The sequence below is a fragment of the Clarias gariepinus genome, chromosome 6 (assembly GCF_024256425.1).
Source record: "Clarias gariepinus isolate MV-2021 ecotype Netherlands chromosome 6, CGAR_prim_01v2, whole genome shotgun sequence".
NCBI lineage: Eukaryota > Metazoa > Chordata > Actinopteri > Siluriformes > Clariidae > Clarias > Clarias gariepinus.
Genome location: NC_071105.1, coordinates 4,006,272 through 4,120,126, shown reverse-complemented (window position 1 = coordinate 4,120,126; position 113,855 = coordinate 4,006,272). Strand labels below are relative to the sequence as shown.

Here is a 113,855-nt window from a genome sequence, read left to right as displayed (position 1 = left end):
CATGACCATTGTCATAATATGATTTGGTGTCAGAATCAGAGCCAGGAGCCAGTCGTGATGAGAGGGTTGCTTCTGTCAGTATGGAAGAAAGAGGTGGGCTGCTGTAACAGGATGTGTGAACAAGCAAGCATTAGTTCCAAGCAACCCTTACTTGCATTGAATTGTAAATGTTTTAGAAATATACACTGAATTACAAGGCTTTACAGAACAATTTGCACTATTGTAGAATTAACATGTAAGCTTAAAATTACATGATTTTAATAATAATAGGTTGTGATCTAAAGTGGGCCGGTCTGAGGCATGAAACTCCAGGGCTGAAAATGAGTCCCACTCCGGCCCTGGCCATGTGATTGGTTGATTAGATAATTGTATTAATGAGAAATTGAACAGGTGTTCCTAATAAACCTTTAGGTAAGTGTATATCTACATATCTTCATTGAACACATGCTTGATTAAAAGAGAAACTTTCTTGGGTAATTTATTTTTACAATTCTAAAGCAGAAAGTTAAAATAATTTGCACATTGCAGTGTTTCCCACAGGTGTAAAATATACCTATGGTGGTAACAGTGGTGCGGGCCGCATTACCTGCAGCACAAAAGTGGTCCGCTCTGCACAAATAACAACAAATATATATGACCTTTAACACAATATTTAGATTTATTTTATTTTATATAAATTTCACATTTCAGAGATCCAACCTACTAACCCGCCCCTCCATTTACACTTACACTACCGTTCAAAAGTTTGGGGTCACTTTCTAACTCCATGATGGTTCCTGATTTTTATTTTTTTTCTACATTGTAAAGGAATGCTGAAGGCGTCCAAAAAATGCATTAATCCCCTTTGAACAGTTAATGGTGAGAAGTTTCTGCTACTTCTGCTCTGTAAAGACTTCATAACGCCTCTAATCTGAGGTGCTGTTAATTGGTCATCTTTCAGGCTGATAACTCTAAATGAACTTCTCGTCTGTGGCAGAGGTAGGTTTTAGTCTCGCCCTCCTGGGACGGCCTTCATGAGAGCCAGTTTCATTATGGTGTTTGACGGATTTTGCAAATGCACTTGACAATACTGTTCTTGCAAGAACTATTACAGAAAGGCTGACCTTTGTGTCTTAAAATAACAACTAACTGTTGTTTTTCTTGTTGTTACGTAATTACCTAATCCCATATGTGTTATTTTATAGTTTTGAAATCCCCAGTATTGTTGTAGAATGTAGAAAATAAATCACTAAACAAAAACAAAGAAATTTGCAAGTGACCCCAAACTTTTGAACAGTAGTGTATGTGAAGAGTAAGATAAAGTATATAAAAAAGTACTAAATAATCTTTAGTGTAAATGGCACTGTTTGTCAGAGTTCTTTAACCTCAAAGCATTTTTCAGCAATTCTTTGCATTATTATGTTTTATTAAATATAAAGGAGTCAGGATTGTGCAATATAGAGTGACATTTTTTTTCAGCACAAGGCAATATAATGATCTCAATTTTATTTCATTTTAACTAACTATACACACGACTGATCATATAAGCAAGAAATAGAACAGATTTATAAGATCACGTATGACAATAATAATAATAATAATAATAATAATAATACATACATACAGTACATTAACTATGCAGTCTAAAATAAAGTGACAAGTGTAATGAAAACCCCTCCTGTCAACAAACATACTGTACATTTTATATCAAGGACATAATATATAATAATATGCACATTTTGTAAATTCTACATTTTTGTATCGTCATTCCGGTAGTAGTAAAATGTAAAATTTTTTTAAAGTTATTATGAGTTTAATTCTACATGAAAACCCAAATGCACAGTTTACAATTACTGTATACTTTATGTGTGGGAAACACTGCTTTGGGTAAACAAACAATATGTGAGTCGCACATAAGACGCATATAAACTGTCTCTTTGATTTAGAGGTAATGAGACATATTTGAGACACAATTGAGAAGATTGAGAAAACCGCTAAAATCTCATTTAAGTCTCGAAGACTAGCTCATTTCTGTTTAGCTATATAAGAAGTAATTTACATGAGATCCCATCTTGGTGTTTCCTTAATCAGAGCACACAGACAAAATAAAAGTGTGTGTATAATTCTTAAAAATGCAGTTTCAATAAAACAATTATAAATATAAATATAATGTTCTTTGTCTGCATTGCAATATATATCTCCATACATGATCCATTCATATATTGCAATATATTAATAAATATAAGCACTAGTTTCCTATATTTGGAAATGTATTATTTAATATATTGCATTAATGTATATTAAAAAAAAAAATTCTGGTTGAAGGAGAAAAAGATGAATGTATTTACATAGCCGGATATTTTAAAAACTGAGATTTGTCTTTGCGTTTTTGGCCTTTCATCCCCAACAGTTTTGGTCGTTGAAACCGGATGTTTTGAAAAACTCCTTCCAAAGTGAAGATTTTCCAAAACTTGTTTTCAGTGGGGTGTTGTGTGGACAAGGAAAACTGAGATTTTGGCTTCTGTCACCGATGATGTCAATGTCAGTATGCCATTCTCCTTGATTTGATGATGCAAAACACAGACCCCGTAGACAGCGACGACGGTTTTGAACAAGACTTGGTTTGACTTCTACATGGCAGAACTGGTAATTACATTTTGTCTATTCTTCTGATTGGTCGTGTGGACAGACCTATAACCTAAAATGAAGTAGAAAAATCTAAGTGTTTAAAAATAGCTGGCTATGTGTGGACATCGCTTTAGTCCAATCCCAGATTTAAACCCCATTGAGAATCTGTGAAATGACTTAAAGACTGCAGTCCACAAACAGTCATTATCAAATTTAATTTAACTTGAACAGATTTGCAAAGAAGAATAAACAAATATTGCAAAGTCTAGGTGTTCAAAGCTTTCCGTACCATTGGCTAGGTGATCAGGCTCACCTTAAGTTTACAAATAATTACAGGAGGATCCTTTTTTAAATCATTGACTCTGTTTATTGATTCAGATTTTTTTTTATTTTAATTTTATTTTGACATGTTGCTGTAATATCTTTCACTTGTATGGTAAAAGTTGCACTGAGTAAATATAGCTGCATAAAACAAAAACTGTGTCTGTCACCATTTTAGGCTGCAAAGCAACAAAATGTGATTATTTTAAAGAGGTAACATTTTCCCACCAACTGTAGCTAAAACCTGAGAATGACAGAACAATAGTGCAATGTTCTCTCTTTTCTGAAAGGATATAAAGATATATATAAAGGATATATATATATATATATATATATATATATATATATATATATATATATATATATATAAAGGATATATATATATATAAAAGGATATATATATATATATATATATATATATATATATATATATATACACACACACACACACACACAAACACACACACGCAGGTATAATGCCATATATGTATTTTATTTCATTGTATTTTATTTCAAACGTGGGTTGCGGTCATCGTGTGCTCTATCACTGTCCCGCACATCAACGCTGCAGCAATGACAAGTGCAGAAAAGTAATCCAAGTCACTTATTAATAGACTTTGCTACATTCAAAGCTATTTATTTGTAACCATAAGCCACTAGGTAATGATATTCCTTATTATATAACTAGACTGTGAAACTAAGTTGTCAATTGATGTACTGTATATTGATATTGTCACGCTTTGACTGTGAATCTGGACTTCTATTGTAAAGGTTATGTACATCCATAGACTACTTCTATCTTTTTTGTTTTGTGTTGGTAGGCTGGTGTATGAAGGTCTTAACATTACAGTAACCCCAGGACACATCTCATTTGTTGTGTGGTATAACACAAATGTTTACAGTGTAAAGTCCTGCTCTAGATTTGTACAGATGCCCAAATGGTAGATGCCAAAGTGGGCAGAGTCAGGTTGAGGAAATGCCTCCAGGCAGCCATTTTGAGAGAGAGTGGAGAGTAGGTTTGGTATGGTTAACCATGTGACAAGTTTGGCCTGTTTTTGGCATAGTGAGCTTTACTGTGTAAACATTTGAAATAGTATTTATTCATTTCTGTTTTTTATTTTTTTTGGACCATTTCTTTTTGTTTCTTTTTTTTAATTTCATCTGTTTATTTTATTATTATTATTATTATTATTATTTTACATTTTGTACATGTTTGGGTGTCACATGTCAAATGTTTGCACTTTGGGAAATAAAACTAAATCACCTTGAACTGTGCATCGGCCCCTGTTGCCCTTTTACATCTGATACAGTACATCCTAACAGATATATTCAAAATAAAGAGCCTCAACTCAATTCATTTTGTCTTATTGGTGAAAAAATATAATATAACTCTTCCTGGCTTTAACCCACAGCAGTATCTCTGTCTAAGGCCAATGACCTGTATGCTGTGTATCCTCATATGTGCAGTCCGCCATGGGTTTTTCTTGATTATTTCCTTTATGGCCTAAGGGGATACCAACACAGTATCACAGGGGAAAAGATAGAATCTTAAATTTTCTGTTGAATAGTTGTCTGACCTTTTCAACCTTTTTTAACTTTTAAAATGCATAAAGTCACCACGAGAAAAGTTTTAGCTAAAATGATTTGATGCACTCTATACATCAGTGATAATATCAATGAACATTGGCACAGTCCGAGCACAGAGAATGTAATGACCTTTAACTCCCAAGCCAATGTGACTTATGTGATACTTTTAGTTATACAGTGAAACCGAATTGGATTACGAACACAATTCGTTCCAGAAGCAAGCTTGTATTTCAAACCACTCATACATTAAAGCAAATTTCCCCATGAGAAATAATGGAAACTCAAATTATTTGTTCCCCAGCCCAAAAAAATAAATACAGTGGAACCTTGAGTTATGAGCATAATTCGTTTGGGAAGTGGACTCGTATTCCAAAACACTCATAAATCAAAGCTAATTTTCCCATAAGAAATAATAGAAACTCAAATTATTCATTCTACAGCATGAGTGTGGCACACGCACATATAACGGCAGGCTTATACAGAGAGAGGGAAACTTTTTTATTTTTCAAGTCAAAATTTAGCCTATTATAAATCTTTGCTTGTCTTGCGGAATACTCGCAAACCACGTTACTTGCAATCTAAGGTTTTACTATACAGAGAAACTGTAGGTGCTAGAGCTCTTGAATTGTTCGAGAGAAGATTTAAAAGGTGAGCTATCAGGTTTCATATGTGCATTAAATTTTCCAATGTGGTCCAAAAGGATGTTTTTAGTGTATATCCATTCTACAAACCCCACTTAGCATAAAAAAAGACAGGTTAGCAAAACAGATAATAAATGGTTATGACTATAACTTTTGTTCCCTAAGTGGGAGAAACAAGGTATAAAACATTTCACACTCTCTTGTGTGCTGCCTTAATACATATAGGCTATATTCACGCCGTTAAGGCAGGCAAACCAGTGATGATGTAGGCGTATCCCTGCCTATACCAATATGTCATCATCTCTCAGTTAGACAGCTGTTCTTCACCGAGCTTAGCTGTGCAGGGCAGCAATGAGGGGACCATTATATTAAGATGGTAGAACCGGAACAAAATCTGCAGGAAGACCAACTGGCTGCTGCACAAATATCATCCACAGATATCCCTTAGAACAGTCCCATGATGTTGCCATAGTTCATATTGAATGTGCCTTTCTGAGGCAATGGAACAGCCTGATGCTATAAGCTAATGAAATAAGCTTCCACAATCCAGTAGATGGCGGCTTACCCTTTACTGGACTGGCAAAGCAGGCAACATTCTGCATTTAAAAAGACATTCTACACATTCTCTACCTGTAGAACAAATAAGCTGTGTCTCAGTACGTTATTGATTTGCTTAGACCCACTTTGGTATTTACTCTTTTTGGTATTAATCCAACCACCAAAAACAGATTCACAAGTAATGTCTCAACTTCTTACTAGACCCTGAAATTGAGATGATCTAGATGAAGTGACTAACAGCACTATTTTTATAAACACATTAGACACTGTTGCCCCCATTTAATTAAAAAAGGTCAGAGAGACAGGCTCAAAAAGCTGCCATGGTCGAGCATCTGGGCAAATTAATAGCAAGAAACCAAAACAATCTCAGATCTTATTTAGTACATTGTCTGGAGTAGCAAAACCCAAGATATCTGCAGAGAATATGTCATAACAGTTTAGTAGTGAAAAAAATCAATAGTAACAGGAGCAAAATAATGGATGTTTCAGTCCAGCCTAAAGCTTCACATCTAGGTTTTCAATGCCTTACAGGTATAGGACAGTATAGGAGCTGTATAAACTTATCACCATGGCTAAATCAAAAACGTGTTGGTCAGATTGCTTAGAAAAGTAATATCACACCATATCTGGCGGAGTAAAGGAATCAGGCAGTGACGCTTAGTTTGACATGCATTAATCGCTAAAGTTTTCAAGCTTGCAAAAATGCAATATTAATAGTAGTGGTGCCCTGAGGAGCCCCACAGAGACAACAATTCTTGAACAATTCTTCAAAATATTGAGTAAGTAGTTTGCTAAAACTGTTAACCTATCCTTCTTTCGCTCCTAAAAACAAGTTTTGAGTGACTTGGCTCCGTACCGGCTATGTTTTAACTTTTATATTATTATACAGGTTAAAATAGGTATTGTCATCACAAATTAATGCTTTTATGTGCATAGATGCACAAGAGGGGGTTGCTACTGAAAGATGTTATTTCTCTGGTGGTCCTGTACATCTGTACTGCTTAAGCATGCAATACAAACTACATTTAAGTATATGTGTCCAATTTCAGCAGGGTTACTTGATAAACAATAAAGTGAGGCTGAAGTCAGTGCATCAAAAGCCTCCATGCATAGACATCTCTGGAAAATGTGCTACAACTTCTGTATTCCTAGTATCAAACAATTCTTATACCAAAAACAATATCCGAAGCAAATTTTACATTTATTTAAAGGGGTCATACGGTCCTACATGCACTTTTTCAAGCTGTTTGGAATGAAAGGAGAGTCTGTACACAACCACTCTACAATGATAAGGAGCCACCCAGTGATTTTCTTTTCATTTATTAAAACAAGATGCCCCTTCTGATATCAGGCCACTCTCAAATGCCGCTCCTACTATAGTTGATTGACACTGGTGTTTTAGCAAAGACCCGCCCCGAGTGAGAAGAAAGCTGTCAGCCATTGTTTCGACGCTGGAGCAAAATGTCACCTAAGCGAGTGTGGTGTACAGTTGTTGGGTGTAATAGCGAACACAGCAGTCGTCATTCACTACCGACATCTAAGCCGTGAGGACGCAGTGGCTGAATTTTGTTTTTGAAGCTAACGTCCCCGCCGATCTACCTAAATGGATGCGAAGTGTAAGTTACCTTACACGCTCATAGAACATGGTTATGTCATCTTCCCTATGTACATCCGTCTCTATCTTCTTTGTCTTCGACTGTTCCCTTTCAGGGGTCGCCACAGTGAATTATTTGCCTCCATCTAACCCTATTCTCTGCATCCTCTTCTCTCACACCAACTAACTTCATGTCCTCTCTCACTGCATCCATAAATCTTCTCTTTGGTCTTCCTCTAGACCTTCTGCCTGGCAGTTCCAACCTCAGCATCCTTCTACCGATATATTCACCATCTTTCCTCTGAACATGTCCAAACCACCTCAATCTGGCCTCTCTGACTTTATCTCCAAAACATCTAACGTGGGTTGTCCCTCTGATAAACTCATTCTTGATCCTATCCATCCTTGTCACTCCCAAAGAGAACCTCAACATCTTCAGCTCTGCTACCTCCAACTCTGCCTCATGTCTTTTCTTCAGCGCCACTGTCTCTAAGCCGTAGAGCATCGCTGGTCTCACCACTGTCCTGTACACCTTTCCTTTCATTCACGCTAATACTCTTTTATCGCACAACACACCTGACACTTTTCCCCACCCATTCCAACCTGCCTGTACCCGCCTCTTCACCTCCTTTGAGCACTCTCTGTTGCTCTGGACCGTTGACCCTAAGTACTTAAAATCCTGCACCTTCTTTACCTCTGCTCCCTGTAGCCTCACCGATCCTCCTGGGTCCCTCTCATTTACACACATGTATTCCGTCTTGCTGCGGCTAACATCCACCTCTCCAAATTTTCCTCCACCTGTTCCCTGCTCTCGCTACAAAGCACAATGTCATCTGCAAACATCATAGTCCATGGGGACTCCTGTCTTACCTCATCTGTCATCCTGTCCATCACCAGAGCAAACAAAAAGGGGCTCAGAGCCGATCCTTGATGCAGACCCGCCTCCACCTTGAACTCTTCTGTCACACTACAGCACATCTTACCACTGTCTTACAGCTCTCATACATGTCCTGCACCACTCTAACATACTTCTCTGCCACTTCAGACTTCCTCATACAATACCACAGCTCCTCTCTTGGCACCCTGTCATACGCTTTCTCTAAATCTAAAAAGACACAATGCAACTCCCTGTTACCTTCTCTATACTTCTCCGCCAGCATCCTCAAAGCAAATACTGCATCTGATGTACTCTTTCTAGGCATAAAACCATATTGCTGCTCACAAATGCTCACCTCTGCCCTTAACCTAGCTTCCACTACTCTTTCCCACAGCTTCATTGTCTGGCTCATTAGCTTTATACCTCTATAATTGCCACAGCTTTGCACATCTCCCTTGTTCTTAAATTGGCACCAATACACTTCTCCTCCATTCCTCTGGAATCCCCTCACTCTCCAAGATCTTGTTAAAGAAACTTGTCAGAAACTCTACTGCCACCTCTCCTAAGCACTTCCATACCTCCACAGGTATGTCATCAGGACCAACAGCCTTTCCACTCTTTATCCTCTTCAACGCCCTTTTCACCTCACTTCTACTAATATTTGCTACTTCCTGTTCCACAACAGTCACCTCTTCTACTCTTTGTTCTCTTTTGTTTTCCTCATTCATCAACTCCTTAAAGTACTCCTTCCATCTTCCCATCACCCTCCTGGCATCTGTCAGTACATTTCCATCTCTATCTTTAATCACTCTAACCTGCTGCACATCCTTCCCATCTCTATCTCTCTGCCTTGCCAACCTGTACAGATCCACCTCTCCCTCCTTACTGTCTAGCCTAGCATACAAGGCCTCATATGCTCTTTGTTTGGCCTTTGCCACCTCTACCTTTACCTTACTCTGCATCTCCCTATACTCCTGTCTACTCTCTTCAGTCCTCTCAGTGCCCCACTTCTTCTTAGCTAGCCTCTTTCCCTGTATACACTCCTGGACTTCCTCATTCCACCACCAAGTCTCCTTGTCCACTTTCCCCTTACCTGATGATACACCAAGTACCCTCCTACCTGTCTCCCTGGTCACATTGGCTGTAGTTGTCCAGTCAACTGAAAGACCCTCCTGACCACCCATAGCCTGTCTCAACTCCTCCCTAAAGATTTCACAACATTCTTCCTTTCTCAGCTTCCACCACTTTGTCCTCTGCTCTGCCTTTGTCCTCTTCGCCTTCCTCACCACCAGGGTTATTTTACACACCACCATTCTGTGTTGTCTGGCTACACTCTCCCCTACCAACACTCTGCAGTCACTGATCTCTTTCAGGTTACAACGTCGACACAAGATGTAGTCGACCTGAGTGCTTCTGCCTCCACTCTTATATGTCACCCTATGTTCCTGCCTCTTCTGAAAGAAAGTATTTACTACTGCCATTTCCATCCTCTTTGCAAAGTCCACCACCATCTGTCCTTCTACATTCCTGTCCTGAAGACCAAACCTGCCCATCCTTCTCTTTAAACTCACATCCTACCTGTGGGGCATAACCACTAACAACATTGAACATTATCCCTTCAATTTCCAGCTTCAGACTCATCACCCTATCTGATACTTTCTTCAACTCTAGAACATTCCTTACAAACTCCTCTTTCAGAATAACTCCTACTCCTTTTTTTCCTATCCACACCATGGTAAAACAATTTGAACCCTGATCCTAAGCTTCTAGCCTTGCTACCTTTCCACCTGGTCTCCTGGACACACAGTATATCCACCTTCCTTCTCTGCATCATATCAACTAACTCTCTTCCCTTCCCTGTCATGGTCCCAACATTCAAAGTCCCTACTATCACTCCTAAACTCTTGCCTTTCCTCTTCTCTCTCTGCTTTCGAACACGCCTTCCTCCTCTCCTTCTTCGACCAACAGTAGCCCAATTTCCACCAACACCCTGTAGGTCAACAACACCAGTGGCGGTCGTTGTTAACCCGGGCCACGACCGATCTGGTATGGGAATTATATTCGTGATTCGCATCATTGATTTGGCAAATGTTTTACGTCGGATGCCCTTCCTGACACAACCCTCTGCATTTATCCAGACTTGGCATAAAAAGGCAAGTCTGGCACAAGAAGACACTGGATTGCGCCTCCCCCGTGGTTGCATTGTACGTAGTTGCATTGTACATCCGTCTCTATATAATTCCTAATCACGCGTTTATAATAATAAATGCAGTAAGGTGATTGTCTAGTTGCAAACTGTGTACGTAGTCGGAAAACCATATTATGCTTACCTTTGTAACGCTAGATGGTTTATAACGGTGTCTGTCAATGATTAAGAAGTCATGTAAACACATCAGTAAACACATCATGTTCGTATCTCTCTCAGTAGGCTACTTACCCTGTGTTAGCTTCTCCGCTTTTTTTGTTGTTGCTCGCGGCAGCATAACAGCCCGTTAATTCATGCTCATGCAGTGATGAGAAAGACAAACGAGTCGATGCATGTCCATTTTTTAAATTTCTGCGTTGTCAGGCGATATTACAAACTTTTGGGTGGGTTCCGTTCATAAATCAAACCAAAAACTACTTAAGAAAACAGGCTCAGGCTCTATATCCCAGCTTATCTCACATTTTCGCGTTTTCGCACTTTGGACTGCATTACCCACAAAGCATTGCCCGCACTGGACTACACTTCCGTAAACAGCTGGCGTAAAATCAACCTCTCTCCCGCAACACCTGCCATTATATACAAAGATAAATCAAAGTGACAATAAGTAAACTAACCTTCCTGGTCTGGTTCAAATTGATATGGTTGCATAGATGTGTCTTCAAAGCCTCCCGCTGCCATACTTTCATTAAACGATACCCTTAACTATTGTCAAAGCTATACCCCACGTGTGTTGTGAAGATATGCCCCACAGAACTGGGGGGCGGGCTCAGCAGAGGTCATTAGCATTTAATGGAGCATGTACTGAAATAGGTTGCTGAGAACAGAGCTACTTTTTACCAGGTAAAAGTAGTGTTTTTTACACAACCATTGAGAATTTTGAATTAAAGTATGTTACAAACTTTTCAATAGGACCCTAAAGAATCATATTAACTTATGAAAAATGGGACTGGATGACCCCTTTAAATAGTCTTAAAGAAGAATGGAGTGTCACAGAATCCAAGTTGCTTGAAGTCCAGTGTGAAGCTTCCACAGTCAGTAATGATTTATGGTGCCCCGTCATCTGCTGGTGTAGGCGCACTGTGTTTTATCAAGTCCTTAGTCAACACAGCCGTTCACCAGGAGCACTGGTTTTAGAGCACTTCATTCTTATGTCTGCTGACAAGTTTTATAGAGATGCCTGTTTTTTTTTTTTATCTCAGCAGGACTTGCCTGCACCTGCCCACAGTGCCAGAACTACCACAGACTGGGTGCTGATCATGATATTACTGTGTTTAATTGGCCAGCCAACTCACCTGACCTAAATCTATGGATTATTGTCAAGAGGAATATGAGAAATACCTGAGCCAGCAATGTAGACAAGCTGAAGGCTGCTATCAAACTAACCTGGTCTTCAATAACATCTCAGCAGTGCTACAGTATAGGCAGATTGACTCCATGCTGTGCTGCATTGATGGGGTAACTCATCCAACCAATTATGGAGTGCATGAATGAACATAATCTTCATTAAGTCTTATCTAAATCTTAAGTAATATTGTAATATTTTGAGATACAGGGTTTTTGGATTTCCATAAGGTGTAAGCTGTTGTCATATCAATTATAGCAAACAAACAAACAAACAAACAAACAACCCTAAAATATGTTACTTTGCATGTAATAAATATAGAATATGTGTGTCAATCTGTGTGTGTGTGCGCGCATGTGTGTGTGTGTGTGTGTGTGTGTGTGTGTGTGTGTGTGTGTGTGTGTGTGTGTGGCAAGTGAAGCGATGTTTAAATTTTAATTTGTGTATGTGTATGGGGAGGGGTGCAGGTTAATATTGAGTAGAAGAATTTGGAGCAGATGAGTTGAGACATGGACGGTGAGTGGAAGTGTGTTGCAGTGGCGCTGCTCTGTACTGTAAGTGTTAGTGTTTTCCTGCTGAAATGGAGAGAACAAAAGAAGGTTAACAGAAAACTACAGAGAGCCAGAGATAAGAGAGAAAAGGAGATCAGACAGGCAGAGAATGCTATCAGGAGCTTTAAGGCTCAGGTATATACACACACACACACACACACACACACACACACACACACACACACACACACACACACACACACACAGGTATTACCTGTTCTTTTGTACCCTTAACTCCTATGCATCCTGTATACTCTAGGGTAAGTGAAAAAACTCACAAGCTACCTATATCCCTCATGTGTTTTTGCCTATCTGTCTGTCCATCTGTTTCCCTGTTTGCATAACATCTCTGCTCTTGTGTTTGCAGAACCCTGCTGCTGATCTGAGCTCCATCATGACTCTCCCGCTGCCTGAGCTGAGGCAGAGGATCAAAGGAGGATCTCTACAACCCAATGCTGTTCTCTATGCCTACATGGAGAAGGTTCAGGGCTCTCTCCCCTGGTCATGCACTCACACATGCCTCCGCACACCTCACCCATGTGCACTTTCTAACTGTGTATCTACTGTCATCTGTCTGCCATGAATTAACCCAGTATAGATAGGTCTTTATATATCATTGTTTACTGTATACCCATTATATCGTCTAGAGCTTATCACTGTCAATATATAATACACATTGTATGGTATAAATAAATATATAGTATGTGGCTTAAGACCCTGGGGCAAGCGTAATATTTGCCTGTAAAGATTTTTATGCAAGACCTACTGTCCACCAAATGCAGTCGAAATTGATTAAATTAATGATATTTTAATCTAAATGATTTTTAAATATTAGATATTACAATTAATTTAGAGTAATAAATAGAAACATTCCAGATAGATGTATAGCCTGTCAGCTTGTCTTGTATTTTGCAGGCTCTGGAGGTGAACAAGAAACTGAACTGTATAACTGCAGTCCTCACAGAGAGTTTTAAACATCTGGATGACATTGAGTCCCACAAAGACGGCCTTCTTTACGGCATCCCCATCAGCATCAAGGACAATCTGGATTATAAGGTACTGCAGGAGTGAACGCTATTAAACTAGCATTCCAATATAGCAGATTTGTGGTGAAAGTCTGACTATAGGAATGCAGAATATTTCTGTTTGCAGTGGGTTTGATAACAGGTAAAGGATGCAATTTTTATTGATTTTTTGATATAGAGAGAATATATCATAAAAGTGTCACTTAAACTCAATCACATCTGTTCTACCTGCCATAATGTCACCCATGCATGTCAAGATGCTGGTCATAACTTGGATTTCTAAAAGAACACAATGGGTTGGCTGAGGCATGTAGTGTAACCAGTGGTGGGCAAAGTGCACAAATAAATAAGTAAACGTAGAAATACCCCAGGTAAAATATTACTCAAGTAAAAGCTCGTAATTTACATTTCCAGTCGAGGTAAAATACAGAAGTATCCCCTTTAAAATTCCAGATGTATCAAAAAGGCTGAGCTTGTCTCAGTTCATGGAGGGAGGGCAAATAATTATGCAGTTTGGTATAATAATTAGCAGCATGGCTTTAAAAGTACACACCACTGTGGTTATGTAACACAATGCCATGCAGAAATTTCGTGCAGAAGAAAGTACAGACTTGTTGCTGGATGTAATGGAATAAAAGTATACTGTACACTAATAACTCAAGTAAAGTGCAAATATGTTGATCACTATTTAAGGACCGTAAAGTAAATGTACTAGGCATGTACAGTACTATGATGTTGATTAGCCGATGATTAGTCTAGGACGCCGCAAAATGGCCTGCACTAAAGACAAGGATAGATGGACATGTCAATTTCTTTTTGCGTCTTTACAACTAAAACTAACTTTACAAAGACAAAAAGTCTAGCACACAGTATATGTGATACACACCCAATGACATGAATAAACATCACGGTTGTTGGATTTTCAATCACAAACCAATTAAAAGTCTCAACCAATCAAGGGTTTCAAAAACCAATCATAAACCAATCAAACCAAGATTTCCCTAAAACAATCTGGTACAAATTACTTAAGTGTAAAGTCGACAAGATATAATACAAATCAGGAAGGTATAGGAATTACTGCAGTAGACCTCAATAATGATAAATGGTTAATGTAAATACAATTTAAAAAAGTAATCAACCTTAGAAAAACACTTAAGATCCATTAAGCTGCTTTTGTGCCAGTGTTTTCTAAAAAACGACTTTGGCTCTTTGCATTGGCAATTTGCTGTATAAATTGCACAGAAGAATTTTAAGTCACTCGCTTCATTTGAACATGAGCCTCATCACCACTGTCACCATATATATATATATATATATATATACAGTGAAGGAAATAATTATTTGACCCTGCGCTGACTTTGTGAGTTTGTCCAATGACAAAGAAATGAAAAGTCTCAGAACAGTATCATTTTAATGGTAGGTTTATTTTAACAGTGACAGAAAGCATATCAAAAGGAAAATTAAGAAAATAACTTTAAATAAAAGGTAAAAAGTGATTTGCATTTCATTGAGTGAAGTATTTGAACCCCTACCAACCTTTAAGACTTCTGGCTCCCACAGAGTGGTTAGACACTCCTACTCAATTAATCATCCTTATTAAAGACACCTGTCTTAACTAGTCACCTGTATAAAAGACACCTGTCCACAAAATCAATCAATCAAGCAGACTCCAAACTCTTCAACATGGGAAAGACCAAAGAGCTGTCCAAGGATGTCAGAGACAAAACTGTAGACCTGCACAAGGCTGGAATGGGCTACAAAACCATAAGCAAGAAGCTGGGAGAGAAGGTGACAACTGTTGGTGCAACTGTTCGAAAATGGAAGGGGCACAAAATGACCATCAATCAACCTCGGTCTGGGGCTCCATGCAAGATCGCACCTCGTGGGGTGTCAATGATTCTGAAAAAGGTAAGAAATCATCCTAGAACTACACGGAAGGAGTAGCTGGGACCACAGTCACCAAGAAGACCATTGGAAACACCGATGGGGATTAAAATCCTGCAGTGCTCGCAAGGTCCCACTGCTCAAGAAGGCACATGTGCAGGCCTGTCTGAAGTTTGCCAATGAACACATGAATGATTCAGAGAGTGACTGGGGGAAGGTGCTGTGGTCAGATGAGACCAAAATTGGGCTCTTTGGCATTCACTCAACTCGCTGTTTTTGGCGGAAGAAAAATGCTGCCTATCCCCAAAACACCGTCCACACTTACATGTGTATCCTGTTCTTGGTTTAGGTAGGTAAAACTTAATTTCCATTGTAATTAACTCAGATTGTGCAAAAGGTGTGCAAAGCTGAGCTACTTGAGTGCTGCGCTCCTGAAGGGCTGTGATTGGTTGAATGGTGACAAAAGTGGTCCAAAGAAGGAAAACCAGTGAACAAACAACAGGTTTGTGCACACGGTTGGGATTGAAAGCTGGCCAGAGCAATCTGATCTCATAGAAGAGCTACTCTAGCTAAAATTGCTGAAAAAGTTAATGCCGGTACCAATAGAAAGGTGTCAGAACACACAGTGCACCACATGCTTGGTCCCACATCACAACTTACAGGACACAACTTAAAGGACCAGCCACTTGGCTTGAAAACATTTCCCACAGCATTTCTTCTGAGGTCTAGTAGAGTCCATGCCTAAACAGGTCAGGGCTGTTTTTGTGGCAAATGAGGGACCGTCAGAACATAATGCGCGTATCATAATGTTGTGACTGACTGATGTACATGCATTCAGATCAAAAAACACAAACTCAACTATACATTTTCAGTAAATGTGTTTATTTCAAATGCACCGTGATATACAGTGATAAATGTTTGAATGGTTTTTCATCTATGTTTTTTTTTTCAAATTAATGTGTTTTAAGGGTTATGACTCCACCTGCGGTTTATTGACTAAGCTGGATGATCCTGCCAGTAAGGACTGTGTAGTGGTCTCAGTACTGAAGAAGCAAGGTGCAATCCCCTTCGTCAAAACCAACATTCCACAGAGTCTCATTAGGTAAACACTCTACAAAACACCATGTCACACATTTTTTTATGTGTGGTTTGTGAAAGCAGGATGGAAGTGTGAAACCTCAGTTTGTGTTTTAACTAAGTACAGTACATCCCAAATTCTTTGTCCATAATGCGGGTAACAATGCCATAAGGATGACCTATTATCACCTATTATATTAAATTTAATTCACACAGTTTCACACAGCTTTACACAGTTGAAATAAATTATGGAAGTGCATATGAAATTTGAATGTGTATGAATCAAAATGATCAGATTATCCCTGATAAGCAAGCCGAGAATGACGGCGACAGTGGCAAGGAAAAACTCCCCGAGATGGCATTAGGAAGAAACCTTAAGAGGGAACCCGACTCAACAGGGAACCCATCCTCATTTGGGTGATAATGGATAGCAGGGATTGAACTGCAGACATATTGTGTGTTAACAGTTAATGGCTTTAAGTTTAAATGGAATCCAGTTTGTTGTTGGAGGCCCAGGTAGACTTATATCAGAATAAGGGGAAAAGAAAATACAGAACTAGAAAGTACTCAAATGCAAGAAACTAAGAAAAGGTGAATGCAATTGACTTTCTTCCTGACATGCTCCATATGGACGCACTTTAGTATTCATAACGGATGATTATATGAGAGGCGTTCTAAACAAACTGGTATTTAAGATGAAATTTCTGATAAAGGAAGGTATAAAACTGATTGACCTGTACAGAAGAAATTAAGCACAGAATGGTAAGAAGTCTCTTATTAAAACATTTGAATGGTGTAAACCTTTTAAAGGAGGCTGTACGTCCGTGAATAATGATCCTGGAATAAAGTGAATGAAGCTCACTGCAGTTATTCTTATGAACAGTCAGTGAGTGGAACGCCTGATGCTGAAAAATCGATGATTAAGTTCTCACCCACTTATGAAAGAGACGCATCTGACGCGCGTGAACTGTACACACAAACGTTCACCAACACCACTTGCACATTACAGAAACTGGTAGATGGGAGTTACTGCCACATTCCCTGTACAGTCCTGATTTTGCTCCAAGCCATTTCCAAGTTTGAGCCATTTTAGGAATTCCTGGAAGGCCGGCTTTTTAGATGAAAAGACCCTTATGGTCGAGGCATACTGAGAAATTTTTTTACCTTGATGGTATGCAAGCATTATTGAAACTCAGAAATTAGTACATTAGTGTAGCAGAGGATTATATAAAGAATTCAGTTTTTTTTCTATTACTCATTCCTTTATTATGCACAATCAAAAGTGCCACTTTGACATGTACACCACTTGTACAAATGTGGAACATTTTGGATTTCAGACTTCATGTAAATGCCCTATGATATTTGTAACTTACATAAAGTTGATTCAAAAGCTAACAAAAAGTTACGAGTCCTGTGCCACTCACTTCTTTCAGCTGCACAAATATTTTTTCCTACAACTTGGTGATTTCACCTGTTGAGCCACCTGATAACACATTACCTGTTGTAAACCTCTTCCACCAACACTTTTATAAATCATCAACAAATTGGTGGAGCAGATAGTAAAGCACCACATATTCTAGTTTATATTCTACCACATTTGTCATTCTTTTGTATCATCCTGCAGGGAAATAGCTAAAAATAATATTTTTAGTAATGTTTTAGAAATTCATTTATTTTCCAACTAAATTAGTGATCAGACCAAACACAAATAAAACACCCTGTAGAAAACTAATTCACTGAAGGGGAACATTCTCGAACTCTGTCACCCTTGACTTATGCACATCTAAAAACAACAACAACAAAAATCCATCTTGTCCACTGGTCCACATTCGTTGGTACCACTCTACATGATATATTTCAATTATTTTTATTATAAATATGTAAATGTTATTCACTGTTTATGGAGATAAATTTAACACTTATCTTTATTACAAGCATTAACAAAATTCATTTTTAAAACTTTCTAAAACAAAAAAATTAAAACAAGTGTTGTTTGTTTTTTAATGGCATGTACTGTAGCTATGACTGCAGTAACCCAATATATGGAAGAACATTGAACCCGTGCAACCTCAAGAAGATACCCGGTGGCTCTTCAGGAGGTGAAGGTGCTCTGATTGCTTCAGGAGGATCTATTCTGGGTCTGGGAACCGATCTCGGAGGAAGTGTCCGTGTCCCAGCGGCCTTCTGTGGCATCTGTGGCTTAAAACCCACAAGGAACAGGATAAGGTGTTTTATATTTCATGTCTAGAAATTAGAATACAATTCTTCACGCATCTAATCACTCCCGTATGTGCTTTGTAAAATCACAGTTTCAGATTAGTTCCCTTTTCCTTTCATAGTAAGCTTCACTCTTTACTTCTGGATAGACTTTCCACTACATTTTGGAGTATGGCTGTGTTTATCCAGGTATGAGAGCAGTCAGACACTGACTTTGAGTGAAAATTCACCTTTGTAGCAACCATTTGGAAAGTAACTACTGTACGTGTAGACAGGGGGGGCAAGTGTACGCACACTTTGGGCCATAATTTTTTTTTTTAAACTATTATTTTTAATGTGTTGAGAACAAAAGGACCAAATGTCCATGTACTCGAAATCATACTGAAAATCAAAGTGAAAATTAAATCACAGGCTCATCCAAACTGCTGGAATTTTATCATGACAACTTATAATGTGAGCCTCAGATGTATGTACATACAGTACATTTTGAGAATGCTTTGTGCATCCCCCATGCATTCAATGAAGATACCCCAATACACAATGCCCCCTTAGGTGCTCAGTTGGATTTAGGTCAGGGGAATGTTTGAGCCAGTCAATGGCATCAATGGCTTTGCCATCCAGGAACTGCCTACACACTCTGTGTTATGTGGTGCGGATTGGAGAGCCATACCATGAGATAACGCCCTAACGCAGTGCTTCTGAGGGTGTCGATGGAAATAAGAGGCTGTGAGAGTGCTTATAACATGCATGGGGAGCCCTGTGTTAGGGCTGTTATAAATATTATTACATCTTGTGGTGTGGCTCTCCAATCCTCACCACGTTACACTCTGGACATACAAAGCTGGGCATTGGTCTGCACTAGGACGAACCCAGCGCTCACTGCACTACTATTTGTTATGACATGGAGGTCTATATGAATATCCAGACCATCACTGGACAACCATCTGACCAGTCATGCTCAATGCTGGTACAGGCAACATAACATTCACTATAGTGTCTCCAAGGTCAAAGATTTGAGATGATGGGTTTTCGATTTTCTATTTTATTCATAATGAATCTAGAATTTATGAGGGTTTTACTTTTTTATTAGAAAAAGGAACTTATTGTTTGGACATCCACTAGTATGTTCTGGTGTATGTCTGACTGTAGACTTTACACTTCAGAATAGTAACTAGTAAAAGTAATATAGTACTTTTATAGAAAAATAACTTGTAATATTTTACAGAACTTTCACTAAAAAGTAACTACTAGTAGTAACTTATTACTTTTATAACTAACTAGCACAACACTGGTTATGTATATGGGATTTATAAGGCCAATGCTCATGCTGTGGAACATGTTATGTATTTTATTGGACCTTTTAATTAGCAGTTATATTGGGACATAATAACATAATAAAATCAATTTATTTCCTTTATGGATGTTAATGTGTACTTATGATTACATGCATTATGCTTTAAATCAATTTGACATTCTTTGCTTATGCTTATGCATTTTGCTAGAACAAATATGTAGGCTTGTGCTGGGTATCATAAGATATTAGGGTATGCTATATCACATGCTTTACATTAGAGGTATAGGATTTAATAAAGGAAATGTCCTGTAGTTGGTACATCTACTTGTAATTGGTACCTAATTAAACCAGTGTGAGGGTATTATTCATTGATGGAAACTTAAATGCACTCATGTAAGTAGCTCTGGATAAGGGCATCTGTCAAATGTCAAAAATGTAATTGTAATTAATAACACCATGTTTTTTCTTCAGCATGCTTGGACTGACCTCGAGTACAAAAGGTATAAAGACAGGTAAACCACAGCTCGAGGAAATATTCACACACATTTCTTCATCATTTTTTCATGACTACAGAATTTGTAAAATCTTTACGATAAATGTTTGTTCCCAGTCCACTCGACCATTGGTCCCATGGCCCGTGATGTAGAGAGTCTGGCTCTGTGTATGAGAGCTTTACTCTGCACAGATATGTTTACTCTGGATGCTACAGTTCCTCCAATACCCTTCAACCAAGAGGTACCAAACATGGTCTGTTTCAGTGCAGCAGCATTGTCTTTCATGTCTCTTAGTGGTTACACACATTTCTTTCTGAACAGGTGTACGAGAGCTCGAAGCCCTTGAGGATCGGATACTATGAAAACAATGGGTACTCTCAGCCATCTCCAAGTATGAGCAGAGCTCTACGCGAGACCAAAGAGCTCCTGGAGAAAGCGGGACACACGGTATCAGTGCTCGAGGATGGCTAGGGGAGGGTATTTCCAACACTGTCTTTGATTGGCCCGCTTTTGTAGCACATTGTCAGGCTGTGTGAGCTCGTCTGACATCTTGAAGGAATGAGAGCTGAGTGAGGGGAAAATATTTTTTTTTTACCAAGAGTTTTTCTGCAGTAAAGATGCGCAACTATGATGCCATCTAATTTGCATAAGTATTAATCACTGTTAAAATGTTTTTTATATATATATATTGCAGCGGCACAAAGGTCACATGATTACAATGTTTCAAGAAGTCCCCAGAGTTTGTTACCTAAACAGATTATGATAACCAAAGGGATATCATTAAAGGTCAGATTAGGCCATTTGTTTAAAATGACCAAAAGTCACTGACCATATGACCATATAAATGTGTGTAAGGAGATGATTAGTTAGAGAAGCAACAGGGTGTAGCTGGTTTGGTTTAGCGCGGTGAGTGTACAGTAATAAATCAGGATGCCTTTTGTGTCTTCCTTTTTTGACTCTGTAGCTAATTCCCTTCACCCATCCTCGAATAAGCACTGTCTACAATGAGTTATGTATGAAGGGGGTTAACGCGGATGGCGGCGTCACTGTTTTAAAACACTTGTAAGTCAAATTAAATTTTTTTAATTCTTGCACAACTGTGGCATCTCCAAGCTTCATGAATTCTTTCTTGTTTTATTTTTTAGTAAGGAAGGCCCGGTCGATCCATGTCTACAGAAACAGGTCACACAATGGAGACGTCCAAAGTTCATAAAGAAGATGATGTCTCTGCTCTGTAGATTTACTGTGAGTTCAATCCTATTACTGAAGTATACATTCCAGTGGCAGAGGCACATTTGCTGCAAATAGATAGCATGTTTAATTTGAAACAAAGAAGGTTTTATTTAATGTTTTAGTCATGTACGAACTGTACAGTGATGTCTAGCATATTTATAAGCTTGTTATAAATTTTCCTTCCTCCCGCTCCACATGAAATAACAGACACATAATAGACTTTTTTGTCACCCTTTTTGGCCATATGAAGTAAGACTATTAAACAAAAGTGTATCAGTAATTCTGTATGTCTCATTAAAACGATTTAGGTCCAAAGACTCATGTTTCTTTCTTTTTTTGTCTTCTCAGTATCCACACATGGCTGCATCAATACAAGCCAACTGTGGAGTCAAGTAAGACTAAAATATCTTAAAACTGCAAACTCATCATGTTCTTTTATGCTTCCAGAATCCAGTGTTTTTTTTTCTTCAACACTTGCATTCTCTGCTTTGTAGCTCTCCTGCAGATATGTGGAAGCAGCAATCCGAGGCTGAGGTACAGTATGTGTGAACAAACATTGACAATGGAAAGGTATTCCTAATGTTTTATTACCATCATAGAAAACATTATAGCTTGTGTTTATCTGTGTAGGATTATACCAAGGAGACGATCGACGAGTGGAGGAAGTTGGAGCTGGATGTTCTGCTCTGCCCTATGCTGGGGCCAGCCTACAACTTCAACTGCACTTCAAATCTCTTATGTAATGTACAGATTTTCAACTTTGTAGACTCCTTTTATAGCAAATAAGCTCATTTTGGCAAAAGACAAAGAGATGGTGAGATGACATGGTAAGTAATTTTATGTAATGTCTTTTTTTTTAAACAGTGGATGGAATAAGAATGTTTTAGATAATTAATAATTATTCCCAGTAGTGCAAAATTGTAGTCAACTTTATGTATATTTAAAAAAATAAAATAAAATAACACAAAGCATACATGAAGACTCATTAAAAAAAGCCAAGACCACAGTTTAACTCACAACACTAAAACGTTAAGTAGCTGTTTTATTCAAGTTTTTAGTTACTATGTTTTAAGTACAAAATTTCTTATAAGAAATTGCATCATGGTGCATATCATAATATACCACAGTATTAGCATAATACTCCAAATATTATTATGGTACAGTAGGCTCTATACAGTAGGTCTTTATAGAGTACGGTGGCACTTCAGTGGGTATCATGGTGATACGATGGTGTGTAACACAATTCACTGGTGAATGCTGTGGTTCTTAATATTTAACACAATGGCCCAAGTGGTATAACAGACAGAGGACTGTGAAGCATTATAATATTTGCTTATGCCCACAAATACATAGAGTAAGAAATTAAAAGAATGAATATGGTGCACCTTTGAATGCCGTCTAATGGATTTGTTTCTTTGCTCCACTGTTTATGATGTGTGTGTGTGTGTGTGTGTGTGTGTGTGTGTGTGTGTGTGTGTGTGTGTGTGTGTGTGTGTGTGTGTGTATATGTATGTGTGTGCAGGTGCTCCAAGTTACATAATTCTGTACAATTTGCTCAACTTCCCTGTTGGAGTCGTTCCTGTCACTAAGGTTACAGCTGTGGATGAAGATTTGCTGAAAGATCATAAAGAATCATCTGGAGACATCTGGCCAGAGGTGGGTAGAGTAGCTAAAAATTTTACTCAAGTAAGAGAAGCTGTACTTCAAAATAATATTACTCAAGTAGAAGTAAAAAGTGGTTATCCATAATATTACTCAAATAAGAGTAAAAAAGTATTCGGTGAAAAGACTACTCAAGCACTGAGTAACTGTTTCCATTGTAATGTCTGATTTATTCTTTTTTTTTTTTTTTTCCTTTTTAGAAAATTATGTAAGCAGTCAGACAAAATGATGAAATAATGTACTTTAATGTAATTAATATCTTTACAAAATAGCAAATTAAGGAATAAGAAACACTAATTTTCCAATCTCACTTTTTTCACAACATAAAACTTTTTAAACAAATACCTACTGTAGGTAACATGTGTATGTTTGAACAGTGTAAACTATTTCCAGTGTAAGAGAATTTCCATTCTGTAAAATACAGAATTGTCCCGTAACTGGAAACTAAAAGACATGTTCCATATTTTACCAATATGTAATTTGCAAAATGCCACTGAATAAACCACACTGTGAATATATGCTGTATTGTACAGTTTCACAGGAACAGTACATTCTTCTGTTTTGTGTGAAATCTTTAAAAACAATATATATCCAGTTTACTCACCCCTAAGGGGAAATATTTTAGTCTTGACTAAATTGGAAGTGTGAACTTAAAGGTTTAAAGCCTTTAGGTTCACATTTTTAGAAAAAAAAAAAGATAATGGTACTGTCTGTAGCTGTTATTTCTTTATAATATTATGTACTTGGTAAAATATAGATAAGTGTAACTTATGTTCAATCTGCGCTGCTGTGATGCTACAGTATCTTCCAGACCGTGTGAGTCTTTTGATGCCCCCATAGAGGAGTCACCAGATTGGACCATCAGGTCCACACAACAATTTGGCAAAGGTTTTATGTCAGATTTCCTTCCTGATGCAACTCTGACATTTTAAGCTGGGATTTACAGAAAAATAAAGAATTTCACTGAGCAGTAATGTACTGTGACGAATAAAGGCTGAATTAGGCTTGAGACCGGCACTGCATCCAAGATTAACAAGCTTATAAAGATATTCTATAGAATGAGAAGCACATCCCACGGTGTTGGCAACCCTACCACAAAGCATTGATATTTTTGTCAGTCAGGGCATTTTAAAATTTCCAGCCTTTTAAAACCCAAGGTTTAATTTGATATGCATTTTTTATGTTTTCTATATATTTTGAAATTAGTAGGACCTTATAAGTATAAAATCTAAACATTACCTTTGAACATGTAACAACTGAACAGTGTGATACCCTCTTGTGTTTCTATGTATTAGTGTATTTATTTTTGCTACTATTTGATGATGCTATAAATTAACTACTTATAAGGACAACTAGTCTAAGTTAGACAGAATGAAGGATAATGTGCAGCGAACCCAAAAAGTAATGTCTCCATATGAGGACACACGATCTCAGGATGTTAAAGATATTATTATTTTTTTTTGGACAGTTCTGCAACTCTGTAGCTTAGAGCCACTGCATTGTATTGTTGCATTGTGTTCTGGTACTTTAAGTCCATCGTTTGCTCCAATGTTTCTTCTACTGTACGTCTGTGCTGGATTTCTCATTAACCCTATGTTGAGTGTTGCAGTGTTGAAAATCGACCCCTAACCAAGTAATTATTTGATTAGTGATCTACTAGCATCTATTAGAACTTGGAAACTTTTTTAAAAATGTTTCAACCAAATCACATATATTATAAAGTGGAGTGTTCCAGTGTGAAATATAATTGCAGTGCAATCACAAATGCTTACAATGCTGTAGGCCACTGGCATAGACTTGAGATAGAAGCATAAATCAGCCAGGAGGGGACGAGCTTATGAAATGGTGTGTATATATAACTGTGTTTTGCGTGTTACAGACAATTCAAGGAGGCGTGGGTCTTCCAGTAGCAGTGCAGTGTGTGGCTCTGCCCTGGCAGGAAGAGATGTGTTTACGCTTTATGCGAGAAGTGGAAGAGCTCTGGGCCAAGCACAAACGTTCCAACACACATCACTAAACACACAAACACATCAGCACACAATCTACAGTACATACAGAGTACATTTTGAAATTTTTAACATTTTAGGGTGGATTTTGTTATATTGATTTGGACAATATGAAAGTACCAATCAGAATCAAAACAGATTTATGAATTCAATCGAGGTGTGGTGTAATAATGCATGTCCAAACACTCTTTTAATGAGCCTACTTTAAGCAATTCAGATATAGAAACCTTTGAATAGGATCTTGAATAGGACTTGAAGGATCAAGTGTAATAATGTAGCTGAAGATATACTTTTGATTCAACAATTTAACAAAGTACTAGTTTATTGTTCTATACTGTTTAACTTGATGGAGATGATTAGTAAAGACAAATGATAATTCATAAATATTCATAAATAGTAATTATCTATTTTGTTATCATATCATATTTTATCTTTTAATCACAAAGTTTACCCTGTTATACCTTTGATGATAATGTAAGGAGGCTTTACCACATTCCCAAACCTTTTACTTGAGCTTCCTGAATCCTGAATGGAAACCCTTGATGGGTCTTGGTCACTGTAATCTCTAAAGTCACATGCTTTAAATCACATAAGGAGTGGCTACGAAATGTTAAGATGTACAGTATTAGTCAAAGGTTTGGTTACACCTTATTATACCATGTTTTTTGTTTAGTGATTTTTTATTTTTTATTCTAGAGCAAAACTGGGGCAGCACGGTGGCGTAGTGGTTAGCACTGTCGCCTTACATCATAAGGTTCTGGGTTCAATTCCCAGCATGTGTCTATGTGCATGGAGTTTGCATGTTCTCCCCATGCTTGGTGGGTTTCCTCTGGGTGCTCTGGTTTGCTACCACAGTCCAAAGATTAGGTTAATTGTTGTTCCCAAAGTGTATGATAGTCTATGGCTAGTATGCCAGTAAAAAACAAGGAATATTTTGAACTCTACAATTCATTATGGGGACGCAAACATTTTATTTGAGACACTAAAAGCCACCTCAGAATAACTTTTTTTTTTTTTGGTCAGCTTTGGGGAAGTAAAACATAGTTTTACTTCCCCAAAGCTTTTGATTTATCCCACACTGTGACGTGATTTATTTATATAGCGCTTTTAACAATGGTCATTGTCTCAAAGCAGCACGATATGATGTATTGATATATATATTTTTAAAGAAAGTTCATACTGGTTTGGGATCAAGTTTGGGAGTGTGGGAAAGGTGGTTTTGAGCACTTAAACTGGTAGCAGGGGAGGCCTGTCACTGCAGTGTGGAGCGAGCCATGAGTGTGCAAGTGCTCGTGAGGATTACAGCTGCATGGTAGAAATAGAAACTAGTTCGGGTTTCTATGAATGAACATCAAACTTACAGATCTTCATTTTCACCAGGTCCTTTTAAAACTGATTTTAACAAGCAGTCCAATTAATGTACTGTAGATGTCTGGCATTAATTGATGATGAAAACCATGAAAGTGGCCAGAGCTAATGCTGACAATAATATGTAAGCTACTTGACTTTACTATTAGGTATAACAAATTACATTTATTGATATCTTTATAAAGCAGAAAACATGCATTAACCTACATCAAAAATCTTGAAGCTTGCTTGAAGGTTTTTTTTTTCTTTTTTTTCTGTTAGTCCTCAATCATGACACACACTGATCAACCCTCACCTGACAACATGCGACATAATAAAGAGACCTGTGGTTATAAAAGGATGCTTCTGTCAAATATATTTTTAATCTTCAATTAAGGAATATAACCTGGTTGTGTATAATGAAATGTATACACATGCATTCTAAACTGAAGCGCAATAATAAAGCTTTTAAAATCTAAAAATATTTATGACCTTTTCTCCTTAGTGAAGTTGGGAAAATTGGAATGTAACATGATACAAGCCCATCAGATTGAATTTCCCATGAACAATTTTATTTAACTGGCCAGAAGAACTCTCTCATGGAAAAATTACACCATTGTTGGAAAAAAAAACTTTTTTGTACATAGTTTTATGTACCTTTTGGTAATAATCAAATCTGTAGATTATGAATTATATTCAACAAACCAGGGGTGCGTTTCCTAAAAGCATCGTTAGCCAACTATCGTAGCAAGTTCCGTCGTTACCAACATAGTTCAACAATTCGGTGTTTCTCGAAACCATAATTCAAACGAACATTCGCAAACAGCGCAACAGCACAAACGTACGTGGTTGGAACTACAACCTTCGACCATTGGTTAGAAGCCTAGTTCTACTTTGAGCGATTTGGAAAACTTAATGTTTTGGTGCTTAGATATTAGGTTATTCATTTTTCGGTTATTTTGATTACAAATTCACTTTGAAACGATAGAACAGCAGTACCATCACAATTATTCTCCCTTCGAAGTGCCCTACGAAAGCATTATTTATGCCGGTTGGAACACAGCATTGGTTTTGTTTGTGCGAAGAAAAGATGAGTTTTCAATTGAGTATCTTTGGTAAAACATACCCAAAGAGAAATTTCTCATAATATTAGTAGTAGTATGTTAGAGGTTTTCACTTATAATGAATGTTATCCGTACTGTTCACGTATTCAACATATACAGTGCACAAAGTGTTAAGCACCAGGAAAATGTAAAATTTATACACTACCATAGTGTAAGCCAATATTCAATGAATGTACCCAAATAAATCAACAACAATGGTATAAATAAGCATGTGGTTTTGTGTTGTGTTCTCAGAAGTAGAATATGGACAATTCATAGGTTAAAATTATATATATATATATATATAAAATATAATATATAATATAATATATAATATAAAATATAATATAATATATATATATATATATATATATATATATATACACACACACACTAACCTAAAGGATTATTAGGAACACCTTACTAATACGGTGTTTGACTCCCTTTCGCCTTCAGAACTGCCTTAATTCTTTGTGGCATTGATTCAACAAGGTGCTGAAAGCATTCTTTAGAAATGTTGGCCCATATTGATAGGATAGCATTTTGCAGTTGATGGAGATTTGTGGGATGCACATCCAGGGCACGAAGCTCCCGTTCCACCACACCCCAAAGATTCTCTATTGGGTTGAGATCTGGTGACTGTGGGGGCCATTTTAGTACAGTGAACTCATTGTCATGTTCAAGAAACCAATTTGAAATGATTCGAGCTTTGTGACATGGTGCATTATCCTGCTGGAAGTAGCCATCAGAGGATGGGTACATGGTGGTCATAAAGGAATGGACATGGTCAGAAACAATGCTCAGGTAGTCCATGGCATTTAAACGATGCCCAATTGGCAGTAAGGGGCCTAAAGTGTGCCAAGAAAACATCCCCCACACCATTACACCACCACCACCAGCCTGCACAGTGGTAACAAGGCATGATGGATCCATGTTCTCATTCTGTTTACGCCAAATTCTGACTCTACCATTTGAATGTCTCAACAGAAATTAAGAAAAAGCTGCATACCTCGGTTGTTACAAGTGGTTATTTCAGTCAAAGTTGCTCTTCTATCAGCTTGAATCAGTCAGCCCATTCTCCTCTAACCTCTAGCATCAACAAGGCATTTTCGCCCACAGGATTGCCGCATACTGAATGTTTTTCCCTTTTCACACCATTCTTTGTAAACCCTAGAAATGGCTGTGCGTGAAAATCCCAGTAACTGAACAGATTGTGCCACAGTCAAAATTGCTAAAATCACCTTTCTTTTCCATTCTGACATTCAGTTTGGAATTCAGGAGATTGTCTTGACCAGGACCACACACCTAAATGCATAATTAACCTATTACTGCCATGTGATTGGTTGATTAGATAATTGCATTAATGAGAAATTGAACAGGTGTTCCAGAATTGGCCAAAACAAAAGAGTCATGTGTGCTGGCAATGCTGTGAAACTGTTGATTGGCCTGCTGGATTTCTTCTGGTGTTTTGGGAAAAATCAGGCTGTCCTTCATAAGCTGTAACAGAAAAGGTGTTACTGCTGTCACAGTTTTGCTGACCGAAGACTTGCTGAGACCTAGGCCCTCACCCACCACCTCCATAAAACTTCCAACAGCATAAAAACGCAGTGTAGCTAACAACTGCACTGCTGGACTTAGGGCATAGTTTCTTCATGTGGCCCTCTGAAGGTGTGGTTTTACAATCTCCAGTGAGTCAAGGATCTTGTTCCTTGGAAGCCAGAATTTTCTCAAGATGGCATCATCAGATCCATACATTGTCCTTATGTAGGCATTTATGTAAACTGTCTGACTTCTGTGCCGTCTTCTATGCTCAAGCTGTAGAATTCTTTGTAAAGCTGCCATTGATGATGACTTGAAGGACATATGCATGCTGTTTTTATGTTCTTAGTACACCTGCTGTTGATTCCTCAATCAGAGATTATAGAAACACATTGGCTAATAATCAGGCTTAATTAACTACCTAAGCAAGTGATCCACCCAAGATTTGTTATCTTAATTAGGTACAACATTATCCTATTAATGCATTAATGACCTTTTTGTTTTAAAATAGGCTGTTGTCATACTGTTTTCCATAGTTATGCCATTCTTTAAAATGATCTGCATGCTTAGAGAGTTTTGTGCCATGTTTGGCCTTATATTGTCATTGATAAAATGACTCATTGATGAAATCTTACATATACATAGACATTTCTGTTATGGTTTTAGTGTATCTGATGGTGGCTTACCACTGTAAAATAAAAGTTCGAATTCCATTCCATACACATGCTTCATAATTAGGCTTAGTGTTACATCCCTAGAAATGTATGCGTATTAATATTCATTTGGGGTGTTGTTTTTGGGTGTGGCTGTCTGGTTCCTGTGCTGTGTGTGCTCTCTCACTCTCTCTGCTTGCTTGGCAGTTAAATGCTCCCAGGTGATGCCAATCAGAGGGTGGCTACAGACGGTGCTGCTACAAAAGATCAGTGCACGCATTTCCGAGGAGAAGCTCACTTCTCCCCTGCTCCAGACAATTGTTGTTGTGGTGCATGTTTAACAATGATTACAGATAATTGATCAGTGAGTAAGTTGTATGTTTATTTTCTCTAGTTGGTGCAACCTACTTTAATATATATTCTCTTTGTTAGTGGTACTAAGAGGTATTGCAACTCATTTTTTCCTTCTTTCTTTTTGTTATAGTTAAAAGGGGAGGCCTTAGCGAGAGCGTGCCCTTTTATTTTGTTTGTTTTTCAGTTACAGTAGTAAGGGAGTGGAGGAAAGCCTTTTTTTTTTTTTTTTTTCCTAGCACATTTCTATTTTTATTTTTAGTTCTATTTTTCCTAGTTTAATTTAATTTTTATTTAATTTCTATCGTATTTCTTTTATTCATATTTATTTCTTATTTGTAAACTTAATTCTCTTCTAGGGTCAATGGCAGCCGTAAAATGCATTTCACTACATTTCGTACTGTGTATGTTTGTGTATGTGACAAATAAAATTTGAATTTGATTTCTTTTATTTTACCCAGTTAGGTTATTTAGTACTCCCTCAAACAGAGTGTGTTTTGTTTATGTTGGCCCAGTCTGTTTCTGCCCCCACGACAAGGACGAGAGGTTGGATTTTGGGAGGCATGGTGGCCAACAATGTAGCCAAAAAAAATAAAAAGATGATGTAGTGGATTACATCTGTAAAAAGTTTCTAAAAGTTAAAAAGCTGTAAATACATGATTTGACTTTACATACTGAGCAATAAAAGAATAATGCCATTTGCACTTACTGTCAGGAGGTAAAAACATGGTTAAAGAGGGTTTGCTGGCCTGTTGTAAAAGTTCTAATTTGGCCCTCCTATAGGCCATTACCTCCTGATGATGTCTCTCTTGCTGCTCCTCAGGGCTGTCAATTTCTTCCTGATTGCCTGGAGTTAGTTTTCTCTCTCTCTCTCTCTCTCTCTCTCTGACTGAAGCAGCCTTTCACCGCAGCCACAAGGTCCCCTGTTTCTATTTGCTGGGAGATTAATGGCTGGTGTTCTGGTATATCAGGAGGACATTGCTCAGCACATGAGGAGGCCTCAGACTGAGGGGAAGGGGAGCAATAGCCCAGGAACAGGACCCATTTCTGATGTCGGAGGGCCAGACTGGAGGCCTGATGAAGGGATAAACTGGAGGAGGGATAGACTTTCCAAATTAGTTTTTTGTCAGAATTTGTCACTGGGTTTTTTTAATTCGGAGAAAAGCAGGATTTTATTGTTTCCCACCTCCACCAAAAGAACTGCAAGCTCTTTTTTTTTTCACGTCAACTCTCATTAAACCATGGCTGTCTGTCAAAGGGACTTGTATAGGAAATGATCTTGAGCAAAATAGGTAACAGGTGTTCACAACACAATCCCAGCATTTTCAAAACCCATAATTCCTTTTTATTTTATTCCTTCCCTATTTTAACTGTACTGATGTATCAATACCAAAAAAAACTCCTTATTTGAGGAGTTCAAATGAAATATTAAAATATGAAAAATGTTGCGTTTGTGACGTTATTACACCACTTCTGCGTTACGTCACTGCGAAAGCGCATTGAATGCGAGCCGAAGAGAGAGAAAACACACACTTTACAGTAGGGGGCGATATGTGTCTATGGCACTACTCCGCCATTGTATCGAAGAAGAAGAAGGTCATAATGTCATCGTTCTAACGATGGATCTGCGACACAGGTACTATGGTGTTGGGAAACAGTCGTGACTCGTTATTTTCTTCAACGTTGCGTCGTACCGACGGTGGTTAAACACAGAGCTACCTCGGTGTACGGGAAACAAACCCCAGATTGATTTAACACTTTAAAAAGGATGGAAATATTTGACTATTTAATTCTATTATTAAATCGACTTTTGAATAAAAAAAAATCGTTTTATTTTTTTTCATTATTTTTAAAATCCTTAAACACTGTCTATGGCAGTAAAACATTTGATCCCATTTCTTTTGTTTAATCACTGAATATGCTGAAGACAGGATAGACAACCACACAGGACAAACAAACACACAGTAATTTAATTAGCATATATACTACATTATACATACAGTATATTACACACATTAATATACATCATACACATTACCATAAATAGAGGCTGATCTGAATGGTAACCCACTTCTGAACTGTCCTGCTAAGATAACAGAAATTAAAATATTAATTGTACAATTAGAAGCAAAATTAGTAGTAGGTAGTTTGTTGATAAAATGTGAAAATGGTTGATAAAGTGTGTAAAGACATTAAAATTTGCAAACTCTGTTCCGACACTGACTCTTGCAGTATGATGTATATTTTTGTTACTTACTGCTAATTAGGTAATAAAAGAAAGTTTATAATTAGACTTAATTAAAAGGCAACCAGATAAAGAACAGTTACAGAAATTATTAGTAACATTAAAATATACATCATACTGCAAGAGTCCTGTGTGGTTGTCTATCCTGTCTTCAGCATATTCAGTGATTAAACAAAAGAACTGGGATCAAATGTTTTACTGCCATAGACTGAACAACCTATTTTATTCTCTTTTTTTGCCGTCAACATCAGCAGTAAACTAATCACTGTGTTAATCACTGTATATGTATTGAGATTAATATATTTTCTGATTTTAGAGTCACCAGGTATATCAGTGCATTTTGCTCTCTTAACATGCTTATAATTTAGCGAGTGTATATAGCAAGTAAGGGATAGGCAAATATAAAAAATATAGCCTAGTGATTGCTGAATAATTAATACATATCCATTAATCAGTCAGAGCGCTCGATACACTGGAAAATTCTGTTTTAAAGTTTAATTGACATTAAAATCACTACCATTTTAAAAATAACAATGAAAAAATAAATAAAAGGAATTTTTAATTCAAAAGTGGATTTAATAATACAATTAAATAGTCAAATATTTCCATCCTTTTTAAAGTGTAAAATCAATCTGGGCCAGGACAATTTTACTTTTACTATATAGTTGGGTACCTGCTGTGTATGGTATAGTACATATTCGATTGGCCAGAATGGTTTAAGCCACCAAAATAATGTTTTATTGATAAACTGCGCAGCTTTCGCCAACGTGAACACTCCCGTTAGTAACAAGGCGAATAAGGAGCTAACTTCAGCCGCAGAGTGAGACGCTGCGCAATAAGAAGCCAAACGAATCGGAAGCTGCGAATAAGGAGCTAACTTCAGCCTTGTAGCTTTGGTAGTGGTCCATTATCATTTATAAATGAACGTTTAAAATCAAAAGATCAATAAATGCACCATGCATTAGATCTTTAAGTTTCATTTTCATGACTAGAATCAAAGTATTGTTTTACTGCCATCCCAGAGATCAAAACAAAGTTGATTTTCGCATTTACTGCTCCATGTAGGATGTCAGAGTATAACCTCTCGGGGATGAGCCTTTCATTAAATACATGCTCACATTTGCAGTTGTCATGGAAATCATGGTTAGGGAAAAAGCTGATCATTAGAGAAACAGTGTTTGACAAAAGACTAGTATGTGTCTAACATATGCACTTTTATTGTCATTAGATCTTTAAATGCTTACATGAACATTCTTTCTCATCTCTTGAAGAAAAACGCAACTTGTCTTAAAGGTGAGATGATGAAATTTTCTTAGTTTCCCTCCAATTTTATGAAATAACTTAGTATTTTGTAGCAAACATATAGCTTTGAAATTGTGTTTGTCACCAACAGAAGCTTCTCAGCGAATTCACCACATTAGAAATTCCTACTGAGGTTTGAAATGTTTTCTTGGCTATGCTATCGTGTGGAAAGAGACTTACTAATTAATTTTTTTTTTTATCAACCTAGCCTTCATGTCTTCAAATAACAATTGACTGTTGCTGTTGTTATTGTTACTTAATTAACTAATTCCATGTACAGTATGTTATTTCATAGTTTTGAAATTCCTAATTAGTTTTAAAATTATAAAATCTTGTATTGTTCTAGAACGTATAGCAAAAAACATTGAATAAGAAGGTGTGTCCACACTGTTGACTCGTACTGTATTCATTAATTATTAATTATGATGGATTTACCAGTTAACGGAAGTTCTTCTTAATGCTTTTGGTTATTTGGTTGTTTTGTATTTTATGTATTTTCTCCAAAATGCACACAGAAGGATTTTTATGACATTTAAAAATGAATAACTTAAATCTGAGATATACTATTACAATACCCAATGCATTAGAAGAAAGGAACTTATCTAAAAAATGAAAAATTAAACAAGAATATGTTTAGGCAAAAATACAACACAAAATTACTAAATCAAACTCGTAAGAAATGCAATGACACCCTATATACCCTATATACCCTATACCCTTATATAAATAGTTTATTGATGTCTCAAACGCGCTCAAAAATTATATACTGTAACTAGATAGTCACAAGTTTGTCAACATACAGCATTTTATGACTTATTAAAACATTCATGAAACAATCTGCGCAACCAAAAAGATTTATGCCTAATTTAACAATTTTATAAACAAGGAGGCTTGGTTAAAAATGTGATTAATTACAATTTATTCCATAGCTGCACGCTTCAAAATTTAATTGAACATTGACAAAGTATTATTCTAAATCTTGAATTTAATTTAAATAGACATTAAATATACAATTCATTGGTAAAAAAAATAAAAATGATAAAAAATCTTTTTGTTAGGAAAATTCATCACCACAAAAAAAAAAAAATCACATACATGTACATTACATAACATTAAAAACGCATGAAAATTATTATTATACAATTACTAATTTTATATATATATATATAGATAGATAGATAGATACACACACACTCACCTAAAGGATTATTAGGAACACCACACTAATACGGTGTTTGACTCCCTTTCGCCTTCAGAACTGCCTTAATTCTACGTGGCATTGATTCAACAAGTTGCTGAAAGCATTCATAGAAATGTTGGCCCATATTGATAGGATAGCAACTTGCAGTTGATAGAGATTGGTGGGATGCACATCCAGGGCACAAAGCTCCCGTTCCACCACATGTTATCCCGATTTTTAAAGGAGGAGATCAGTATTCTTTCTTTAATTATAGACCAATTGCTCTTCTGCCGCAGTTTTCAAAAATTTTAGAGAAAGTATTTGTTCAGAGGCTCGACAAATTTGTAGAAAAACATAATTTATTGAGTGAATATCAATTCGGATTTAGGATAAAGAGGTCGACTTCAATGGCAGTAATGAAAATGGTTGAAGATATTTCAACTGCAGTAGAAAATAAAGAATATACAGTGGGAGTATTTTTTAGATTTAAAGAAAGCATTTGATACAATTGATTATGATTTATTAGTGAAGAAATTGTTAAAATATGGAATAAGAGGAAAAGCGTTAGATTGGATAAAAAGTTACTTGGAAAGCAGACATCAGTATGTACAAATTAACAATGATAAATCTGACTTATTGAAAGTTACATGCGGCGTTTCACAAGGCTCAGTTTTGGGCCCTAAATTATTTGTGTTGTATGTTAATGATATTGGTAAAGTGTCCAATGTATTAAAAATTTTATTATTTGCTGATGACACCACTTTATATTTATCAGGGAAAAATTTGAAACAGCTTTTGAACACAGTGGAAAGTGAATTGTTGAGGCTTAAAAGTTGGTTAGATAATAGTAAACTTTCCTTGAATTTGACTAAAACAAAGTTTATAATTTTAAGTAATCAAAAAATAAATCATGATGTGAAAATAAGAATTAATAATGAGAAAATAAAAAGAGTGTTCGAAATAAAAATTTTTGGAGTAATAATTGATAACAAACTGACTTGGAAACCACATATTAATTTCATTAAGATAAAAATCTCTAAATCAGTTGGAATTCTTAACAGATTAAAGCATTTATTGGATAATAAAACATTACGTATATTGTATTGTACACTCATATTTCCATACATCACTTACTGTGTGGCGGTATGGGGGCATACTTACAAAAGTTATTTACACTCAATATCTGTGTTCCAAAAAAAAGCAATAAGGATTGTTAATAAGGTCGATTATTGTGAACATACAAATAAATTGTTTATAAAATCTAAAGTTTTAAAATTCGTGGATCTAGTTGATTTGTATACTGCACAAATAATGTATAAAGCTTATAATAATTTACTTCCCAGCTGTGTTCAGAGGCTGTTCAAAATAAAAGTCAGCCAGTACTGCCTAAAAGGAATGTTTATGTTTAGTAAAATAAGGGCCAGATCAAATTTAAAGAATAAATGTATTTCTGTTAAAGGGGTTAATTTATGGAATAAATGTGATAAGGAATTAAAATTATGTTATTCACTTCATAGATTTAAAAAAATGTTTAAAGATAAGGTGTTTAGTGAATATATGAAATGAAATAGATATGATTCTTTTCTCTTCCTAATTTCTCTTCTTTTCTTAAGTGAAAGAATAATTAATTTTTACATGTTTTGTTTATGTGCATAAGTGACAATATTTGTTGAGACAATATTTTGTGTAATTTACTGTAAAGTGTCGCTCATCATTTGTTGATGTATAAAGGGTAGGCATAATAAGCATTGCTTTAGCCTACATCTTTTTCAGTGTTGAACTGAAATAAACTGAAACTGACTGAAACATCCCAAAGATGCTATTGGGTTGAGATCTGGTGACTGTGGGGGCCATTTTAGTACAGTGAACTCATTGTCATATTCAAGAAACCAATTTGAAATGATTCGAGCTTTGTGACATGGTGCATTATCCTGCTGGAAGTAGCCATCAGAGGATGGGTACATGGTGATGATACTCATTAGACTAGGCAACATTTTTCCAGTCTTCAACTTTCCGATTTTGGTGAGCTCGTGCAAATTGTAGCCTCTTTTTCCTATTTGTAGTGGAGATGAGTGGTACCCGGTGGGGTCTTCTGCTGTTGTAGTCCATCCGCCTCAAGGTTGTGTGTGTTGTGGCTTCACAAATGCTTTGCTGCATACCTCGGTTGTAACGAGTAGTTATTTCAGTCAAAGTTGCTCTTCTATCAGCTTAAATCAGTCGGCCCATTCTCCTCTGACCTCTAGCATCAACAAGGCATTTTCGCCCACAGGATTGCCGCATACTGGATGTTTTTCCCTTTTCACACCATTCTTTGTAAACCTTAGAAATGGCTGTGCGTGAAAATCCCAGTAACTGAGCAGATTGTGAAATACTCAGACCGGCCAGTCTGGCACCAACAACCATGTCACGCTCAAAATTGCTTAAATCACCTTTCTTTCCCATTCTGACATTCAGTTTGGAGTTCAGGAGATTGTATTGATCAGGACCACACCCCTAAATGCATTGAAGAAACTGCCATGTGATTGGTTAATTAGATAACTGCATTAATGAGAAATTGAACAGGTGTTCCTAATAATTGTTTAGGTGAGTGTGTGTGTATATATATATATATATATATATATATATATATATAAACCTGAAGCTCTTTGTGTTTCTCTTAAATCCTAAAGAAGGTGTAAGGTGGTACTCTCCAGCTTCATTTTTGTTAAATAGATAATAGCATGGTAAAATGTAAATATGTTGTTTGTCTAAGGTTGTATTTGCCTAACACTAAGAACTTCTATGATCACATGGTTTTCATTATTGATCTCGTCGCATGGATGCATGTGTGGTCTGCTTGACTTTTTTAATTGCTTGCTCACACACCATTGGGAGTGGCGTAACACACTCACAAACGCCCACAATTGCAGAGCCGTTATTGATGTGAGAACATTAAATGCCTCCTATCCCGCCCCTCCGAGAGAGCACAGATACATAACTATATGTTTTTATGGTTGTTTTCAGTTGTTATGACCAAAAATAATATAATCGTTTGGTGAGTTTGACATTGTCGCAACATCGTTCTCATATTCTGATATCGATAAATTTTGCACTTTGTAATTTGTAATGATAACAGGGTCTACCGGACATTGATATTTAAAATCCCAAATGCATAGTTAGTTTGATGTCTGAAGCCTTCACTGTGCAGGACTTCCATATGAGCAGTTTTTTATTTTGCTTTTATTTTTTTATTCCAATTGGTCATTGCCCTGTATTGTGCTGTTGGGACAAATCCGTATCACTTCAGTTTTAATGTTTAAGACATTTTACAGAGGTAAACTCCTTGTTGTTGTTTTTTAAACATTTTAACAATTAACAATGAAAAAAAAAATCCTCAAGCAAAATTTTCTCAATGACTGTCTTATTTGTCTCCACAAATATGTCACTTATTATCAAACGTATAATTTGAAATGTATTTCTGAAGAAAGGAGTTCATGTCCAGTTTGATAAATGAGGTCTAATTTCATAAAATGTAAATTAATACAAATAATTAACAGACACATGCACACAAAAAAGGTAACGAATATAAAAAAAGAAAGGAAAAACGTATTTCCATGACCCTGCAGGAATAACTGCATACAATATATAAACAGTAATGTTTCAGACTGTTTATGCAAAGTGTTTTGTTAGATTTTACCTAACAGAGATGAGTCTTTTGGATACCTGGCAACCTGACTCACTGGCTCATGCAACAGCAGAGGGAACAGCATAAGAACAACTCATTATAGGTCACAGGGAGGTTGCGCCTGTGTGTGTGTGTGTGTGTGTGTGTGTACAGTATGAGTTTATGAGGAACAGATAATAGCAGCTGACTTTAGACATGGATGGTGAGTGGAGGAGTATAGCAGTGGCATTGCTCTGTGCTGCCGGTGTGAGTGTTTTCCTGCTAAAATGGAAGGAACAACAAAAGGTGAAGAGGAAACTACAGAGAGCCAGAGAGAAGAGAGAGAAGGAGATCAAACAGGCGGATACAGTTATTAGGAGCTTTAAAACTCAGGTATGTACACACATTGGTTTCACCTGTTCGTTATCATTTACACTCCTGAGCTCTGTACAGAATAACACTAACACATCATCATTTACACAAAAATTTCATTCCAATCCCACTATTAATGTTTAATGTTACCATAAAATACGTTATAACAGACATTGTGTATATATAACGTCTAACAGACATTTGTGTGCTTACAACTTAGTGGGAATAGTTTGGCGAGATACACATACTTTCAGTCATAAAATGTATTGCTACATTTATTGGTGTCATGCTACATGTCTTATCACTTGACATATTTGTATCCCAATTGGTACAGTATCTCTCTGTTTTATTGTGTAACATCTGGGGTTGAACAGTCTTGTGTTTGCAGAACCCTGCTGCTGATTTGAGCTCCATCGTGACTCTCTCACTGGCTGAGCTGAGGCAGAGGATCAGAGGAGGATCTCTTCAGCCTGACACTGTTCTCCACGCCTATATGGAGAAGGTTCAGTCCGTTCTCACCTCTGCTTATTTACACAGTCACACAGTGCTCACACACTTACACGTCCCCTAGACCTCACCTGTGTGCAGTTGCATATCCACTTTCTCGGTTCAAATGATGAACCAATGAACATAAGGTACATAACCAATACAGGACACTGCATTCAGAGATCCTTCACATGCCAGAAAATAGGATTAATATGACACGTGAGTTAAAAATGATCTGCACTATTTTATCAGCGCTTTCCGTTCAAGCAGTTTGAATATCGGCAAACAAAATATGGTATATACGTATATTCCAAGGAAGGTGAAAATTTCTTAAAGAGAATAATTACTGATGATGAGACATGGATTCATCATGTCTGAAAGTGAATGGCGGAGTATGGAACAGACACATCAATCAAGAAAAAGTTCAAAAGTCGACCATCAGCTGGAAAATTGATGCTTCCAGTGTTCTTGGATTCTCAGCGGTCAGTATCCGTTATCACCCAAATGAGGATGGGTTCCCTTATGAGTCTGGTTCCTCTCAAGGTTTCTTCATATTGCCATCTCATGGAGTTTTTCCTTGCCAATGTCGGCCTCGGCTTTCTCACCAGGGACAATCTTATCATTTTGATTTATACAAATTTACATTTCATCCAAAATTAAATAATTAGTTTAAAGCTGCTTTGCAACAATGTCAATTGTAAAAAAAAAAAATGGTATACAAATAAATAAATAGATAAATAAATATTGCAACATTATCAGGTGAAAGGTTCAACAATCAACCATGCTCGTTACAGTGAGATGCTAAAGCCTAAACTTTAAATTAAACAGAGAGGACTGCTAAGGGCATCGTGATTTTGCAAAATGATTCTTGTCCGCACATTTCTGCCCAAACTATCAACACCCTGCAAAAACTTAGTTTTTGTGTTGTTTACATTCATGCCATTTGGCAGACACCCTTAACCGGAGTGACTTAGATTTATTTCTCTGTTGAGCCCTTGCTCAAGGCCACAACAGAGGCAACTTGGTGGTTGTGGGGTTTGAACCTGAGACCTTCTGATGAGTAGTCCAACACCTGAACCACTTAGCTGCTTCTGCATCCTCCCTGATCACTCAGCCCAAAACATTTTTAACGAGGGAATGCAGAAGCCTGATGACAGATATTAAAAAGCAAGGACAGTATGTCAAAAAATGATGTATTTATTTGTTCTAAAAATGTATTTAAAAAAATATTACAGCCAGAGTGTGCATAATTTTTAACTCGCCCTCATAGATTCTAGACTTCAGTAAGGAATGCTATTGTCCTGTATTCTACAGGCTTTGGAGGTGAACGAGAAACTGAACTGTTGCACTGCTGTTCTCACAGAGGGTCTGAAACAGCTTGAAGATATCGAGTCGCACAAAGACCGCCTTCTTTATGGCATTCCCATCAGCATTAAGGACAATCTGGATTATCAGGTACTGATGAGGTGAATGCTTTCAAACTAGCATTGATTTCAGTTCAGTTTGGGTTTTGTAATTAATTACAATGGAAAATGGAAAAAATGGTAACCTAAACCCATAAGAGCCCAGACCCAGTTCTCCTTTAAGATAATTTATTGGAGATATGACACAGACTAATTTCTAATTATATTGGGTAGAATAATAGATCAACTGGTGAACCTTATGGGGGAATAACACAATGAGTCTGCTGAGGCATGATGCACAACAATTAGGGGCATTCATTCCAAAACAGGAACTCCATGTTCAGACTGCCTGTTTCACATCTAACACATTGTTCTCCCAGGAACTCCTTTAATGGAACTGGCTGGGAGTGAGGTCAGGACTGTATGAGCCATGTGACAATAACGGCAGGCCAAGTTCCTGTAATGTGTAAGTGGTGTTGGTGAATGATTGGGTGCACTTGGTGCAAAGACGTAGACAGTACGGTCTCATCACCATACTGTGCAAGTTTTCCCAAATGTCAATTGCTTTTATGCCTTCATTCACCAGAAATTTCATCAAAAATACTAGTTTTTTCTTGAACAGCAATTGTATTTACTGTTTAGACCCACTGTTAAAGTTAAGTGTATTCGTTCCTGCTTAACTTTTCAGCCGAGTCACCCTTTACATACATACTGTTACATAAACAAACCCCCCCCCTATCTGGAGTGTCCTCCAGCCCAATATATAATGCTGATGTTAAATTTTAACCAATGCTGATGCAGTGTCAGATCAGGACACACTACAGCATTATGAGTATTAATCCCCAAAGTGATTGACATGTGGCTTACTCAATGTGTGTGTGTGTCTGTGTTTTTTTTTTTTTGTGTGTGTGTGTGTGTGTGTGTGTGTGTGTGTGTGTGTGTGTGTGTGATTAGGGCCATGACTCTACCTGTGGTGTGTTGACTAAGTTGGATGATCCTGCTGTTGAGGACAGTGTGGTGGTCTCTATACTAAAGAAGCAAGGTGCAATCCCCTTCGTCAAAACCAACATCCCGCAGGGTCTCCTCAAGTAAGAAACAGTCCATACAGCACATCGTTACACAGTCAGAACGTGTAACCTTTTTATTAGTAAAGTTCAAAATCAATCAATCAATCAATCAATCAATGTTTTAACACTTTATGTAGATGTGCCCCTAAAATGGGGCAGTGGTGGCACAAGCAGTTGAGACCCCTCAGTGCCAGTCCCAAACCTGGAGAAACCAGTGCTTTGCATCAGGCAGGACACCCAGCATAAAAATACCTGTGCCAATAACTTGCGATTCGAATACAATCCAACGTGGCCACCCCTAGAAACTTAAAAAGCTCAAGAAGAGAAAAAATATAAATGCCTTTATAACTTTATAAATATATGGCAGTGATATCAGGTTAAAGGTCCTACACATTATATTTTTCATTAAATGTTAATATGATCTTTAGGGTCCTAATAAAAAGTTTGTATTATACGTTAATTAAAAATTCAAAAGGATTGTGTAAAAAAAACACTACTTTTACCTGGTAAAAACTAGCTCTGTTCTCAGCAACCTGTTTCAGTACATGCTAATTTAAATGCTCATGACCTCTGCTGAGCCCGCCCCCCCCCCCCAGTTCTGTGGGGCGTGACACGTGGGGTATAGCCACGGAAGTGTAGTCCAGTGCGGGCAATGCTTTGTGGGTAATGCAGTCCAAACTGGAAAACGCTGTAATATAGAGCCTAAGCTTGTTTTCTTCAGTTGTTTCGGTTTGATTTAAGTACGGAACCTACTTGGAAGTTTGTAATATCGCCTGACAACGCAAAAATTAAAAGAATGGACATGCATCGACTTGATTTGTCTCTCATCACTGCATGGGCATGAATTAATAGGCTGTTGCGCTGGCGCGAGCAACAACAACAAAAAGCGGAGAAGCTTACCGAGAGAGATACGGACGCGATGTGTTTTCATGACTTCTTAATCTTCGACAGACATCGTTATAAACCATCTAACGTTACAAAGGTAAGCATAATATAGTTTTCCGACTACGTACACAGTTTGCAACTAGACAGTCACCTTAATGCATTGTTTATTATAAACGGGCGATTAGGGATTATATAGAGACGGATGTACATAGAGAAGAAGCCATAACCATGTTCTATGAGAGTATAAGTTAACTTACACTCCGCATTCATCGTGATTATTAGAAAAGGCGATCTGCAAAGAGTCATAGTAAAATAAATTACACTTACCGAGCCTGGTGAAGATGAAGCAGGAACACGAAGCGTTAGTACAGATCCATTTTTAGGAGCAGCTTCCTAGTAAAACCTGCTTTATATTGACCCGCGTTTATAAAGCAGTCTGGTAAAAAATGATTATCGCAAAGATGAACGCATTTAGGTAAATCAGCGGGGACGTTAGCTTTAAAAACTAAATTCAGCCACTGCTTCCTCAGTGGCTCAGATACCTAACCCTAGGTAGGTACCCTAGGTCACTAACCCTAGGTAGTGAATGACGACTGCTGTGTTCGTTATTACACCCAACAACTGTACACAACACTCGCTTAGGCAACATTTTGCTCCAGCGGCGAAAAACAATGGCCGACAGCTTCTTCTCACTCGGGGCGGGTCCTTGCTAAAACACCAGTGTCAATCAACTTGTGTAGGAGCGGCCTCTGTCGGTTTGGCGTCACATCGACAGGCTTTTGTGATTGGCCTGATTTCAGAAGGGGGATGTTACTGTAATAAACTAAAAGAAAACCATTGGGCGGCTCTTTATCATCGTAGAGTGGTTGTGTACGCACTCTCCTAACACACGGTTCAGTCCAAACAGCTTAAAATAGTGCATGTAGTGCTGTATGACCCCTTTAAAAGCCGCACCTGTTTCAGGCTAAGAAAAGGTTAATCATTAGCTATGATATGACTTTTGACTTGTAAAATACTTTGGCCAATGCTTTTGTGATTAGCTTTGACTGGATACCAAAAAAAAAAGAAGTATTGTAAAACCCACCACTGTTTTCTAATCTTTGATCTCACTCACTCACTTATTATCTATCCTGATAATACTTTATCCTGCCAATCTCATTCACTGTGCTTAAAATCCACCTGAAGGAACATGGATTGGCCTTGAAATTGGCCTTAAATTGTTTAATAAATTGCATTTAAAACAATTATGTTTAGTAAGTCAGTTATGATAGGCATGCACAATTACGACGTAGGACATGGGATGTAGAGAGGGGCAACCATTCATGACAGTCTGTAAAATCTCAGTTTGGAGTCATGTTGCCAGATTGGACGGGTTCACCTTTATCGCTACTTTTGGATGGCTACTTTTGATTATTTGGGGTAGAAATTGGGGTCTCTTTTGCAGGTAATAAAAATGGGATGCTTATAAGAATTTTAATGTTGAAATAAGGGCTTCACTATAATATGAGCAACCAAAAATTATGAACTTAGGACAGCTAAGCATGTAACATGTCACACATCATTAGGATGTCAAATATTTGTCAGGCCTTTTGCGAGATGAGAATAAAAATCTTTGACACAAAGAGCAACGTTGGCACAGTTGGAACTGAAAAAAAAAATTATCTTGTAATATTTGGATATGATGTTTTACAACATTACTGTTAGAAATTATGCATACACCACAATCACTGTTTAGGGTTGTGAATAAAGCAAAACCTATTTTGATGCTTTATTGAAATACTACTGTTTATTTTTATTTACTGTAGCTATGAATGTAGTAACCCCATATACGGAAGAACAGTGAATCCATTCAACCTCGAGAAGACATGTGGTGGCTCTTCAGGAGGCGAGTGCGCTCTGATCAGTGGAGGAGGATCAATTCTGGGTCTGGGAACCGATATCGGAGGCAGCATCCGCATCCCAGCGGCCTTCTGCGGCATCTGTGGCCTAAAACCTACAAACAACAGGATAAGGTGTTTTGTATTTCATGTGTGAGAACAGGAATAATAATTGGCTTTGTGGTGATACTGTAATTGCTCATACTGAACATTATAATATCTGAAAGTGTTATTATGATGGACACATTGACCTCAGCATTTAACCTAGAAGGAAACTACAATCCTTGTTTGATTTCTGAGCTTAAACTGCTTTTTAAAACTTTTTCTGTTCATGCAGTATGCGTGGACTTTCTTCATGTGTGAAAGGTGTAAAAACAGGTAAAGCACAGCTCTACTAAGTACTATAGAGTATACTATACGAAATCCTATAGGGTTGAAAAGTTGTAGCTTAGAAAACTATCATAAAACTAAACTTTATGATAATTGTGTTTGTGTCCAGTCCTGTCGGGGGTTGGTCCCATGGCCCGTGATGTAGAGAGTCTGGCTCTGTGTATGAGAGCTTTACTCTGCACAGATATGTTCACTCTTGACCCTACAGTTCCTCCAATACCGTTCAACCAGCAGGTACCAATAACAGGCCATTTCAGTGCAGCAGTGTTGTATGGCAACTCTTTTGGTTCTTAATCATACTTCGTTCTGAACAGGTGTACGAGAGCTCGGAGCCCCTGAGGATCGGTTACTATGAGAACGATGGATACTCTCAGCCATCTCCAAGCATGAGCAGAGCTCTATGGGAGACCAAAGCACTACTCGAAAAAGCAGGACACACGGTATCAGTGCTCGAGCCTCATGTAGATCCTTAGAGCTAACTGTAAGAAGATGCAGATGTCAAATGCAACATTGCTCTGCATACACAAATCCATTCATGTGTGGTTTCTTCCCACCGGCAGATTAGGATAGTTGGTGTTCCCAAGCTGCTCTTAGTGTGTGTGTATGCGCGCCTTGTAATGCATTGTCCAGTGTGTACCCAGACTCATGTCCCAAGTCTTCTGGCATAGGGTTCAGTCTGGTCCCTTTAACCCTGTACAGGATAAGTGCTTTATTATCATAAAATTATAACATTCAAATAGAAATTTAAATTAGTAAAAGTTATTTAGCCTATTTAATTGCTATTTAAATGTTCATTCATTTAATTGTTTATTTCATGTTTTCATTTATTTCATGATTAAATTTTTTTCAAGATGATTTCATCATCCAGATGATGGCTTGAGACAACGAACAAATCATGAAAAAAAAACAATTAAATAAAAAAGTAATTCATTCAATAAATAAAGCATGAAATAATTTAACTTAAAAAAAAAACATTTAAATAGTAAATAAATACACCACTTTTAAATAATTGTCCTTTTTAATTTTAAATAAGTAATTGCATTTGAATTATTTAATGGAACATTTATTTATTTAATATTGTCACGTTCTAACTGTTTTTTTGTCCCTGTTTGATAAAGACAATAAAACACACACATGTGCATTACAGTGATTTTATTACAGGTTAGTATGTGTATGTATGTGTGTATGAGAGGAAAATTCCCTTCTTTACTCTGTAGCTAATTCCGTATAAGCCTCCTCGCATATCCACCGCCTTCCATGATTTTGTTGTGGGGGGACACCTTGCAGATGGAGCCGTCACCCTTTTTAAGCACTTGTAAGTCAAATCTCAATTTTATCATTCATTTTCATTAGCGTGCAGAAACGTGACATTTGTTAACTTCAACAATGCTTTGTGTTTTCAGTAAGAAAGGCCCTGTTGATCCGTGTCTGCAGTATCAGTTCTGGCAATGGGGTCTTCCCAAATTCATGAAGAGGTTGATATCTTTGCTCCTCAGACCTATTGTAAGTTTAGACAGTTACTTCAGTGATTAAATTAAATCATTGTTAAAAAAACAATAATTAAAAAATTAGTTCAGTGAGCTTTGATATTTATCCACACAACATCATACAATTTTGATTCACTTAGTCGATATTTGACTATATGAATTTAATCATTTAATATAGAATTAGTTTGAGGATGCGGTTATTGATATATAACCAACTTTGATCCTTAATTCATGACTGATCCTGACATTTCAAAAATGTATATTTTATAGTGTATATTTTTATTTTATAGGCAATGTTTTTTTTTTTAGAAGGTTTGTTAACCCTAAAAATATCAGCTAATATTTCAGTAATAAAACCAACTTTTTTTTCATTTTCTTTATATAATTATACTATTTATCATGAGATTTTGCATGTCTGTATTACTGACAGTCATTAATGCATATAAGGGAATTAAATAAATTAATTAAATGCAAGAAATTTAAAATTACTGCAATAAAGATTTTAATTCATTAGAGTGATCTTTGAATGCCATTTGTGGTAAAAGTAGATAATTTTGGTTTTTTTTTTCCTCAGTATCCACGTATGGCTACAGTTATACACGGCACCTGTGGTGTCAGGTAAGAGTGTAAAGCCAAAAAAATAAAAATAATAAATAGAATTTAGCCACATGATTTATTAAAATGTAAAGTCATTTTTAGTGAGTGCTTCCTTGTTTAGTTTTGCACAGTACATGGTACAGTGAAGCAAAAAAGTATTTAGTCAGCCACCAATTGTGCAAGTTCTCCCACTTAAAAAGAGGAGAGAGGCCTGTAATTTTCATCATAGGTATACCTCAACTATCAGAGAGACAAAATAAGAAAAAAAAATCCAGAAAATCATTTTGTAGGATTTTTAAAAAATGAATTAATTGGTAAATTCTTCTGTAAAATAAGTATTTGGTCCTCTACAAACAAGCAAGATTTCTGGCTCTCACAGACCTGTAACTTCTTCTTTAAGAGGCTCCTCTGTCCTCCACTCATTTCCTGTATTAATGGCATCTTTATCAAATTCAAATTTTATTTGTCACAAACACAGTCATACACAGTACGAAATATTATATATACGAATATAATATAATATGCGAAACTCAGTATAAAAGACACCTGTCCACAACCTCAAACAGTCACACTCCAAACTCCTCTATGGCCGAGACCAAAGAGCTGTCAAAGGACACCAGAAACTATATTGTAGACTTGCACCAGGCTGTGAAGACTGAATCTGCAATAGGTAGGCAGCTTGGTGTGAAGAAATCAACTGTGGGAGCAATTATTAGCAAATGGAAGACATACAAGACCACTGATAATCAATCTGGGGCTCCATGCAAGATCTTCTCCTGTGGAGTCAAAATAATCACAATAACTGGGAGCAAAAATCCCAGAACCACACAGGGGGACCTAGTGAATGACCTGCAGAGAGCTGGGACCAAAGTAACAAAGGCTACCATCAGTAACACACTGCGCCGCCAGGGACTTAAATCCTGTAGTGCTTAAGCCAGTACATGTCCAGGACCATCTGAAGTTTGCTTCCAGAAGAGGATTGGGAGAAACTCATATGGTCAGATAAAACCAAAATAGAACATTTTGGTAAAAACTCAATTTGTCGTGTTTGGAAGAGAAAGAATGATGAGTTGCATCCAGAGAACACCATACCTACTGTGAAGCATGGGGGTGGAAACATCATGCTTTGGGGCTATTTTTTCTGAAAAGGGACCAGGACAACTGATCCATGTAAAGGAAAGAATGAATGGGGCCGTGAGATTGTATCGCGAGATTTTGAGTTAAAACCTCCTTCCATCAGCAAGGGCATTGAAGATGAAACGTGGCTGGGTCTTTCAGCATGATAATGATCCCAAACACACCACCCAGGCAACGAAGGCGTGGCTTTGTAAGAAGCATTTCAAGGTCCTGGAGTGGCCTAGCCAGTCTGCAGATCTCAACCGCATAGAAAATCTTTGGAGGGAGTTGGAAGTTCTTGTTGCCCAGCGACAGCCCCAAAACATCACTGCTCTAGAGGAGATCTGCATGGAGGAACAGGCCAAAATACCAGCAACAATGTGTGAAAACCTTGTGAAGACTTACAGAAAACGTTTGACCTCCGTCATTGCCAACATGGGGTATATAATAAGTATTGAGATAAAATTTGTTATTGACCAAATACTTATTTTCCACCATAATTGGCAAATAAATTCTTTAAAAATCCTACAATGTGATTTTCTGGATTCTTTTTTCTTATTTTGTCTCTTATAGTTGAGGTATACCTATGAAAATTACAGGCCTCTCTTATCTTTTTAAGTGGGAGAACTTGAACAATTGGTGCCTGACTAAATACTTGTTTGCCCCACTGTATCTGAGGATAACATACAGTACTATAGCTCATCAAACTTTCTTTCTGCTTTCTAGTTCTCCTGCAGATTTGTGGAAACAGCACAAAGAGGTCGAGGTACGTATGTGTGCTTGACTTTATTTATCATCATGTTCACACTTCGCTTAGTCGTTAAAATAACAGCGCTTGTTGAACATATGTAGGATTATATCCATGAGACGTTAACTGAGTGGAGGAAGCTGGAGCTGGATGTTCTGCTCTGCCCCATAATGGGACCAGCCTACAACTTTAACTACACTGGAAAACTAGGCAGTAATATACTGATTTCTGCCTTATTTATTTAACCCTTCAGTGTCTGTATGTAAAGTGGGTGGAGCTAATCTTGTGTAATGCTTGTGTCATTGTGTTCAGGCGTTCTGACTTACACGGCTCTGTACAACGTGCTCAACTTCCCTGTTGGAGTCGTTCCTGTGACTGAGGTCACGGCCGAGGATGAAGATCAGCTGAAAGACTACAGAGGGAACTTTGGAGACATCTGGGATAAGACCTTTGTCAAGGTAAACATGACACATGGAGATTATTTGAACCTTGAACATGTTCTAAACTGAGCCATGTCACCTCAAAACAAAGCTAATTATTTCATATAATCTCACAGATAAATTCTAGTCATATTTTTGACAGAAGCAACTTGTTTGGAATTCTGAAAACATTATAAAAAATAATAATAAGAAACAGATCTTTTTATAGACAGCTCAACTATAAAATCATAGTTTCCAGGTTCTGTTTCTTATTTTGAGTAAGTATACACTATACTTTATTAGCTAAACAGTTCGAGTTCTCTTTTGTTTCCCATTTTCCATCCATTATTTATTGTTATTCATACCCCAGTTATTAATACTCATTAATATTCATTAGTTTGTTAATAAAAGCATGATTGGTTTTTTACATTGTTGCACGGCTCTTGTGATGTTGTGGACTTAACTGAGTCATTGTGTAATGTTACTTTGTGTGACAAAAACTCACAAAAAAATAATAAATTATACAAAACAGGCCATGAGTTTTTTCTTAGGCTGGGCAAGAAAAAAAAAGTCACACACTTTAAGATTTCATTAAGTCACTTTTAGCTTTGATTACAGCACAAACTGTGGTGGGCAAATTCATAGGTAAAAATTATTCGTCATGCTCCAAGAATCTCTTTTTCCACTCCTGGAATATGACGATGCTATCCGAGAAGAAAAACTCCATAGACACATTCAGTTTGTCAGATGAACAAAGTTGCTGGTTCAGCACTAAGGTTTCTTAACACCCAGTTCCAGTAATTTCAAACCTAATAATTTGTCCTTTCTGAAAGGGACAAGCAAATTAAAAAAAAATATTCAATATGAAGATTATAATATTCTGACAGTAAATTAAGGGACATTTTAAACAATAATTTATTGAATGATTTTACATTGATATTGTCAAAGAGATGCTTTAAATGCACTCTAAAGTTGTGTACTTTAACAGTGATAATACCTAATACTATTAATTAAAATAGTATTAGGTATTATCCTAGTAAGCCAGTAACATTTTTAATCAGACATTTCTAGGATTTCTAGCATTTCTAATATTTTAGCAGATACATACAGATAAATGAGGTTATATGAAAAGTTTATAAGGTAGTGGGTTTCCTTCTAAAGTCCAGAGACATGCGGTATACACTTTGATTGGTGATTTCAGATTTCCCTCAAAATAAAAAGTGTCAAAGGGAGTGTTTTAGTCAGCTTATTTGTATGTAAAATGTTTACAGACTATAACCTCTAGACTGTAAACAAGCCACTGAAATTAACGTACTTTATATAATTAACATGTTCAAGAATTGTTATACATATTGTTATATGACGTACATTTTTCAGACCATTTTCCATTTGGTTAATGGTCTCCTATATTACCCACAATGCAGGCAATTTGACTACCTGATGATAGCAGTGCAGTGGGAATTCACCCCACATCCCTGTCTATACTATCAGTATCTAAATAGTGAAGCAGCGGCGCTCAAACTGACCAGCTTCCAAAGCATCGACCATATTCATGGTATTAAACAGTAACTGTAGTGTTCATGTTTGTGATTTGTGTGTGTGTGTGTGTGTTACAGGCAGTACGAGGTGGTGTGGGTCTGCCTATAGCAGTGCAGTGTGTGGCTTTGCCTTGGCAGGAAGAGATGTGTTTACGCTTCATGAAAGAAGTGGAAAAGCTCACAGCCAAGAGAAACAAACACGTCAACATACTCCAATAAACTCATTGGCTGCATGGCTACCAGTTTAGTTTTGTCCAGACGGCAGTATGGTATCAATATCTTTAAGATTCAGACTCAGGTATGGGCTTTGGCCAAGGTGTAAAAATAGTTGTGTGCTAGGGATTTAGAAAATGATCAATATGAAATTGATAAAAGGCATTCATTTCTATTGTTAAATTTTATTTACATTTTTCTGCATTAATGTACTGCAAAAATTGAGCTCCTAAGATTTAATATACCAGTCTGTGTGTGTGCTGGCTGATCAATCCACATTGCAGAGACATTGTGATGATTTGGTCCAAAATCAAAAGAAACAAATCATAAAAGTATATGAAGCATTTAGGGTGGATTTATTGCTCAAAAATGCTTATTGTTAAACCATGCATTTGCATAGTCACCTGACAACATCATGAGTGTGTTTGTTCACATACAGTCTTTGACTACATGTGTTATCAGAGGTTTCCAGTAGGGGGCACACCAGAGATTTACTTTTCACAAAGTTTTGCATGACCTAAACAAACATGATGACACTTGAGGAGTTAGGTAGTACTGATTTCCCTCCAAATGTTTAGACAAGCGTATTTGTCACTTCAAATGATACAGGTGGGGATAATTGCTGACCTGGTCACACAAATGTGTCTGCTGACTACATTAACCCTACCTATGTGTGCATGTGACACCTCATCTGCAGTGTTAAGTTCCTTATCATCATACGTTATAAGAAAATCTATTTTTAGTGTATAATAAAGTCCTAATGCACCTACAGTATGTCCTTTCTTTGGTGCTTTACTCTAAGTTTTGTAAGTAAACTGTTTCTACAAATAATTTCACTCTTAATTTAACCCTCTTAATTTCACTTCCATATCTGTCCAACTCCCAGAGATTGTAGCTCTATGGATGGTAGCAGTGGAGCTTGTTGGCTTTAGGGAAAGTTGTAGTGGATCTTGTTGGGTTTCAGGATGGCAGGAGTAGAGATTATAGTTCTCATGATGGCAGGAGCAGAGGTTGCTTGGTTTACGGATGGTTTGCGCGGAGCTGGTTGGGTCAAGAGAGGGTTGGGGTAGAGCTTGCTAAGTTGAGAGTTTGTTGAGTCTGAGGATGGCAGGAGTGGAGCTCGTTGGCTTCAGAATGGCAAAAGGAGAGCTTTTGGTTTTTAGTTTGACAGAAGTGGACCTTTTAGGTCTCAGGATGGCAAATAGTTCTCAATATAGCAAATGTATATAGCTTATTAGTTGAGCTTATGTATAAGGGTATTGTTTTTTTTTTTTTTTTCTGATTCCAGAAATGGCGAGCAAACCTACAAAATATACATAAATATAATGGTACCAGAATAACTGGATGCGTTTTGACCCAGTTAGCACAATGTATGCATTGTTTCTGTATTCCAAAGTATCATTGTTGTAGTTTGCGCTTACGATGTGTAATGTTGTGTGAAAATGTGACATTAAAAAACTCAATAGCATCCTTTCATTAAATGGAATGACACCTAGCCCGGCGTTTACCGGTTCATTGGAAAGCGCAGTTTAAGGAGGATGTTGTAAATATTTCCCCTTATTTTTTGTTCTCTCATTTTCTTTTTGATTTATTGTTATGTGCAGAAAGGTCTCTGTGTTTGAGAGGAACATCCGAAGGTGCTGCAGATGAACTTAATGACACATGACATTTTCATTTCTTTCTGCTCCTGATGTAAATATGTGTTAGTGTTGGGCTTTACATACATTTAAATGTTTTAACTTCTTCAGCGGCAGAATGGGAAACGAATGCCTGCTTACAGTCAGCCTTGTTTGTTCTGAAGTCAGAGAGAGTTCTGTTTCTATTTCTCATTTACTGTGTGTTTGAACAGAAGTGAAATGCTTCCTGTTGATATAAAATACTTCTATACATTTGGTTTGTTGCTCTGAGATATGACACATGAAGGTGAGGAGAAAGAAAAAGTAGCAAAGGAAAAGAAAGTTAAAGGAATAAAGTAAAAAAAAAATGCAAGGTGTAAGACGAGGAAATAACTAGATTGATGTAATAAAAACAGAGAAAAAAATTAATAATAATATTAATAATAATAATAATAATAATACAGAAAAGAATGTGCATATAATTAAAATAATACACCAAAAGGACAAAAGGAAAACATGTGCATAAAGTAATTGAATGGTAATTTTTTTAAATAAAAGTAAATAAGTTGAAAAAATATGCTGCAACAGGCCAGAGCTACACAAAAAACAGTTGGTTTGGACAAAAACAGCATTTCACGTCTCATTGGTGAGAGAAAACACCTCAGAGCTCTAGAGATGAACAGCAATCTTTTAGAAACTTTGTAAATGCTATTTTCTTCTAAAACGACGCTTTAAAGATCAGACTTGCCTTCACTTAAACTAGGATCATTCCGTCCTAATGTCCCAGGTCCTGATATCTTTCTAATGTTGAAGGTAATAATGTTTGTCACAGCACATGTCTGCCTTGTGGATGATAAAAGTTTCACACACATTGTTAAAGAGGACATCAGAGGAAGACGTTCATCTTTACATCACTACACTGATGGGAGTTTACGAGTGTCTGCTGATCCGTGTACGGCAGGATTTACTCTCTGAGCATGATTGTAAAGAATCTGTGACTCAACACTTTGGTGATGTAGGTTTGGGCTGCTTATCCTGCAGAATGAAAAAGCATAGCTTCTTGACACAATTCTCTTTTCTGCTATCAGTGGTCGCTTCATGTCTCGCACTGAGCTTCTGCTATGTCTGGGCTTTTTCTTTCTGCTTCTCTGCACCCCAAGGCCCTTACAGCTAAATTGGTTTACATTCAAGTGATAAATGCTTTGCAAATGTGCTTAAACATGTAGAGTCAATGAAAAAATGCAGATGGTGCATGAGAGGATTAGCACCCAAAGTCTTAAGGATAGACACTCGAGTCTGTCTCATCCACTCTTTAGGAAGTGTTTGGGGAGATTTAGCCTCCCAGTGACTGCCAGGCGGCACAACTTAAAATTTGTTCTCAAGTTAAAGTATAACACTTTAAACTCTTACAGTTAGTTACTGAGTTAGGGCTCAGTGGAAGATTTATTACCTGACACGCGGAAGTCTCAGGGTTGCATCCAAGGCGATGCTCGATACAGAGACACTGGGGTGTCATGTCATTATTAGTGCTGGTCCCACACCTAGATAAAAATAGGAGGGTTGCATCAGGAAGGTGATCCGCTGCAAAATCGAAATGATCGACAACACAGTGTTGATGGAAAGTTTTCAGACCCTTTTAAGTTTCGTCATAAGTATTCAGACAGCATGTGTGTATGTGCAGAACTGGCATGTGGGCCGAGGCTGGTGTGCAGAGTTGCGAAGTGGCGGTAGCTTGTGAAGTCCTCTTGCAGCTGTCCTTAATACAGCAATCAAGAGATGGCATTCCAATCACACCTTTGATCGAAACCCTTGAGTTAAACTCCCCGCCTCATTTTTATAATCTCAGAGGATGCCTGAGATCTATTAAAGATGATTACTCACCAGCTATACCCTTTTCCAGCTCCTCTGTACACCTACAGGCATAGAGGTTGCCTACTTACTGCAGTAAGTCTACAGAGTAAGCGAGGAGCAACAACAAATTGAGGCGCACACCGATCATCAATTATTAGTTGATATTTATTGATAAGTATGTGATGATTCCCCCTTAGACAACATTATCTTAACTAATTATGTTAGTTATGTAACCAGACCTTCAATCTAGTCCATAAAATCATCTAGCTAATAATTGATATTTGGACGTGGATTACTTAATGCTACTTAGATAATGTTATTTTAATGGTAATTAGTTAATTATCTACCTAGTTAGTACTTAATTCAAGAAAATTTAGCTAATGAATGAGTGCCATTTGGTACTTAGGTAATATATTTTTATATAGTATTTGCTAATGTTAATAAGTCTTCAATAAACCAAGTTGTTTAATTTAACTGGCTAGCTTACTATAGGTACAGAGTACTTATCCTTAGCTAACATTATTTTAATGATTAATGTTAGTTAGATATCTAACTAACCTTTGAACTTTGTACTTAATCTATATATGTAATAATGAAGTAAGCTATTAATTAATGTATACATGTCATTTTTATGGTATTTAGTAACCAAGCTAGTTTGTTAATTTTAGCAAATTCAGCTATTTAAGTACAGTAATAATTAATTGGTCCGGTAGTACTTAAATGACGTTATTCAAATTGTTAGTGTTAGTAATTATGCTTTAAATCAATTAGCTAGGAATTATACTATTTAAAGTAATTAAATTCATTTGTGTTTAAGGACAGGCTAAAAGAAAGGAACGCTGAGGTTTCTAGCCTGCGGGAAGTGCTGAGAGGGAGGGAGATGTCACAGGTCGGGTGAAAAGCCTTTAAGAGAATTAAAAGAGTTAAGAGGGGAGGTGTTACTGAAGCAGCACAAAGCATTTTTCTGTGTGTTTAAAACTGTTGGAGTCAGTGTTTAATGCTGCTTTTATTTCAAAGTGCCTCAGCGTAATTCTAAACCTGATTCACAGTGATATTTAAAAATAAGTCACCTCTCTCTCTCTCTGTCTCTCTCACACACACACACACACACACACACATCACACTTTTTCGAGATTTTAGGTGTGCTTTTTAAAGGCGAGCTGTCTCTGTGGAACTGGAGCTCATTGATGAGGTGACAGGCGCTATTAGAATATGATCCTAATCCTGTTCCAGCGTTTTTCAGCTGCCTGTCAGCCAGCAAAATCCTGTTAAAAACGCACAGCCCTGATACACATCAAAGCGCTCTGGGGAGACCTTGGCAGCTTAACACACAGACACACATTACACATTAAGAAATTACTGCACTTTTCTGAGATTTGAATTCTTGGCTCTGATTGGTCAGCTACGAATCACAGGTCTATATCAATGTGTTAATTCTAACATATAGCTTAGACATGAACTTATATAGTGGACATGTCTAACAATAATAATGCTAAAAATAAACACATTTGAATTATTAGTATTTATAAAAGAAAAGCAATAATTGTCTTACTGACACACGCCAGTTGTTTAGTTTACAGTAAATTAGGCTGTGGGCAGGGGTTGCCCAATGGTTTAAGGCATTGAAGGTCCCATGTTTAAACCCCACTATTTCCACCAAGTAGCCACTGGTGGGTGCTTGAACAAGGCCCTCAACTAATAAGTCAAAAAAGAAAGTTGCTTTGGATAAGGGTGTCAAATGCTGCAAATGTGTTGTTGTGTAAAGGATTTCTGGAAGGAAATTTTATGTTTATGTAACCTTTTGGAAGGAGTCTCCAGTGTCGGTACTGTCTGACTCTGCATGGCATAAAGAGCGGGTGTCAAATCGTCTTCAGAAAGGGCCGTTGTATGTGTGTGGGTATGTTTGTGTCTGTGTGCAGTTTTTTTTTCCAACCATGTAGAGGGCACACCTGTTTGTTGCACAAACCATTACTTAAAAAATCACCTTGTTCAGTCTGGCTCAAGCTACTGGAAAGAAAAAGAGCAAGATGTCCAAACCCAAGAATGACGATGCCTCTGTGCAAGGAAATGGTGTGTTAAGGTTGGACTGAAAAACCTCAATTGTCCTGCACAGAGGAACTCAATCCCACTGACCCATCACATTTGGGATGACCTGAAGCTGGAGCCTCCTTGAAATCTCGACATTAGTACATGAGCTCACTAATATTGTAGCTGAACGAACATAGGGGATAGGCTCCAGGCCTCCCATGACCCTGTACAGGATAAGCGATATAGAGAATGAATGAGAGAGAGGTACCAGTAACTCTGCTTCCTCACACCACTCTATCATTGATTATTTTTATAAAGCAGCAGAACACAAGGCGGTGTGTTGGATTGATCTGATGTGTGGTTCATCACTCACCAACAAATTTCATGTGTATTTCACATGTATAATGTTTATTCTCTTGCATTTCACAGATAAGTTATTCACATTTACATTAACATACCAGAAAAAGGTCCCAGACAGTAATATCTATGCAACATAACAGCAGAATTTTTTATGATTTTTTTTATATTTAATATATAATTAATAAGTTAGTTTTTAAGCTTCAGTCCTATACTCTGTTATATTTACATGGGTCAGTCACGTTTGCATCTTTGCCAAAGCCTCGCTGCTCTGGAATTGATGTGAAAGGATTCCTAAAGGGTAAAACACACACACACAGATCAAATTTATGTATAATAAAATAGGGTCATAGTCATTAAAGGATCTGGGAGCTCCAGGAGTCTAAGGCTACATTCACATTATCCAACTGAAGAGACTCAAGTTTGTTTTTTTTACCCTAATGTGACACTAATCTGATTTTTGTTGTTGTATTTTGATAAGGGCTGCCTGAAGGCACAAATCTGATGTTTTTTTTTTTTATTAGTTGCTTTCGTATGTGGTCCTAGATTGGATATATATATATATATATATATATATATATATATATATATCTATATCCCATATGCATTCTTGCGACTTGAATAAGAATGTGCTCGGTAATGTAGCACCGGCAGCACATGAATTTCATTACAGACCAATTAGGTGCTAGAACAGCTAAAGAGGGGCATCTGGCTTTCCTCCTTCTTCTGGACATTCTGCAGTGCAACATCCTAAACATATTTTTGCTTAAATCACATCTATCGTTTAATATGAACGAGCGGTAGCACAAATAAAATGATGGAATCGATGTTTGCATGTGTGCTATTGTCAGATAAAAGTAATTATGAATCTGATCTGACTAAAATTGGAATAAACAAATGTGGCTAATGGAGGCCAGGTTTTTTTTTTATTCGACTGTGAATTAAACATCTCAAAGCTTTAGTGAAAAACAAGAACTTTGAGAACCACTGTATTAGAGACTGAGACTGTTAACGAAGCCATTCAGGTGGATTTAATGTTAAATTTTCATAAGTATCTATTATAAAACAACACCAGGGAATGTCAGGTTAGAGGAAAATAACTGCCCGCATGGTAATCGTAAAGCTGAAATAAGTGAAATGATGGAGCTGAAGTCATTCGACAAGGAACAACTGTGACTCGATCAGAGTATGACATCACAGTATGCATCACCTCACAATCACTAATGGAGCAAAGGTACAGACTCAACATACAAGCACCACCAGTGGTGGATCAGTGTGTTAAGGCTCTGAGTTACGGATTGGAAGGTCAGCGGTTCGAGCCCCAGCTCCACCAGGTTGTCGCTGTGGGCCCTTGAGCAAGGCCCTTAACCCTATCTGCTCCAGGAGTGCTGTAAAATTGCTGACCCAGTGCTCTGACCCCTGCCTATCAACAAGAAGCTGAAATATGTGAAGAATTAAGCATTTTACTGCATATCGTACTGTGTATGTGACAAATAAAATTTAAATTTGCCAGATTAGAAAAGACTGGAAGAGATTAAAGCACACCTAGAAGACGGTCCAGAGGTATCACTTTTAGCACAGCATGAAGCTGATTTAAAGGAACAGAGGAAGAGTAATAATGCAAGGCTCGAGGAAATTGACGAGCTAGTGCAAACTAACCTCTGGAAAAGATATGGACGAGCCGAGATGTGAGCTACTATCTCCGCTGCAGAGACAGCTTGTGAACGCGCGATCACCATGCCTGTCGATACCGTCGGCAAGAGTATGCGACTGAAACTCTTCATGGGACTGGTGAAAGAGGCAACAAAGGCTCTGGTAAACTGGGAAAGATAAACCCCAACAACTGTAAGAGCAGAGTTAGAGAGTCGCGTATGCAAGCTGAAAGAGTTTAGCAATGAGCGTGAAGCAAGAAAAATTTAATTTGCATGTACTCAAAGGATTATAGAGAATGCACAAGCATCAGAATATGCATTCTGCATATGACCCTGCAACTTGATGTCGAAATGGAAATCAACAGGAGGCATTTGCATTCTCTTTCTCTTAAATATATTCATTGTTGATGTCAATATTTTTAAATATTTTGTTTATCTGCATTTTTTAATTTATTTAATTTGGCCACATTTTTATCTTGATCTGTGTGTTTGATTTGTCTTTAGTGCTAGTTAAACAGTGATGCACTAGTTATATATGTCTTAAGCAGAATTAAGTGGAATAATGAGAACTGTGTTGTATTTTCACAGCTGACTGGATGCATGGAATTGGCTTTTGAGGTCTCGCTTTTCAGTCCGGATCGTCAGAATTGCATATCTGCATGTAATATTTACATTTTTCTGCACTGAAGACCAACCCAATGAACACATGTTTAAATAAACACAGCATAATTTTTTATAAGCATAGAGATGAAGTTCAATCCATGTCCCCACTATATATGTCTCAGCTGTTCCAGGGTCCATTCTGAGGTCAGTTAGGCAACATGTCCAGACCTAACGAGGCTGCGTGCTGCTTGGCTCTGAAGCGCAGGTTCTCTATGCTGCTTGTCTTGCTGTTTAAGCTGCTCCACACCTGCTGAGACAGAGACTGGTAATAAGACTGACAGTGCAGCGGCCCGAGTGGAGACGCCATGTTCATGTTCATGCTCATATTCATGTTCATGCCCAAGTAAGCTAAAGAAGATGAGGTGGAGGAGGAGGAAGAGGAGGAAGGGGTGGCCATGTCAAAAGGCGTGTAGTGCATTAGGTTGTTTGTGGTAGCCATGTGCTGGCGAAACTGCTCCTGGAGACGGTAGAGGCTAAGAGGAGACGAAGCATAGGAGTTGGTCTGGACTAAACCGCTGCTAAGAATGCTGGAGGATGAGAGAGACGGCGAGGCAAGAGGAGAATCTGGAAGGAATACAAAGAAGAAGGGACAGTGTTAGCAGTGTCACTCAGATGTCATGCACTCTGTATAATGTAAGGAATGTAAGACTTGTGTCCTGCTGTTATAGGAAAATAATCAGTGATGCAGTGATTATTGAGGCAGACAAAAAATCTTTAAATATACGAATGAAGGTATATCTTATCTTATCGTATCGTATTTTGATTTCTCTTATAATAAAACAATCCACTAGTTATTAAATTGTGTTCAAAATGTAATACATTTAGCTGTGTTTATGGTTGATCTTTTGTTAAAGTTTGTTCCTGCTTTGACTTTCGCTTCAGGGGTGTTCAAGTCAAACCGGGACTTGTGATGAAATTTCTGGTAAATGAAGGTGTAAAAGTGATTGACATTTACAAAAGGCTTCACAGTACGGTGATGTGACTCTTAGGGGCAGTAAAACATTTTAATGGTGCAAACATTTTTAAAAAAGGCTGTATGTCTGTGAACTGTACACGTAAGCATTCACCAACACCACTTGCGCACTCCAGGAACTCGGCTGGGAGTTATTGACACATCCCCATAAGGTCTTGACCTCACTTCACGTCATTGTTTGGGAAGTAAAGGAGTTCCTGGGAGCCAGTGATTTAGAGAGGAAGCGATCATGGTTTCAGTCAACTGAGGAAACTTTATTCCTTAATGGTATCCCAGCAGTATTGAAGCATTGGGATAAGTGCATTAGTATATCAGGGGATTATATAAACAGATAAAGGGAGTCTTTTACTCTCATACAGTAACTGTGTTCTGTTATTCTGCACAATCAGGTCCTGCTTTGATTTGAATGTTGCTTGTATAAATAGCCTCTACTGACATAAATAAAACAAACAAAAACCCCAGTGTGTTCTGAAGACCGTCCCATGGTGGAAAGCTTTAAATGAATCTTACTGTTACGTGTTATATGCTGGTACTGGAGACTCCTTCTGTAAATGATTAATAAACATATCCCTAAAAAAATAAATTCCCTAACCGTGAGTTAGATTTTATCCATGCTTACCACTTCTCTCTCGACTACAATGAATGCCTGATTTAAGGGTCTTATATTTAAATAGTTCTTTAAGAAAATGGTCTCACATAGGTCTCAGAGCTTCCTCAGAGTAGGCGTTAATGCCCAAACATTACAACCTATCAGGAAATACATTGTTAATTTCCCAAACACACTTTAATTCACTCCATCTTCAAATGTGTGGTTTCATGTCATCCATAGAACAGCAGAGTTGAGCAACAAGCTGGGTGAGGGGCATTTCTTATATGAGGTCACATGAGGGGGAAACCTAATTAGCTTGTTAAAGTGCTGACCAACACAAAAATGGCTAGATAACATAAAGCAGGGATTTTTCTGGAGACACTGGAGAGCCATTTGAATTCCTAAAAATGGCTAAAAGTTTTGAAAACATTTTTTATAATATAATATAAATATAATATAAAAAGGCTGTCCCCTTTAATGCCTTGCACGTCCTGGACCTATTTTAATTCAGGAATAAACTGTATTCCCATTCTAATCCCACTGATTAAGGATTTTTTTTTTAAATCCCTCAATGAGTTACCTGATTTTGGACTGCCTGTTGTGCATGGTGGTGTTGCACCACCTGTCGACTCTGGACCCGCACCTCTCTCCTCCTCTCTGAACAACGGCGGCTCATCCTCTCTGTCAGTCAAGTCCTCTGTTCCAGACTCTACCCCTGATTGCTCAGGTGATGTAACGTTCACTTCCTCCTCGTTCACCTCAACTGGAGGTGGAAGTGTGGCTTGATTCTTTTCTGAATGTGAAGGTGGAGTTTTTGTGGATGTTGCCTCTTCCTTTTTCTCTGTTTCCTGGTGTCCTTCTGACTCCGCGTCCTTTTGCTTCTGAAGCTGTTCTTTCTGCAGACTGCGCTGCTTTTTACGGAACTTCGCTCGTCTGTTCTTAAACCAAACCTAGCCAAGGAGAAATTATATAATATTGTAAATTATTGTGGAAACTTTACCAGTTTCTAATGTAATCATCGGAAAGGGCATCCTGAACCGAGGACAAAGCAGTTATCCGATATACAGTACACAATAAATACTATGCTTATCTTTTACAAATGATTTTAAAAACAAGTGCAATACAACTACGTCTGATTTGAATACAAATAATGAATTAGCTTCAACTTCTCGGACAGAAGGTCATAGCCTCTTTTAGCATATTCATATGCATATAATGTACATGTAATTTACACTCCCTAATTTATGCAAATGTAGCAATCCAGTCAAACAAAAAAAACATTTAGAGCTCAAGATCTACAGAAGATTCAAGAAAAGAATGCACAGATATAAAGGAAAACGCATGCACACTAGATAGATGGATGGAGTAACACATTATGTGCACCACTTTTGCCAGATTTTAAAATTGACTTCCAAGTTTGAAACCGATCCAAGTTTGAAATGTTATCTTTTCGATATTTTTCCGATCAATGGTGCTGTGTACATTCAGGTAGGTAGACTGTGTTTTTTTTTTTTTTTTTTTTTAGCAGAAATAACTGTCAACCAGGATGGCCACTGAGTGAATAAAAAGTTTTATTTGGACTTTCTTTAGATATTGACTTTGCTTCTAATGTCAAAGTGTAATGGTGTTTTATATATGTAACAAAAAAACTCCCACTGAAATCACAGTTTAAAAAAGTAAAATAATAATTTATTAGTTTGTCTAGATGATACCTAGGAATTTCACAGAACTGTAAAACAACTGTAAAAACTTAAAACAGTGGTCTTCTATCATCTTACACTGATCATGAAATAACCTTCAAAACAATTTCTTCAGCTTGAGCATTTTGTTCATAACTCTGATTTAAAGAAATTATGTGATTTCTATTACTAATGCATTATAATTTTTATCCTATGTGCTTTTTAATTTAGCTTTTTAATCTATGCTTTCTCATACAAGTCTACCCAGAGAAAAAGATTGTAATCTTAAGGAATATATAAAGGGTAAATAATAATAATAATAATAATAATAATAATAATAATAATAATAATGAGTCAACTTTTTACAAATAATTACCCCTCTGATAAAATAATAACTGTTCCTATCCACTAATGTCACAGGACGGTTTGTGGCACCTACTGATTTCCACTGTTTGATTGTTTGATGGTGCTTTGAGCAAGTTCAGAATCCAGTACACACACCTGTACCCGAGCCTCAGGTAGGTTGGTGCACATCGCCAGTCGTTCCCTCATCACTACATCGGGGTAGTGTGTTTTCTGGAAGGTTTTCTCAAGCGCCTCAAGCTGCTGAGCAGTAAAGGCTGTGCGACTCCGCCGCTGCTTCCTGTGCTGAGAGCCATACCTCGCCTCCAGGATGATGTCTGGAACACACACACACACACACACACACACACACACACACACACACACACACACAACCTTCCCTTTATATTGATCACAGGGTCAACCATTCTCAGTCATTTGTCTTGACAGGTTCAAGTAGGCTTTATTGTCACTTCAATCATATACAGTTAGTACACGGTGAAACGAATCAACGTTCCTCCAGGACCAAGGTGCTACATGCAACAGAAGAGCTAAAACTAGCTAACTAAGAGGCATAGTTAGCTGGCTAGCAGAGACAAGACAGATTGCCCTGACAACATAAATTTTAACAACATAAATGAGCATTTTTTTTACATACAACATAGACTATATTTAAGCAATATTACACTAAAGGCCATGCTGTTGTGATGAATGAGCGCGCAGCCCAAGTAAGGAAGTAAGGAAGATATCATAGCTGTACTAATATTCAGTACAACAGCATGACCTTGAGTGTGTTGTTGCTTTTATACAACAGTTCCACAAACACCATTTATTATCAACAGATTAGGATTTGTTTCTTTATTTAACCAGTTATTTTGCTCCGCCTAAAGTGGAAGGCTAGTGCACCATAAGAGTGTACAGACCCTTGTTCCACACCAAGTAGTCCCCTCGAGCAGGGGTTAAAGGTGGATTTAGCCTTGTGTTAAATGCTGGGTACAATTACATTTAAGCATACGCTCTTATCCAGAACAACTTAATTATTATTAATTTTTTTTAAACTTATTTCACATCCGAGCAGTTGAGGGTTAAGGGCCTTGCTCAAGGCCCCAGCAGTGGCAGCTTGGTGGTTGTGGGATTTGAACCTGGGATCTTCCGAACCATTGGTCCAGATCCTTTGATCCAGAACAACTTAGAAGCAATTATTAAGTTGACCATGTGTTGTCTAAAATGATATAATGCTATCATATGTGTTTTTGTCAGTTTTGTCGTAATTAAGAATTGTAGAACACCTGTGAGATGGAGTGATACATATAGTTAAACATCCCAGTGCTGTTACGTCCATTATCACCACTTATGGAATGGCTCTTAACCAATCAACCAATCAACAGTTACTCAGTTGGTACTAACTGTTGTATACTGTATGCTACTCTGGTATGGAAAAAATAATTGCAACAATGAATAAACACATAACATGCAAACATTACATGGATTGTCCTCAGTACAAATCTCTGTGTAAGTTGTTACTGTAGATTATCTGTATAAATAAAATAAAGGATCTGTCTGTACATTGGTCAGAATTTGCGCTTTCACTAATATCTTTACGCTTCATACATTGGAGGTTTTGAAACCAGTTTGATAAATTTTTCTCGATAATTGATTTTAATCGATATTAATTAGAAAAGCTAAAATGTGCACTGACGCACAGACAGGGCACGTGCGGTATAATAAGTTCCAGGAGTGAGCGCGCGCGCTGCTTACCTGCCAATCTCTCGGCCAGCGTGAGCGCGTGCACCGAGGGGCGGTAGTCGGGCGCGTGCTGCGCGCTCTGATGGTGCAGGTTATACATGGCGCTCAGGGAGTTCATGGCGTGTAGAGAGTATCCACTGTTCACCCCGTAGTGCTGCATGACGGAGATCAGCCTGGAGAGAGAGAGAGAGAGAGAGAGATGCATATTAAATGCAGAAATGTAAAGCGTCATCCTGCAACATTTCAGTCGTTTTAGTGCACTAAGGGTACTAAACAGTACCTTCCCTAGGTCCTCTACCTAGAAACATGCATGTTGTAAACCTTTAATCCTCACCCTGGAGGGGAAAGATGTGTTTAAAGGTACAATGCATCAATGTTTCCCGATATTGAAGGTACAAAAACAAAGGTAAAATGACAGAAAACAAACAAAAGGACAGATACCGCGCAGTTAGTGTTTTTTCCCCCTATGTAATAAAGCCGCTTCAACAATATTCCAGTTTCTGTAAACATCATGCAAAAACAAACAAACAAACAAAAAAGCAATAAAAATAAAATAAAATAAATCTGCCTAATACAACCAAAATTGAAGATTAAATTTATACCATGTATGGGCTGTCAATTTAAAGTATATGATCTGCTTAAAACCCACAAAAACTTAAGTTTCTTATGCATTATACACATTTAAAACAATGTAAAAGTAAAATAAATAAAAAATAATAGTCAAGATAAATGTGCATAATATAAACCAGATCTAATCAAAGGGATTCAATCATACGGGCTGAAAATCGGTTTGCAAATATGTTAAAAATGAAAAGATGGAATAAAATCTCAGGTCATGAACGTAGCACGATAACTTTAGTGATAGAACTTATTAAAATAACTTAATTTTATTTTTTTTTTAAGCAGCGGCATTAGACTGCCTTACGATCAGTTGATTGCCAGTTAAAATGCTGTCAAAATTGTCTTATTTACATGCGGTGTGTCTTTATCCTGAGAAAGAGAGAGAGAGAGCACAGAGGAACCAGAAACATTATTTTCCTAATAAGCATAATTTCAGTCGGATTTGTGCTCTTGGGGGTAAAGAGAAAAATATCAAATAAATCCGGAGGAAAATGTTCGTTCAAAAACACATCCTTACAAACGGGTTTAATCTGCGGAAATGCAACACTTTAAGGAAAAGAAACGAATAGAAAAAAACATGAAATCAAACTCTTTCGTGCACACATTCATAAATTCTAAATAAAGCTCGCTTATAAAGGTAGGTTTTGGTAAATATTTAGGCTATACTTTAGAAAAATATATGGTGTAATTAATCTTCGATTCACGTAGTAAACATTAATGGACATTTCTATAAGCTTCTGTAGCTCTCTAACCTATTTGTTATCGTTAGACTTGATTATTTTCATACATGAAAATAGCTAAAATATAAAAATAAAAATATTTTGTGCCAAAATCCCCAAATAGATTTTTAAACGTTTTCTTCTTTATTATTTTTAAATCAGTTATTTTAAAGATGATTTGTTCTATGCGACAATCTAAAACTCTTTGTAAATATATGTAAATTCTTTCTGTTTATATGTTTATTATATTTTATTTAAAAATATAAGATTTTATTTTTGTTCATTTTTTAGACGACTGTTTTACCATTTTTAATGTCACAAATTATATAATTTACGTTTCAATGTAAATAATATTTACACTAAATTAAAAAGCAGAGCCGAGATTATGCAATTTTAAGCATCTGTCTGCGTAAAAGTAAATTTAGCATTAAAGGGCTAAACATATACTGTGTGACCACAGAAATATACTACTACTACTAATACTACTACTACTTAATAATAATAATAATAATAATAATAATAATAATACAATTTAAAAGGTAAATATACACAGATCTTTCTTTTCACTCAGGCGATTTTTATTTCTTGGAAAAAAGAGAAACAGTGGTTTAAAACATTTATGAACTTTCTAAAGATGCTTTAGAATATAAAGCGTTTTTAATGAAAGCTATTGTTTATTAAAAACAAGTGAGTAACACGGAGGAGGAGTGTGTTGTTTGTTTTAATTGTAACATTTCTGTATTATTAAGATCCAATCAAATAAATACAAGATCCAATCGAATTAATAAATTTTAAAGTTTACAGTTGAAACCAACATTGTTTTAATTGTTTTTAATGTTAAAATGAAGGACAACATTAGGCACTGGCAGTAAGTCCCAAATCAGCACCACAATACTGTATGTGGTCGTGAGACACTCGTTAGAAAGGCAGTGTGCAGTTTGGGACACAACTATCCGCCATATAAAAAGAAAAGAAAAAAAAAAAAACCCCATAACTCCACCCACATGATCTAAAACCGGTCCGATTAGCTGAGGTCCGAGGTCGCGCTTTCAGTCTGTGTCCTCAGGGGACCACAGGAGAGACGATATAACACGTCGTTTGTCACCCTGACAGGCGTGTACGACATCAGTTCCAGTGTAAAATTAACACTTCCCCCCCAGAAGGGATTATATGGAACTTCATATTTTATAATATTCAAACATACAACATTAAATCTACACAGAAACAGTAATGCACACATCCAGCCACTTACTGGATCAAAATGAAACGGACATATTGTATATTATAATAAACGTGATTATAATTTAATAATAGCTATAAAGTTTAGCTTTAAGAATATTAGCTTTTTCATTTATATTTTGCTTAAAAAGCACACACACACACACACACACACACAATCTAAAATCCAGGTTGTATTAGATATTTGATTTGTTCAGCAAAATTTGGTGTATGACATGGTGGCTTAATGTTTAACACTGTCACCTCGCACCTCCAGCGACAGGGTTTCAACTCCCACCTTGGGGTTTGTGTGCATGGAGTTTGTATGTTTTTCCTGTACTTGGTGGGTTTCCTCTGGGTACTCTGGTTTACTCCCACAGACCAAAGAAATGCAGATTAGAATAATTGGCATTCCCAAGTTGGCAATTAGTGTGTGAAAGCATTTGGGAAAGTTGATTGGAGGTCCTACCACGGTCATAAAAATGGGAATAAATACAATGGTAATCACTTTTGGTCTCCACAGTTAATAGTTGGTCTACAGAGGTTCCTGGATGGATGTATTATTATTATTATTATTATTATTATTATTATTTTTTATTATTATTATTATTATTATTATTATTATTATTATTAAAATGAAATTGTAAGCTTGTAATTTAGCCTTTACATAAAATTTAGTTTTAGATCATAATAACCAAAATAATTAAATAAGTGATAGATTAAACTCTGTGTTTACATTTAAAAATAATATTTTATAATGCAATACATGTGACACACATCTGCCTGAAATATCTTTGGTGCATTGTCATGGGGCACCATAATAACCTCCACAATAGCTGAATTAAACCTGAATTATGATTAGAGTTCAATGAAGTTGCATAAACATTGCTTTGTAATCTATACCATAGACTGTACTGAATATTAGGTATTTGTGAAATACTGCCATGCTGATCATAGGTCAATAACCAGTACACTATCTACACTTTCTCTTTACTTATATCAAACTTGTTTATCTCTAAAGATACTATGCATCGTTGCACTACTGCAATTTTTAATGCTGTCATTGTACTACTGTATACTTTATTCATATTTATTCTGTGCATAATATCATTGTATGTATGTATGTATGTATGTATGTATGTATTAACGAATATATCATATTTATAATACCTACTGTACCTCCTGTACATATGACACCCATATCCTTATGTTTTATATTATTTACAGGCCACTTATTAACTTTTGGGTGGATGCTATTTGCATTTCATTTGCTTGTTAAAGTATATTTACTTTGCACAATGACAAAAGTTAAATCTAATCTAATCTAATCTAATCTAATCTAATCTAATCTAAATACTACATACATATTAATGTAAGAAATTTACTAAAATGAAAAACAGTGCATGTGTGATATTTTAATAAAACTAGAATCCAGGTACATTTAAATTAATAAAGAAAACCTGGTAATCCAATACTGAATTAAACATCTTGACTTACTGTACTGTATATACTGTAATACTATATATAGCCAAATCCCAAGCTTTAAGATAATCTGACTGGTATTTAAAGTTTTTAAAATAAAATTAAATAAACATAATTAGAAATAAACAGAAGGTGTTTTTTGTAAAAAATGTAAGATATCTAGAACAAAGAATATAAATGTTATAAAACTTGGGTTATAGGTATTATTTATGATTCTGTAAAATACTTTTATTCATTTATTCATTCTGCACTATAATTCAATATGAACAAACTCAAAAAATGACACTGGACAATTTTAGTCACTGTGTACAAAATGTGTTTCTCATATCTAATCTGTTCTATTCAAGTATACAATTAGATGATTATATATATATATATATATATATATATATATATATATATATATATATATATATATATTATAAAACTGAAACTGTTTCCAAGAAATTTGAAAAAACAATGCAACAATGCAAAATTCAAGCACTACATTTATCCACTTTATAAATACAAATAATATAAACTCATTTAGAATAACACGTCTTTTTTACTGTGTAAAATTTCTACAAAAAAATCTTTTTCCTATACATTGAGTTTTGAAGAACAAATAACTCTCTCTCTCTCTCTCATAATTTATATACAATTAAAAAATATTATATATAATTATATATTAATGCAATAATAATGTAATAATAATCTTTTAAGATCCAGCCACAAGTAAATACAATCCTGTAATAGTTTTACACCATTAATCTAATCATATGTTAAACACACATTAAACAAACTGTAATGCTGTAGGAGTGAAGTGAAGTGAAGTGAAGTGTGTCCTCACCTGCAGGCTGGTTCCCTCGCAGCGCCGCGTCTCTCCTCAGACTGCTGGTCAGTTTGCTTTAGGGGTTTACAGATCCCAGTTTTAAACCTGTACATCACACACCATGAAGATGATGATGATGATGATGATGATGATGACGAAGATGATGATGATAGTGTAAAGAAGAGCTGAGCTACAACTAACTATGCAGCAGTGTGGTGTGTGAGTGTGTGAGTGTGTAGAGGTGTGTACATGTGGGTGCATATTTTACCCCCACTTAGAGCTTTTAAAGCACAGCACAGCACCGTCCACATAACCAATCACATCGGGGCTCTGGGATAGAGAGAGAGAGAGAGAGAGAGAGAGAGAGGGAGAGGGAGAGAGGCAGGGTCATGCCCAGTGTGAAAGAAAGCAATTGTACAAACAATCTAAAGCAGAAGGAATGAAGGAAGGAAGGAGAAAGAAGAATAGAAAAATGCTGAATAAAATATTAAAAAGATACAAGGAAAAAGACTTTTACATAAGGGACAACTAAGAAGTCCCTACAGAGAGAGAGGAAAGAGAGAGAAATTTACAGTTAGGAAAAGTGAGTGAAGAAACAAAGCAAGTGAGATACACAGGAAGTAAGGAAGACAAAAAGGCAGAAAGAAAGAGTTATAGAAGTTATATAGAGAGAAACTGAGAAAGAAAAAGAGAAGAAGGTGAGACAGAGATTTGAGAGAAAGAGAAAGACACCCAAAGAGAGGTGCATAAAGTAGGAATCAGGAAGAAAGAAAGGGACAGAGATAAAATAGAAAAAAAATAAAGAAGACAATGAGAGAGAGAAAGAGTGCACAGCGTCATGCCCATGAAAGAAAATAAACAAGGAAAAACGATAAAAGCCAATTAATAAAAATATTTATTTCTCTAATCAGAAAAATCTAAAATAAAATACACAAATGAGAAACCCCTACAGAAACAGATAGACAGATGGACAGTGAGAGATTGACAGGGAGAGAGAGGAAAAAGAGACAGAGACAGAAGAAAAAGTGAGAGACGAGGAGACAGAGAAAGACAGAGAGAGAGAGAGAAAGAGAGATTGACAGAAAATAATGATGATAGAGGGACAGAAAGAAAAAGATACAGAGAGAGAAAGTGAGAAGGATAAAGAGATTAAAGGAGAGAAAGACAGGTATTTAAAGAAAGAATCAATAAGAGAGAGAGAGAGAGAGAGAGAGGACAGATAAAAAGAGATAAAGAGAGACAGGAGCATAAAGGGAGAGTAAGGAAAATTGAGAGTAATGCTGAGAGAGTGTGTGTGTGTGTGCTGAGGTGTGTGTATCTCTCTCTCTCTCTCTCTCTCTCTGTCGCTCTCTCTCTCTGTCTCTCTCTCTCTCTCTCTCTGTCTCTCTCTCTCTCTGTCTCTCTCCGTCTCTCTCTGACGCAGGGGATTTCAGGATTGAGGAGACGAGACTCAGTGTGGTGAAAGGCGCTCGGTTTAAAAGTGACGGCTGCTAAGAGGATTAAAACAATAACGTTCTTCTCCTCCTCCTCAGCAGCTCCTCTGTAGATCTCTCCCTCACACAGACGCTCTTTAGGGATGAGATGTTAGCGCCACTAGCCCGGCTCATTCACCAGAAAACTCCAGAATCCTGACAAGATGCCGACACTGATGGAGCCCTGACTCTACACTCACATTCCCAAAGTGTGTTACTCCTGTTACACCATAGCAACACACACACACACACACACACACACCATTACACACTTCTTATCCATTTATACTAATATCACTATCTATAAACACTCTCACCAGACTCCCTTCATATCTCTGTATTATTTTAGTTCATTCACCCCATTACAGTTCACAGTGCGGTAGTGATGAGTCTGTAGGCGTGGTAATTGTGCTATTCTGACCCAGGCTATTGGCCATCTCCATGGCCTTTGTTCTCTCCTTACTGGGAGCAGGTTTCAGTTTCTTGTTACTTTAATCATTCAGGAAGAATTCCTTAGAAGGAAAAGGAAAGGAGGAGAAAGGTTGACAGACAGAGAGAGATAGAATAAAAAAGTTACAGGGGACATAATGGTGAAGACAAAAAGAGAGACACACAGAGAACTAAAACTTAGAAAACAACTACAATAAATATAACAAGAAATTGATTAAAAATTATGACATTATACTTTAATGCATAAGAGTTATATATTATACAATACAGGGTGTCCCAAAAATGCAACCACAGGGGGTCACAATCCAGTGTCTTCTTGTGCCAGTTCCCAGACTGGCTAAATGCAGAGGGTTGTGGCAGGAAGGGCATCCAACGTAAAACATTTGCTAAATCGTTAACATGACTTCCATATCAGATCAGTCGTGGCCTGGGTTAACAACAACCGCCAACATTGTGCGGTTACAGGGTGCTGGTGGAAATTGGGCTACTGTTGGTTGAAGAAGGAGAGGAAGAAGGAGAGGAAGAAGGCATGTTCGTAGGCAGAGAGAGAGAAAAGGAAAGGCAAGAGTTCAGGGGTGACACTAGGGATTTTAAATGTTGCGACAATGACAGGAAAGGCAAAAGAGTTGGTTGACATGATGCAGAGAAGAAAAGTGGATATATAGGGTTAGTGTTAGATAGGATGTGAGTGATAGGACTGAAGAGAGTAGACAGGAGTACAGGGAGATGCAGCATAATGTGAAGGTAGGGGTGGCAAAGGCCAAACAAAGAGCACTTTGGAAGGAGTACTTTGAAGAGTTGATGATTGAGGAAAATGAACGAAGAGTAGAAAAGGTGACTGTTGAGGAGCAGGAAGTATACGTATATAAGTGAAACGAGGAGGGCATTAAAGAGGATGAAGAGTGGCAGTAGGCCCTGATGACTAAAGGCTGAAGGAAATAGGTCCTGATGACATACCTGTGGCGGTATAAAAGTGCTTAGAAGAGGGGGCTGACTAGTGTGTTTACCAAAATCCTGAAGACTGAGAGGATCCCAGAGGAATGGAGGAAAAGTGTAATGGTGCCGATCTTTAAGAACAAGTGCAGAGCTGTGGCAACTAGAGGAATAAAGCTGATGAGCCATACAATCAAACTTTGGGAAAGAGTAGTAGAAGCTAGGTTAAGGGCAGAGGTGAGCATCTGTGAGCAACAATATGGTTTCATGCCTAGAAAGAGTATTACAAATGCAGTATTTGTTTTGAGGATGCTGATAGAGAAGTACAAAGAAGGTAATAGGATGTTGCATTGTATCTTTGTAGATTTAGAGAAAGCATATGACAGGGTGTTTCTTCTCGCATTCTCTTTTGCTTTTCATGAAGTGCTGCTCTCATTCTGAGGTTCCTCATACCAGGGTGGTTTAAGCTCCCGCGCTCGTTATTTTCTCCTCCATCAATCGCCGTATTCGCTCAGATCTAAGGCTGCTCCATCACAGAAAGCCTCTTTCCCAATGTTGGCATTTCTCCTCTCCTAGAAGACGATGCAGGTTTCCTCCTCCGAACAAAACTTTATCTCTTCACACAGTGCATCATGCAGAAACTGCTGAAGATGCAACCGAAGAGTTAGACATAACATGTGGTTTTTGGCCGTGTTTATGCTGTGACGCTCCATTGGTATTAGAGTTACAGATTTCCACTTCAGCTAGAATTAGCTCAAAAATTTTGGTAAAAATGTTGGATGGAGATCAAGAATGGATGGAAAAGAAATGATCTGTAAGTAAATGTAAATGATCAATTGTACACTAGTGTGTGTCTGGTCAAGGGTCACAAGGTGTTAAAATGAACAGCAAAACCAAACAACAGTCTTTTGCAAATTGCTTGTTAACACTAGAAGCACCGCGCCAGTGTCACCTACTTTTAACGCGATTCACCGGTCATTTGACCGCCTATTGTTTTGAATGGGAAGCTGTCACTCACACACAATGATCGCTAAATGGCGCTTTCACCCAAAGCAAATAGTTTAGCTACAAAATCAACTTGCACTTGGACAATGCGCCATTTATTCCCGCGTTGATAATCAGATATTTATCTATAAAATATAAGATTTTTTTTTCATATTCAACTGAGAAAACCTACTACAGAGTCTCTAAGGGGACAAAGAAAGAGAAAAATTTTATAATGAGAAAATTTATTAGTTCGTTCATTCTATTTGAAGTTTCTGAATAGTTTGGATGTTTTTTTTAGTGTGACAGTGCTTTAGATGGAGCAGGAGCAGCGATTTAGTTCTGAACTCGCTTCTATGAAATTATCGCTAAAACAATGTAATGACCCCTCCTAAGGATATAAAACTTTATTATTTAATAAATTTGAATAAATCAGATCTACCACAGCAGATAATAAACTATGCTATGTCATAACCAAAGCAAACACCACGATTACGCCTCATTTTGTTCAGTGTTGCTAGGCAACGGACCACGCGCCTTATCAGTAATCTTCACTTTTCTGTTTACCTCTGAGAAAAAAAAAGCTGTAATTTGTTTGTTTGTTTATTTTTAGAATTTTTATAATAGTACAAGAAGATAACAGTTTGGTCTGTGCAGATAGTGCCCTTCGAGGGCACTAACACATGTTTTGCACAGCGCCGCAAAGACAGCGCTTATTTAACAGGTATAAATTTGTGTGTGTTATATTTCTGGGAAACAGAAATCTCTTATAAATCTCTCATATCAACACGCGCGTTTATTTGACTTTAGATTAAAACCCTGCAAAGTTAAAGAGCCACTCGCGCGCCATGGGTTCACGCGAACATTTTACATTCACTAAAAGGCTTATACACACTCATATTTCAGCCATTCACACACATGCACTTTTTACTTTTCATCAAAATGCTCCTGATAGGAGCCGACACAAGCAGCTTTGTTTCAGTCAGAATATTCATCTATCATATAGAGGGGCGACATATACTTGCTGATTAAACACTGCATTTTTTTTAAAAGTGAAAGCGCGAGCGATGTGAGCAGCTTTAATGATTTATAATTAAATAATTATTCAATGCTGGACAGAAATTATTATTCTTTTGATTATTATTTTTATGTTCTTTTGCTGTATGAATAACAATACCACGCATGTTATGCTGTTTGTCTTTTGCTGTTTGGGTTCAGCGTTAAATAATTATTTGAAACTGAAACTATTTGAATATGTAAGCATGCAGGGTGATTAAGCTCACAGATCTAGGAAAATTCATGAAAGGAGGGTCCTGGAATTTGATCGAGTGTGAAGTATATTTTTTTTCCCCCATTGCGGTCAAATGACCAGTACTCGACACTTCTAGTTTAACAACTACTATACAGATCCAATCAAGCAATTTTATTGAACAAGAGGAATTCCATGAGAGGTGATGTAGAGCACTGGACATGTATTTATACAGTATGTATTACTCACACAGGTTTTCCATTAAGCATTAACTCCTGATCAATGGCACTACTTAGTGTGTGGGTCAAAGGACGGAACAGCCTACAAAGCACCCTTCATCATAGGGCACACACACATACACCCCCTCACACACACACTATGGCAATTTGGAAACACCAGTTAGCCTATGCTGGATGTCATAGGAAACCAATCAAGCACAAGGAGAACACGAAAACTCCATTTCCAGAGACGGGAATCGAACCCAGAACCTGGAGGTGGGTAGCAACAGTGCTAACCACTAAGCCATTGTGATTTCTAATGCACTTATCTGTGACTTATAATTATGGCAGTTCCATGTGTAATGATTTTGAAACTATTTTTTATTTTTGCTGGATCACATGTCCTCATGGGTTTTTTAGTAATATTTTGAAGAACCCTTATATCTCCCCCACAAATGATATTCTTTTTTTTTTTATTATCGGACCAAATTGAACTGAACCTTCTGACTATTAATGGATTTCAGCCACATGGCGTCTAAAGTCTCAGCTTCAGTAAACTTCCCACCCTGCTGACATATTCAATCTGGCAGTTCTGTTTTTTTCCAAACTTTTCTCAGAGTTTGTGCTCGGACACAACAGGACCCTTTGTGGTTTTCTAATCCTGTGGCTCTGTGGCCTTCTCCACGCTCAGGGATAAAAGCCCCATCACACTACTACTTTAGAAGGAAAATCTGCCCTAATCCCTCGCTTAACCTAAACAAAAGAAGAGGAAAAATGAGAGGGTGCAGGAAAGAAGCGGTGCAGGAACTGACCAGGAGTTTGAGCGCACATCTAAAGAAACAGTTCCAAGAAACAGTTCCAAGGCAGAACCTAATGAGTTCTGACAGCGGTTCAGCTCCACAAGTGATTTAAAAGATGATAAGATCTAATGAGATATCTGAATTAATAACACTGATTACTGATAGAGAAACATTTTATACCTAAAGTCTAAACAGGTTATTTTTATGCAGACATGCATTTTTACATTGTTTGCACAAATATGAAAGCTGTGTTCCAAAGAATCAAACCCTGGTCTGGAACTGTTTTCAGTCAAACTCTAGTGTGGGCATACATCACGTTTGAAAGCTACCCAATCTCAGAACTGCTTACAGAGTAACATTAGCGCTTCAACTTACGATTTTACCTCCTGTGTCAAGTTTCACAATGATAGGGATGGCAGCTTACTGAATTGAAATATATTTTTCTTTCACATGTATAGCCCAGAAATGTTGAAATGGCTTGGAGTGAGTTCAGGACTCTACGGGGGAGGTGGCAGTAACTCCCACTCAAGTTCCTGCAAAAAGCAGGTAGTCTGATAATGGCTCATGGCTTTCTACCTTGAAGTATCCAAGCACCAGTGGAACGCTTAGTGTAGCGGGGGATTAATGAGAGAGATAAAGGGAGTTTTTACTCTCAGAACTATGTTTTGGGTGGCACAGTGGCATAATGGTTAGCAGTGTTGCCTAGCACCTCCAGGGTTGAGGGTTTGATTCCCACCTGTATGTGTGCTTGGAGTTTGCATGTTCTCGCTGTACTTGGTGGGTTTCTTCCTGGTATTCTGGTTTCCTCCCACAGTCCAAAGACATGCAGATTAGGTTAACTGGCATTTCCAAATTTGCCACAGTGTGCGATGGATTGGCACCTTGTTTAGAGTTTACCAAACGTCATTCAGCCCCACTGTGACCCTGTACAGGATACGCAGTATAATCAATGAAGAACTGTGCTCTGTTATTCCATGTATTAAAAAAGTTTCAGTTTGACTTAAAAAAGTAGATTAAATACTTTTATATTTGAACGTGATTTTAAAACCCTTGTGTGTGATGTGTAGCTGATTACACACAGCATGCACTAACATTTCTTAATAAGGTAAATAATATAAAGCCCTATTGGAACGCTATTTGAAATAGCCATACGGGTCTAACTCGTCTATCTTGGGAACCATAAGACAACACAGACTCATTGCCTAGCTTTAGTGTCTCTTCTCTAGCCTGTATTGCCGTGGGCACCTTATTTATACATTCTTTCATTTATTTATTTAAAGATGTTGAGAAAAACTCTACTTGCTGGTCCTTATTCCTCAACATCGCCTAATACAGGTTAATATCCGGTCCACGCTATATTTCCAGAGCATGCTTGTTCATGGACTCTATAACACAAGACAATTAGGAAATACTATAAAAAAGGGAACATTTATGTCAGAGTTAATCTTGTTCACGATGTGTTCTATGGTTGTACTTTTCACCCGAGCCATTAAATCTGGCAGCGGCCGGGGCGAGTGTAAGAGGACAGCGTTACTTGCGGCTATAAGGGGATAATTCTCTCACACTGCTTCATTTCAGTGAGCGATGTCGGCCACTAAATCTTAAATACTATTTAACTCTCCAAATCTCACCTTTGGTGGCCGATATGATTCGGTGAATTAAGGCTTCCATTTCTTTGTTCGAATGAAATGTCGCGCTAGAGAGTCGTTTGGGAGGTGTGTCTCTCGGTTTGAGGGAGATTGAGGGGGAAGTCAAAGCCGGCTGACGATAAAGCGACTCCCAATGGTCTAAATAATAGTATGTGTTTCCCTGACAGACCACACACACACACACACACACACATCAGTGTTAGGGCCAATTCTTTTTTCCAACCACTCATGTCTCCTCTACTAGTACATCAAAAGACATACTGTATATCACTGTATATTATGCCAGTCTCGAAAAGAACAGCATTAAAGACTTGTATTGCACTTCTGTAAAAAGACAAAAAAAGCTTCTAGAGTTCTAATTACAACACTTTATACAACTGGTTTTCTGTAATGATATGTTAATTTTCAGAATTTATAGAAGGAGCCTCCAGTGTCAGAACTTCATAACAGTCAGGTGTAAAGAGAAGTATGTGCTTTCTTTACTTCTTGCTTATATAAGTAGCATTCTTTTCGCCTTATAAACTTTTAAAAATAAAAATACTTCTATATAGCTACCAAAACGTACAGTACCTATCAAACGTTTGGGCACAAATTTAGATTTATTTTCTGCATTCTAGAACAATACTGGAGATTTCAAAATTATGAAATAACACACATGCCAACAATCAGTTGTTCTTATAAGACACAGATGTCAGCAGTTTCTGGAAAAGTTCTTGTAAAAACAGTATTTTGTCAAGTGCATTTACAAAAACCATCAAGCACTATGATGAAACTAGCGCTCATGAAGACCTTCCCAGAAAAAGCAAGACCAAAACCTACCTCTGTTCATTTAGAGTCACCAGCCTCAGAAATGACCAATTAATAACCAGCACCTCAGATTAGAGCCGTTATGAAGCTTTACAGAGCAGAAGTAGCAGATATACATCTCAATATCAACTGTTCAAAGTAGATTATTATGTATTTTGGATAAACAACTTCAGTGTAGTTTTATAATGTGGAAGCAAATAAAAAATCAGGAATGACCATGGAGTTAGAAGCGGTGTACAAAATATTTTCGCTTTGGTCTTAGTGCAGTCATTTGCCCATAGACATTGCCTGATGAGTGCTAATGACTAAATAGAGTGCAACTGTGTGTAGTCTAATGTCAGTACAAATACAGCTGCTCTGTGACGGCCTCAGAGGTTGTCTAAGAGAATATTGGGAGCAACAACACCATGAAGTCCAAAGAACACACCAGACAGGTCAGAGATAAAGTTACTGAGAAAGTTAAAGCAAGTTTAGGCTACAAAATGAGTTTCCAAAGCCTTGAACATCCCACGGAGCACTGTTCAAACGATCATTCAGAAATGTAAGGAGTATGGCACAACTGTAAACCTACCAAGACAAGGCCGTCCACCTAAACTCACAGGCCGAACAAGGAGAGCGCTGATCAGACATGCAGCCAAGAGGTCCATGGTGACTCTGGATGAGCTGCAGAGATCTACAGCTCAGGTGGGAGAATCTGTCCATAGGACAACTATTAGTCGTGCACTGCACAAAGTTGGCATTTATGGAAGAGTGGCAAGAAGAAAGCCATTGTTAACAGAAAACCATAAGAAGTCCCGTTTGCAGTTTGCCACAAGCCATGTGGGGGACACAGCAAACATGTGGAAGAATGAGATCAAAACGCTATGTGTGGCGGAAAACTAACAGTGCACATCACTCTGAACACACCATCCCCACTGTTAAACATGGTGGTGGCAGCATCATGCTCTGGGGGTGCTTCTCTTCAGCAGGGACAGGGAACCTGGTCAGAGTTGATGGGAAGATGGATGGAGCCAAATACAGGGCAATCTTGGAAGAAAACCTTTCGGAGTCTGCAAAAGACTTGAGACTGGGGTGGAGGTTCACCTTCCAGCAGGACAACGACCCTAAACATAAAGCCAGGGCGACAATGGAATGGTTTAAAACAAAACATATCCATGTGTTAGAATGGCCCAGTCAAAGTCCAGATCCAAATCCAATCGATAATCTGTGGCAAGATCTGAAAACTGCTGTTCACAAACGCTGTCTATCTGATCTGACTGAGCTGAAGCAGTTTTGCAAAGAAGAATGGGGAAGGATTTCAGTCTTTAGATGTGCAAAGCTGGTGGAGACATACCCTAAAAGACTAGCAGCTGGAATTGCAGCAAAAGGTGGTTCTACAAAGTATTGACTCAGGGGGCTGAATAATTACGCACACCCCACAGTATCACATTGATTGGCTTTGTTGAGTGATGCGTATAGCCACGCCCACCATAAATTAGTACACAAAAAATATTCTTGATGGTGTGAAATAATCAGACACAATAACTTCTCCTCCACATTTTGATTTATGCGCAAATTTTACTTCAGGCAAATTACTTGCAAAGTTTCATTGAATTCTGTCCAGCCAGTTTTGCGTGATGTTGTGACAAAATCTGGTTGGACAGACATACACACACACAACATGTTCGCATGCTGAAATGTAAAGCTTCACTTTTATAGTTTTTATTTTTTTCCAGATTTTTGTTTTGTTGTGCTTCCTTTATTTCTTTCTTTTGCAAACTAAAGGCAACTGTAACAAGGCAAAGCTTTTTCACCCTGGGATCAATAAAGATTATTGAAAAAAATAATAATAAGCTAATGCTGTAAAAACAAAAACACGTAAAAAAAAAAAGGGTCAAAGCACACATGACAACAACAACAACAAAAAAAATGCTGCAAACAAGATTTGTTACACTAGAATTGAACTATAAGTGAATAGTGGAATATTAACCTACACAATCAAATGATCAAAAGCCCGCTCTAAATCTGAAATAAATTCATGAAATTAAAGCATATTATTAATACATTGTGAGAAATAGAGTTATATAAAACATCCTGTGATGATGATAATATAAGTTGAAATGAACAATATCAGGAAGTAGTTTATGTGGAAATGGCACATATATGTCATGATGAAGCCCGGGACTTTACTGGGATTAAAAATAAACCAGCAGATCTTGTTTACAGGCTCTCACAACACAAGCAGATTACTGTATGTGAGACTCGAGGGTTTGGCTTCATCAGACACAAAGCCTTTTTTCTCTTGAACCCCTGATCAAATATCTAAGCCATGATGCAACACAAAGGCAGTTTTCAGAACAAAAACTTTATCAGACGTGTGTCTCCTTGCTTGTCGGATCTCTGCTGAAATAAATCAGGACTTTTCCGTAAACACAAACGGGAAGTATGTTATGACCAAAGGTGGGCAAAATACACATGAGGTGCTAATTCTCTATCATCTGACTCAAAATGACAGATAACATTTTACACTATAGTGTATCGCTGGCCATTTGCTATTTCATGCCACTTAATTTAGATTAAATAATACATTCTAAATGCATACTTTAAACTATGAAAAAAATATTTTTAGTAAAAAACTGTAAAATTCAAACATAAATTAAATACAAGATCCAAATGCATGCTTTAATCTACAGACGTTTAATAAAATTTAAAGCAATCAAAAATGAATTAACCTTGGATTAAATGCCAAATCTGAATGCTTACAGTATAACCAGTATTTCTACACAAAATTTAATTTACACAAAAATACACACAGATTATTAATAGTTTTATCCCAATTACAATCCCAATAATTCCATTTATTAACAGTAATTCCCAATTTGCATGTAAATTTAGATATAAACGTCTTATTAGGAGCAGGAGGCGGAGTCATTATGTTTGACTGACAGGTGTGTCTGGAGGAGAGGAGGGTTGAAGTGGTTATCTTTCTATTGTTAAACACTTAGACAGGGTGATGGATGATCAAAGCACGCACTTCTCTCCGGGGATTTCAGTGCAGTCACACACACACACACACACACACACACACACAAACACACACACACATATATATATGCGCATGCATTCTGGGAATAATACTGAATCTCCTGCAGGACTCATGAGAGTAGTGTGCTCTCTGTCCGTGCATGCGTGTGTGTGTGTGTGTGTGTGTGTGTTTAACTATACTGAAATGTTAAATCCACTGCACTGCCCCCTGGGCAATATATTCATATGTATATTGGTTATGTCCCAAAGGGCTCTCTCTCTCTCTCTCTCTCTTTCTCTCTCTCTCACACACTCACACACACACACACACACACACACTGGTCCTCATGCTCCTAATATACAGACACAATAATTCCCATGGGGCTTTCAAGAGTTAATTGACTCCTGCGTGTCCTCTTTATGAAAAACAATCCCCTGGGTCAGGTACTCAGATTTTTATAAGGTAGATATTTTCTTATGTATATGTGGAGGATAGAAACAAATATGTCAAAATATATGACCAAGAAAACAAAATGTACTGAATTGTAGATATCATGTACAAGGATGTTTAAGTCACACGATAAAATTCCTGGATTTAAGGAAGCGAATGACATTTACAGGAGACATCAAGCTCAGTATGGTGGTGAGACACTTTTAAAGAATTGAACACATTGAATGGTGTAAACATTTTAAAGAATGTATCCTCGGTGCGGTGGCTCGGACCCCACTTCATTAGTTCCTGTAAACATTCTGCATGTGGAACGCCTGATTTCTGAAAATCGACAGATAACTTGTCACCAACTTGAAGAGACGTATCTGTCTGTGTGAACACACAATCACACACCAACACCACTCGAACATTACAGGAACTCAACTGGGAGTTATTATCACATCCCCCGTACAGTCCTGACCTTTCGACATGTTTGGGTCATTAAAGGAGTTCCTGGGAGGCCAGCATTTCACAAATGAAGCAGGCAGTCTGATCACAGCTCCTGGAAATTATCAAACTTCCTACCTTGAGAATATCCAAGCACTAGTTAAACCATGTTCATTTTTCTCCCCAATCAAAGTCCTACTTTGACTTGAACTCGTCCATAATGAATATGCACTCACAGGGAAGGGCAGAGATTCACTAAAACTAGAAAACTTAAACCCTGTAAAAAATCCTCCTGATGTTTTTTTAGTCTTTACATGTCATGACATTCCTGTTCTTGGCACACTGGAGTGGAAACTGATGTGGATTTTTGCTGTTGTAGCTCATCCACCTCAAAAGTCAGGGTGTTGAGTGTTAAGAGATGCTTTTCTGCTCACCATACTGTACATTTCCTGTCTATCCCAGAAAACACGGGACATGAACCTCTTACAAACACTTTTGCATGTTTAACATCACATCAATAAAGCTGATAAAATCCCAGATGTTTTCAGGATATAACAGATTACGTATATGCATTTTAAGACCTTCTCATTTTGTTCTTTATTTCCGACCCAAGATGGTTCCCACATGAACAATAGAAGATCCAGTAGAACATATTGGGTTGATCTGAAGTCAGTAGTCTCTGTATCATAATCAGCCCAGAGCGATCGCTGCAGGAGAAAATCATCACTACATGGAATAGCATCAGTTCGGATACATTAAGCAAGGGGTCAGTTCTTTTGCATTCAGCGTACGCTTTATAATTATAAATACATTCTTGCATATGGATCCGGACTGTTGGGCCACCCTGTGTATAATATTGCATAAAATGATCGAATGTAAAAAAGATACTCTAGCAATCTCCATGCGTATAAATAAAGACAGGACTAATCTGTTCCTCCTGCTCTGCCAGATCAACCCGGGATTTGCTGCACCGTTTGCGGTGACACAGATCTACATAATCATTTTAACTTTCTCCCCATCCCTTCCCATGATTCTCTCCCTGTCACTTTAGATAGTGCTAAAACTGATTCAGGCTTTTTAATCTGCCTGCATTTCCTCCACTGTACGGGGGGAAAATCGCTAATATCATAAGGAGATTATTTAATTCATAATTGATTGAGTGCGTTCGCTTCAAAGCTGCTGAATCCGGGATACATTTCAGAGCAGGAGGAGGAGAGATGGAGGGGGAGGAGAGGACAGATGGAGGGGAGAGGAGAGACGGTTTGCCATCTTCTGTCTACCATTATGATGCTGTACTCCTCCTGCATGAAGCTTTTTTACTTTTTTACTTGTTCATGGTCCTGCATGGATACTTCTACCACTCGTCACTGTGGCATCATCTAAATAGTATAGATTTTGTAGGAGAACTGAAGAACTTTGAAGAACTACTTTCCACATCTGGATCTGTGTGAAACCACTTACTGGTTGTAAGATATTAGTGAGTCCTGGTTTTGGTTTAAATAAACAGGGCTTTGGTAGCTCAGGGCTAGGTTTCATGTCCGCCATGTGGAAGGCCCAGGTCTGATTCCCAGCTAGTTCCCAAACCCCAGCCACTTAATGTAGTGCTGGCCCCAGGCCCGGATGAAATAGGAGGGTTGTGCCATGCTTGGTCCGCTGTGGCGACCCCTTACCGGAAGCAGCTGAAAAACCACAACAAACAACAACTTAATGGAATTAAACACAGCAATAGTTTTGTATATATGTATAAGCCTGTTATTGTATAAGTTACACACTAATCAGATAAGATTGAGACTGAATTTAAACCTTAATTAACAACCTCAAGATCAAAGGAAATCCTAAGGGAAATCATCAAGAAGTTCATAAGAGTTCCAAATAAGATTGTAGTAAAATTTAGAAGATTTTCAGTCACTGAGTAAAACAGCACTGTAACAAAACGCAAGTTATTTGTAGGTGGAATATACTGTAGTGCTTACTTATAATGGAGTCGAAAAATATGAGCCAAAAATTATCCGCACTCTGGCAGTTTTAATTCTGTTTTAATTTCTTTTTATTCACTTTTAGAAATAAAAACAAATACATAATTTTTCGACACAATCTCATTGCTTTTAAACTCACGTTGTCTATCTGACGACAAGCTTTCGTGTTTCCTTATTAAAAATGCTTTATGCTAAGCTACAAGCCATGAATGCACTACTGTCTTCACTTCTTCATCACCTTGCCTAGAGTATTGGTCCATATTGTGTTGGCAGAAATCCAAATGTTTTTTTTTAGTTCTTCTGTGAGTCCAAAACACCAGGTATTGTACACCCTCAGACCACAAACAAAAAAATCACTGCACGCTGACCTTCTTTCCGTCAAATCACGAGGTGGACGTCCATTTTCCTTCATCTAAAGAATTTCTACAATTTAATTATAATTCTACTATTTGATTATGAACCTTTTTAAGCTGTAACTACTTGAACCCTACGTTTATACCAGCTGTATTACTTGAAGGAGCAATGATCCTTAACCATTGTGGCGCTAGTTAACTAATCCAATTTGCTCCATTTTGATCAGACACAGTGCACTACGTGGGATGGTAGAACACTTTATTTCCACTACAATGTAGTGCACTTAAATAGGGAGGATGAATTCACTTGGCACAGTGGTGTTGTGGTTAACATTGTGGCATGCATGTTGTTTGTTCTTGACAAGTTTCCTCTGGGTACTCTGGGTCCTCCGGTTTCCTCCCAAAAACTAAAGAACTGCAAAGTAGGCTAAATAATGTTTCCAAATTGCTTGAAGTGTGTGAATACATTTGTAAATATGTATGCTTGATTGACTGGCACCCACCCCACTGGGACCATGTACAGTATAAGCTGTAATGAGTAAGAATGCATTTAAATGTTGATAACCAGGATGATTATAAGTATGAACCGTAAGCACACACAGTTTGGGAATGAGTTTGGAAAAAAATTCAGGCTGCATTCTGGACAATGATATAAAAAATGAACAACGTTTTCATTTCCGCTGCAATTTCTGCATATAGCAGGTTTAAACTGCAGATTTAGATCTTTGTATTTGTATTTTTTGGGTTTGTGTGCCTGAGTTTTTTATGTTCTCCCTGTGCTTGGTGAGTTTCCTCTGGGTTCTCTGGTTTCCTCCCACAGTCCAACGACATGCAGATTAGGCTAATCAGTGTCCCAAAATTGCCTGAAGTGTGTAAATGCACGTGTGAATGTGCACCGGAGGTTGTACAAAATGTAAATAAATACACTGGTCACCACTGGCCTCCACAGTCCCTAGAATATGTATAGAATGTATAGAATAATAATAACTCTAGAAAGAAATCAGGAGATGATGCATGTATTTTCTGCCCATTCCTTAAAAAGATATCAGGACAAAACAAAAAATCCAAAGACAACAATACATTTAAATTGCTGCATTCATGGTCTTCATCACCTCTCTCACTGCATGGCTCAGATAGTGGATTGCGATTTAAGATTTATTTAGGATTGTCCATCGCGCCGTTCGCTTTTGAGGGAAATAAGGGCTGACAGTGAGAAGGACACACCCAAACCTCTTCTCTTTTTGGTCACAGTCGAATGGGTTGATAATCCTCTTAGCGCCCATCCTTATTAACCCCTCATCTAAATGACATGAAAGCCAGTGATGGTGAGAAAGCCAATAATTCCCCCTGAACCCGGGGCCCGGGCCCTTCTCTCTGTACAATTTGTATATTTCACATTTGATTTGGTGACAAGTGTATCTAAGTCTTCTCTATAACATTGTGTAGGAAAAGCCCTCTAAAGATTGCTACACACACACACACACACACACACAGCATAAAGTAAACCCTAATTGCCTTGAAATTTAAAATGTTGCTTTAATAATGGTATCTTAGTCCATTAGCAGAGCTCACAATTAATAAACCTTTAGTAAAGACCAATTAATCATTAAATTTTATTTGGTATTCAGATTTCTGTCCCTATTTAAACACTGGTCTGTTTACTTCAATTTTGCTAATTTAGTTGGATGTAATTACTATGTTAATTGAATGTAATATAGAGTAGAACAAAACATGCAAACTAAACAGGTAATTAATTGGCTAAATAATAATATTAATAAGATTAATAATAATAATAATTAGCACTGTCTCCTTGCACCTCCAGGGTCTGGGTTCGATTCCCGGCCAGGCTCGATTCCCGTCTCTGTGTGCATGGAGTTTGCATGTTCTCCCCGTGCTTGGTGGGTTTCCTCCGGGTATAAGACATGCAGAATAGGCTAATTAGCGTTCCCAAATTGCCCGTAGTATGTGAATGGGTGTGTAAGTGTGTGTATGTGTGTGTGCCCTGCGACGGATTGGCACCCTGTCCGGGGTGTACCCTGCCTTGTGCCCTAAGCCTCCTGGGATAGGCTCCAGGTCCCCGCGACAACGGAATACAGGATGAAGCCCTATAGAAGATGAGTGAGTAAGTGAGTGAGTGAAAGTGATTACCACAACATAATAATATTAATAACAATATTAATATATTAATAACCATATTTTTAATAGTCATAAAAATATTAAACCTTATAAGCAAAATACAATATAATAAATGTTACAAATAAAAATACAAATAAAACGTGCTAATGGTATTACACATAAATAGTACTCACTCACTCATCATCAACAAGGCGGTGTACACACACACTATAGGCAAATTGGGAACATCAATTAGCCTATTCTGCATGTCTTTGGACTGTGGGAGGAAACCGGAGTACCCGGAAAAAAACCATTAAGCAAATGGAGAACATGCAAACTCCACGAACACAGACCCTGAGGTGGGAATTGAACCCTCAACTCTAAAGGTTTAAGGCAACAGTGCTAACCATTATGCCATATTATTATTATTATCATTATTATTATAGCACTGCCACATCAGAGCTCCAGCATCCTGGACTTGATCCTGAGCTCGCCTCATTGCCTGTGTGAAGTTTCTTGTGTTCTCCTGGGTTCCCTCAGGATTCTCTAGTTTCCTTCCATCTTACAAGAACAAGTCAGTCAGTTTCTAAATTCCCCTATGCATAAATGAGTGTGCTGGTGGCCTGTGACGTTTTATGGGGGAAAACAAGTTTATCTAAAGTGTAATAAGTAGGTTAAAATAATCAGTGTGTAACACATGTAGCAGGAGAAGTGCTGTGTGTAGTAGGGGGCGCTGTTTAAAATTAGCAGGTGGCTAATTCCCATCCTGGAATATGATCCCCCAGGCTGATGATGCCATGTGGGGATGGAGATACACTAAACTCCACCCTACACACACACACACACACAGATTCAGAGGCAGAAAGAGGCTTTGGAATGGGATTAAGTTTCCACCAGAGTGCAAAGCTTCTTAAAACAGGTATCACTGAGCCTCAGAGTCGCCCGGTCAGTATCAGGGAGTGAACGGTCGTCTTGACACACACACGCACACACACACACACACACACACACACACACACACACATGCATGCACATGCACAACCTGCACGGTGTTCCCCAAACACTGTAAAATGTTCTATAGAATTGCTAAAGAATTATTTTATAGAATTTATGTGGAAAAACCTAAGTAATTCTACAAACAAACATTTCCAAAGAAAAATAGTGATGTGGCTTCTATAGAAAACTTTCTTTAGGCCAGGTTCTAAAAGGTTTTCCAATAGCCCAGGAGAAAATATGTTCTAAATGTTTTATAGGAATGTTTCTCTAACACCATTTGTATATAATTGTACAAGGAAGTGTAGAAATAAGATAATTCTAAATTTGTTTTAACAAATTGCTGTGGTGTAAGAAGAATTAAAAGGTTAGGATGACCTGTTGTTGTAAATTTATTCATTTGTGTTGTTAATTTTACGCTGTATGTACAGTAGCACATTGGTCCTGGAGGAACTTTGTTCCATTTCACTGTGTATTGGACTGTACTGTATATGGTTGAAATGACAATAAAATCACATTTGATTTGACCTAAAAAGGATCATAACAGAAACTCAACACTGATTATTTTTCTTTAACAACATGGCACTAGGTGTTTTATTTCTTACATATTAGCTTGGAATAAGCCAAGTTTTTTATAGTGCTTTATCCAGCAGGTGTTGTTTTAACAGTAACTAGCATTTTTTTGCGTAGCTTTTATGGCTAGTAGTCTTTTTATGTTTTTCTTCCTCTGCCTCAGAGCTTCTTATATGATACTACCTGATACCTATATGTTTGTTTGCTACACAAAAAAATGTTGGCTAGCTAAGTGTTTATGCTTTCTCAAGTGACAGTTCCCTATTGTAATGCTAGCCAAGTTATTATATGGTGGTGTTAGCAAGCTGTTTTTACTCACTTTATTAAAATCTCTCTGAGTGTCTGTCTAATTCCAGAAATGTAAATGTAGATAACATAGGTGACCACTCGTGCAGTGTAACAGGGCACGCTTGTGTATAAGACACATCAGCTCTTTAGTTAATGTAGCTCACTGATTTTCTAAGCCTGAAGTGTCTGAAGATGGACCTGAGCCGTTATTGTATTATTAGTATTAACTCAGATGCCTACAGTGCAGTTCAGATGCTGTAATAGCGTGGAGGATTTCTCATTAGCTGATAACAGCACTCCACACTCTATCCTCATTCTTGGGTAAAAAAAAAAAAACCTTACGCATGGCTTTATTAAACTGAAAATATTGATGACTGTGTTGAATAAAAATGGGCTAGAGGAAGGAAATAAGAGCAAATGACTTATTCAGCTTTGTGAGCGTTTGGATAAGCCTTATCTGGTCCATTTAAATACAAGCTGCTTCCCAGGAGGGTGGATAAGTGCTGGCGTTTCTCTGGACTGTCAGGACCTGCCAATAGGCGTAATGAGGCCTAAGTCCACATTAACAAAGTCTAAATGAAGTGTCACAGGAAGATTGATTTGTGCACGCCGCTGTCTGTGGCCTCAGGGGCCGAGGAACTGCCCGACTTCCCGGATTCAGCAAAGGAGCCAGACGGGGCCGGTGGAGCAAAGTCCTGCTAAATGTGTACATTACACAGCTGAGCAGCGAACAATGAATACCATGAATAATAAGAAGAATGACAAAGTTTGGGCACTGAGCACAAAGCTTATTATTATTGTTTTTTTTAGAAGATAAACAATTCTTTGTAATAGACTGATATTGCTTGCTTATGCTTAGAACGATTGAAAGTTTAATAGGTATATTTTAAACATCTAGCTAAAATTATTAGCCAGTTTATTAGGTTCACTTAATTTATAGGTATACAAACACTACCTGACTCCATCTAACACATCTGTCAAAAACAAAAGCACAACAAAAGAGACCAGGGTTATTTCTGAATAAATATTATTTGGGTGGTGCACATTATCAGGACAAGGCATACATCTCATTTGAAATAATTTAATGAAATGTTCAGTATTATTTGTTTAGTTTATTTTAGATTTTATTTTAAATATAAGCTCCTTTAGTAAAAGTTAACCATTCAAGGAACAATAAGTGAACAGTCTCTGAGACAAAATATACTAAACACATCTTGACTAATCATATATATTTCTATGGTAAAGGCAACGTTTCACTATTTACCAATATAATGATAATAATAATAATAATAATAATAAGCAACATAGATATTTTCCTGATGAAACTGTCCGAGTGTGTGGTGTGTGTTAGCTCTGTATGCCACAAGATCTCGATTTGTTGCAAAACACACCTTTCAGGGCCATGTGGGCATTTTAATGAAACTCCACATGAAAGTTGTCACCCTGCCGAGGAGCTGCAGGTGAGAAGATGAGCTTCTGCAGCTCCTCCTAAAACCCCTCAACCCCCTCACTCCTGCCAATATTCTCAGATTAGGTGCTTTTTTTCTGGTGAATTTGTCTCCATTACTCTAACACTGGGGAGGCTGAAGCAGGGGAATCTGCATGTGGGTGTGTTTTATTGGAACATCATAAGGTCATAGAGAGCAAAATTAAATGCTAACTTCCATATTACATATAATAACATAAGGGCTAGTGAGGACAGAACATTGGATGGACTAACTAAAATTGGTCTCACTTTCCAAATTATAAAAGTTATAAATGGGAACAATTCACATATTGGATTAAATTAAGTATACACTAAGTTTTGGAACACTGTACAGCATTTGGAAGCAAAACTTTTAAACCTGTTAAAACAATTCACAAGGAAATCACTTTTAATGTAAAAGTTGTGACATATGCATATTTTTACTTTATAAGAGACATTAATGAATAAATGGTTAAATCTGCTATTGCTTAAGTTTGCACTTAATTACTATTCAGTTGTCTTGTCTGTGCTGGAATTGTTGTCAATTCCCAACACACCCTAAACTGCAACAACCACACACTCTGTTTAATGTCACATTTGCAGTGACCTGATTAGTAATTACAGATTTAAAATATATTCATATAGCGGATGTACATTTAATTCTGCTTGTTGTTAAGGGTTTTGACTCTGGTTTGTAATTCCCACCACATCAACTTAACACCAAACCCTAACCCCTTAAGCCATCCTCAAACCTTAACCCCTTACACTAACTCTAACTCAAAGGCCCCACAGTGGCAACCTGGTGGAGCTGGGGATCAAATCGCTGATCTTTCAATCAGTAACTCAGTGCCCTCTAAGCCACCACTGCCCGTTAGTCTCCTTAGTCTGAGCCTGTTCTACTTCGAGCTTAAGATGCCAAGAACACCTCCTTAGGAAGGCATTCCAGTGACATCCTTACTAGATGTCCAAACCACCTCAACTGACTCCTTTCCACGCAAAGGAGTAGCGGCTCTATTCTAAGTTTCTCACAGATGACTGAGCTTCTCATTTTAGCCCCCGCTGCTCCGATTCTCTGGCCAACCTCATATTCCAATGTTCCCTCACTCATAAACAAGACCCTGAGATTCTTAAACTCCTTCACTTGGGGTAATGACTCGCTCCCTACCTAGAGTAGACAATTCATCAGTTTCCTGCTGAGAACCATGGCCAGAGATTTTAAGGTGCTGATCCTCATCCCTGCCGTTTCACACTTAGCTGCAAACCGATCCAGCAAGTGCTGCAGGTCACAGACTGATAATCTAATCAGGACCACATCATCTGCAAAAAGCAGCGTTGCAATCCTTAGCCCACCAAACTGGATACCCTCTCCTCCACAGTGGCACCTTGATATCTTGTCCATGAAAATCACAAACAGGATTGGTGACAGGGCACAGCCCTGGCGAAGCCAACACCCACTGGAAACAATGTCATCATCCTTTTTTAGTCGGTCAGCTTCCCTAACCACAGGTCTCCACCACACTGTTTGAGGGTTACTGCCCCTTGAGGCACCCAGAACCTTAAGACCACAGCTCGTGGCTCCAGCTTCAGCAATAGAAGCTTTGAACATTGAACACTCTGATTCAATGTCCCCAGCTCCTACAGGGATGCTGGAAAAGCTCTGCTGGAGGTAGGAGTTGAAGGCCTCTTGGACAGGGGCCTCCCCTAGACATTCCTAATTCACCCGCACTACCCGTTTGGGCTTACCAGGTCTGTTCAGTGGTCTCCTCTGCCACCTGACCCAACTTACCACCAGATGGTGATCAGTTGACAGCCCCAACCTTCTCTTTACCTGAGTGTCCAAGACATATGGCCTCAGGTCAGATGATACGATCACGAAATCGATCAATGATCTTTAGCCTAAGGTGCTCTTGTATCAAGTACGCTTATGAGCATCTCTATGGTCGAACATGGTATTTGTTATAGACAATCCATAACTAGCACAGAAATCCAATAACAAAACACAGCTCAGGTTTAGACCAGGAAGGCTGTTCCTCCCAATCACGCCCCTCCAAGTACCTCCGTCATTGCCCACATGTGCATTGAAGTCCCCCAGCAAGACTTGCAACTGCTTCTAGAGTCTGCTACTGGAGACTGATGCAGTACTCCATTCAGAGTCTCTCGCTGACAGGCCCTTTGTCCAGGCCTGGCTCCAGACATGGCCCCGGGCTTCCTCTGGGCAGGGTCACTTCTCTTTTTTCATGTTTTTTTTTAAACCATACGTAATCTGGCCCCTTGCCTGAGACCACTTTGCCTCGGTAGACCCTACCAGGAGCACATGGCTCCAGACAACACGTTTCCAGGTTTATGAGGCCATGCAAACCTTTCCACCGCGATAAGGTGATGGTTCCCAAGGATGTAACTCTAACCCTTTAGTCTAATCCAAACTCCAAACACACACCCTAACACTAACCACAACCCTAACCCAATACCTGAACCCATAACCCTAAGCCTTAACCCTAATCTGACACTTCAACCCTTAATCCTAACCCGAAACCTTTTTTCATATGCTTAAACTTTAGCCCTAGCCCCAAACCCTAACCCCTAACCTCAACCCTTCCCCCCACCTGAATCCATAATCTTTAACCTTAAGCCTATGACCCAAACTCCCCAACCAACCCTTGAGTTTAACCATAACCCTTACATAACCCCAAACCCTAGACCCAAATAAACCCATAACACTAATCCTAATCCTGACTCCAACCATTCCCCCAACCCTTAACCCTAAGCATAAACCCAATCCCAACCTGTAAACCTTTGCCTACTCCCAGCCGTACACCTTAAGACTAACCCTAAATCCTATCCCCATATTTGCAATTGTAATTTTATAAATTTTACCAAACTTAAACTTTTTTAAAAGTTTTTGCTACTCTATTTGTCCACCTCTTGTCTCACCACCTGTGTATGTGTCTGTGTGTGAATCTAAAGTAAGCTCCCCTCTCCCCCTTCTTGTCTTACACAGTTACCCTTCCTCTACTCTTTTCACACACACAACGGAAACACTGTTTTATCTGAGAAATAAACAAGAAATCTCTCTAATGACACTTGATTGAGCGACACACTAATCACTGCTGTAAAGTAAAAATAAAACAAATTAACCTGCTCTTTACCTTTGAAAAGAATCGTGACAGAGCAGTGTTTCTGTGTAGAGCAGAGAAAAAGAGTGTGTGTTTGAGTCTCTGTGTCTGTGAAGGAGAAAGTAGGAGGGGTCTGTGTGTATATGTGTGTGTGTGTGTGTGTGTGTGTGTGGCACAGTGTCCAATGACGTGCACACACACACAGACACAAAGAGCAGGCTGAGCCTTGAGCAGAGAGAGAAAATTGATTTTTAACCTCTTTAATGAGACTTGCTTTTGGTTTACACATGTGCTGTACACACACACATACAGACACAAAACAAGAAGTGCATGCATGCTACATGATACTCAGTACTCCTAAACCAAGACTTGTTCGTTTTTCAAATCAAAATTTATTAAAAATCTTTGCTCGTCTTGCAGAACACTTTTACTGTAATAGCATTTTACACAAATCTTACTTTTCTCCCACCTGACATTAATAAATCTTAATTTCCTCTTACCCTAACCTGAACTTATAATTATACTAATTGTGAAATAATTAGAGGTGATGTTACAGTACGACAAGCTTGTTTAAGTTGTGGTTGAGAACAGATTAATTATTCTGGCTCTGTTAATCATAATGTAGCTGATAATGCATGAAGTTACCCCAAGGCCATCTCTGTCGTGTTCACTAAGTGGATTGAGAAGTAGGGCTGTTTTACCAAAAAAATAAAAAAAATGGAAGAAGCTTACTTGAGCAAAAGAAATGCAAGAAAATGCAGGGCTTTTCTTTTGCTTTCCATAAGCTCTGTTTGCCTGAGCCATTTTGTGAGGTCCTTCTCGCTCTTAAGCCAGATTAATATGCCTCCATATCCCAGTATTTTTATATACATGCCAATCTCCAACTATCCCAACACACACACACACACACACACACAAACACACACCTCTTAGCTATAATCATCTCACTTCTTTTTTCCTTATCTATTTTTCATGCATGCAAGAATATTTAACACACCCTTGCCACTGTCCTGGTTTAATTCCTGGGTCATTATCATCCTGGAAAAACCTCTCAGATGTTGATGTAGGCATCACATCCTCGATCCATGAAAGACTCCTTATTGAGCTCTCAGAACGGCCCTGCTGCTCAACATAAACTCAGGGCTTGTAGTTCTACAATTTCATTTGAGACACCATGTTTTTCATCAGTTCCCAATGTCATATCACATAATCACTATAACTATCCAGGAAATGTGAATACTTTAAAGGTCCTACACATCCCATTTTTCATTAAATGTTAATATGATCTTTAGGGTCCTAATGAAAAGTTTGTATTATACGTTAATTAAAAATTCAAAAGGATTGTGTAAAAAAACACTACTTTTACCTGGTAAAAACTAGCTCTGTTCTCAGCAACCTGTTTCAGTACATGCTAATTTAAATGCTCATGACCACTGCTGAGCCCGCCCCCCCCAGTTCTGTGGGGCGTGTCTTCACGACACACGTGGGGTATAGCCACGGAAGTGTAGTCCAGTGCGGGCAATGCTTTGGACTGCATTACCCACAAAGCATTGCCCACAACGCAGTGCTTTGTGGGTAATGCAGTCCAAACTGGAAAACGCTGGAATATGGAGCCTGAGCCTGTTTTCTTCAGTTGTTTTTGGTTTGATTTAAGTACGGAACCTACGCGGAAGTTTGTAATATCGCCTGACAACGCAGAAATTAAAAGAATGGACATGCATCGACTCGATTTGTCTTTCTCATCACTGCATGGGCATGAATTAATGGGCTGTTGCGCCGCCGCAAGCCACACCCACATAAAGCGGAGAAGCTTACTGAGAGAGATACGGACGCGATGTGTTTACTGATGTGTTTACATGACTTCTTAATCTTCGACAGACATCATTATAAACCATCTAACAAAGGTAAGCATAATATAGTTTTCCGACTACGTACACAGTTTGCAACTAGACAATCACCTTAATGCATTGTTTCTTATAAACGGGCGATTAGGGATTATATAGAGACGGATGTACATAGAGAAGAAGCCATAACCATGTTCTATGAGAGTATAAGTTAACTTACACTCCGCATTCATCGTGATTATTAGAAAAGGCGATCTGCAAAGATTCATAGAAAAATAAATTACTCACTGAGCCTGGTGAAGATGAAGCAGGAACACGAAGCGTTAGTACAGATCCATTGTTTAGGAGCAGCTTCCTAGTAAAACCTGCTTTATATTGACCCGCGTTTATAAAGCAGTCTGGTGAAAAATGATTATCGCAAACATGAACGCATTTAGGTAAATCAGCGGGGACGTTAGCTTTAAAAACTAAATTCAGCCACTGCGTCCTCAGTGGCTTAGATACCTAACCCTAGGTAAGTACCCTAGGTCACTAACCCTAGGTAGTGAATGACGACTGCTGTGTTCGCTATTACACCCAACAACTGTACACCACACTCGCTTAGGCGCCATTTTGCTCCAGCGGCGAAAAACAATGGCCGACAGCTTCTTCTCACTCGGGGCGGGACTTTGCTAAAACACCAGTGTCAATCAACTAGTGTAGGAGCGGCCTCTTGTGGTGTGGCGTCACATTGACAGGCATTTGCGATTGGCCTGATTTTAGAAGGGGCATGTTATTGTAATAAATGAAAAGAAAACCACTGGGCGGCTCTTTATCATTGTAGAGTGGTTGTGTACGCACTCTCCTAACACACAGTTCAGTCCAAACAGCTTAAAAAAGTGCATGTAGGCCTGTATGACCCCTTTAATGTGCACACCAAGCCAATTGATCATATCTTCTTTGTTACACCCTCATCAGGTTTTGGATTCTTTCAATTAAGAACTTGAGGACTGATAATGCGTTCTTTGGATAGTTTGCTATACACACTTTGCAACCCATATGCAGTTGGTCTTTTTTTTTTTAGGTAAATCTCCTCGTAGTCACTTACTAACAGTTTTTCCTTTTGGACTTTAAACCTTGGTCCCCAACTTGTAACCCGAATAGTCAAGAAAGTAAAAATATATGGAGGCTGTTATTTCTTTCATTGAGAATCAATTGGAATTCTTAAAATACAGCAGGCGGAGCCTAAGTAACTGGCAATTTTATCTGCCACTTAAATTAAGTTTGATCACATGACATTATCAGTATTCTTACTTTTGGCAATAATGATATGTCTATGTAGATAAAATAAGAGAAAGAAATTGATTAGATAATTAAGTTTATATAAGTAAATGCAATTAAGTCCAGTTATTAGTTTATTTGTATAAAGCTTTAGACGCGACTGAGGTGATTGAGGAAATGTGGATGCTGCTAGAATGCAAGATAACTATGATAGCTTGGAAAATACACACATACGGTACACACACACATACATACATACAGAAAATCGGGGGAAATAGGTGTCATTAATAATGGCTTCGCACTTCCACCTCTTGTTTGGTTCATCAGCTTTCTACCCACATGAAGCGAACAGCTACCAGACATCACATCTAACCTGAAACAGATGACTGAGTTGGGTCATCAGCACAGAGGACCAGCAAGAATCAGAGAGCAGGTAATGGAAGGATGAGTGAACTGACAAAGAATGGGGTGGCTATTACAGACATTCATAGACTCTTGTTAATGTTTAAGCAATCTCTATTTGCTTGTTGTTTGTTTGTTTGTTTGTGGGACTTACTTACATATTTCTTACAAATCTGTGTAGCAGCATTGATTGTACCGCCGTACAGTATATTTTCCATACAGAGGGTTAATCTTAGATAATTCTGCTCAGATTGTTAGCAATTTCATTGTCTCTCCTGCCTGTGAAGCATTGCCAACACAATATTGTACATTTTGTGTCAAAGACAATGTGACCACAATAAGCATCTTGAATTATCTGCAACGTCTCAATACCAGGATCACTATTACAAATATGACAAGGACATTGATACAGTCATGAATGACATCATCAAAGGGAAGTCAGATGATGTCTATTGTAAACTAGAGCAGAGCAGAGTTTACAGACACACCTGAGTATGTGCCCAGGACATGGCAGTGGCCGTGACACTGGCAGATTAAATAGTTTAAAATGATTTAATCACTGGAAATGGAGTTTTAGTCTGCAGGTAACATTCAAGACAGGCAAATAGGCTAAACTGATTGCATGGCCCAGATTTTTATGTTTCTTCTCTCTCAGCTCACCTCTGCATTTTTTCTCTCTCTCTACATACACAAGAGAACTGGTTTCATTTACTTGTTACTACTAAAATCATCAGCTTCAAAACAAACAAACAAATGAACCTTACCTTTATAATGGGCCAAAGATTCATCCTTGAGGGACACCTCATGCCCTCGGGTTATAAAAAATGAAAAAAAAAAAAAAAGGTAGAAAGTAAGAAAGGAAAGAATGAAGTAGAGGGGGGGAGTAAAACAAGAAGATATAGAAAAAGTAACAAATCAAAGAGAGCGATAAAAGCACATAAGAAAAAATAAAAAGGAGAGAGGGCAAGAGAGCAACAGAAACCAAGCAAAAATTAAAGAAAGAAATAGTGAGAACAGGTGAGGGAAAGAATTACATTAAAGGTGGAAAAAGAGGATAGAGGGAAAGAAGAAAAAAGAGAAAGAAAAATGCTAAAGTTAGAAAGAATTATAAAGAAAAAAGACAAGTAAATACATGAAGGAAGTAAGGTTAGAAAGAAGAAAAATGCTATGGAGAAAGAGTAGGACAGAAAAAGTAACAAAAGAAGTGAACAAAAAGAAAAAGAGAAAAAAGAAAGAATATATAATAGTGTGACCCCCCCCCACCCGCGACACACACATACATGCAAACACACACACACACTCACACACACACACACACAATTCACAATGTTGTTGCCCTCTGGCTTCTTCACTACACTAATATACACTTCAAAAATCTCTCGAACTCTCAGTATCTGAGTGTGTTTCAGGCTGTGTGAGGTCTATACACCTCTATGACAGTAGTGTGTGTGTGTGTGTGTGTGTGTGTGTCACACACTGTACAAATACACCCCATAGACTGCACCGTCTCTCACACAGATCAAATGTGTATTACAGTCAGGAGCTACAGCTTAGGAAACGATCCCAGAGAGAGAGAGAGAGAGAGAGAGAGAGAGAGAGAGAGGGAGGGCAAAGAGAATGAAGAGAAAGAGTACATCAAGTAAAAAAGAAATAAGAAGGAGAAGAAATGGAGGGATACACAATAAAGAAAGGTGTAAAAGATACAATGTAGGAAAGTACATGTGGAAATAAATGAATAAATGAATAAATAAGTAAATAAATGAAAGAAAGGAGGACAATAAAAAATACTAAAACAAAACAGATGAGTAAAAGCAAAGGAGAGATTTAATTACAAGGAAAAAATATAAAGAATGAAAGAATGAAAGAAAGAAGAAGAGAATGAACCCCACAGCTGTGTTCACTATTGCATTGTTTGCTAACACCTGAGTGCTGCTCACATAGTGCTAACATTAGCCCAATTAGCATGCTAATCCTAAGCAAGTGCAAATGTGTTAGTCTAGGTTGCTGATCTGAGGATCTGGGTTTAAGCCCTGCAGGGGGTCGCCACATCAGACCTTCCGATCTTCACACAACTTGGATGAAACGAAGTTTGTGTTTTATTTTAGTTGATTGACACCTCTTAGGGGAAATGTTCACTGTAATTTTGATTGTTTTGTGTGGTTTCCACTCTTATTCTGCTTTTATGTTATGTAAGACTTAACATAACGTATGTTGTTTCCAGAAAACATTTTAAAGGCTTCTTGCTAGCTAAAACATTAGCTTTATTGTTAGCTAGTGTTTAGGTACTCAGGTTATTAGTGTATGCTGGGACACATGATCCATAATTTATAGTCTGTCTTATTTCAAATAGTGCAAGAACTTTGTAGAGTGTGTGTGCGTGTGTGTGTGCATGTAAGACATTCAAAGACAAAACACAAATTCATAAAGTCTTTTTAAACACCTCATAAACTCACTGTAAACTAACTGTAGTAATTAAAGTATGGCGGGATGCATGTAGCATAACTCATAATCTCAAAGCTCTTTGCAGGGCTGTGTTTGTGACGTTTTTTTTTTGTGGAGTTTTTCACAACACACACACACACACACACACACACACACACACTTTATGCTGCTCCTCAGTAAGATTCCTTGCAGCTACATTACTGACAATGCATGTTTTTTCTTGTATCTTTTATTCTGTGTGTGTGTGTGTGTGTGTGTGTTAAATCCAGTCACACCTGCAACTGCACCAGAAACTTTCTGAGAATCAATTATCTCTTCTCTTCCCAGGCACGAGGACGATTCCGCTGGAGTTGAGCTGCAAACACCTTCTATCAGGAGTCAGTCTGCTTCTCTAACACCCGACTCCTCCGTCCTGAGCCCCGGATCATTCTGACTCTAACCCTCCTAAACGTTGACAACCTGAAAAAAGCACTTTTCTCCTGGCCTGTCTCTGCCTTCAGCCTTCTGCTAACCGCCAAAGAAGGCCGGATTTGTTTTCCCTGCGCTGCTGATAGCAGCGCCGCGTTACGCCTTTTCATCCCCAATTAAATAAACAGTCTTTCTCTAAAACAGGAGTGTGAGGGGAGGGGATGAGAGACTCTGTGTTCTCTTTTGTCCTAGGGAAAATGAGCGACCGGGGAGAATTCATTGTTTTATTAAAAAGGGGGAAAAAAAACACAAAAGGGAAAGGAAACCTGGCTAAAGTGGGACTTCAGAGAGAACAAACGCCTCATTCAGGGGTCAAATTTAATCCGTCTCCTCCTTCAGCTTTTGTATTCAGATTAGAGACTAAGGAGGATTTGCAGGAGCCTGAAGCCTCTTGTTAAAAGCTGGTGTTCTCCACTTAACTTGTAATTTACCTGTCACTTAAGCCCAAAGCACCAGTGGCACTCACCTTTCTCTTTCTTTTTTCCCCTTATTGAGGCCTTGCTGAACAGCCTACTGTAAACAGATTAAGGTGCAAATCTGACTCTTAACACAATCAAAAAGACATTGGAATGGAGGAGGAGGTTAAAGGAAATCAATGTGGGCTTTGTTGGTAATGCTGAACATTAAAAGTTCCTCTGATTAATGCTATTTACAGCTTTAGGGCCTTTTACACATTCCAAAATTTCATCCTGAACCTGTACGATCTTGAAATCTTGGAAAAAAACTGTGGCAGAGCGTGTTTGAAATGTTAAAAGTGATTTGTGAGAATATTGAAAACATTTTCCATGTATGGTACGTTTGGGTATGTTCACAGTTCATGACTAAATTCCTATTTTTTACCCCAAAATATAAAAAAAAACATCTGATTCTTTTTAACGCACAAATCTGATGTTTTTCTGAGTCCCTTTATGATGTGTTTCTAGATTAGATACATATCTGATTCAAGGTCAGGTGACTTCGATAAGAGCGCACCAGAGGCCGTCTGGCTTTCGTTCTTCTTCTGGATCACAACAAATACAGTGACTTTAAATACAGCTTGTCATTCTCCAGAACAAAATAGTTTTTTACCAAAATTTCATCCATTGTTTGAAATAAAATGCGTGTTCTAACAATTATTATGTATCATGAGCAAAGACGTATCGATGTGTGTGCGTGTGTCGTTTCAGACGACAGACTCGTCCATATTAGAATCAGATAAAAGTCACTTGTAATTATGCATGTGAAACGTCATGACATGCAAATCCAATCGAACCAAAAAGCAAGAAGCTAACAGAAAAAATGGCAGGTGTACAAGTTAATGTATGTATTTATACCACCTGTTCTATTAACCGTCTTCGATCTGCTCTGATTCTAATCTGATTGAGACGGAAGAAGTAGAACGTGACCGAAATGACCGAATTGCTCCATCAGCCTGAAGAATTGGAAAAATGGATCTCTATGGAGGAGCTCAAAGTATTTTCCTTTGCCCTGGTTAGCGACCCCCGAGTGTGTGTGTCATAGTGACATAACTCCTGGCCCTCATGAGGGAAATATCTACAGCAGAGACTGTAATTAGAAGCCTTACATCCATTTTTTATCCTGAGGCTACAAGGAACATTTTTGGTGTGTGGGCTTTATTTATTTATTTATTTATTTATTTTTGGTGTGTGTGGGTGTGTGTGTGTGTGCATATGTGTTATCTGGCTTTCTGTGGAATGCAGTAAGTAATTCCAGGGCAATAGTCTGGAATGAAAAACGGCAGAAAAATGTACGCTCTATGTCTTTCGATGTAGGTTGCTTTCATGTGCTCACCTCAACAGAAAATGACTTGATAATGTTTGAAACTGAAAGTGTGCACGGGGTCTGAATGCATGGCAGTCTCTACAATGCTAGCAGCCTCACCGGAGTTCACCGCTTTCTTTTAACTTTTTTATTTTTTATTCCGAAAACTACCATACGAGCAGGTGGGACGAAGCTTGTTACTGCAGATAGAAAAATAAATGTTTGACAACAAAGGAATAACCGTATCACGGTACTGGAATATCTAATGAAGAGTAGTCATATAACTCCCCAAACATGATGCTAAAGTCCCAAAGCTCCCCAATAAGACAGGGGATTTCAAAGAATGCAGCATTTTAGGTATTTGATCCGGCTTAACCGTTTCCGTCTTCTCAAGAGCATCCAGAGTGAAATTACGATTATGGTGAAAAAAAGAAAACAAACAAAACAAACCCCAAAAGTACCTTTTGTTATTCCGACGCGCTCGTCCTCACTTCCACATCAGTTCCAATGCAACGTCTCAGCACAAAGCTCTTGTTTGAGCCTGGATTTGCCTTCACATTTGCAAAGGAGGCTAAAGGGAAGAACAAAACACTGGAGAAAATCCACATTGTGTTAATCTACAAAGTCTGTGCGTCTCATTCAGATCACGGGCCTGCCGAAAACAATGCGAGCGGCTTCACGCTAATTGCTACATAACTATGGAGCTTTGCAAAATAGAGGAGATTTATACACATCTGCTCTCACACACCATGCTCACGCTCCATACACGTTAAAGCTCCAACATGTCTTAAATGCTCACCGGGAGCTGTGGAGCATACGGCTCTGCTGCGATTAAACACAGTAAAGTTATCTTAGCTCCAACTCACGGGTCACATGAAACCCTGCAAAATTTCTGTTAGCATGAATCATGCGTTTGTTTAATGTTTTACAAAATGTGTAATTATTTGCTTTTTAAACTATGATCAAGGTCAGGAAAGAGATAAAGACGGGATGGTGAGGAATTGAAGGTGTGTATCTTTTGACATATCTTAAAAATATATCTATATATCTAATATATATCTATATGTTTAATTATAATTTATTTACACAATTCATGAATTATATAAAGTTTTTTTTATGAGTTTTGTTATTTATTTGAGTTTTTATTTGGATATTATTTTATGACATTGGTAGATTTTACTTTTGAATGCATTTTATTTAATTTGTTTTCATTTTCTTAGGTTATATATGCATACTGTATATTATTATTATTATTATTATTATTATTATTATTACTGTTGTAAAAGAGGAATAAACCACTTATTAATCAAGATTGCCATTATAACACTAACTTTGCTTTATCACACAACCATGTTGTTAATTATTTTCCAATAACAAAATGACACTTGGAATTTAAATCTGTACATACATACACACTTTTGGGGCATTGGTGGCTCAGTGGTAGGTTTTGTGACTACCATGCTAAAGGTCTGGGTTCAATTCCCAGCCACTGGATGCAGTGCTGGTCCCAAGATAAAATGGAAGGAATGAGTCAGGAAGGATGTCAGCCATAAAACCTGTGAACAAACCAAGTTGCCAAACCTGTGTGCAGTTTGGATGGTCTGCTGTGGCAATCCATCTGTCAGAGCAGCCGAAAGACTAACAACAACATACTTATACTTCTTTAGGACACTTTAGGAGGAACCGTTTATGGCTTGATATTTTAGAAATGTACAGATTATGATTTATCTCTAATTAATCTATTCTAATTAATTAATCTAAGCAACATTATCTTTTCTCACCCTGTTACCTCTTTACTTTAAGCATGGACCCAGATGCCTAAGATGCCAAGAACCTGCAACATGGGGCATTCCTCCATCTAGTGGTGATATCTTAGCATGGAGGAAATCTTAAGCTCTATCACCCTCTACTGCTCAGAAATGGTGTGTATGTCTGCAGCCTTCTCAGTCCTACTCAATCATGTGCGAGTATAAAGAGTTATACTTACTAGGGAGTTTTTTTTGACATCTTAAGTACAGAGCTAACACTGCTCTAACTTTATCCCCAACACTAATGGTAAGATTACCCGTGCCTCCAATCATAGCCCTAACACCAACGCTAAAGCCCAGTTACCATAATGAAAAGTTTCTAAATGCAACTAGGAACATCCCATAAGAGTTGCAGTTTTGGAGTTGCACTGACCCAGTCATCTAGCCATCACAATTTGTCCCTTGTCATTATCTTGTTACAATAGTACCTGGAAGTGAGCAGGATATATTGAGCATCAAATTAACCTTTTTTTTCCTGAAGTTGATGTGTTGGATGCAGAAAATGGGCCAGACATTGCCAAAGGCCAAATAAATGGGTGTTCCCAGTCTGCAGTGGTCAGGACATACCAAAAGTGCTCCAAAGAAGGAAAACCAGTGAACTGGTGAAAGGGTCATGGGCAGCTAAGGATCACTGTTGCACATGGATAGTGAAGACCTGTGTGGCCCCTGTAGTTCAATCCCATAGTTCACAAATGTTTATAGCAAAGGGGGACCTACTCAATATTAGGTGGGTGGTCATAATGTTATGGCTGGTTGGTGTACTATAAATATGAGATCAACATGACAATTTTCACACACACACAAATAATAATAATAATAATAATAATAATGATAATTCCTTGTGTTTGTGTGTGTGTATTTCCACCTAGTGTTTAACTGAAGAACTGCACGTTCCTCTACAGGTCCGAAACATTCAACTGCAGTAATCCCAAACCTAAGGTAAACATATTCACTGGTGTTGTATATGTTACTGATGGAATAACATACTGTAAATGAATATATGCCTGTTAGTTAAGCACAATATGTAGAAAAATGCTTAAGCGTTTTTTTTTTTTTTTTTACCCAGGAACCAAATAAAGATAAATCAGGTCTGGACAACTAGAGATCCAAAACACTTCTCCTTTGTGGTGAACTGAACAACTCTGCATCCTGAAAGTATTTAGACTGCTTCACTTTTTCCACATTTTGTTATAGCCATAATGAGGAAAATGTTGAATTGAATCCATTTTGGAATAAGGCTCTAACATAACAAAATGTGGAAAAAGTGAAGATCTGGGAAAACTTTCCGGCCGCGCTGTACAACAACATGAAAACCTTAAGGACATGGCCAAGCCTGGTGCTATAATACATTAATCTTTACACGATACTGCATAAACAGAAGCGTATACTATATGAAGTGTTTAAGTACAAAAAGAAGAATAGAATTATTACAGATGAGAATGCTGGACAAATAAATGTTCCATGCAAAACCTATAATAACACATAAACCCATATATTATATATTATACTGAATATATATTTCATTTCATATTTTTTATTTGTTATTTTTTGTCGAGAACAAGATATTGGTAATGTTAGATGTTATTAGGGCTATTAGAAATATTAGGGCTAAACTCCATGCACTAGCTCAATATTAAGACTATGAGAATTAATCCTGCTTTGCTCTAAATAAACTTAAATTACATACCGAATTTTTCCATCTGCATTAATAAGCAGCAATTATTGCAATAAAAATAACAACAAATAGTAATAATTAACTTAGTTATAATTTTAAACACATCACAAGCTGAGCTCCAGTATAATTATTCATTATAAATTTGTGATCCTTGTGATTTTTGGAAGAATTACAATTACAGGAAATGATACACATGCTGATCATGAACATGATTCCAGTTACATCTTGCAAAACATCTCTGCTTCCTGAAAGATTGCATAATGTGGAAGATGTTCCCAGACTGTTGGAAGCATGTGCAGTGTACACGTGTTTAAATGACACAAAGATCTGTGAGTTTCAGGAATTAGTAGTATATACAGTACATACACACAGAGTCAGCCCAAAACATGTACAGTTGTGGTCAAACTTTTACATACACTTGTAAAGAACATCATATCATGGCTCTCTTGAGTTTCCTGTTATTTCTACAACTCTGATTTTTCTCTGATAGAGTGATTGGAACAGATACTTCTTTGTCACAAAAAACATTCATGAAGTTTGGAGCTTTTATGACTTTATTATGGGAAAACAGAAAAAAGTGATCACATCTGCTGGGTCAAAAATATACATACAGCAGTGCTAATATTTGGTTACATGTCCCTTAGCCATTTTCACTTCAATTAGGTGCTTTTGGTAGCCATCCACAAGCTTCTGGCAAGCTTCTGGTTGAATCTTTGACCACTCCTTTTGACAGGATTGGTGCAGTTCAGTTTAATTTAATGGCTTTCTGACATGGACTTGTTTCTTCAGCATTGTCCGCATGTTCTCAATGGGGTTTAAGTCAGGACTTTGGGAAGGCCATTGTAAAACCCTAATTCTAGTCTGATTTAGCCATTCCTTTACCACTTTTGATGTGTGTTTGGGGTCATTGTCCTGTTGGAACACCCAACTGCGCCCAAGACCCAACCTTCGGGCTGATGATTTTAGGTTATGTTGAAGAATTTAAAGGTAATCCTCCTTCTTCATTATCCCATTTACTCTCTGTAAAGCACCAGTTCCATTGGCAGCAAAACAGCCCCACAGCATAATACTACCACCACCATGCTTGATGGTAGGCAAACATATTGCTGGGCATTGGGGCCAAAAAGCTCGATTTTTGTTTTGTCTGACCAAAGAACTTTCCTCCAGAAGGTCTTATCTTTGTCCATGTGATCAGCAGCAAACTTCAGTCAAGCCTTAAGGTGCCTCTTTTGGAGCAAGGGCTTCCTTCTTGCACGGCAGCCTCTCAGTCCATGGAGATGCAAAACACGTTTGACTGTGGACAATGACACCTGTGTTCCAGCAGGTTCTAATTCTTGGCAGATATGCTTTTTGGTGGTTCTCGGTTGATTCTTCACCCTCCTGACCAATTTTCTCTCAGCAGCAGGTAATAGCTTGCGTTTTCCTCCTAATCGTGGCAGTGACAAAACAGTGTCGTTCACTTTATACTTACAAACAATTGCATTGTTGCTATTGGGACCTGCAGCTGCTTTTGACCTGCAGTCACGGCTTCAAGTGACTTTCTTGACTGACTTGTTCAAATCAATAATTCGTTTTTTTTTTTTTAGATCCATGCTGAACTCCTTTGACTTTCCCATTGTAGCGTTAGCGGGCGTTTGTATCCAATGAGCCCTATTTAAATGGCCTCAAAGTAGTCACCAGCTGAAGTAACTCATAATCACTTACAAGAAGTTAAGAGGCCATGCTATGAAGCTCATTTCACTGACAGAACTTTCTAAGTCACCAAAATTGCTAATTCATGTTGCTGTATGTATATTTTTTTGACCCAGCAGATGTGATCATTTTTTTTTCTGTTAACCCATAAAAAAGTCGTAAAAGAACCAAACTTCATGAATGTTTTTTGTGACAAAGAAGTATCAGTTCCAATCACTCTATCAGAGAAAAATCAGAGTTGTAGAAATAACGGGGAACTCAAGAGAGCCATGATATTATGTTCTTTACAAGTGTATGTAAACTTTTGACCACAACTGTACACACACTTCAAGAACAAAAAAAGAAATAATACGCTGTATAGTATGTGTACGTGTTTTGGCGATTGATCGACCCTTGCCCGTTCCTTGGAATACGAGTATGATTTGCAATACAAGATGCACTTGCGTCCCCTTCTACAGTATGTTACTCCTGACACCAGTGCTTTGTTCTTAGCCATTCTTTGGTGTTTTTTGCTCTGTGTTTTGGGTTAATAACCTGTTGGAGGACTGATGACCTGCTTCTAACTTTTAATACATTTTATACACGGGCACTGGTGGCTCAGTGGTAGGTGATACGCCTGCCATGCGGAAGCCCAGGGTTCAATTCCCAGCCAGTGCCCAAAGTGTTATAAGCATTTCACTGTGTATGTGACAAAAAAAATTTGAATTTTAATTAGTACATTTAATTTAGATTTCCTTTAACAGTCTTTCTGAGATTTAATTCTACCATGCACAGGTTCTAAACACCCCATGCCTGATGCAGCAAAGCAGCCACAGAACATTTCCAGTTATTTATTTATTTAATTTTATGGTCACACTATCTGTTTTTACTAAAATTAGCATGTTTTTTCAATCTGGTTCCTTTCAAGATCTATTTGTCATGTTCTCTCAGGAAGATTTCCTCACCGCTTGTTCATCAGGGATTACAGGATAAATTTTTCAATTTATATTCAAATGTTTTATTTCTGTAAACATACACAATATATAGTGGAATAATGTCCACTGTTAAACAAATAAATTTGAATTGAATTGAAGGTTTATGAAAAAATATAAAAAGCATCATTAAATGTGCATTGCATTACCACCTTTTAAATTTGGAACATATTGTCAAGTTTAAATTCTATTTTGGTTGAAAAAGGGCGCTTTGGAGCCTCTACCAAAGACAGTATTATGTATTTATAAAAGAAAATGATAATAAAAATAACAAAGAAGATATGGCATAGAAGTGAATCAAAAATTTCCATTTCTGTTATATATAATTTCTTTAAGTTATTTATTTATTTTACTTCTGTTCATGTAAATCAGCTGCCCTGTGCTCAACATTATCCTATTAGAGGAGCATGATCTGTGATTAAGATCTAGCTTTCTGACACGGGGCAGTATGTTTTATATGCTTTGATAATCTAGATGTTTCTTTAAACTCTGTACAGCTTAAAGACACCCTGTGCCAGACACAGCTAAGCAGCCCCAGAGCATAACTCAGCCTCCTTCATGAGCCTCCTCACTTAAAAGGTGATGCATTTGAAACAAGATGAACTAACTTAAAATACAAGAGTTTAACATTTACCTTCAAATTAAATTAAACACAAAGCTACATTTTACTGAGCAGCACATATCTCTGTCATCTGTCATGACTGTTATTAAAAAAAAATAAAAAATTCATTCCCACACGATATCAATGTATGAATAGTTTCAAAATTATCACCTGTAGGATTCTAAAGAAACAGCAAAGCATTACCGCTTTAAAACAACCTTTCTGTCGCACCACTCAGAAGCTCGTGCATCGGCACAAAATCAGTTATGTCTAACGTGATCAGTCATGTCTAATCAAGCTAAAAAAACAGCCAATTCCAGTCACTTGCTGATCAACCAGTGCATTTTTATTATAAATGTAATAAATCATTTAAAAAACGTTTTCGAGTCAGTTTGGCAAAACTGGGAATCAACACACAAAAGAATCACAATTGATAACTGAATCCATTTCCCCCATCACTATTAAATAGGCTGATTAACTGATTGAAAGATTAAAGACACATAATGCTAATCTCACATTTTAATTTAACAGGTCACTATAGTTGGATCTTTTCTAAGGGTACCAATTTGTCCAAGCCAGTTTCATAAGTTCGATTTTTTAAATAAATGAATAACAATTTAGAAGCAAAGTCAAAGTCTTATTTATTATTACTTTTGTCACCTACGACTATTTTAATTTTTTTTTTTTACTGAAGTGCAGTGGAACCTTGAATTGCAAGTAATGTGGATTGCGAGTGTTCTGCAAGACAAGCAAAGATTTTTAATACATTTTGACTTGACGTAAAAACAACAGACGCCTTGATTTAACAAACTACATGATTTATTGGCTATATCAGTGATGTGCATCCTGTTTTTTTCCTCTCTTCATTACATTTATCGGATCTGAACAGTGACGCACACATTCTCTCCCTCCATGGTCATTATTTCTTTTTCCATTAAGGATTAATGTTTTGGTGGCCTTTTGTTATTAAAACAAATATATATATATATATTATTAAAGGAGCTGTGTTGAAAGCTGTGTTGTGGAGGGGATGTTATCTCCAGTGCCTTGTCCTAAATTCCTGATAAACACCCTGAATGACTCAGTAGTGTATCTCCTTCTGGTCATTTTGAGATCACACATCCTTGCCAGGAAGAACAAGCAAGTACACATTGTAACATATTTCCCATAATTCCTCCAATCTAAACGTCTGTAATGTTTAGTTTAATCATATCAGTTGTTAGGGAGAGATTATTATTTGGTGTCATGAAATCCAATTATATTACAGTAAATTGTATAAAATATAATTTTTTAGTTTTTTTAAAAACTACACATTGTTTCTATTTTAAGTTGATTAATGTCATACTACGGCAATTCCTCAAAGTGCGTTATTCCTCTTACAAAACTTCAATTTGCCAATAATAACTATTTATTTAAGGTCATCCTGTCTCACTTTTTATCGATTTAGTTCCTAATTGATTATCATTCGCCTTCCCAAATCTATAAATAGTCTTTCTCTCACCAGCTGTACAATATACATCAGTTACAAGGGTCGTTTAAGTCAAACCAGGCCTTTTCTGGTGAAAAGATAAATGTGATTGATATTTACAGAAGACCTGAAACGTGTTTTCGAATATGATCTTTCATGCAGTGTGTCATGTAGCTGTATGTGAACATAAATTATCTGCAAAGTTGTGACGCCGACAGTGCACGATAAATGAAGTTTTTGTCTATTAAAACAAAAGAGTCGGCTCACATTCGCCTAAACAATAGCAATTAAAATATTTTTCTGTTACGGATTAACGTCACTAAGTAACATATTTGCATAATGTCCGGCCACGTTCTACGTCGCAAACAACTTGCCCGCCCACAAACAGTACAATTTCCACGTGGATTAACGTTACATCATGTCAAGGAGACGCTGTATCCTGCGCTGTGGAAGTTAATTTGGTTTTTTTGGCCTTCCGAAGGAAGAATCTACAAAGAATGAGTGGCTAAAATTAATTTTTTCAACAACAACTCAGCAGTACAATCCCAATCTTGTGTTGTGTTCGCGTCATTTTACTGATCGATGTGCCACTTCAACCGCTTCATCGTCAGACTCCGGCTCGAATTGATAGGGTAAAATCGAGGCCATCTTTTCTATGTTGGTGCACCAACACCACTTGCACATTACAGGAGCTTGGCTGCGAGTTATTGCCACATCTCCGGTACAGTCCTGACCTCACACTAAGCAATTTCCAATTTTTTGGGCCATTAAAGGAGTTCCTGGGAGGCCAACATTTCAGACTTTAATACATACTGAAAAAAACTTTCTACCTTGATGGTGTCCAGGCACTAGACAAACACTGGGATAAGTGCATTAGTATAGAAGGGGATTATATAGAGAAATAAAAGGACTTAACCGTGTTCTGTTATTCTGCACAGCCTCTTGTATATGTAATTTATCAAATAACCTTTAAGGGGTTGAGGGCAGGTGATGGTGTACCAGGAGAAGACACAGCACAGACACCGCTTAAAGGAATGCAGCTGATGTGTAATTCCATACGTTAACACGAGTTCAGCACGAGTGGGAGAGACGACCCCATGACATGTGCAGGAGGTTTTTTTAACTAAAGTTACGTTCCCGTCTGTATGCAGCAAATTACTTTAACTTACTATAAATGATGTTTCTGTTTGGTATTTTGTATTATTATACATTATTGGTATTTGAATAATGTATATAAATTGAAAGCCATTTATCTGCTCTGAAATTTTTAAACAACCTCTCATATTTATTTAAGGGATAAAGAGATAACAACCTGCAGGTCTCACACTCACACTTCTCCTAAACACAATTCTGGAAAAAAAACACCTTTACCACTTACATTTCTCTGGTGTCTTGTCATACAGTAAATGCACATCTGCATAATTACAACTGTCTTATTTTAGCTGGAATAATATTATATTTATATATATATATATAGAGAGAGAGAAAGCCATTACGAATCCCACATCTTCATAGCCCTGTTAGAGGGAGGGAGGGACTCGACCCATGATATTTCCCCTGAGTCATTGTGAAATAATGTGGGAGGGTCTGCGAAAGGGTTTTAAAGAGCCTGGCACTGATGGCCAGCAGATGTTAGAATGACTGGGGGAGTGTGTGGATGCTGACTACAGGAATCGGAAGAAAGATTTTAAGGGAAAAGGTTGAACAGTACAATTGAACAGACAAGGGATCAAACAGAGGATAACACGACTCCTGATATTTCAGAACAGTTCTCCGCCAAAGGTAATGCTCTCTACTCATTTTTACTGATTTACAATGGATTAAATATTTTGGAAAAAGTTTTATACTTCTAGGTAACAAAAGAAGGTACTATAATCCATTAGGTCTTAATAAAAGACTCTTTTTAAGTTTTATGAGACATACATTCTTTTTTAATAATTTAATATGAGTGTTCCACTAAAAGGAATGATCTTATATTCAGAGAAGATTCAAAATGTATCTACAGTAAAATATTCAAACCGAATGCAGCATTAAGACGCAGCTTTGTGACATCAAGGATGAAATACTTTTCTGGTTTCTTGATTGCAATCAAATGTCCAAATTAGTTTCCTGTTTGCTGTTGCAGTCAAGTGAGCTTCTAATAATAACACGAAACATTCACTCTGCTTGTAAACTAGCAGGAAAAAGCACTTATCTTCACCATGGACTAAAAATAAACTTGGTTACTGTCTGATTTAAACTCTTAATGTGTGTGGAGTTTTCTTGGTCTCCCCATGCACGCTGGGTAACTCTGGGTACTATGAGTTTCTCCAGGCACATGTGGTAAACAGTAGGTTCATTTGGCATTTCAAAATGACTGGGTTTGTGAATGAGTGTGCTTTGGGTTGGCACTCAATCCAGGGAGGCTTTTTTTTTTTTTTGGTTTCCAATGGACATCACATTATGTGTGTATGGAAATGCTCTTACTTTCACTTTTACACATAGACCTCATTTCTACTGTCAGTTTTTTTTATAATATTAACTTTGCCAAGCTTTTAATTCATCTCAGTACATGATTTTTCCCCCCTTAAAATGTTTATTTTATATTGCAGTTCAACCCTCATAATGAATAAATCGAACCACATCACTAAACACTGTTCCTCTTTTCCTTTCAGAACTCCATGGATCTAGGGCAGCGTATAATCCTCTTCATTTGTGCTGTACATGCGGTTGCTTTGGGATGTCCACCTCACTGCAAGTGCAACAACAGTGATATTTTATGCCATAAATATAAGTTTCAAGATTTTCCATCTCCCATTCCCTTAAACACAAACTCTCTATCCGTTTACAATAGTGACATCACCTCACTGAAAACAGATGATTTCAAAACATCTGCAAATCTTATAGCCTTGGCAATATTGGGTTCAAAGATCAGGCAGGTGCAACCTCACACCTTCGACAAGACATGCAACCTAATCAACTTAACACTTACATCATCTCAGCTGTCTTCTTTACCAGAAGATCTGTTTCAGAAATTGCAGTCACTTGAGAGGCTCATTCTGAGTGACAACAAACTAAATGCACTTCCTTTGTCATTGTTTGCTAATCTCCTAGCCCTGAAAGTCCTGGACCTGAGGAAAAACATGCTGACATCATTTCCAGAGAAGGCATTTCAGGGTCTGACTCGGCTAGAGAACCTTGTGTTACAGGAAAACAATATCGACACACTGCATGCAGAGACTTTTCATGAACTTCACAACCTCAGGGTCTTGTCCCTTAAAAACAACAAGCTGGGGTTGATCCCAAAGAAGGTCTTTGAGCACCTGGTGAACCTTGAGGTCTTGCATCTGCAAAACAACACCATCACAGAGTTACCTGCAGAACTTTTCACACATCAGCAGAAGCTACAAAAGCTCTATCTCTCTAACAATTTGCTCTCACTCCTTCCTGAAGGTATTTTCTTGAACATGCCCAGTCTACAGCAGATCACACTTTTTGATAACAAGTTGCAGACACTGTCCCCCAATACCTTCGGCCCCATGCCGCTGCTCCAGGAGCTGTGGCTGTATGACAATAATTTAACTCGTCTTGATGCTAACGTTTTCAGCAATTTAACTCATTTAAAACGTCTAATTCCCAGCAGGAACCAGATCTCGTCCATCTCTCCTGGTGCCTTCAATGGATTGATTGAGCTTGAAGAAATTTCATTACAGACCAACCACCTGATGAATCTCGATGAAGGAGTGTTCAGAGGTCTTCCTAATTTGGTTAACATATCTCTGAGGAACAACCAGATTCAGCACCTTCCTGGGAAGCTTCTCAATGGCCTCTCTTCCTTAAAGCAACTGGAGCTTCAAAATAATTCTCTATCCTATTTATCAAAGGAGATTTTGCACTCACTAACCAATGAAACCAATGTTGTGCTGTCTGAAAATCCCTGGAGGTGTGACCGGGACATTGTACCACTTCGAGACTGGCTACTGGGGCACCAAAATAAAGTAAATAATGCATCATCTCTTAAGTGCTTCAGTCCTTCTCAGTTGATGAACATGACTATTATAAACCTTAAAGATTATCACTTTGAACCAACTACCGGATTCACTACTCTCTTTCCTACTTTATCTCATAAGAGCACTACCGTACCTGTAGCTAACACAACAACACTCTCAGATAACAAACCTCCCTCCCTCCAATGGAACAAACACATGATGATTATTGCTGTGGTTTGTGCTGCAGTTATTTTGACCATCAGCATTTGTGTTATCTGCTATAGAAGGAGCAAAAGACATGGTAGTCGAAATATAGAACACTGAGCTTTTGAAGGACTCGGCTCCAAATCACAGTTGGACATTTTGTTATAATCAACTTTGTTAAAATATTCAAGCTTTGACTTTCTAAGATCCTAAGTAATGAACTGTTTTTCGACAATAAAAAAATTATCTAGCGCTTAAGCACATGATATACTGTACATGTGGACCTGAAATGATCGCCAGGTATTGAAACCCTACCCCGTCTTCTGCAATTCTACATTATAGGATTGTTTTTCATGTCGAATTTTTGTTATTTTTTTTAACTGGAAAGATTCTTACTTTCTGCCAAGACAATCATGATTAATATTTTTTTTTTGGACAGCTAATATTAGCCAGTTGTACATAGTACAAAAAATGGTCAGTAACAGTGTA

General features: G+C 37.6%; 4 protein-coding genes across 6 annotated transcripts in view; 3 read left to right on the top strand and 1 right to left on the bottom strand.

Moving 5' to 3' along the window:
- The first annotated feature begins 12,240 nt into the window (after positions 1-12,240).
- LOC128526707 (vitamin D3 hydroxylase-associated protein-like) lies at positions 12,241-27,810 on the top strand. The gene is made up of 15 exons (XM_053498841.1): positions 12,241-12,419; positions 12,652-12,765; positions 13,200-13,340; positions 16,162-16,295; positions 18,290-18,496; positions 20,253-20,293; positions 20,392-20,516; positions 20,597-20,722; positions 21,240-21,337; positions 21,421-21,520; positions 21,857-21,900; positions 22,003-22,042; positions 22,139-22,247; positions 23,031-23,164; positions 25,050-27,810. Exons 1-15 carry the CDS (start codon positions 12,243-12,245, stop codon positions 25,185-25,187), a joined length of 1,728 nt encoding a protein of 575 aa, XP_053354816.1. The 5' UTR covers positions 12,241-12,242; the 3' UTR covers positions 25,188-27,810.
- A 3,959-nt stretch (positions 27,811-31,769) lies between these two features.
- On the top strand, positions 31,770-51,908 carry LOC128526705 (fatty-acid amide hydrolase 1-like). 3 transcript variants are annotated; one of them, XM_053498840.1, is made up of 16 exons: positions 31,770-31,805; positions 38,714-38,932; positions 39,300-39,413; positions 40,712-40,852; positions 41,755-41,888; positions 44,558-44,764; positions 44,967-45,007; positions 45,129-45,253; positions 45,334-45,459; positions 46,237-46,334; positions 46,423-46,522; positions 47,081-47,124; positions 48,946-48,985; positions 49,072-49,180; positions 49,280-49,425; positions 51,003-51,908. In XM_053498840.1, the coding sequence occupies exons 2-16, from the start codon at positions 38,756-38,758 to the stop codon at positions 51,141-51,143; spliced, it is 1,743 nt and encodes a 580-aa protein (XP_053354815.1). In that variant the 5' UTR covers positions 31,770-31,805; positions 38,714-38,755; the 3' UTR covers positions 51,144-51,908. The 3 variants fall into 3 exon arrangements, with proteins under 3 accessions (XP_053354815.1, XP_053354814.1, XP_053354813.1); XM_053498839.1 differs by lacking the exon at positions 31,770-31,805 and adding an exon at positions 33,808-33,849; XM_053498838.1 differs by lacking the exon at positions 31,770-31,805 and having other exon boundaries at positions 38,162-38,932.
- A 7,068-nt stretch (positions 51,909-58,976) lies between these two features.
- Positions 58,977-69,554, bottom strand: LOC128526867 (diencephalon/mesencephalon homeobox protein 1-B-like). The gene is made up of 5 exons (XM_053499058.1): positions 69,503-69,554; positions 64,646-64,806; positions 63,047-63,225; positions 61,447-61,816; positions 58,977-59,868 (listed from the first exon to the last, which is right to left on the bottom strand). Exons 2-5 carry the CDS (start codon positions 64,791-64,793, stop codon positions 59,450-59,452), a joined length of 1,116 nt encoding a protein of 371 aa, XP_053355033.1. The 5' UTR covers positions 64,794-64,806; positions 69,503-69,554; the 3' UTR covers positions 58,977-59,449.
- Positions 69,555-110,836: 41,282 nt separating this feature from the next.
- LOC128526150 (leucine-rich repeat-containing protein 15-like) overlaps positions 110,837-113,855 on the top strand; it is a 4,223-nt gene continuing 1,204 nt past the window's right edge. The window contains exons 1-2 of the mRNA XM_053497743.1: positions 110,837-110,976; positions 111,849-113,855. The exon at positions 111,849-113,855 is cut by the window's right edge and continues 1,204 nt beyond it. Of these exons, the coding sequence (XP_053353718.1) occupies positions 111,855-113,486 (1,632 nt within the window). The 5' untranslated portion in view covers positions 110,837-110,976; positions 111,849-111,854 and the 3' untranslated portion in view covers positions 113,487-113,855. The remainder of the gene's footprint in view (positions 110,977-111,848) is intronic.

Bases quoted from the DNA above. Each gene is read 5' to 3' on its own strand.
- LOC128526707 (XM_053498841.1), top strand. From the start codon at position 12,243: ATGGACGGTGAGTGGAAGTGTGTTGCAGTGGCGCTGCTCTGTACTGTA. The intron at 20,294-20,391 runs GTAAACCACAGC...GTTTGTTCCCAG, and splicing joins TACAAAAGGTATAAAGACAG to TCCACTCGACCATTGGTCCC. The intron at 21,521-21,856 runs GTGAGTTCAATC...TTGTCTTCTCAG, and splicing joins CTCTGCTCTGTAGATTTACT to TATCCACACATGGCTGCATC.
- LOC128526705 (XM_053498840.1), top strand. From the start codon at position 38,756: ATGGATGGTGAGTGGAGGAGTATAGCAGTGGCATTGCTCTGTGCTGCC. The intron at 40,853-41,754 runs GTACTGATGAGG...GTGTGTGATTAG, and splicing joins AGGACAATCTGGATTATCAG to GGCCATGACTCTACCTGTGG. The intron at 45,254-45,333 runs GTACCAATAACA...CGTTCTGAACAG, and splicing joins CAATACCGTTCAACCAGCAG to GTGTACGAGAGCTCGGAGCC.
- LOC128526867 (XM_053499058.1), bottom strand. From the start codon at position 64,793: ATGCAGCACTACGGGGTGAACAGTGGATACTCTCTACACGCCATGAAC. The intron at 61,817-63,046 runs GTGTGTGTACTG...CTCCTTGGCTAG, and splicing joins TACCTGAGGCTCGGGTACAG to GTTTGGTTTAAGAACAGACG. The intron at 59,869-61,446 runs GTAACTCATTGA...TATTCCTTCCAG, and splicing joins AACAGGCAGTCCAAAATCAG to ATTCTCCTCTTGCCTCGCCG.